Below are 144,179 nucleotides of genomic sequence, written 5' to 3'. Positions count from 1 at the left end.
CCAATCCAAGAGCATGGGATATCTTTCCATCTTCTTGTATCCTCTCTAATTTCTCTCAGCAGTGGTTTGTAGTTCTCATTATAGAGATTTTTCACCTCCTTGGTTAACTCAATTCCTAAGTATTTTATTTTTTTGGTGGCTATTGTAAATGGGCAGGCTTTCTTGATTTCTCTTTCTGCATGTTCACTATTGGAGAAAAGAAATGCTACTGATTTTTGTGTGTTGATTTTGTATCCTGCTACTGTGCTGAAATCATTTATCAATTCCAGCAGTTTTTTTGTAGAGGTTTTAGGCTGTTCGATATATAGGATCATGTCATCTGCAAACAGGGACAGTCTGACTTCATCTTTTCCAATCTGAATGCCCTTTATTTCCTTCTCTTCTCTGATTGCTCTGGCTAGTACTTCCAACACTATGTTGAATAGGAGTGGTGAGAGTGGGCATCCTTGTCTAGTTCCTGTTCTTAAAGGAAAAGCTTTGAGCTTTTCCCCATTCAGGATGATATTGGCTGTGGGTTTGGCATATATGGCTTTAATTATGTTGAGATACTTTCCCTCTATACCTAACTTATAGAGGGTCTTTGTCATGAATGAGTGCTGAACTTTATCAAATGCTTTTTCAGCATCTATAGAGATGATCATATGGTCCTTGTGTTTGAGTTTATCAATATGGTGTATCACATTTATTGATTTGCGTATGTTGAACCAACCTTGCATCCCTGGGATGAATCCCACTTGATCATGATGAATAATTTTACGTATCTGTTGCTGTATTCTGTTTGCTAGTAATTTAGTGAGGATTTTTGCATCTATATTCATCAAGGATATTGGCCTGTAGTTTTCTTTTTTGGTTATATCTTTACCTGGTTTTGGTATCAGGATGATATTTGCTTCATAGAATGAGTTTGGGAGATTTGCGTCCATTTCAATCTTTTGGAATAGTTTGTAAAGAATTGGTGTCAATTCCTCTTTGAATGTTTGGTAAAATTCTGCTGTGAATCCATCTGGTCCTGGGCTTTTCTTTGTTGGGAGCCTTCTGATAACAGCTTCAATCTCCTTTATTGTTACTGGTCTGTTCAAATTTTCTACGTCTTCACGGTTCAGTTTTGGGAGCTTGTGTGTGTCCAGAAATTTATCCATTTCCTCCAGATTTTCAAATTTGTTGGCGTATAGTTGTTTATAGTAGTCTCGAATGATTCCTTGTATTTCAGATGAATCAGTTGTAATATCGCCTTTTTCATTTCTAATTTTTGTTATTTGATTCTTCTCTCTTCTTTTTTTTGTTAGCCATGCTAATGGTTTGTCAATTTTATTTATCTTTTCAAAAAACCAACTTTTGGATTCATTGATCTTTTGAATTGTTTTTTGGTTTTCAATTTCATTCAGTTCTGCTCTGATCTTAATGATTTCTTTCCGTCTGCTAACTTTAGGTTTGGATTGTTCTTGTTTTTCTAGTTCTTTAAGGTGAAGTGTTAGGTTGTTCACTTGCCATCTTTCTATTCTTCTGAAGTGAGCGTTTAATGCAATAAATTTTCCCCTCAAAACTGCTTTTGCAGTATCCCACAGGTTTTGGTATGATGTATCATTGTTTTCATTAGTTTCAATAAATTTTTTGATTTCCTGCTTGATTTCTTCTTGGACCCATATGTCATTAAGTAGAATGCTGATTAATTTCCATGTGTTTGTATAGTTTCCAGAGTTTTGTTTGTTATTAATTTCTAGTTTTAATCCATTGTGGTCTGAGAAGATACATGGGATAATTCCAATTTTTTTGAATTTATTGAGACTTGATTTGTGACCTAATATGTGATCTATCCTGGAGAATGATCCATGTGCTGATGAGAAGAATGAATATTCTGAGGTTGTTGGGTGGAATGTTCTGTAGATATCTGCCAATTCCAATTGGTCTAGAGTCTTGTTTAGATCTTGTGTTTCTCTACTGATTCTTTGCCTAGATGATCTGTCTAATATTGACAGTGGGGTGTTCAGGTCCCCTGCTATTATGGTATTAGTGTCTATTTCCTTCTTTAGGTCTAATAGAGTTTGTTTTATAAATCTGGCTGCTCCAACATTGGGTGCATACATATTTATGATTGTTATGTCTTCTTGATGGATCAGTCCTTTTATCATTAAGTAGTGTCCCTCATTGTCTCTTTTTATGGTTTTTAGTTTAAAGTCTATTTTGTCAGATATAAGAATAGCTACTCCAGCTCGTTTTTCTTTTCTGTTTCCTTGGTAAATCTTTTTCCATCCTTTCACTCTTAGTCTATGTGAATCTTTATGGGTGAGGTGGGTCTCTTGTAGGCAGCATATAGTTGGGTCCTGCTTTTTGATCCAGTCGGCCAGTCTGTGTCTTTTAATTGGGGAATTTAAGCCTTTTACATTAAGAGTTGTTATTGAAAGGTGTTGATTTATTCCTAGCATTTTATTGGTTGTTTGGTTGTCTTAGGTGTCTTTTGTTCCTTGCTTTCTGATTTACTGTGTGTTTTCTGTGTTTGTTGGTTCCTTAGGTTGTAGATAGTGTTTTTGTTAGCTTGTTTTCTCTTCATGAATGCCATTTTTATTATACTAGCGGGTTTAGATTTTTCTTGGGTTTTTATGGCAGTGGTAGTTATTTTTCAGGAACCAAACCCAGTACTCCCTTGAGGATTTCTTGTAAGCGTGGTCTTGTGGTAGTGAACTCCCGCAGTTTTTGTTTGTCTGAGAAATATACTATTTGCCCCTCATTTCGGAAGGATAGCCTTGCAGGGTAGAGTATTCTTGGCTGGCAATCTTTGTCTTTTAGTATTTTGAAAATATCATCCCATTCCTTTCTAGCTTTTAGGGTTTGTGATGAAAAGTCTGATGTTAACCTGATTGGGGCTCCCTTATAGGTGATTTGACGCTTCTCTCTTGCAGCTTTTAAGATTCTCTCTTTATCTCTGAGTTTTGCCAATTTGACTATGACATGTCTTGGAGAAGGTCTTTTTGGGTTGAATACATTTGGAGATCGTTGAGCTTCCTGGATCTGAAGATCTGTGATTTTTCCTATACCTGGGAAGTTTTCTGCCACTATTTTGTTGAATATGTTTTCAATGGAATCTCCATTTTCCTCCCCTTCTGGAATACCCATGACTCGGATATTTGATCGCTTATGGTTGTCTGATATCTCTCTCAGATTTTCTTCAATGTCCTTGATTCTTTTTTCTTTCTTTTTGTCTGCTTGTGTTATTTCAAAAAGCCCATCTTCAAGTTCAGAGGTTCTCTCTTCAACTTCGACAAGCCTGCTGGTTAAACTCTCCGTTGTGTTTTTTATTTCGTTGAATAACTTCTTCAGTTCAGCAAGTTCTGCTACATCTTTTTTCAGGACATTGATTTCCTTGTACATTTCCTCTTTCAGATCCTGTATACTTTTCCTCATTTCATCATGATATCTAGCTGAGTTTTCTTGTATCTCATTCAGTTTCCTTAGAATTATCACTCGAAATTCCTTGTCAGTCATTTCAAGGGCTTCTTTGTTCTATAGGATCTAGAGTTTGAGATTTATTAACTTTTGGTGGTGTACTTTCTTGATTTTTTGTATTTCTAGTATCTTTTTTTTGGTGTTTATTCATTGTGGCCGGGGGTTTCACAGTTCACCAGTTTGAGACTAATGACTAACTAGGATGTTGCTGTGGTTGCCAATTTCGTATGGCTCCCTCTGTGACTGCTCAGTTGGCCTCTAGTGCCTTGTGTGTGTGGTTGTCTCGGGTCTTGGGCTTCTCCGGGGAGCCACCTTTCTGGTCAGCTTGGACTCTGCTGGGCTGGTGGATCACGTACCACAGGGTGTGTGATCTCTGTTGAGCTTTCACTTCCTGTGCAGGACTTCTCCCTGTTCTGTGTGCTCTGGCCCAGGCTGTTAGATCGTGCAGTGGTGACCCCACCGGGTGTGTGGTTTCTGTCAAGTCTCCGCCTCCCTGGCCGCACGTCTCCCCACTCTGTGCGCACTGTGCTGGGCTGTGGCGTGTCTTCTGCACCCCTCGTCTATCAGCTGGGCCTTCAAGACCCTGCTCGGCACCGCCTCGCCCAGGAAGTCTACCAGGTTTCTGCTGGGCACAGACGACTGGTCTCTCTGGTTGCCTTTGTAGCACTATGTAGATCTTTCTCGAGTCTTGTTCACCTTTGTATCCCCCCAGTATAAACCGAGTCTAGCACCCACCTGCAGCCTGGTCTCTGGCAGGTTCAAGCGGACCTGGGAACTCTCCTACCACACTATTCCCAACCAGAGATTCGTTAGGCTTTTTTCCAAACTGGTGGCCGCAGAGATGGTATCTGCCTCCCAGTAACAGGGAGTTTACCTGGGGCCGGAGTCCAGGGTATGGTGGAGTGACAGTCGGTCCGCCCGTACTTCCTTGCCGTCCCGACACTGGCCCGGGACACCCCCTCCACCAGCCCCGCCAGAGAACCGCGGAGGGAGTGGGAGCGGAGGCCCCCGCGCCAGGCCAAGCAAGTGGGAGGGCTCAGTGATGGCCGAGCAGGGCGGATCTGCCCGCACCTGGGAAAATGGAGGCAGCACCTGGCGGTGAGTGGCCTGGTGGTGCAGGCGGGAGCCGCGTGGGCATCCACCCCCTGAACAGAGCTGTGCCAGGGATCACTCACAGTGCTGTGCCAGGTTGGGTGCTCGCTCTCTGTCTCTGGTTTGCCGCCTTTCCCAGTTCTCGGCCGCTGCCGCCTCGGGCTGTTCAGTCGCGGCGCGGCTCGGGCGCTCCCAGGAATCTTCTTTAATGCCGGTCTGAAACCTCGAATCCTGAATAGGGCAGCTGGCCGCCTTCAGTGGCGGCCCCGGCCTCCGGGATCCTGGCTGCATCCACAGCAGCCCTGGCGCCGTGTTCCCTGTTTCGAGACTCGCTTTTGCAGCTAAGAAACAGTTCTTTTCCTGCTCCACACTTCAAAGCTGTTGTCTGTAAATAAGGCAGCCTTTCCTGCCGGGGGCAAAGTGGCGGTCACCCCCCACGACCGGTCAGCAGCAGCAGTCCTCCCTTAAGAGATGGCGAGAGGAAGGTCCACAAGATTCCCGGCTGCCTGAGGCCCAGTGGCCACCTTTTCCACCTCAGCTACTCCGCGCCAGCGGCCGCAGCTGCCGCCATCTTGAAAAATTTATCTGCATTTCTGATTGATCTGCAATTGGAAGCTTTTATAACACCTTCACCATTTCTCTGCCCTTCAAGATTCTCTGTCAATTAGTTGATGAACTATCAGCACTTAAATTCATCAGGAACTTACTATTTAAAGGATTTCTGTAATGAATGTTTCAGTTATATAAGAAAATCATATTTGGATATGCTGAGTTTTCTAAAAAGCAAGGGTCATGTATCATTAAATCTCAGAAGAGTTTTAGTATCATCGATTTATAAGTAAAGCATAGAATTTGTGATAATAATTTAGAACACAACAAATATTTATACAAATTAGTTTGGTAAAGTGCAAAAGTAAGATATATAATATTTTTAACCAATATGAGAATTTAACCATTAGTCTCTCTGAATTCAAATTTTCCATGAATGAGGACTTGATATAAAAACTTGGAAAAATCACTGATTTTTCTTTTATTTAACTCTGTCTGGTTTTCAGCCAAGCTAAATGTTTTTATGATAGGGATATGTTCACTGTGTGTGTCTGTGTGCATAGGTGTGGCTCCAGTATATAATATATCAATTTATATTACTTTTTGCTCCTTAGAAAATCTATAGTGCATAGTTTGATTTCACCTGAGTCAATTAACATATTAAATAAAATATTTTTATACCATCTACATGAAAATGTTGGAAAAACAAATTTTGAATCTGACCCAATGAGTTCTCAAATTAGGGACCAAAATTCAAACTGAGAAAGAAGAACCTAGAAAGTGGGATGCCTTGTCTAGTCCTCTCTTTTAGATCCCCACAGCACTAAAGCAGTGCAGTTGCTACTCAGTAATGTGTCCTCTGCTCTGAAAATAATCAGATTTATTGAATGACATATGGATATAGTTATTCTTCCTTTTCCCTATCTTCTGAAAAAGATAAAAGTATTAGCAACATGACTCAGAGAAGTAAGCAGATACATATGTGCCATGCTAAAAAATTTCAACTTTACCCAGAAGATAATGGTGAAACACAGGAGGTTTTCTGCTTTAGAAAGAACACTCTGTTGGTGGGTAAAGGATGGATGTTCATTGCTTTGTACGGTACCTGGAATATAATAGGAATAAGAGAAACACAGATTGGAGTTTATTCTATGCCAGGGGTTATAAATGGTTTCTGGAATAGGAATCATTTGGGATGGCCTTTTGACAAGTGGATTTATTTTAGAAATTCAGCAATAGTCAAGGTAGAAGTAAATAGATAGGCAGCAATACCTATTCCAAACAATTTGTTCAATTTTTTTTGTTTTTTATTGTTATTGTTTACTTGAGTTTGTCAAAATTATTCATCAGACTAATTTCTTTTCTTCTTTTTTTTTTTTAAGATGACCGGTAAGGGGATCTTAACCCTTGACTTGGTGTTGTCAGCACCACACTCTCCCATGAGAGCTAACCGGCCATCCCTATATGGGATCCAAACCCGTGGCCTTGGTTTTATCAGCACCACACTCTCCTGAGTGAGCCATGGGCCGGCCCAAGTCAGACTAATTTCTAAGTGAGCAACTGATTCAAGCAAAACAGTCAATCTGATAAACCTGGATTTATTGCGCATATAAATGAACTCTCACTGCACTAGCTATTCGTATTGAGTTACCTTTTCTGACTTGTGAAACAAATATTGACAATCTCTTTTTCCATCAATATTTTCAGAAAATTAAAATTTAGCAGCATTCCAGTTTTCAAATTTTATATTTTAGAAAATAAGTGGTAATGGAGAATGATTAAGTGCATATGCAGATTTTGCAGAAAATATGTTACATTTTACAACCCAATAGTTTATAAAATACCTTCATTTACATTATATTATTCCACTAATTTATCAGTCATTTGAGTATTTATTATGTTGCAGGAAATGTACCAAATGATTAATGAATAATGCCAAGTTCATTAAGCCTTCTCATTTTACAGGAACTGAACTGCTTGCTTTGTACACCTTACCTCACTTAATCTTCAGAATAACAATATGAGATAACGATTATAATTCCCATTTCACAAATGAGAAGACTTAAGTGTAGAGAGCTTATGTAACTTGCCCAATGTCACATAAATAATATGTGGGGATCTAAGATTCAAACCTAGATCAGTCTTTTCCAAAATCAGTGTCCTCAATTGCTACACATACTAATGAGGAAATGGTAAAAAAAAATCTGACTCATCCGTAATGTCAACCCAGGATAGCCAACATTTATAGAAATCACAATGATGGAATACAAGTGCAGAAATTGGGATTGGAAATTCTGAGAGACAAGGGCTGTCTTCTCCCTTTGAAACCCCAATGTCTCACCTTGTTCTTTGGTGTATAGTGATGCCTTAGGATGCATTTGTTGAATGAACAAATAAATAAATACAAAGAGATACAAAGAGGGATTGGAGCATCAGGATTCATTTTTGCAAAAAAAGAAATTGAAAAGTTAAATGTCTGCCCCAAAGCCAAACATTTATCTAATCAAAATGTATAGGCTTGAACCCAAACCATCTAATACTGACTTTATTCTATTCTAAGGTTTCTACAGGCAGTCTGCCTCCCAGTGTTGTTCAGGAAATGGCAATAAACAGAGTGATCTAACCTGTTATTTACTAAGATGACAATTTCCTTTCTTGCTGTTGCTTTTTGGTTTTTATTTTATTTTATTTTATTTTTTGGTATTTTTTCAGCTTTTGGGGGGTATAGTTGACATAAAGAAATTGTGTAATTTAAGGTGTACATTTTGATATATGTATACTTTGTGAAATAATTACAACAGTCAAGCCAGTTAATATAATCATTATTTAACATAGTTACTATTTTGTGTGTGTGTGGTTCTCAGCTAGTTTCAGGTTTATAATATAGTGTTAACTATAGCCAACATGCTGTATCTTAGACTTCCTGGACTTATTCATCTTAAAATTGCACAACTGAAATTTTGTACCCTTTGACCAGCATCTCCACATTTCCCTCACCTCCCCCAACCCCTGGCAACCACTGTTCTATTTTGTGTGTCTATGATGTCTACTATTTTTTTTTTTAGATTTTTTCAATTTTTTTAATTTAGGTTTCACATATAAGTAAAAGCAAGCAGTATTTGTCTTTCTGTGTCTAGCTTATTTCACTTAGCATAATGTCCTCAAGTTTCATCTATGTTGTTGCAAATGGCAGGATTTCCTTCTTTTTTAAGGCTGAATATTATTCCATTGTATATACACACCACATTTTCTTTATCGATTCAGCCATCTACAGACATTTAGGTTGTTTCCATGTCTTGGGTACTGTGAATAATGCTATAATGAACATGGAAGTACAGATATTTCTTTGAGATACTGATTTCTCTTCCTTTGGATATATAACCAGAAGTGGGATTGCTGGATCATATGGTAGATGTATTTCAATTTTTTGAGGAATCTTCATACTGTTGCCATAATAGCTGTATTAATTTACATTTCCACTAATAGTGTACAAGTGTTCCCTTTTCTCTATATCCTTGCCAACCCTTGCTATCTTTTGTCTTTTTGATAATATCCATTCTAACTGGTGTGAGGTAATATCTCCTGTAGTTTTGATTTGCATTTCCATGATGATTAGTGATGTTGGGAACTTTCCATATATCTGTTGGCTATTTGTGCATCTTCTTTTGAGAAATGTCTGTTCAGGTCCTTCACACATTTTAAAATCAAGTTATTTGTTTTTTTGCTATGCATTTGTTTGAGTTCCTTATATATTTTGATTATTAATCCTTAATAAGATATATTATTTGCAAATATTTTCTCCATTCTTTAGATGGCCTTTTCATTCTGTTTATTGCTTCCTTTGCAGTACAGAGCTTTTTACTTTAATACAATTCCACTTGTCTATTTTTGCTTTTGTTGCCTGTGCTTTTGGTATCATATCCAAAAAATCAATGCCATAGCTTTTCCCCTATGTTTTCTCCTAGAATTTTTAGTGTCAGGTCTTACTAGGTCTTCAATGCATTTTGAGTTGATTTTCATATATGGTGAGAGATAAGTGTCCAATTTTATTCTTCTCCATGCGTATATACAGTTTCCTCAACACCTTTTACTGATGAAACTATCATTTTCCCCATTGCATGTTCTTGGCACCCTTGTCAAAGATCAATGTACTTTAAATGCTTGTTCTTATTTCTGGACTCTCTTCTGTTTCATTGGTCTATATATCTTTTTTTTTATGCCAGTACCATATTGTTTTGGTTACTGTAGCTTTGTAATATATTTTGTAATTAGGAAGTGTGATGCTTCCAGCTTTGTTCTTGTTTTTATGGAGCGGGGCAAGCTGGGTACCTCCTATTCCACCATCTTACTGACATCACTCTCAAGATGATGATAACCTTAAACCCAGGTTTAGTTCCACATTTACTCTAAAACTCCAGTGTTGTATTTTATGTCCTGGGAAGCAGTGTGTAGGAATTAAGAGAATGAACTCTCAGTCAGGTAGAGTGGGCTCAAATTTAGGCTTTGTTCTTTACTAGCTGTGTGATCCCAGGCAAGTTGCTTTAACCTCAGTGTTTTCTTTTATAATATGGACACAATAGTACATAACCCACTGCAAGATTGTAGACTTACCACCACATGGATGCTGCCAAGTCTTCCAGCTTGTATCTTCCAAAGGTGTGCATCCAGCCACCCTGGGGCTAATTTAGCCACAGCTAGAGCAGCCATAGGATTCAGGGTGAGGGTGCTGGAAGCAGCTTCTGGGGGTGTCTCTGGGCAGAGAGCCCTTGGAGGGTGCCTTGTGCCAGGCTGAAAATTTTCAAATTTTTTGCCCTCTGCTTTTTTTTGAATTATAAATTCTGGCTTTACATTAGACTTTTTCTGCCATAACTCAGCATAGGCTGTTGCAAGTAGCCATGCAGCCTCCTGAATGCTTTGCTGGTTAGAAATTTCTTCTGCCAAATACCCTGGTTCAGCATCTTTAAGTTCCACATTCCATAAAACTTTTATGCATGAATAGAATGCAACCAATTTATTTGCCTGTTCACAGCAAGGGGGATCTTTGCCCCATTTTCCAGTAAGTTTCTTCTCATTTACAGAAGAGATTTTCTCAGTATGGCCTTTATTGTCCATATTTCCATCTGCATTCTGCTCTCCACTGCTTAACCAGTCTCTAAGAAGTTCCAAACTTTTCCCTGTCTTTTTGTTTTCTTCTGAGTCCTCCAAACTCCTCCAACCTTTGACCAACACCCAGTTCCAAAGCCCCTTTCACATTTTAATTTCCAAGTATTTGTTATAATCAATACCCCACTTCTTTGGTACCAATTTTTTTTTTTTTTTGTATTAGTCCATATCTGTTGCTTACAACAAAATACCTGGAACTGGGTAGCTTGTAAGAAAACAAAATTTATTGCTGGCAGTTCTGGAGGCTGGGAAGTCCAAAGTTCAGGGAACACATTTGGTGATGGCCTTATTGGTGGTGGTGACAGTAACGCAGGGGTCTCACATCACAGAATGGCAGAGGGGAAAGAGAGAGAGAGAGAGAGAGAGAGAGAGAGAGAGAGAGAGGCTTTCACATGCTCTCCTTTTAGAACTCTCAGAACTATGCCCATAACCATCATTAAACCATCAATGTATTAACCCCTTCGTTAGGGCATGGACCTCATAATCTAATCACCTCTTCAAGGTCCCACCTTTCAATTACCATAATAGGATTTCCCATCCTCTTAATACTGTGTCATTGAGGGTTAAGTTTCTAATATATGTACTTTGTAATACATGTACACAATTCAACCCAAGGCAAACCCATAGAACTGTGAGGACTGAATATGAAAAATGCTTAGCCAGAGGGTAAAATGATGATTACCAGGGGCTGAGGCATGAGGCATGGATTAGGGAGATATTGGTCAAAGGATATAAAATATATAAAATTTCAGTTAGACGGGAGAAATAAGTTCAGGAGATCTATTATAAAATATAGTGATTATTGTTAATAACAATGTAATGTATACTTGAAAAATGCTAAGAGAGTGGATTTTAAATGTTCTCACAACAAGAAAATGATAAGTATGTAAAGTAATGGATACGTTAGTTAGCTGGCTTTAGTCATTCCAAAATGTACACAAATATCAAAACATCATGTTGCATACCATAAATATATATATTTTTTATCAGTTAAAAATTAAAATTAAAAAAAGAAAAGGTAAAGAAAAGTGCTTAGCACAGCACCTAATGTATATTACATAGTCTCAAACAATGAGCTGTTATTTTATATCACCAGGCATATTAGTTTCCCAGAGCTGCTGTAACAAAGTACCAACAACTGGGCTGAGTGGCTTAAAATGACAGAAATTGGGCTGGTTGGTTAGCTCAGTTGGTTAGAGCACAGCCTTGTAACACCAAGGTCGGGTTCAGTTCCCCATAAAAACCAATGCCAAAAAGCAAACAAACAAGCAAACTAAAATAACCCAGAAATTCATTGTCTTATGGTTCTGGAGGCAACAAGTCTGAAATCAAGGTGTTGGCAGAGCCATTCTCTCTCTGACAGTTCTGGGGAGAAAATCCTTCTTTGCCTCTTCTAGTTTCTGGTGTTTGATGGCATCCTGTGGCATTCCTTGGCTTGTAGATGTATAACTCCAGTTGCATGACTTTCTCCCTGTTCATCTTCATATCATATCCCTCTGTGCATATCTGTCTCTGTGTCCAAGTTTTCCCTTTTCATAAGGACAGCAGTCATATTTAATTAGAGCCCACTCTGATGTCCTCATCTTAAATCGATTACCTCTTTAAAGACCCTGTTTCCAAGGTCACATTCTGAGGTACTAGGATTCCAATATATCTGTTTGGGAGAGACACAATTCAACCTATAACACCAAGGATCTACTTTCTAATAGTGCCTTTTAAAGGAGCCATGTATCTTCAAATGCCCCAACTCAGAAGGACTGTGTAAAAAGCACTTCTCTGAGAACTGTCCGTTGTGTGTCCTACTTTTCTTTACCTAGCTTCTCAGCCAGCTCCTGACAGCCTCAATTGAGAGTTGCCTCTTGGGACTCGTTTAGCTGTCACGCCTGGGCTAATTAGGGAGCCACTTGCTGACCTGCAGCTTCTGTCCCCAGTAGGCCCCCAGTTCTGCTTTTCTTGCATCTGGACCTGCCCTTTTGACATGGGTGCCTCCTCTGGAGGCTGACCTTGTCCTCATTTTACCTTCATTAATTCTTTATTGGCATAAATGATAATAATAACAGCTCATATTTATTGAAAGCTCTTAGGAGCTAAGAGTTATACCAAACACTCTACCAGTATTCTCACTGAATCCTCACAACAGTCTCATATAGTAAGTTGGGCATTTTGCAGATGAGAAAACTGAGTTTCAGAGAGGTTAAGCTGCCCCAGATCACACAGCTAGGAAATGAAAAAGCCAGAATAAGCCTAAGTATATTTAACACCAAAGGTTAGTTCTCAACAATGTAATCTCTCCTCTGAAAAAACACATAATGTAGTGGAGGAATAAAACCATAAATGCAATAAATATAGAAAATAAAATGATTGGAAGAAGAGAGATAATTGTAACCATAAAAGCTATGTGAACAGCCAGGAAGAGTTCTAATCCCCATGGAGTTATTGGGAAGGCTTCCAAAAGATTATAATTCATCAAGCATATATGTATGTGGTCGGCAGAGACATGTGAAAAGAGAAATCCTAAAGGGCCTGTATAGCATACAGGAGTTTGAAATCTGAAAGGTGATAGGGGAATGGAAATTATACCAGAGAAAATAGCGTTAATGGTTCTTATTTAAGCAGGGAAATGACATAATCTGTTCACATGTTGGGAAATTCACTCTGAAAGCAATATGGAGAGGAGAATAGAATGATACAGATCAAGAGGTAGGACATGTATCAGAGTGGTTGCATGAAATAGGCAAGAAATGATGAGGTTTGAATTAAGATGGTGGCAGAGGGAAGAGAGAGGAGGGAGAAGATTTCAGAGAGAGCAGGTATAATCACTGCACTTGGGACTGATTTAATGTAAGAATGAAAAAGAAGGAAAACAATGAAATAACTTCCAAATTTCCAGTCTGGTGCCCGATGCACAGTGATGCACTTTACTGAAATAGGAAACAAGAAGGAAAACCAGGTGTGGGGAAGATGGGAAGCAACTACGGATTTACTTTTGAATATGTTGAGGTTGAGGTACTGTGGAGATGTCTATCAGGCAGTGGGTGTAAGTGGGCCCAGAGGTCAGGGGATCATTATAATTACCTCCAAACTAATCTCCTTGCTCCCGCCTCTGCCCCATTCCTCTACAGCCTACTCTCTAAGTTAGACCGTGTTATTCCCCTATTTCCTAACGATGACTTTATTCTCATTCAAAGAAAAAATCCCAAGTCTTATGGTGACCAAGGCCAGATATAATCTGCTGGCCTGTGATCCTCACTGACCTTATTTCCCCTACTCCCCCTCTCAAGTACTCCACTCTGGACACCCTGGCTCCTTTATTCTTTTTCAAGCCAGGCAAGTTCCTATTTCAGGGCTACACTTGCTGTTTTGCCTGCCTGGAACACTCTTCCCTTCATATGTACCTATGGAAGATACCCTCACTTCCTATAGATATTTACTCCAATACCATCTTTTTTTAGTGAGGCCTATTGTATCTAAAATTTCAAGCTCACTTGTGTTGCGTTGCGTTGCTTCGCCCCCCACGGATTTGTCACCCTACGTCACCTGGGTGATGGAGATGCAAAGGATTACTCAAAGCCCATCTCTACTGAGCAGTGAGAAGCCCTGAAGTGGTTAACTTCCCTTCCTCGGGAAATTAACACCGAATTGGGGTTCTCTTCCTGCATTTATTTTCCAGACCAGGAAGTTACAGGAAGAGACAAAGGTGGGGTTATAGTTTAACAGTATAGGCTGGTAACTTTCAGTGAAACAAGCCAGATGACATTGGGGTAAGGCAATTAAGTGGTCCTATCAGCAACAGTTTGATCTTAGCAAACATTCCTTCTTAACAGCAATTTCTCAGTATCGTTACAAACAATCAGTCTGTCTTTGAGCCAGCAACCTGCTGTGCCACAATCCTTATCTTGCAAAAAGACTTATAGCTGAGAGAAATTTCCAGTCCTCCCCAAGGTCAATATTTGAAACTGAAAGGCTTTGGAAAACCAGGCCCTGTGAAGTACATATGCTTTTTAGTATATTCCACACACATGGCATTTCATATCTTTGTTCTCGGTTTATTTTTTCTCTTTTGTACCTATCTAAACTTTTTGTACTTACACTAAAATTTACTTCTGCATCTTGTTTTCTTTGTTCAAATACAAGCTCCATGAGGAGCAGAAATTTTGTCTGCTTTTCTCGTTGCTCTATCCCCAGTGTCTAGATGAGTGCCTGGCACATAGAAAGCATGCAAAGTGAATGGGAAAAATCTCATTATAGATATAGATTTCATTGGTTTATTCAGCAATTGTTTCTTGAATATTACATGGCAAGAATTGTTCTAGATTCTGGGAAATAACGAAATAGATAATATGTCTGCCACCACAAAGCTTACTTCCTAACTGGGGAGAGCAAAAATAAACAGATAGATCATTAAATATACCAAGTATCAGTTGGGGATGAGCCCTATGGAGAAAAATAGTGAGTTATGTTAGATGAATTTCAGAATGATGAACACAGATGTTGGAGTCCCACGTGAAGGCGAAAGTGAGGGATCATATAAAGTTTCTGATATGAGGAGACGTCAACATTTAAGAGACCAATGGAAGAAGAAAAATCCATGAAGAAATCTAAGAAATGGGAGAAAATCCAGACATCATGGAAGTGAAGGAAGACTCTCAAGAAGGAAAAAATAATCAGCAGTATCAAACTTCTAACTCATAGAGGGCAAGTACTACAAAGACAAAAATGTGCTTTTTAGAATTTAGCTCAGTGAATTTCCAAAGATTAGTTTCAGTGGATCAGTGAGATCAAAAGTCAGATTACAACGAGCTAAAAAGAGAACAGGATATGAGGATGTCAATACAGTGGATATGATACATTCTTCTCAAGAAGCTCTGCTTTAAAAATAAAAAATTTTTTTAAAAAGAGGTAATAAAAAAAAAAGAACTAAAAAGATAGCTAGAGGAATGCTTGAAAACTCCATTACAGCTATTTTGGATACAATGAGGGACATCAAGACAGTGCTCTCTCACTCTCTCTTAATCCGTTTTGTGTGCGTGTGTGTGTGTGTGTATCTCTTCCTCTCATACAATAGACCCATTAATTTATAATTTTAATTTTTAAGTAAAAACAAAGTTCCCAGAAGCTCATATATTTATTAAAGTTTGGGCCAGGACTAGTGGTCACATGCTTCAGTTTAGTGTTACCCATAGGTTTAACGAAAACATAAGTGAGTTATGACATATATATTAACAATAAGAATAACAGCGGCAGCTAACATAAATTGAGTACCTATTTGGGATCAAACACTAAGCCATGTACTTTAAACTTATTTTTCTTCATTTTCGAGATGTGGAAACTGAGGCTCAGAGATGTTAAATAGTTTTCCCAAGGTTATAGGTCTTCTAAAAGCAGAGCTGAGATTCAAACCCAGATCTGTTTAATTTCCAACATGATAATTCCACTACACCTAGCTGACTAAGCTGTACAGTGCTTTAGTGTCTTATGTTAGCCCAACTGTGGATAAATTCCAAATGGGTGAGAGACCAAAGAGTAAAAAATAAAATCATATAAGAACTAGAATGACTCCATGTGTAAGCTCTCACGTAACCTGGTAGTGCGAAAACTTTACTATGATCACAATGGAGAAAAATAGGGAAAAGATTGAAAAATTTGAGTGCATAAAAATAAAATAATTTCAAACTGGGAATATACTTATATTACATATAAAAAGTTAATATCCCTAGTATATAAACAGCTTCAAAAAATAGAAAAGTACCAACTATCTTACAGAAAATTGAGCTAGACCTATAAACAAGAAAAGAAATGCAGTGTATTATTAGTAACATACTGCCAAGTAACAAAAGTACCCCAGAATTTACCAGCTTAAATCAGTGAATATGTATTATCTCACAGTTTCTGCAGGTCAGGTATTCGGACACAGATTAGCTGAGTGCTTGGCTCAGAATCTCTCACAAGGCTGCAATCAAAGTGTCAGCCGGGGCTGCTGTTATCTCAAAGTTTGGCCGAGGAAGGAGCCATTTCCAAATTATTCTGTAAATATTTTATATAACTATAAAATAAAATTTGAAGGAAAATAATCCCTAAAACTCCAAAGCAAAAAGGAACACATGAATTTAACTATTTATCAAGTTGGTGGCATATTTGCATACAGAGAAATTAGTTGAAATAACTTTAAAACACAGGAATTTGTTTCTATATTTTTAGTGGGAAATATCCTGAAAATGAACAAATAAACAATAAAACCATCCAAACCCTGAAAAATAAAACCACAACAAAACATTTCACTCTTTTCAGTAGTTATATTATTTCTGGTAGTGCTGATGTTGTTGTACTGCTGTTTGTACATTGCGTGATAAAGCAGACGTGTAGTTATGTTGGTATCCTTGTGAAGCAGGACTTTTAGCACCAGAGAAGGGAGGTTCAGATGTAAGATCAGAGAGGTTAAGTACAAATCCTGTATTCCTGACTTTAAATTGGAATGACAGTATAAACTCATGGCATTTTTTCTCCAAAAGAAAATTCTAGTTCTCTCTACTGAAAAGGCCTAGAAACAATGACTAAATTGTTAGCAACTGGCAACCCCTATTGAACAGATTTTGTTCTCTAAATATCATTTCTCCCTAAAAAAAAAAATCAAAGTCCTTGCAAAAATAGCTATTTTTAGGTCTGGGACAAAGTGTGTATAAGATGATTGTAAGACATCTTGTATCAGAAGTAAGAAAGGTAACCATGATAAATAGTTACATGAAAAGGATCCAGGAAACCATTGCCAAGAGGCTCCTACTGGCCAAAAATAGGATAATTGGAGTATCAATAAGAATAACAACCTAATAGATGAAATACTTTTAAATCTATAAGTTTATAATTATATATAATATATCATATATTAATAATACATAATTAATTATATAATTGATAGTTATGTAATAATTTATACATAATGTATAATGTTAATGATACATTATTATAATATTATATTGGTAATCTAATAATATATTAATATTATATGTTACATATGTAAAATATATGTAATATATATTAAAATCTCATTGTTAACCTTTGGAGGATGCTAGGAAACCAATTCAGTTTTTAAACTGGCAAGAAAAAGATACTAATCAAGAATTTATTCTGCTTTTCCTACATAAACTGTGCTGTTGAATAACCAAATAGTTGATTAGGTAAAGTTTCCCTTTTTAGAGGTATTAGAGTTAATAAATAAGAAATGAATGATAAAACTAAAATATCAACATTTTTAATCGCTAAAAGAATGAACAGATCTAGTAGTAATCGTTAATGGTTGATAATACCATTAATAGAGAAGGAAAACAAAACAAAATAAAACAAAACCAATGTTATGTACTTCCTAATGAAAGTACATACCAATGCAAACAAAACCAGATCAACTTTCTAATACACAGAAATACAGGAGATGGAGGAACATGTGAATTGACCTTCTAGGGAAGTAGTTATCAAAATCTAGACCATGGAGATATTATGCTTTAAAAAGACTGATTTCTTTAATAAACTGCAGAGGAAAAACTTATGGAAGAGGAACCTATAAATGAATATAGAAATGAAACATAATTATCAATTGCAAAATTTGAACCTCATTTAGATCTTTATTTGAACAAACTGTTTAAAAAAGAGACAATGGGACAATTTGAATACTGAGTAGATACTGCACGATATTAAATCGTTAATATTAATTATTAAATATGATCATTCTATTTGGGGTTTGTTTTAAAATCAAACTTGGGCTGGCTGGGTTAACTCAGTTGGTTAGAATGTGATGCTAACACCAAGGTCAGGGGTTCAGATCCCCATACCAGTGGCCACCAAAGAAAACAAAACAAGACAAAACAAAACAAAAATCAAATTTATTATTTAGAGAGATATATACTGAATTATTTATAGATGAAATGACAGGTTGGGAATTTGCTTCCATATAATCTGGGGGGAATGGAGAATGAAAGTAAAGATTGATCATAAAGAGATAATTATCAAAGGTGGGCAATAAGAATGGAAGGGTTTATTTTACTAGTTTCTATAATTTTACACACTTCTGAAATTTTCCATAACATCAAAAAATGTTTTTATTGAAACATAATTGATTATACATATTTGTGGGGTACAGAGTTGAATATAAATACATGTGTACAATACGTGATAATCAAATCAGGATAATTAGTATACTCACCTTTACAAAATGTAATTTAAGCTGAATGGTCCACAGATTTTTAAAAATATTAGTTCTGTACTTTTCTGAATGTTTGGAATAATTCATAATAATAATGCAAACAAATAGGGGGATCAGTATAATACATGTAAGACATAGAAAATAAGTTAGAACCCTTATTTTTCTCACATCCTGAAAACAACTAGCAACCACTCTACAACTCAATTAACTCGTGCTCTTATATTAAGAACTTCATTTTCAATTGATGCTAACTAACTGATCCAGGGGAAATTGTTGAATTATCTTATTTCTCTCGTACCTCCATGTTGCTATTTTTTAAAAGGGAGTAAATGAAAATAGATTAATAAAGTTTTGTGCGTTTGCTTCAAGTTACTTGAAGAATATCACTATTAAAATGTATTGATTTTATACACAACCAATCTTGCCAACGGTGACATTGTGTTTGCCTTTCGTTTGTAACACAAAACTCCTTTACTATTCATTTGAAATGTTTTCATCTTTCTCATCAAAAAAGGGGGGCAGGGGCATAACATATTACTTATTTTCACTGACAAGTGCTAGGCCACGTAAAAAACTGTGTGCGATTCATTCTCCGGTTTGCTTTTTTCCCATGCTATGCCGATCTGATGTGTCCCGTGACTTAGTTCAGCCTCAAAACATGGCACCGGATCAATCAGTGGATTTGGCACAACTTTAGTTGCTCTGATATAGAATTCTTTAAAAAGGAGCCGTATTCATAAGATATTTTTGTTGCTAAAAGAGAAAAGTGTTTGTGTGCTTGCTATTTTTTCCCAAAGAGAAACAGAAGGAAAGGGGTGGTATGAGGATAGACGGAATCAAGGGGGTGGAGGACGTGTCTCAGGGAGGCAGGAATCTTAAGGTCTGCCTTTCAACTTCACGATTAAGCTTAGTTCTCATGGGATTTAAGGTTTCCAAATTGGCATGCCTGGGTCCCTTCACGTATATATAGCCTTCTAAAACTCTGCTTTTCCATTGGGTTAGTGGGTTCTATTTTAGTACACTTCTCACTCTGCAATCTAAAAGAGCGATTTTGATACCAGAGCTAAATTAAAGAGGAAACCGTCCTTGTTTTCACATAAGGTGAGAGTCATCAGCCTTCTTGAGATCATCATGTTTTTAATGGTCTACTTTCTCGCTGTCTCTTTTCTCTCAACTTTCGCCTGAAAGAGGAGCTCTCCAGCTTCTCCCCTCTGTTTTCATGGGTTTGTGCATCTACCTCCACCCTCCAGTCTCAGTGGAGGGGCTTTTTCTCCACAAAGACTTGTCCTATTGCCCTTCTCATCTTCTCATCCTCTTCTGTGTCTTTCAAAATCTCTCCCCAGGAACTGGTTCCCCCCCACCACCCCCTGCACTCTTCATTCACTCATACTTCTATGGGTTTTTATTGATCAAATGTGTGCGCTGATTTTCCCTTTCTAGGTAAAACAGAACGGAACACCTTTACCTTGCTAACTCCTCTGCCCACTCTTCTCTTCCCTTACATCATTGATTCTCAAACTTCTAGAACAAATAATCTGGACCGACTGCCTTCATTTCCTCACTGCCTTCTAAAATCTAGCTTCCTCTTTGAGCATTCCCCATAGAATGCAATTTTACAGGTGACCAGGTACGTAATCACCATGAGCAGTGGCTCCGAGTCTATCATCTTCCCCTTGTTTGACTGGAAGATTTGGTCTGTGGTCCTTGGACATCTCATTGTGAACTCTCCTTCCTTGTTCTCCCTGACACTGGAAATCCCTGATATCTTCCAAGATTTTCAACAGTTTCTCTGTTTCACTGGCTGTTCTATCACCCTTCACCTTACACTTTTCTTTCTAAATCTTTCTAGAATATTGGGCTCTAGGGGGCTAATATACAACATCACTTTATGCTATTGTATAATTTTGAACCAATTGAAAAATTAGACATAGGATATCAGAAAATGGATATCGACTGTCTATAGACCCATGACCAAAAAGGTATGCTGGTCTTCTCTGCCTCCTTTCTTATCCCATACTCTGAGATTGAAAGAACCTATTGAAAGACACATATTAGATCTGTAGGGCAGACCTAATTATCCAGATTTGCTGCCTTACCCCCAAAAGGGGAAGTAAATCTCCAGATCTTTCAGCTTTTTAAGTGGATAAGATTTGCCCAGTGGAAAAACGTGAACCAGTGAATGTCCCTGTCGCTCCTAGTCAGGGAAATCACTGTTCCCACTTGGGCAGAAATGAGTAAGACATTTCACAAGTGCTATTCCAGTGGAAGTCCCTCTACAAGGAAATATGAAGCTATAAATACACACATACACAATGTGGGATATTCTTCATTCTTGTTTCATTCATCATCTTTATGCAGATAATTCCCAAATCTGTATCTCCAAGTCATATATATGTCTAAACTTTACAATATTGAAACTACCCAATCCCCTTCTTCTCCCCCTGCCCCACGTCCCCTTTGTTATGGTCAATGTCACTCTTTGGTAATCACCTTTCATATCATCTTTTATTCATCACTGTTCTTTGTTCTTATTGGTTCTTCTTTTAAAAGGTCTCTCATGCTCATCCTTTCTCTCCAATTTGTACTTTTACCACCTTATTCCAGTTCCTATTTATCACGCACTCATTTAACAACTATTCACTAAGTACATACCAGGTACCAGGAACTTTTTTAGGCAATGGAGATACAAAAGAAAGGTAAAACATGGATTCAGCCCTCATGGGGCTTAGAAGAGTGGACAAAAAGTTATCAAATAGTAACCCAAACAAATGTATACTCTCAACAGACAACTGCAATGCCTCAAAGGAACTTAGTGCCATGTGAACCTATAACAGGAGGATTAGGGAGGTGGGAGATGACTTCCCTGAGAAGTAACGCTTAAGTTTGAAATGAAAAGTATGAGTAGGAGTTAATTAGACAAAGAGGGCAGAGAGGAGCATTCCACATTGGCAAATGTCTTATGACAGGAGGTAGCCTGGTAAGTAGAGGTTGCAAGAAGCTAAGTACAGAGATAGGGGGTACATGATACAAAGTCAGGGAGCTGGAGAGGTAGACAGGGCCATGTAGGGTCTTGTACACCATTTTCTTTATTTTGAGATCAAAGAAAGCTATTGAAGTGTTTAAACAATGAGGTGACATGATTAGATTGAATTTTGAAAAGATCACTTTTGCATTTTTGGATCACTGCCTTTGCTTCCTAGTTGACAGCATGTGTACCTCCTATCCCCCCTCCTTGTGAATGGATATAGAAACCCATGTCCAAACAATCCTAACAATGTGTGTTTGAAGCTTATCTGTTTTATGATCAAATAGGTTAAATGACATCTCATTATTTTTAGAATAATGTTCAAACTATTGGATCTGTTTGCTAAGGCTTGCTACCATCTGGGCTTAGTCTCCTTGTCCAAAATAATTTCACACTTCTCCCCAACACTGACTCTCTCCTTTGGCTAAGCCAGTCTCTCACTTGCCTCCCAAACACACCTGTCTCACTTCCGCCCTTCATTTCAAAACTTCTTTGTTCAAAACTTCAAGGTTTTGAAACTCCTGCCAAAATATTTCATCTTACTAAAATCCAAATATATTCATGGTTCTACTCAAATCCTATCTCCTCTGTAAAATGTTTGCTAATCACCCCAGACCACCATATGAGGTAACTTGCTCTAAAGCCTGAAGCATTTGTCACACGTACTTGTGACAGAGCTAAACAAGAATAGGCCTTTCATAGGCAGATTTTCTTTGTAGAACCCAATCTATTTCCCATTTTAGGCAAACAGAGAAAAAGAGAGGGAGAATAAAAGTGTCTATGTCTAATTCTAATTATATTAAAAGATTTTCAGTGTTCTTAAAATTTGGGGGGTAATATTTTTATTTGCTGCATGATATACTATTGAGTTACTGTTTCAAAATTTATTCGACCATGTCCTGTTGTTGGACATTTAAATATTTCCATTTCATCATGGTGTAAATAGAAGAACATGAATAATAAAACCTTAATGAACTTCATAAAAGTCTCATATAATAGGGAATCCTGGGGAACTACAGCTTTTATTAATAGAAACCTTCCACTTTTTTGGTCAGAACTCTTAAATTAGTAATCAAAGTGAGCTGAATATACCGCATTTTCTTTTATGATCGGACAGAGGGGTCATTATTTTGAAGCTCAGTTTTTACTGTTCTTCCCTGTGGTAGTACAAGAGGTGGAAGATTGATTTTTGTAAGTGCTGATGATAGCATAAACTCTGGACATTTGTGAAACAAATGCCTGAAATATGAGTTCGTTTTCCTCAAACAACAACACTATTTATTGACTACTACATGCCAGAAACAGGGAAGTATTTCTCTCACACGTCTCTGCTCTTTACAACTACCCTCAGTTTACTGAAGAGATGTAACAGCATCAGTCTTGGTTTGCTTCTTACAAAAAGTGGCGTACAGAATACCACTACAAAAACTATTCCGCTTAATTGAGGCTTCTGTGTGTGAATCCAGTTATAGACAAATCAGGATTTCACTAATCAAGATTATGAGACTTGATTTGTTCATTTGCTCTTGATCCCAATTTTTAAAGATGTTAAATTTATATTTGATTATTGTCCAAATATGAACGTAAGGAAACATTTTGAGAGTCCAGTTTCTGCTATATTTTTATTTCACCCACTTACCTAATACTGAAGGACAAATAAGTGCTGGTTAGTATTTATAATCTGAATCTCTGACAAAGGGCCTGCAGCTGTCATCAGCTTAGTTTGCTCCCTTTGTTCCATATCACTGCTAAAGAACCATTGTTTCTCAGACTGTTAGCAGGATCTGTGATTTCGTTTAGGACGGAGCTCATTTATCATAGCACAAATAAAGATTTTTAGGTGCCTTGAAATAACAAAGACAGTTCAGCATGATTTTATGCAGGCACATTTCCGAATGAATCAATGGAAGTTTTGCTGATCCTGCAGTGGCAGAATTACATCAGTGTGGTGAAGAATAACTACAGTAATGATCATCGATTGTTCTGAATGGTCTGGATTCTGTACCACAGCTTGGTGAAGTTGGCAGCAGAATTATCTCATTTTAGGATACTGTAGAAACAGAGAAACTAAAATGACTTGGCCAAGGCCCTACAATCATGATTCTGCAAAGCAAAGATACAAATTTAAGTCTGTTGAGACCCAGTCTTTCAGCTTAACCACCATACGTCACTGACACACTCCCCTGTCCTTTTCCTTAATAATTGTCTAAAGTTATTCTCAGGGAACTTGAATATTTTGAAACTTCCCCTGATGTTATGGATCCATGGACTTAAATTTAATAAAACATGGTGTATTTTTATGATGAAAACATATGGTAAACAATCCAAAAGTCACAGGTGTGGAGACAGACCAGGCATCGATTTATCTGAGTTTTTGTGAGTTGGAACTTATGGATGAGGAGAAAACCCAGGACCCACTTAGATTATGCATTCTCGCCTCCTGATTATACGTTTTCTGATGCAGATTTGTCCAGTGCTTTAATATTTATGAAGGATTTTGTAAATATAAGCCTTTCAACGTCTTCGTATAGTTAAGATTCATTAACCCAATTCTACAGATGAGTAAACTGAGACTTAGAGAGACTAAGTGATTGCCAGTTTTACACAGTATATATTACCAACATGTTTCAATGAACTTTTTCTAACTTAATAATTTAAAAATTTTACTTTAACATAGGAGTGTTCGATTTATAACATGTTAGTTAAATAAGTATTTCTATTGTCTCCAAGCCTTAATATTTTATAAGTTCTTCTGGCTTTTTTCACTCAGTCCATTAATTTCATGTCTGTACTTTGCACGAAATATAGCTAGGTTCTTTAACAAAATGTTCTTTGCTTGTGGAAACCATGCTGAGAGTAAAAACTTAAAATATTGGATGTAGACGGAATAAGCTATAAAAAAAGTCACAGAGTAAGGCACTTTAAAGACATTTCAGTGGTCCCAGCTCAAGATAAGTACCACTTGTCCAGGTCAGAAGCAGTTGGCCTTTGAGATAAACATGCCATTACAGCTGGAAACTCAAAGACAGACACTCAAATTACTATCCTAGCTGCTTTTCTTCTTGTTTTCCTGAGAAAGCAGCTACCTCCTAAATCATTCTGTGAGGATGCAGTGCTCTGTGAGGTCAATAACAAGGGGCCAAGGTGTAAACCCAAATGTTGCTCGCCCTTTATAATTTGCCTTTGAGGATGCTGTATCTTTGAATTTATACAAGCATCTTTAAGCACAACAATTCTTGAGTTAACCAGTTCTACATCTTATTTCTCATTCAAACGTCAGGGCATTCCCTGTATCAACCAGTCTTGGAGTTAGCAGACTAGTGTATTTGTTCATTCTCCAGATCCAGTCCAATAATGAGCTGCTAGATACTGCCTTTCATAGTACAAGTTCAATAATTTTAGAATGAATTACTAGATGCATTTTCTTATTCTGAAAGCAGTTACCTGGCTTATTAAAAAAAGCATCTCATTTCAAATCTATTCTCATGAGATCTTTCACCAATCTATATGTTAATATTTAAAGTTCCTCATTATTGCAAAGTCATCTAACTTTTCATACTCTTGAATATCCTTAAACATCTCTAGCTCAGGCTTAGCATTATGAATATTAAAGTAGTTTAGTTGTTGTTGTTTAAAGGAGGAATCCACAAGGGTGCTTCAAAAAGTCCGTGGAAAGATTCATATTATCTTTCAATTCTATTTTTCCACAAACTTTTTGAAGTGCCCTTGTATTCTTTTGGAGAGGCTTTCCTAGTTTGTCTTATGAAAAACCTTCTGAATCCTTATATTCCACTATCTCAGCTATGCATTGAAGGTAATGTTATTTTTCTCTGTTTTTGTACCTGGAATGAGAAAATGTCAGGAAAATGGCTGAGCTTACATATTAGTTACCTGACACACATGGAAACCAACATTTAACATTCTGTTTCTTTTTTGGAAATGCTCAGGTATCTCTTTGCCAAAAAGCATTCTGTCTATAAACAAAATGAAGGCCTAGTCTTTGGCCCTCAGCAAAGAAGCTCAGTCTGGCTCTCTCAATAATAACAGATTTTTAAAATATAGAACCCAATTGGTAATAATCTTGAGGAGCCAGGTACAGATCTTCCATACCTTTCTAGCAGGCACCTTAGGTTTTTAAAGTTAAATAGGAAGAATATATTCACTTATCTAGCCATCCACAAATATTCAATATTTGCCTACCCAAAGACTATTTAGTTGGTTCTTGCACTTGCTACCAACATAAAGGTCTCCTCCACTTCAACTTTTTGAGCATCTGACTTCTGTCTGTGGAAGAGTAGTTATAAACCTTATGGACAAGGACTGTATCTTCCCGTGCTGGTCCAGCACCTAACTAGTTCTTACTACAGAATATAGTAGATACTAGAATTGGTAAATGATTCCCCAAAATCTCTCTCAGTATTTATGATGCTTTGTGTTTTATGGTAGAGAAACATGGTGGGAGTGGGAGACGATGTTAAGTCATGCACATCTAAGTATATTATGAATTACTGGAACTTGAAAAATAAAAGAGTTATCCACCTTGGTAGGAGCTGAGATGGGGAGACTTTGAAAGACAGGGAAGTGTTTCGTTAAGAAAGATTGACTGCTATGATACATTTGAAAGCACAATGATGTGTTAAGAATTAAATTAACTTAATAATTTAGGCAGTATTTCAAAGGATTAAATATTAGTAGTGCTGTTTTTCACTAGAAAGAGTCAGAAACTAAAATAAAAATTGAGGAAGGATTCCAAAGGATTCTTTGTTGTTGTAAAGATGTATTTTGGAAAAGAATTAGTTTAAATAATTCAATAGAAAATAAAGCGAAGAAACACTAAATAAGTACCTTCTTTGAGCCAGGTACTTTACATATTCTCATTTCATAGCCAAAATAAGCTCAGAGGTAAAAAAATATTTGTGCATTTTGCCTCCAAAGACGCGTAGGAAGGTAAAGTAACCAGCACAAGGGCACATAACTCATGCTCTTTCATCCACTTAGAACCATTTCTGTGACTATCCATTCTGCTTAAATATTCATGGAAGGTGAATTTAATGTCGGTATCCTTATAACATGAGTTAAGATTCAATGTTAACTTTGAATTTTAGCATTGGATGGTTAGTCAACCATGAATCAATCAGCAATGCTTTTTGACTATCTAAAATGGACAAATAATGGGAATATTAGAATTCTGAAGGAAACTAGTATCTTATTCCTGAGGTGGATAGCATCTGAAGAAAATAAAATGTGCACAGATCTATAACAAAATGTGCATACCTACAGAAATATGGGTACAACCAGAATCATTTTGTCAGCAATAAAATGGGAAGGAAGGGACAGGTGATGGGTTTTTGGAATGACCTGAGTTACTTAAGGTGGCTTAGTTACATTTACATCTAGAAATTAAACTTTACAGAATTTCAGCTATGTATATGACATAATGAATGGAGCATCATTTAATCTTTACATTAACCTAATAAAGTAGGTACTAGTATTATCTTAGTTTGGCTGGTGATTAAAATAGGCAGAAAGAAGTCAAGTGTTTTGCCCAAGTTTCTGGAGCTGGCATTTGTACTAATGCAGTACCAGAGTCCCTGCTCTAACACTGACCTTACACCCTCTATGTCAGTGTGACCATCTAAGAATGTGGGCAATGTTTATCCGGAGACATAAAGATTGTGATTCCCTAACTCTTGACAAATTTTATGTGAAAACACTTCCCCGTTATTCTTAGAGGAGTAAGTTCATTAACTTATTCAACAAACATTTACTGAATGCCTACTATGTACCACATAGTGCTTCATGCTGGGGCAAGAGCAGTGAACAGCACAGACAAGGACCCTGCTGTGTTACATACAGTACCAGGCACTCAACACACATTAACAATGCATTACAATGCACTTTAATTTTGAAAATAATGCATGTTTTCATTACCTTGAACAAATGAGATACCCTTAAACACTATTCTTTCAGAAATTCCATTAAGTGGGAAGGTTTGGGGGATTCCTATTTAGAATTAGTGGAGCAGTTTAAACACCCTTACAGTCTTGGAATGATTTTGTGAATGAAACCCTAAACAATGAATCTTTATAGTAGTTACACGTTCATAAAATGGTAAGTCACTGTTGTCCCTTTAGGAACAGTTTACTCTCACTCCCCACGATTGCTTGTTATTCACATCGCTTAGTGTCACCTATCCAGTATCCTCCAAGTAATTAGTTGTTGAGTGATGTTTGTAATAATGTGGAGGGTGAGGTATATATAATACTTATTCTATATTAAAGAAATTTATACTGCCATTGCTATCCCATCCCCAAGCTACCAATCATTTGCCAAACCTAATCGGCTTTTTTAGATTAACAATGTTGTTTCTTCCTAATAGTAAAGGCCCACCTCTAAAAATCATGAAGCTACATCCCATTAAAATGAATTAACATTCTAGAAACCTGTTAAGGTAATTCTCCGTTTTAATGAGAACATTTTCCTTCCCTTGCCTTGTATATGTGCTTCTTTAAGTGCTCACTGGAGTGGAGGGTGTGGACAGTATTGGGCTCCGAGAAGGGCCCTGTTAAAGTCTGCTGCCGAAGGATGCACACAGGGACCCACACGGCAGAGCGGGCGATTCACATGCATGCAGTTCCACAGCTACTTACTCACGCACACGCGTGGACGCCCATGCATGGGTGCATTTTGTATGCATGTGCTGTGAGCCCGCGTTGGTCTCTCTCTCTTTCCCCCTGACTCCTGAATTCAGGGAACAGCGAGATGAGACAAACAGTCCTTTTCCCTTCCCTGGTGACTGGTACAGCTGAGTCCCAAGAATTTGCAATGCCTTGTCTCACAAGCAGCTAATAAAGGGAGACAGAAGACGAGCAGGAGAACGCACGGAACGAGGAGGGGGCCGTTGTTCGAGAGATCTCAGATTTCTTCTTGGGAAGCTACCGAGCTACGCTTTCTGTGTTTTTACATACAAAGCTCCGGGAAGCTGAAGAAAAGGCAAAGAAACCCCGAATCTAAAATCCCGAGATTATTTTTCTAACTGTGTCCAGAAGCCGCCGCTAGGCTTGTGTCCTGCGCGGGGCTGAGGACTCCACGCGACCGCGGGCTGAGGACAGTGGCTGCAACTCGGCGCCGCAGCCGACACTTTGCGCTTTGCTGGGGGTTGCACTCAGAGGAGGCGTCCACGCACCATCTCCCCAGGCGTTGTGCGGCTTCCTTAAACCGCCCAGCTGGTGCCTCGCCTCGGAAGGGACTTTCTAGAACCTCAGCCTCTTCTGCCATCCCTCCCCTTTTTTGTTTTTTTACCCCCAAGAGGAGCTTCTCCAGCTCCACAGCGTCCGCCCTCCGAGGGGTACAGGTGCCGCGTCCCGCCTGCTGCCGCCCCGTCCGCCGACACCGCCTCCTCCGGGCTGGCCTGGGGGCTTGACCCTAAGCTGCTGTCTCGCGAACGGTCTCGTGCCGGGACGCAACGGCCGCTGCCTGTCGCCCGGGACTCCCCGCCTTTGCGCGCGACCCCGCGCCCGGGCGGGCGGTGCTTGCGGCGGGCAGGGGGCGGGCAGGGGAGCGGGGGCTCGTCCGGGGGTAGTCGCCTCCTCTGCAGCCTGCCGGCGCCTCGACACCCGGACCTGCCTCCTCCTCTTCCTCCAGCGGCTCCGTCGCTCCTCCCGCCGCCCCCGCCGCCGCGCCCCCGGTGGCTGCCTCGGCGGACCGGGGAGGGGGCCCGCCGCGTCGAACGCCCGCTCGGCTCGGCCCGGCCCGGCCGGAAGGCTTGCATGCCCCTGCCGCCCGCGGCTCTCACCAGCAGCATGCTCTATTTCCAGATGGTGATCATGGCAGGGACGGTGATGCTGGCATACTACTTCGAGTACACGGACACGTTCACCGTGAACGTGCAGGGCTTCTTCTGCCACGACAGCGCCTACCGCAAGCCCTACCCGGGCCCGGAGGACAGCAGCGCCGTGCCCCCCGTGCTCCTCTACTCGCTGGCCGCCGGGGTCCCCGTGCTCGTGGTAAGCCCGGGCTGCTCGCCCTCGCCGCCCACTCCCTTCTTTCACCCCTCGCCTTGGGGGTGGCGGCCACAGGGAGGGTCGGGGCGCGGCAGCCTTTGCCTTCTAAGTTCCTCCAAGTTGTTGGCAGCCCCTTCCCCAGAGGACATTCTTCTAGGGCGCGTGAGGGGTGGGCGCGAAGGAAGCCCCCAGCTCTCTCCACATGCCACCCCCGCACCTCCTGCGGTGGCTGTGGTGTTGGGTGGCAGGGAGGGAGATGCACGGGAAGGGGGGCTGTAGGAGGTGATGGTGGGGGTCCGGGCTGGGGAGGAGGTGAGCTTGGGGTAAATCTCGACTTCATGCCCTCTGTGGCCTTGCTTCACTGACCACCTCCTCTCCGATTGCGACTGGAAGATGAGCAGCAGCAGGGCGGTGAGAAGGAGAGAGGGGGACAGCGGCTGGGCTGTGAAGGGACTCCTGCTCCCCGAGTCTGGGCGCATATTTCTGTTTTACCACCTCCGACCCTTTCATATGAAAGTGCCAACGGGACTAAGCTGACCAGGGAACACACATCTAAAAAAAATTGAGAATTTCTAAGTGAAGAGGCCTCAGCAGCACTGCTTGGCTGAAAAGCAGGAGCTGTGCCTACATTACAAGAGCATTTCAGATTTATTTAAAGGCCGCTCCACTCCCTGGGCAGCTTAAGTCCTTTTATCTTAAAACCTCACTGAGAATGCCTTCTGGATTTATTGACTGATTGTGAGCGTATGTCTAAACAAATACATGCACACATACGCTTACGTACACACATATACATATGTATTTATTGGGATAATCACATAATAATTTACCTATGTGAATACGATGCAAAGTTATTTGTAGAAGAATTGGTATTTTTCTTTAGAAAACGTGCTATTAATTATGTTCCTTTAATATTGACAAAGAATTGGAGGTTTTCTTTCTTTGATGCTGCTCCCCCCAACAGATAAATAGGAAATTAGAAAATGAAGAGAAAAGAGAAAATGAAGTTTTATTTTCAATAGCTGCATGTGTAAATTGCAATAATGAATGTTAATATCTGTGTATCCATTAGGTTGAGATATTCATCTTTTTTTTTTTTTTAATTTTAGGGGAAATGACTTAATAACTTACAAAAGAATGAAAAGTTCCTAACGCACGAAATAGATTTCTATGAGCAAACCAAGGAACTTCTTGATAACTTCAAAGTCACTTTGATTATCATATGTACTGTGATAGTTGACTTCAAATTCAGGTCTAGCATAATGGTTCGAAATGTGTTAGCCTTGCCCCAGAAAATGCTTTGCTTTGTTTTTTCCTTTATGTACTTTGCTAAAATTTTCTGAAATCCCAAATCCAGCTTCATGTTTGTGTGTCTCTTCTCCATTTGAAAAGCTGACAGAGAAGAAAATTGGTCTGTTGCCCTTTTTACTTTCTGCAGATGCTAGATTTCCAGGCACATGTTTTCTGGGAGACTAAATAGCCAGGAATTTTTCAAGGGTTTTTTTAAAAAAAGAAAAAGACAAAAAGCCTGTCTTTTTCAGGTCATTGATTTGGTCACAACCATAATCAGTAGAGTCTTTAACTCATCCTTTGGTAATTACTATTCTTTCTTATTTAAATGAGATAGCACTTTTCAGATTGTAACCATTTATCCACGGTGGCAGATGACAGAGACAAAAACACACTGGCCCAAAGATTTTGATGATTCTCCACTTAGGGTGAACCTAGGAGGGGGAACAGGAATTAATTATTCACTATTGAGTACCTACACTGTGCTGGGCAATGAATAGTCATAGTTACATGTATTTCTGAGAGCAGCTGTTCCAGGAGATATTATCTCAAACTAACATTTGAGATTCAGATAATAATTACAAATATCTGAAAACAAAAAAATGTGGATATGGTATTTGGATGCCCATAGGGACTGATGCCAAATGCCATGCTACTTCCACTTCCAAAGAGCATGTTCTCAGAAAGAAAATGGGAGATTGTTGATGGGGCAATATGGAGAATATTAATGGATAGATTTTTATTTTTTTACTTTTAAAAATTATTTTTTATTATTTTTATTTATACATATTTATGGGTACAGAGTTGACTATCATTATTCGTGTACAGTACGCGATGATCAAATCAATATTATTAGCATGTTCATCATTACAAAACGTAATTACTTTTTGTGTCCCTTACCCAGTTACTCCCTAACCAGCCCCCCACCCCTTTCCCACCTCTAGTAACTACTGATCTGTTCTCTCCTTTTGAAAGTTCAACATTTTACTGTGGTCCTTCTTTCTTTCTTTGTTTCTTAGCTCCCACTTACGAGTGGAAGATGTGTTGTATTTCTTTTTCTGTGCCTGGCTTATTTCACCTAACATAATTTTCTCCAGGCTCATCTATGTTGCTGAGAATGGCAGAATTTCATTCTTTTTTATGGATGAGTAGTATTCCATGGTGTAAATATACCACATTTTCCTTATCCAGTCATCTGTTGATGGATATTTGGGTTGGTTCCACATCTTGGCTATTGTAAATAGAGCTGCAGTGAACATGCGAGTGCAGGTATCCCTTTGACGTGATGATTTAATGGGTAGATTTTTAAAAGGGAAGATCCAACTTGATCTCGATGTTTTGACTTTCAGTTCTTTATGTTTTGACTTTCAGTTCTTTAGGCACAAAAGAACAAATTTGGGAGTCAGTTTGACTTGGAGCCCAAGTTTGGAGTCTAACAAGTTCGGATTCAGATCCAGAGTAGATATGGCTACTACGTTAAGAGTTGGGAACTCTACTTGCTGTGCAACCCGGAACAATTTATATAAGCTCATTAAGTCTCAATTCCCTAAGTCACAGGATTTTGAATGTTAAATTAGATATAATATACAAATGCCATCTTTGGCCCAAAATTGATACTCTGTAAGAGGTCACTGTATCATTAGCATTATTATTATTAATAAAAGAATAATTCAGTAAATGCTTGTGAAATTCCTGTATTCCACACACTAAATCTGGCAGAGTAGAGATTATAAAGACAACTTCAGAAGTAAACCGTGGTCACTGATCCTAAGGAGTTTACAGCCTAATCTGAGAAATTAGGTAAATGCGCCAAAGATTGTAATATAAATAATGATAAAAGTTATTCATACATATGTATATGTGTATATACATATATATGTATGTATATATCAGAAAGACCTCTGGTGGTTCAGAGGAGGACAAGATCATTTTGGTTTGTAGGATGAGGAAAGACTTCACAGAGAAGATGGTGGCATTAGAGGTGTGTCTAGAGGGAAAGGCTGAAGTAGACTTTGAGTCAGGACCTCACAGAAGCAGCACAGCCCATGGGGGCAGCAAATGTGGACTGTACTCTTGAGAAAGCAATTAGTTTGTCTTGTTTCTAAGACTGGTGTGTGGGGAACATGAGGTGTGCAGCTGAGGATGAAGGCTGGGGTCACATCAGTGAGACCTGGAATGCCAGGCAGGGAGTTTTTCTCAATTTGTTAGGAACTAGGAGGGCAAAGTCTGATGGGTGGTGTTTTAGGACATTTTTTGGGCTGTGGTGTGTATGACTCTTCTATTATCAAAATATCTATATAACTTTAAACTCTTTACCCCCAAGTCTATTTTGTGTTATCTAATATTGTTATTTTAATTATGTTTTTGAAAAAGAAAAAAATGGTAATTTGGGTTTATTTACATAGATAATATAGTCTGTAAATGCTTTTAAAACAGGTACTGTTCAGTGTGATCTGTATAGCATTTGCCAAAGCCCCACAATACAACATTTCCAGATATAAATTTAGTTATTAATCTCTGACTTTCATTGATTAAAAGAACTGGTGATGACCAGAAACCAGAAATGGTTTCTACTACCTAAATTTGGATACAGTGGCCACCAGCAGTTTTTGTTCTTTAGATCTCTGGGCAACACCGATGATTTGAAGGAGATGAAGGTAGACCATCTCTCCTCACAGAATAAAGATAAAGAAAACCAGCACCAACCGTGGTGGTTCCTGAGGCCAAGCAGGGCAGGTTTGAGGGTTAAGGTACATCTTCGTGTTTGTATCAGGAAGGTCCTCTGGGCCCTGAGACTCAGATTTCCGTGATGTAGCTACTGCTGCTGCCCCAAGAATCCCAGCATCATTAAATGTGGTGAAGATAGAAGACAGAAAAGCATCTTACACCCGGATCCCCATCACGTTGGATCAAAGTACCTGAAGCTTTCCTACAGACCTCTTCTCCCTCAAACCTCATCTTGAGTATCCCCTCCTATCCCCTCTCCTGCCGTGTGGTGTAGGAGAAAAGGCACAAACCAGATGTCAGGAAAGTCTGGATTCTTATCACTTCTTATTACCTGTGTAATCTTGGGCAAAATTTTCTTATTCATAAACTGGAGATAAAAAACGCTTACCTTTTGGAGAGTCAGTACTATAGAGGTAAAATCATAGACTCTGGAGTCTGACTGCTTAGGTGTGAAGCCAACATCTGATACTTTCCATCTGTGGGAACTTGAGTCATTCTCTCTATGCCTCAGTTTCTTCGACTGTAAAATGGAGGTATCTGAATAATGGCTTCATAGTGTTATTATGAACATGAAATGGGCTAACATATGTAAATGTCAGAGCTGTGCCCAGCTATATGTGTGTTAACTCCCATTAGGCCTGCCAAAGTTGTGATTATTAATCGGGAAAACCTATTTAGAGCACCTAGCAAAATACCTTTGTTTGCTAGTGGATTCCAAGGCTGATGAAGTATTAGAGGTGGACAGAAGTCACCTAGATCAATCTACTCACCTTCACAAATTGAGGAGTCTGAATAGTAAGAAAAGTAAAACTCAATCACAATTCTGTCCCTAGAATCAAGTGTATGATTCTTACGTTTGACAACTCCTCCATTTCTTCAAGTGAACTAATACTTCTAATATTTGTCGTGCATTTCCTATGCACCAGGCATGGTGTTAGGTACATTTAATGCATTGCTTCATTTAATGCTCACCATGATAGTACCTTCTTCAAAGTTTAAATTTAAAGAAAGCGCTTTCTTTATCAATGAGAAATACGAAGTTTCATTAGATTATATCAGACTTAAGTTATTTAAATTCATTAATGTCACTAATTTTCACAATAAAATTATGAAGGATAGTTGGATGTAAAGAGCATTAATGACCAATCCGGAGTCCCACAATGACAGTGCCAGAGTCATCAAAGCCTGTGTATTTAGTTCTTTTATTATATACCTTTATCTTGACATGTTAACTAGTCTTTAAAGATGTTTAGTCCTAGTGATTTAATACCAAGAGAGACAAAATTTTCTCAAACCTTTTATCTTCAATTTCAATTTTCCTGGTTTGATAGGAAGCTTTGTGTTCCACTGTAGATAATGGTCTCATTGTGTGGTGTAGGAAATTGTTTTATTTCCTGTTAAGCTTAGAAATGTTGTGGAGAAGTGGGTGGCAGCAGAAGGGATTCAGAGATACTTCTGTTGTTCTGATTTGAAGGCATGCGTCTCATCTCTGTAACACACACTGACACAGTGCTGCAGGCACCCACCTTCATGTGGGACCACACTCTGGTTCTAGATTTGCAAACCATGGTGCATGGAGAGGTGAAACTATCTCTGTTTCTAAGCCATGTTTCTTAAAATGGGTCCTAGCATAAGATTTCGAAGTACAACGAATGCATGGAAATCGTGTGTAAAATATTATATGTATGTATGTACATATGAAATTTTTTTAGTAAGGGCCTCTGTGGTTTTATTAGATTATCAAAGATTTTCAAGATCACCTAAAAGTTGAGAACTACTCTTTGGGGGTAGTTTATGGGTCTGTTTAAACTCCTTCTTATTTCTCTTAGGACCTTGCTTTATTTAGATATTCTCATATTCATTCATTTATATCCTCTTTTCCTTTGCCCTTTCCTCCTTTCATTCCTCTTTGTCTTTCTTTTTCCATTTATCCCCTCTCCTTTGCATAGTGATAAGGAGATGGTAATGCTTAGGGGAAAGCATAGACCCAGGAATTAGCTAGCTGTTTCTTCTCCTTCTTTCTCTCTCTCTCCACCTCCTTCCCTTCCCTCTCTCCTTTTCCCTTTCCCTCTTTCCCCCTCTCTCTCCATCTCTCATCATTCGTTATCCATGTGGCTTCTCTGGGCCAGTTACTTCATCTGAAAAATGTTGACTTATTCCTTCCCACCTTTCAGAGCTGTTGTGAGAATCAAATGGATGAGAACGCACTTCGGAGACAATACATCACTTCATACACATAATGAAAACATAATGTGAGCAGGATACACGGGTGATGTAGCCACCTGGTCACTGGAGGTGGTTAGCACTGCATTCAACACTGCTTTGCCAGCCTCATACTCTTTGTGGTGTGGAAAAATGAATACAACTGTTATACTCTTTTTCTAATTTCCCTATAGAAAGAATATCAAAAATAAAAAGCCAATAGTGTAAAATGGTCTCTTAACTAATTATTACAGACTATTAGTCCAATACCCAATGCTGTTTTTCAAAATATTTCAATAGGCTCTGAGTATTGTCAAGATTATTACAAAGAATCATCCCATTTATTTCTGTAATTTGAAATAAATAGTGTTTCCAGGGAGCACTGCTGATACCATCTGTTAAGTACATATTGTATCATATTAATTTTTAAATTTGCACTGTGTCAAAAAGACATATTTGTGAAAGTTTTGAATGATGATAATGCATCTACTATACAGTGCTATTGCTTGGGCTTCTAAAATGAATAAGAGACATTCTCTACCCTTAAAACTTCAGACATCTCTAAGCCAGTCTGTAAAGTTGATATAATAATACTTAACATAATACCTTATAAGAATTTAATATTTGCATGCGCTGATTAAATATATACATTAATAAAGTGATTAATGTGATAGCTGCTCTTTTAGCATAAATGCTAGTAATTTTTATTGATAATTCAGACCAAAATGACATCATGTGTACTTAGTCATTTTTGTTGAATGAATGAGATAAACCATTTGTTCCTCACGTTAATCCTTTCAGATAATATATACAGTCACTCATTTAGAGAGCTTTAGCAATTCGCTTCAGTTGTTAAATGACACATCTAGGTTCTGAAGCTATTATTTCAAGTCCAGCGCTCTGTTGGCTACATGGAGTTGCTCACTAATTTGATTCACAGCATAAATGATGGCATTCCTAGTAGGTAGGGGAGAATTAAAGCATATTGATTATATATCGATGTATTCTTTACAGTATCTATATGCTTGTTAATGTATAGACTCGCTTACACTCAAACATGAAAAGGAGTATTTAAAATCTATGTTCAGAGATAAAAATTGATTCCTAAGACCAGTGGAATAGCCAATAGAATTTAATTTTCCTAACTCAACATTTCCATACTACAGGTTGATAAGGCAATTCTGATGTCAGAGTGTGGTCTGAATCTGTAATTAGGACAGCCCTTTTAACAGACTTTGGAAAATCACTTTAGAATATTATTTTGATGGCAGATATTTTAGAATATGTGAAATTAAGTTCTATATTCAGTACTCTTTAAATTATTTCTGAGAATGCCAGTTTTCACTCAGCAGGCTGGTTACTTTTTTAGTCTTATTATGACAGATGTAGTCTGAGAATCAGTGTCAGTAAAATCACCATCTTTTTTTTTTTTTCTGGTAAGAACAGAATTCTAGAGACTTTTTTTCCAAACCAGGTACACTTGAAAGTCTAAAGATAGTTTTTTGGTGGCCATTTCTCACTGATAGAACAGTTGTGAGTGTAAGCATGCAAGCCTGTGTGTGTGTGGGGGGGGGGGTTGTATACATATTTTTGGTATATAATAAATGTGTAATTTCTTGTATGAAATCATTTTTATCTCTCTTGATTCTAACTTCTATAATGCTTCCCCACACAAACACCCCCAAACCTCTCCCCCAAATTTCTGGAACATTGTCATATATCCTTCCAGACCTGTTCATTATAACCTCTTCACTACAAACTTCAACTGGTGCCTGGGATATCTTATCTACCAAAAAAACCCTAAAAGTTGGGCATGAAAAATTGGCTTGAGCCAGATTACAACATCCTGACTTTGAGATGCTTATGTCTAGTTAATGGGAACAAATAAAACTACAGTATAAAGCACAGTATAAAGTTATAAAACTATTTGAATGCTGTCCAAATAACTACAGTCCAAGAGATCTGCAGGAGATCTACAGGAATTCTCTCGGACTCCCCCAGTTGAAATAGCTGCATTCTCTTCTACGACCCCTTCACTTCTTATACAAATCACAGCATTCAAATAACTTTATATTGTGCTTTATATTGCATTTTTATTTATTTTCATCAACTAGACTTGAGCATCTCAAAATCAAGGTGTTGTAATCTGACTTAAGACAACTTTGTCATGCCCAACCTTTAGGTTATCTTTGGTAGATATCTAGGCACCGATTGAAGTTTGTGGTGATAAGGTTATAACGAATTTGAATTCAAGTTTCAGACCAAATTCTGCCGAGTATACAGTTATTTAATAACCATCTATTAAAACAGGCAAAACAGTCCATATACCCTATTTTGTAAGTTCAGTTAACTCCCAGCTCTCTGTTCTTTGAGGTGTTTTAGGTTTAGGAAATCCTGTATAAAAACAAGGGTCTGCTCAGCCAGTGTAGGATTCTGTGTCCTCAGGTTGACATGCTCCAAGAAGAAATCCTAAACCAATGGCTGGACTGTGGATCCATTGAGAATATGCCTTTGGAGTATAGGTTACACGCCTCACTGGAGTCTTATACCCTCTTCATTCAAGCATGAGACGTGTCTCCAGACTATTTTAGTCAACCCAAGTAGCTTGAAAATCTTTGATATCACCAGTGAGTCTGTTTTTCGCATTTATTATGCTAATTAAAAGTCACTACTTTCATCAATAAAAAAATCATATTTATATCCACAATGCTAATTAATTACATTGGTGGTTAATTAACATGCATGTGAAGCACCCTCTTTGGATTGGGACCTTTCTGATGAAATGCTCATGACTACCTAAGACTGCATTTTGATAGCGTTTTAGTTGACCATTCCTGGTATTAGAGCATAAATAAACTGTTACATACGTATCATACAAGTTATACTGAAGTGTTCTGAAGTAAATTACAGACTTCATAATTTAGGAACTAGGTCTTTTTTATCTTCATTATTACTAGACTAGACATAAAGTAAGTTAGCTAAATAGATAACTTAACAATACTAATAATAATAATAATCGTGGAGTTGATTAAATTTTAATTTACTTATTGTCACAGTCGTATTTTGCTAGTCTATTGAATTTTTCATTTATTTATTGATGACCTACTTTGTATTAACATGGTATGGAAATATCTGAAACACTTGGAATTGAAACAGTATAGACAGAATGGAGATATAAAAGTTCCCTCTCTTCCCTTTCTTTCCCCTCCCTCTCTCCTTCCCTCCTTCCCTTCTCCCCTTTCATTCCTCCCTTCTTTCCTCTCTCCTTTCCTCTCTCACATTTTCTTTCTTTGACAAATATTTGGTGAGCACTTTCCATGTGTAGCATACCTTGAAATTAAGTCTTAAAGAGAGATTAAGTGACTTGCTCCAAATCCCAAAACCAGGATTAAGGCTCACCCACCCCCTTTTCCAGATCTTCAAAAAACTATCAGGAAATAAAAGACGTATGAAATTACGGGGAAGTTAAGTACACAGGTACTCCTGACACAGCTACACATTACACATTACCAAAATAACTTGTGGCATTTCCTCTCTCAGGGAAGTAGGATTTGTGCTGATATAACCAGAACCTCTATGCTGAGTAAATTGTGTTTCTAGTGCAATGATCTTTTTTTTTTTTTAAGTGCTTTTGATAGTGCCAGCAGAAACTGTACTTTTTTTAATCTCCATTTTAGATTTAGCTTTTGTTCACACTGGGGTGCATAGAAGCACTTTTCACACTAAGAAGTATCTTGTATTTCCAGAGATCTCATCAAAACAGTATGCTGTGTTCTCACAGACTCTAAAATTGAGCAGTCTTGGATAGAGATAGTGCACCTGGATATTCATCTTGTAATTTGAAATGAACTCCTGACATTTCCAGTTTAAAAAAAAAACAGTATCTTTTGGTTGGCGACAATGACGTCTTCCTTCACATGTGTCTTTGCAGTGTTGGATTTACTCAGTTACAAAAATGAATGAAGAGACTTAATCAAAGCTGCATGACAATGCTTTTGGTCTTTAACAAAGAGACTTTTGTGTTCTCTTCTCTCTGGCTCCTCATCACATGATTACTTGGGGTCCCCTTTTTATTTTTCCTGGGCTGAGTCTAGAATACAGATATGGGAATCCAGTAGACACTTTCTTCAAGGCACACTCTCAGGCTCTTTCTGCCATTCCATTTTTGGAAAGGATTCATGAATCCAATGTGAAAGAGAACATGTTTCTTCATAGCTGCAACTGTTTAGTGATGAAAGAGGACTTAGAGATAATATAGTTTCATCTCTTAATTTTCAAGTCAATGCCCAGAGAGATTAAGTGACTTGTCCAAGGCCATGCAACTAAGGAGAAATTACACAAATAGCTAACATAGATGGGGCACTTGGTATATATCAAACATTGTTGTAAGTACTTTACGCGTATTAATTTAGCCCTCCCAACAACATTGTGAGACAGACCCTACTGTTATCTCAATTTACATATGAGGACATTGAGGCACTGAAAGACTGAGCAGCTAACCCATGACCCTGCAGCAAGAAAGTGACATGTCTCAGTTATGGTTCCCTTTTAACACAGGGATGGCCCTCATCCCTTGTACTTTGTGTGTTTTTGCCATCTCCTGGAGGGGGTAAGATTGTAATGACTTTATGTATGGCAGTATTAATTGGGAGAAAGAGATAAACAGTATGTGATTATTATGATAATTTTTTCTTGCGACTTTGTACTGTTGACCCAAAAGATTTTACTGAATACTGGATTTATAGTTAATGCTTAATCTGTGATAGCAAAGAGGTAGCAAGAGATAAGGAAAAAGCATTTAATTCCCAAATCACTTGGCTCTGTGATTCTTCTTTTATGTTTCTAACATCAAGTCTTTTCAGACAAAAGGTAAAACTACATTTGAAACTCGCCACAAGTGGATATAACAAAAATCTACCCATTTTGATGCACAGATTTCAAATTCTTGTAATGTAATTTTAACATAACATAATTTTAACAGGATAACTAACATAGAGAATATCTGATGCACCTAAGACAGTCATTACTTTAAAGTTTGGCAACTAGTTAGAGGCATGGAACAGCTATCGGTGGTATAAATATATTTAAGAAAAAAAACATAGACATTTATATATTTATATTTTGAATTCATATGTTTTTTGAAGAGACAGTCCGTTCTTAGGGATAGTCTCATAATAAGAGGCAAAGTTCTCGGTCCATTCCTAGTGCCTTTTCCTGGGAAGCAGCATTGACTTGAGAAAGCATTTCTCTGCAATGTAGCTTTCTGTTGTTCTCCCTGCTTTACGTTTCCATCTATTTAAATATTTACCTTCCTTTTTTTAGGCAGCTCCAATCCTACTTTTTTCTTTGATGCTTCTAGTCAACCTTTCATTCCTATAAATTCTTTTTTGAATGTCTTTCCCCTTATTTTATAGGGTAGTTGTGAGTATGACATAGGTTGCTCGAGAGAAAGCAAGGCAAAATAAAATGAAGTGATTCACTGACCTTCCAGGCAGGAATCTGAGCAGTTCTCTTTGCTCTGCAGCTTCCTAGCTGTGGACCTTGAGGAAGTTAAATCATCCTGGCCTCTGTATTATTCGATATATGGTTTGGAAAGATTTGAACTCCAACTGGGGCAGGAGACTGAGTCATCGTTTCCCCAGGCAGCCCTTTCTGTGTATAAACAACCTGACTGTTAGGACACTCTACCTTACAATGAAATAAAGTCTGTCTCCCTAAATCCTCTGCTCACTGGCCTCACTCAACCTTTTGAAGCCATATGGAACGACCTAGGTGGTTTCCCAATGTCTAAAGTTATTTTTCAGTTCTCTGCCTCTTCCTTCTTGAGACTAAGAATCTTCATCTTCACATGGCATGGATTTGAGTCTGCTCTTCCATTCTGGCTGCTCACATCTGACTGTACTTCGGATGTCTTAAGTTTTTAAGGGGTGGCACCAGCATAGAATAATGTATTTCAGGTATATTTTCACCCCTGGCAAATAGGGTAGGAATTTTACCTATTTGGCATACTTTCTTCTTTTTCTTTTTTTTTTTCCTTAATGCAATAGCCTTGGGTTAGGTGTAAAGGCACATTGTGGTCAATGATCTCGTCTGTGGAGGGAGAAGTTTCAACTCTTTTCCAAATAGGCAAAAACATAGCATGATGACATATTGTCCCCCTCCCATGAACACAGCAGACATTATTAAGAGATCATGACATTTTTTTGTCCAGCTGAGAAAGATTTGGGCTTCTCAATCCTTAAGACAGAACTCCAGGCAACCTCTTTTAATTATATTTGCCATCTTGGAATCAAATGATTATTAAAATGCTTCCAATCATATGTAGCATATGCAATGTAGTGTATACTACATGGTTATGCATTATAGTTAATTACACATATTTGGGCTGTCAAAACATTACAAATTTCTATAGACTAGCAAATATGTCTTTTATATCTTTATATCTAGTTCACCACATACTGCCTAACATAATGGCTTTCAAATAGTAGATATAATTATTTGTGCGTTTGAAAATAATAGAATTAATAGAAATTAAAATTATTTTAGGTACTCTTGTTTCTTTAAGACTATTATTAATTTCCTGGGTATTTAAATAAACATTAGTTTTTATGATAGTATATGTTTAGGTGCACTACCCAATCATAGATACTGCGGTTACAAAGTCCAAACTATTTTTCCAAAACCCATCTTTTATGTTTTATCTTATTTCTCAGTCATCTGTGATTTCAGATATTTTCCTGTGTATATTCATTTAATATTTCATTCAACCAAAATTATATAGAATGTAGTCCAAAATAAATCTTATTTATTTCAAATGGAGAATATTTCAAACACCTATCATTTTGTTTTTAAAATCTTTATTATCATCATCTTTTGGCTCTGTAACTACTATTTTATTTTCTCGTGTCTTTAATTTGCATAGCACATACTTTTATAACTTTAAATTTTCACAACTTAAGCATTTAGGTAGTATATGCTCTTTCTTCATCAAGTATGACATTTTATATATTTCAATATACTGTTTTTCATTTTTTAAAAATAGATAACTTAAGAGCAGATCACCTTTTCAATTTTTTAAATCAAACCACTGTCAAAAACCAAAATTACAACAAATTTAGGTTAAAGATCTTAGCTGGCTTTTATTTGTGATTCTAGAATCAGGCAACACCTCATTCTACAGAACAGAATGAGTGTTCCAATGAGTTGAGCAGAGGAAGTTGATTTTATAGATAGAAAAGGGCTGAGAAAAGCAGAAACAGAAAACAAAAAGCGAATTGGCCTTTCAAACTTACTTTTCTTGTAAAGGTTAAAGCAGATGGGACTTCCTTATCGTGCCAGCTAAAACTGTCTTGTTTACAGATTTGGCTAGCTCTTTCTCTCCTGATTTCTTGGAAGGTCAGATAAACAACTTAGTTTTGGCTTGGTGAGATGACTCCATTTTGGTTTGTTCTGTTGGGCCTAGTGCAGGAGCTCGGTCCAAACCAATGGCCTCCTATAAATTTTATTTAATACCACCAATACATTTTATATATGAAATTTGGATATATGGTAAAATTAGAAAACTTTTTTTTGGTGCTGTTCTGATGTTACATTTAGGTAACTGGCAGAGTTTCTAAATGAGATGAGTCACAATTTTATTGTCACTCAGGATCTCTGAATCATACTCTGTACATTTTCATTAGTAATCATAGATTAAGAGTTGAAACATTTGACTCAATACATGGAACTATTTTTGAGAATAGTTTCTTTCCTCAGAGAGTGATTAAAATTAGTGGTATTTTAGAGAATGACATTAACGAGTAAAGAAAGATTCAGTGCTGCTTAGGCAGGCACGTCACTTACAACTTCAATTAACTTCAGGTAGAAAAGGGAAAATGAAATTATGATTTTATTGTTTATGGATACTTTTCATTGAAATTTAGCATTTCCCAATTAGAGTGAAATATCATACAAGTGCAGATTAGCTCCTCACCTTATCAAATGGGTACAAATATAATAGCTTACTAGCACATGTTAAAGCACAATGATCTGGTATTCAGTAATTCAGTCCTGCACATATTCTTTAAAAAACATACACCAAGTCCTTCCTGGACAAGGTTTTGTGTGTATAATGGGTTCGAGATATTCAAATATGGGAGAAAATATCCCTGTACTAGTATATTTTAACTAATTCTGATAGAGGCATGTATAACTGAGAGTGGGGGTGGAGTGAGAGAGATGGAAGAGAGAATCATGAAAGAGGTTTCTGAGAGGGGCTGATGTTAGCCAGTCAGGGAACTGAAGGAAGGGTGTTCCAAGAAAACAGTATGCAAAGTCATTTAGGCTGAGGAAAGATTGGTAAGTTTCAGGAACAAGAATGTCTGAAATGGGACGGGGTATAGCACAGAATTAATTAGGTTCAGAAAATGAAGCGGTTTAGTGGAAAATACAGTCATCCTCAGAGATTGATGTTAGGATTCCCTTTCCAGCTTGAAGAGGTGAACCTGTGACGCACATTTTAACCTCCTAGCCTCACTTTTTCTATCTGCAAAATGGAACTTCCAAATCTACCTGGCAAAAGTAATTTTATTTCTGTGACTGATTATCATTTAGTAAACTAAAGGGGAAAATGAGAATATTGCTTTGGAGTTTTAAGGAATCTAGGGCAATATTTAACACAAGGTTTCAGCTGCCAAATGTGTTCCAGAATTCTTACGTTTTTCTCACATTCAAATAAAAATATCACTGTGAAATAATTTTTTAATTAGATGGTTACTAAGAAGTTAACTTCTGTGACATGCATACTATGTGATTTTAAACCATTATTTGCATGATGGACAATGCTATAAGACTAATATTTGTACAATTATGAAAGTTTATGTTGGGAATGCACAATTAAAATTTAAATTGGCAAGGTTATTTTTGTTACTGTTGCTATGTTTTGTTTCTATAATTAAGTCATCTTGACCTGCATTTTCTAAATTGCATTGCAGGTATGCTCAGCTGTGTAATAAATGTCTTCAGTCTTCTCATTAAAAATTAAAGTGAAATGTACACATCTATATGTTGTTCTAGAAATTTCCTGGCATGATATTGCAGTTCTTTTAGAAATATGCTGATTGAAATTTATGTGAAGTTAATAGTACTATAATTGGTAGGTAAAACTCAGATTTTCTAGTTTATAGTATTAAGGATTAAATGTGCTTGCTTTACTTGTAAGATGCACTATACTTCTAAATTTAGTCCTCTAATTAAGATTTCCATTCATGGGAAATAACTTCAAAGAGCACATAAGATGGGCTTTTACACAAACAAGCTTTGATTGGATTAATTGGATTTGCATAAATTTTATGATGTGAATGTGCTAGTGTCTTGGCTTCATTCACTTAGAAGAGAGAACTTGAGGGATTTCGAAAGAGGAACACATTAAAGGTTGCAAAGGAAGCATGTAAAAGCAGTCAGGTTAAGGGCATGGCAAAACAAACCCAAAGGACCTAAAGCAGTACGAGCTTTGGCAATTTATAGGCAGGTCAAGCCAGAAAAGCTGGGCACAGGAAAAAAGAGATGGGAGATTCAAACAGACTACAAGATTTTGGTGTTTCAACAGAAGAAAGGGACTAGAACAACTGTGATGCCTGAGGTGGTTTGGATTGCAGAGACTGGGGGAAAGCATGGTGCATTTAGGACCAGGAAGGCCAAGACAAGGATGTTTGCTTAAATTGTGGGCAGGCAGTCTTCTGACAAGCACCTCTAATAGGGGTCACTTGGACATCAGAGACCATTGCTGAGCCATGGTTACAGAAGAGATGGCAGCCTGGGACTGGGATGCTGAGAGGCGGGTCAGAGCAGGCAGGGTAATATGGAGGAAGCAAAGAGGTGGTCAAGTGGAAGAAAGCACACCTGGGTAAGATGAGGCAGGCTGGTGAGAATCAGGAAGTCAAGAGGGATCAAAGGTTAGAACAGGGCAGTGAGATGAGATCCCAGGCACACAGTCCGGGGTGCAGAGCTTGGCAGCCATATCAGGATTGTCAGCAGTCAGAGAACCTGTCCAGGAGGCAGTAAGTCACAATCTGGGGGTCAGAAATTGATTCTGGGCAGAGTCTGAACAACAGATGTGAGGTAATAGAATTAAGAAAGCCTTGATATGGAACCAAACTTCCGACCTTACAGTTGCTAGACAGAAGCTATCTGCAGAACATTCATTCTGGCATTCATGTATTAAATAATTGATAGCAACAGTGACCACAGTATGGCCCCTTACATTTGTATAGTGCTCTGTCACTCAGAGAATGGTTCACATAATCACATGACATGGGTATTATAATCATTTAGAGATGATAAAATGAGGCTCTGAAAAATTAGATTTGCTCACAGCCATGTAGCCAAAACAGAACTTAGATTACAACTTGTCCCAGGCATTTAAAATATTTAAATACTTTCCAGTGAATAAAGAAAAGGACAATTGGTGTGAAGATAAATGAGAAAGACTCTTCTGATCTCAGTAGTTTATAGTCTATTTAAAGATCCAGATGCATGCAGAAATAACCTTAATAAGAAGCTAAAATTTCAAAAACTTATCCCAGTTCCTAGAAGGGTGCCTGAGACCTGGGAAGCACTCAGTTACTGTCTGATGTATAAATGAATGTCAAGTGAAATGCTATGGAAGCTCAGTGAAGAAAATAATCAATTTGAACTCAGGCTGTAGAGAACATGGCATTTTAGCTGCTTGATGACAGGATGCTCCCATGTCATCCTGTCAGGTGTGTTTGGATTTGATTGAGAGGGAAACAGAGCTAGTATTTACTGAGGCAGATTTAGAATTAAACAACTGGATTTGGATCTTGGCACTACTACTAACCAGTGTAATAAGGAAGCAGTCACTTGACTTCATCGATTCTCAGTTTCCTTTTAGTAGATGCTCATTGTACAGAAACTAGTGCTTTTGAACAAGTAAATTTTTTGTGGGGGTGAGGAAGGGCTAATTTAATTTTCACAACAGTTCTTTCATTATGTATTACCATTATCCTTTTGCAGAAGAAATTGAGACTCAAAAAACATTAAGTGATTTGCATAAAGTTAAGTAATTTGAAACCAGAAGGTCTACCTGGCTCCCAAACCCATTCTTTTTCCATCACTCTCCAGTGACAGCAAGCGATGCACTCCAGGGGTCTATGGGGAGTTTTGAAAAGAAGGAGCATACTTCTTCCACTCAGTGCACTTGATTGAATGAGGGAGTGTGTAGAAGAAAGTTATGAACAAGTGAAGAGAGCAGTAATTTATGTGTAATTGAGACTAATCCCAGTGCAACATTGAACCACCATTAATGGAGAAGAAGATGATTAGAGGATGGCTTGAAAATTATATATAAAAATCAAATAGCTGAGAATTGAAAATGTAGTACTTATTTGAACCATTAGAATAAGCAATTGAAAATGTAGCATGCCCTTCTCTCTTTTCCTCCTTTCCTTTCTGTTCTTTCCCTTTCTTTTCTTTTTTCCACTTTTTCTCTTTTTTCTTTCTTTCTTTACTTGTTCTCTTCCTTCTTTCCTCTTTCTTTTCTCTCTCTTCCTTACTTTTCTTCTTTCATTCTTTACTTCCTTCGTGTTTTCCTTCTTTTATTGCTTTTCTTTCCTTCTTCCCTTTCTTCTTTCTTTTCTACCCTCCCTCCTTTTCTTCCTTCCTTTTTTCTTCAGCAGTCATTCATTGATTATCTTCTCTGTGCCAGAAAATGGGCAAAGTTCTCGTGAGACAAAGATAAATAAGAGAGTCAGGAATTCATGGTTGAGATGTAGTCATTGTCGATGTTAGAGGAATTAAAACTCATTTCTGCTTTTTCTCCTTTTGCTTTTGACAGATAAAAGTTGGAGCTGTCAAAAGATTTTACAACTTTTGTCTAAAGTCACATTCGTGATCTATTTTATAGCTATACCACCAGAGGTAGTTTTGATTGGGTTATGCATCGACATTTTGAAAGAGGTAGCATTCTTGGTATTCCACCATGCCATTTTTTGTTTGTTTGTTTGTTTATTGGTTTGTAAGACTATTTACAGGTACTTTTCTGAAGCCCCATCTACTATAGTATATTTACATACTACACATGATATGAATGTTCTGAGGAACCTTCTCTAGGTAAGAGGCCAGTTCCCTACCAAAGGATAAACCTTTCTCCCAAGTAAATATCCGAGAGCAGTTTGCAACATACAGGGAAACTAACCTGATTGTAAACATATAAAGGAAAAAGATAAGTTCACATAATGTCAGGATGAAGAACTAGGTAAGGGGAGATGGATCACAGAGAAGAATTTATTAAACTTGTTGCATTCAAATAGCTTGTGTCTATAAAAAGGTCACTTAAGAGTAAGAATCCTAGTTGATAAGAAAATATCACAGTCAAGAAAAACCAGGTTTTAGAAATCTTAGATACATTAGCACATGTCCCTAGAAACAATGACAACATTGCTTTCAGGCAGGAAGATAGAAAAAAAGAAATCAAAGATACAAATTTTGTGAGTTGATTCTTCTGTGATTTATATGTTTTGGTTAGAATATGTAGGAATAATGGATGGTAAATTGATTGTTGCAGGTTAGACCTCAGATGTGATTGACATCAGAGATGGATCTAATTCAGGAACATGTAAATGTCAGGACAGTTGATTAAAATATGCATGAAATACACTAGAGTTTCATGTGAATTTATTTAATCCATCCACAAATGTATGCCCAGTTGCTTGGTGAAGTTTCTATCATAGGGCATTTTATCTTTTAAAAACCAAGACACTGTAATAAAGAAGTACAATGCAAAGTTTAAGGAATACCATTAAATTGATATGCACTATATTGAGAAGTTTTCTCAAATGAACAAACAGTTGGTTTACTGTGTTTCAAATATGAGTTTTAAGTCACTTTTTTTATTAATAAAATACACTTTTTCCTCAAGGTTAGGAAATAGAGAAGGATGTGGAAGTATTAGAACATTTTGAAACTACAACTTGGATTGGGGCATATTACAGATTTCCCCTCAGTGTGTTTCACTGTGGGAGGAAAAGGTTCACCATTGTGTATGGATTTTCCCCCACCCCTCTTCCTCTTGCTAGCTCTTTGTATATGTTAAAGAAGTTGTGGAGAAAGGTTATTCATGGCATCATTTAGGTATTCTTACTTTGTCTTTTTCTGTTAAATAGCAGTGTCTGATCTACAGCACACATCCTGGAAGCCAGTGCCCTGATGTGGAGGGTTAGAAATCTTGATTCTCATTTGATTTTAGAATAGGGTTTTTAGGTAAATGCATGTATAGGGCAAAAGCCCTCCAGTAGGGGGCCAGAGCCCACAGATAGCATTGCAAAAGCCCATGTAATCAACTCTAATCACTGCTTACGTATGGGATTGTGTACTTTAATGATTTTAGAGTTAACAGGCGGTTGTCATACCCATCCTGTTAAGAGATTTTAAGAATGACTGACGGGAAAGTTGTGAAAAAAATGTTTGCTAGGGGCAAGCTGTCTGTTGGGAGAAACTTTAGAGATAATTGTATTTAGATATTATCATAAGAATGTAACTTTTGCTTAAGGAGAGGTTATACTTTAGATAATGAGGCAGTTTGACCAACTTAGCTTTTCACTAATTGTACTTTGGAATGTCACTTTGTTTATTTTACTGATGTTACTGGTTTTCATTGTTAAGCTATACTTAGCCATAGATAACTTTTGTAACTCTGCCTGTGTCCTTGTGTCCTTTTGTAATGATTAAATCAACTGAATTTTCTTGTGAAATTTCCTTGTCTTTACAATAAAAAACAGAAGCTAACTTTGAATCGGGGCTGCTGCACCCAGCTTTCTCCTTCTAACAGAGGAGTTGCTGGGGTACAGTCCCTCTGGGCTTCTCAACACATTCTTGGTGCTTTGAATAATCCTTTTTTGCATCTCCGTTACACAGAGAGAAGTGTAACACCCTAAAGATGGCAGGGCCTGGGTATGTTCTGGAACCACAGCTACCCTGGCTCTACCACAGGTCATTTAACATGTGTATGAATCCATACAACTCTTAGTATATATCTATTACATGCCTGGCAGCTTGCTGGGCATGGGATTAACAATGAAAGGAAGTCCTCAAGGATCTCACAATGTAGTGGGAAAATTGTGAAAGAATATTACAGATATTAACATATGTTGTCCACCACTACCCTCGACAGGACATATTTATTCTTTGTTTTGTAGAGCATGGGTCCAGATATTCTGATTTGCTGGAAATGGGGAAGTATTCCTTTCTTCTTTCACTCTTATTTAAGGTGTTAATTATCTTAATGTCTAAGGGTGCCAGTCTCCCCTTTTTCCAAGCAAATATCCCTATCAAAAGAAGTCTGTGTCCTTATTTGTGCTTAATTATTAGAGGTACCAGATAAGGTTGGATAGATATTGGGAAAAGTCAGTACTATCTCCAAATACATGTGGGCATTATCTTTGTACTTTTAATTCAAGTATTATCACCCAAATATCATTGTTGACAACTTTATTAATACTACAAGTATTGGGAACAAATGTGTTGCTGCAATTTGAAAAGGTTCTAGTTCATCTGCATTCATGGAACAGTAATTTTCACTGCTTCCTGTACATCTCCAAGTATCATATGCCATGATTTTTGTCAGTGGAGGGGGACAATGCAGTTTTCCTCTGGTTCTAATTTACAAGTGCGCCCACTTGTCTGGATGCTTTTTTTGTAAAGGTGGAATTAGATATGAAAACCTAATATTATGCATCAGGACAGTGAGGCAGAAATCCAGTGTATAGCCCAATGGGCTGGATTAAGTCAGGAAGAGCTGGGGTGTGGAAACATTTGAGGAATGCATACAGCGAAAGCACGGAAAGGCAGACTCCCTTTGAAGGTGCTCTGGGAATCTGATACTGCAACAGAACATGGGCTCTGTGAGGAATAGTTACAGAAGACAGGTATTCTAGAAGAGTCTGCATCTGGGAGGCCTGGTGGGGAGTAGTGGCATGTGCTGGTAGATGGGCAGCAGCTAGCTCTTAGGAATCTAGGAGCAGGTGGTTGTTAAGAAAATCTGTTGCTAAGTAAGAGAATAATGCCTGAGCTACCATACAAGGCTCAGCAGCAAAACTCCAGTGCCTGGAAGAAAAATAAGAATCCACAGTCGCAGCCTTCGAGGGATCCTGAAACTCAGGAACAGAGATCAGCTAATGGGATTCAGGTACAATGTAGAAATTGCATTTCAGGAACAATTCATGAATCTTGTTATCAAATATAGGCCAGAATGTTCAACCTGAATTAGCAGAAAAGGAGACTTAATACTGAATCACAAAGCTTGGGCTATAGCTATATAAATCTCTCTTGCCTAAGGTCAGGGTTTTCAGAGATCAGGGAGGGCTGAGCTTAGTCTGTGGACAAAAGAGAAAGTAATATATTCAAATGCCTCTGACTTTGTGAAGAGGATGGGTGTAGGGGGTGCAGAGCTAAGAGTGAAGTAGGATGAAACACCTGTAATTCAGCATTTCTTTCACCTTCTACTCCTCGCCTAATTGATTACATCATTTAAGTCAAACCCATCATCAGGTCATTTAAGGCCAGACTGTTTGGTTTGGGGAATTCTCCACTAATTCAACTGACAAGGTTTTCTGAAAGGCAAAGGCAATCGGAAAAATTTTTCTGCTTTCATCGCTGTCAAGCTCTTTCTCAGAGGTTATCAACAACAGCCTCCTTGCTTAGATATTTACTTCCTACTCTTCTTTGCAACACAGAATGTGGCTGATCAAGGACCCCTTCTTGAAAGCCTGTCCTCTCCTAGTTTCCATGACATGATAATTTTTTTCTATCCCGCTGACACTCCCGTTCGGTGTTCTTCGTTTGCTTCTCTGTTTATTTCCCATTCCCCAAATGTAGGTGATCTTAACATTTTCCCGTGAGCCTTCCCTCTGCCTTCCCTCCTCATTATTTGCATGTTCTCCTTTGCTTTACCACTGCTGAAAACTTGGAAACTTGGAAACCTGGAAGGGAATACTGCAGCAGATACTAACCAGGCTTTTTACCTCCTCTCTCTAGTCTCCCCTGCTTCCTTCCAGATTGATTTTCCTGAAGCGTAGGTCTGATCTCACCCCTCCCCTGCCCAGAAATTTCATGCCCTCCCTCTGTGAACAAAATTATGAACTTCTCACCTGGATTCCAAAACATTTACATCATGATCCCAAGATAATCTTCCATTAGGCCCCCATTTCTAGTCTACATGCCAGCCAAATTGAGCCACTTACTGTTCCAAAGGACATGCTCTACTCTCCCCAACCCCTGAGATTTTATTTATGTTCTTTGTGCTGTAATTGTGGTAACCATGTATCTTGGTTTGCCTGGATCAGTCCCGATTTATTCTTGTTGTCTTGATATCAATATTACTAAGCTTCCTATTTCACTCTCAAAAGAATAGTAGTTTGAATGATACATTGTATGGTTGCCCTGCATATAAAGCTCTTTCTCTTGTTCCTTTTCTCAATCTTATTCCCCAGTCTCCACTGTTTAATTTTGCTGTGGTAAACATAGCCCTCTCCTTTAAGCCATGTGCCATATGAAAACATCAACTTGCATGAGACTTTCTTCTCTCCCATCCCCAATATCACCGATTTAATGTATTCTCTTCCCACTTTCAACCCCTACATTTACCAACATGGTATTGCAGTTAATTAAATATTTTCTACTTTTTCTTTTTCAGGGTCTTAGTCTTTGTTTCAATTAAATTGGTTTCACCTGCAAATAACAGAAAACTCTGCCTTGACCATTTAGACAATAAGGAAAATTTATTACATCACATAACAGAGAGTGCCAAGTTAGGATGGCTCAAAATGACTAATTCAGTATCTGAACAACAGATCAAAGATCCAAAGAAGGTGTCACTTCTCTATCCACTCTGCTATAATATGCGTCTGTTCTGGTCTTGGCTGGCTCCCCTCATGATTGCACAATGGCCATCCTTTTTCTAGAAATCACATTCAAACATGATGATGTCCAGCAGAAAAAGGCTATTTCTGTGTGCATCTCTTTAAAAGCAAGAAACCCCTCTTTCCGAAGAAGCACCCATCCCTAGCAGAAGTCTCCTCATGCTTCATTGAGCAGAACTTCATCACATGCCCAGGCCCAAACCTGCTTCAGATCAGTGGTCAAGGCCATGAGGACTTGTCAACTCATTCATCCCCTGAGGCCAAGGATGGCCCCAACCGCCTGAGGATCTTAACCATGCAAGAGAGTTGATGACTGAACAAGAAAACTAAGGATGAGAGGTAGTTAACATTGATTAGGCAAACAACAGTGTCTGCTGTATTTAAGTTTGAGTCCAATCAGCAATTATTAAATAGGGCTTTAGTTTTATTTCAGAATATGAAGAATTTTAACTTACCTCAATATTCTGATGGTGTCATGAATTATAAAAACTGATGTTAAGTAGACTTTTAAAATTATCAGTTCTGCATATAACAGGTTCATTTTAATACCATTTTGCTTAGGTTTATATGGAGAGATTATAATTAAGATTTTGAAAGAAAACTTGATTGAGATTTTAATAGCCATCTAAAACTGCTGGCCAGAAAAATGTGTTCAGAATTGCTCATTAAGTAGAATTGTTTCCTGCTGCATTTTGAGGGAATGTTTTTCTGGCTGTTTGAGTCCCATAAGACTCAAATGTTTGTAGTATTTCAAATATCTGCTGCAAATTTACTGTTTGGGTTTTTTTGTGTGTTTTTTGGCTGGCTGGTACATATCTTTAGCTACTGAATTACAGAATTCTCAAAATGTCTGTCAACTGTGAAATGTGACACACGATAGGTCAAAAAACAGTGATTTCAAAATGTCCTGTAGTACCAAGGTGAGCTTGGAAAGAGAGGCTGTTCAATGAAGATCCTGGTCTCTCTCACCCGTTAGGGATTCTCTTGTCATCCCATGTCTATTCAGGCCCAACACTGCTCTGGACTGTCCATGGTTAAGTCAGAGGTAAAAGCCAGAGAATTTGGAGCTGGGCTTGCTTTCCTTGCACACAAGTTAGTGCTGTTGTCCCTCCGTATCCATGGGGGATTGGTTCCAGGACCCCCTACAGATACCATCCACGGATGCTCAAGTCCCTGATATGAAATGGTGCAGTATTTGAATATAAACTATGCACATCCTCCTGTATACTTTAAATCATCTCTAGATTACTTATAATCCCTAATACAATGTAAACGCTATGGAATTAGTTGTACAATATTGTTTAGGGTATAATGACAAAAAAAAAACCTGTACACGTACAGTACACACACAATTTTTCTTCCAAATATTTTGAATCCACACTTGGTTGAATCCGCGGATGCAGAACCCACAGATACAGAGGCCGTCTGTACTATATTCTGCAAATAGAGGCTTATTCAACCTTCTGAAGTGTTGTCACCAATTACCAACAGAAATGGATCCAGTGGGGAGACCACAGGGGGCCAAGTACCCTCTGAGTCTATATGAGGAGCCAGAACTATTAACATAAAAATATTCCACACAGTGAAAGGATCGGAAAGACTCATTTTGTTTCTGAATGCAATGGAAAGGACAGAGCCGAGGAAAACTGTTCCTAAAACCTTCATTGGGCATTGTTGCTCAGCGTTATGGGCTTTGGTGCCAGAAGGCTTAAAGCTGGCATTCTATGATCTCAGCAACACTCTTGCTAAGTGCTGAGATGTGATGACTCTAAATATTTTGACAGTCCACAATAGGACTCAGTAGAGAAGCAGAATCTAAGATTGTGCGTAATTTGGACATTAGAACAAGTATTCTGAAGGATCAAGGGGCTGGATAAGATTGATTTCCTTCCAACTATTGGTCAAGTATCTTCTCTCAGGGCAGTGTTTTACATGCATGTTCAAATAATGGAAATGCTAATCTGAATCTTGTAGGAAGGGGTGGTGGGAATATAGCTTAGAAAGTGAGTAAATCTATGGAAAAGATAATGGGCTTCAAAGTCATCTTTTTTTCCCTCAACAATCAAAATAACAGAAAGGCTTTCACATCAGTTCTTTAGACTTCTACTAGGCTATTCACATCTGCAAAGAAATATATATTCATCGTTTTGAGAAATACATGAATCTGTAACTTTTCTTCAAATTTTGTCTTGTTATTAAATGAACTTCCTGCTAATGTTATCTGAAATTGTGTTACCTTCTTCACCTCCCACCAAACTGCCCCATCACCAGTATTTCAAAAGACATTTTGGAGTAGCAGGCTGATTTTAAAAATAAGTTGCAGTCGTTTGGGGAGACACTGCAGAAATTAATATTCCCAGCCTCAGCACACCCTGCCTGCCTTTACAGATTCTGTCCTCTACTCTTCATTGGAATAAATGTTAACTGGTAGAGCATCTTATCAGCCTTATTTTTCAAGCTTTTTTTAAAAAGAAGAACAGATTCCCATGCTTATGCTTTATTCAGGAGAGCTATTTGGGGGAAAATTATAAGTGCAGAAGTTCAGATAAAAAGTTTTAACTTTCTAAGATAAAGCAAAATAATAAAATATTCTAATGTCAGTTTTGACGTTGAGTGATAAAATAGGTTAATATGTATCTCATGTCTCTCAAAGTGCTTTGACTCCATTCTTACAAAAATCTGTTATGATGAACATAATATTAAAATCAGAGTCAGACTGCCAGATCTGCCATTTCCTAGCCATGAGTCCTTGGGAAAATTACTTAACCTCTTTGTGTCTCAGTTTCCTTATCTGTAAAATGGGGTAATAATACCTACTTCATAGGGTAATGTGAGGACCAAATCAAATTAATACATAGTTATGAGCTGCATAACAACATTTTAGTCAACAGACCATATATAAAATGGCAGCCCAATAAGTTTATAATGCCTATACCATATAGCCTAGGTGTGCACCAGGCTATACCAACTCGATTTGTGTAAGTACACTCTGTGATGTCACACAATGACAAAATCTCCTAACGATGGATCCTTGTCCTTAAACAATGCATGACTGTATGTAAGATGTTTAGAACAGTACCTGGTCCATGGTAAATGCTACATGTCACTTTTTAAATTGACAATGAAAGGGAACATATTTATAAATTTATATAATAAATACATATATATCATAAACTGAAATCAAAGGCATTTGGGAGAATAATCTGTTTTCTAAGCGTATTTATTCCCCATTATATATTGGAAATCCTTAAATTGGCTTGCTTAATAAATTCCACTGATTCAGAGCTGCCAGGGTTTCACATTTAAATTATAATTATACCTTTTCTTAATACTCTGTGAGCAGTAAACTGTAAAGTTGCACTTATACCAAACATAAATGGGACCAGACTGCAAAATGAGTTTATGTTCCAAGATTCATCTCATTCATTTATTTTTGGGTTTCAATCATGCTTTCCTTTTTACATTCTCATCAAGCATTTTTAGTGGCTTGCTAAAGGATAAGGATTTCCTATGTAATCAACATTTACTCTTCCTGTGAAAGCATTTTAAAAATAAAGTCCTTCAAAAGTCTAGTCCCTGTTTCAGTAAAAACAAATGGCCTTAAAAGACATTTGTTCTGGCAGTCTGTTTAAAGATGGCGGAGATGAAAGCCCAGAAACCGGAAGAAGATGGCCTCAAGGGAACGATCTGTATGATGAATTCGAAATTGCAAGGAATACTGTTTCTGCTTTCCCAGGCAGAGCTGTCACCTCAAAAGCCTATTTTCATGAAAAGGAGAGTGTTATTCGGAGTATCACGGTTTAGTCTATTGAATACATATTCCCTTAATGCGGCAGGAGGGCACTTGAAGGTGACCACTAATAATTCAGTCTTGATGTGCAACAGATACCTCTATTTTGGTACAGAAGAAATCTCAACCGTACAGTAACACAGATTTTCTGATCTAGCCAAAAAAAAAAAAAAAAAGGAAAAAAGAAAAAGAGGTAGAATTACTGTCTGCTCTCTGACAGTAACAAAGAGCCACCACACTGGCTCAGGTTCCTGATAATTCTCCCCAGATACAGTTGTCAGCAGACACCCCAAGGAGGACCAGTGGGGAAAAGTATAGCCCTTCTGTACTATAAAAACAGAATGTTATTCTCTCTAAGCCATAGATCTGAAAGGTCAGGTAAATCCCAGTATCCTTCCCTAGCCACTTTCTTCTGCATATAAATCTCAAAACACTGCGCAAATGCCTTTTTTATTTCCCATCTGTGTCACCTTTTAGAGTAATGTTTTTCTCTCCTATTGTGTGAATTAACATTTGTTCTATTTTGTTTTAAACTTTCCTCTGTCCTCTCCTAATAACCAGGGAAGTGGTGAATGAGTTCATTGTCACTTTATAAAATTAACCTTTCTCAGCTTTACTTTTTCTTTCTGAAGAACCCTTATTCTTTTCTCCAGTTATCATATAATAGCTATACTAGCTAATCCTTTCTTAATTCAAATTTCTCTCCTTTAAGAAGGAAGATATTTGCTTTTATCTACTCTCCCTACTATTTCTGGGACAAAAGCTCTGACAGGTATTTAGAATTGTCCCTAGGATATAGATTTCTAAGATTAAATGAGTTTGGAAAATAGTGGATGGTAGAGTTAACTGTTTCTTTAACAGACTGTCATGCTTTGGGTTTATGCAGGACAGCTAATTGGGAGGAAATTATACTCATAAATTCAGAAGGTCAGACAAGAAAGTTTTAACTGCCAGACTTTTTCTCCTAAAATAAATCAAAATAATAAAATATTATAATGTCAAGGTGAACTCCAGAACTAGACTGCATGGGGCTGAGTCCTGGAATTATATCTTCTTAGCTGACTGACCTCAGGTAAGTCATATAATCTCTGTGTCTTTGCATCCTTATCTATGAGATGAAGACAATAAAGCAGTGCCATCATAGGGCTGCTGGAAATTATGAATCTTGGTGTGCTAATATGCAATTGAATCTTCAGGAGGGGTTAGAGTTTGTAGGTTTTAGCTGATTTTTTGTTTCTTTGTTTGTTTTGATCAGGAATCTTTTTTGTCCCTACAAGATCTCACTTAACATCTTGCTAAATATGAGGGTACTTCAGAAAGTTCATGGAAAAATAGAATTGAGAGATAATACGAATCTTTGCATGAACTTTTTGACGTACGCCTGTAGAGTTTGAGAAGCACTGACATAGACACAGCTACTTTTTGCTTGTGCTTCAAAGGCTCATTTCTAAAAAATTTATCATCAAAATCCCAAAGACTTTAAATTTTAATTATCATGTTGGTTTTTCATTTTTGATAAAGAGGGGGAATTAATTCTAACATGTATCTTAAAAGAGCTGGAAAGCTTGCTAATAACCTGTGTACTAATTTTTATTAATTATGAGTTAGCTCTTTTCAGGAATGACATGTACATCATAATAATACTGGCCTATAGCAGATCTGTGAACATAGAGAAGTTGACCTTATACATTAAAAAAAGAAAGAAAAACCTACAGGTATGCAAAACGAGTTTGTATTACAGTTCATCATTTTTCTGATAGCTTTTGTTCACTACATCTATATGAGTGGTGGGGCAAAGCATAAAGATCGTGTAAAGTTTAATCAGCAGAACTTATTTAGCTAGGAAAGCATTTTTAATGGTTTTCATAAGCTGTTTTCCATTTTAAGAAAAAGAATACACATGACTTTTAAATCCGTGCCTTCTTGTTAAGCAGACAGTACCTCCTTTTTGTGTATTCTCCTGCTGCCCCTCTACCCACATGTGCACTGAAAGATCAGTGTCAGGACTTTTACATTATCCCAAATTATCAAACTACTCTACTATCCTATTCTAGGCATCCCAGACTCCTTTACTCCCTTACTAAAGACTAACTCATCATAGATCTGAGGTCGGACAGAAACTTTGAGATATCTAATGATGTTTAAAAGTCATATAGTGCTTATTCTGTGCCAGCCCCAGAGAAGTTATGTGACTTACTTAAGGTTATTTTGCTAATAAGAGGTAAAGCCTACACTCCTTCCTGTGCAAGCTGGTTCTTCGGTTCATACTCACGGTACGAGTGCTGCCTTGGATAGACAAGTGTCCCTTTCAGATGTGTGGGACAAACATTCCAGTCAGTACTTCTCTGTCCTGTGCTTTCAGGTCCTCAGGCCTGGAGGGTTAATATTGATTACACTACTTAGATGGGGTTGAAGAAAGCTGCATATCTTTCTGTAGGAGTGTTCTAGAAAGGACCAATAAGTTCCTTTTTGTGCAAGTTTTGGTCACTTGCATATTCAGTTCTCAATCATCACTTACTTGTGATCTTATCCCTTCTTTATTCATTCACTGGTATTACTCATGCATGTGTCTGCATTGGCAGGTAACTTGTAAGTTTATTTAATGGCCTTTTCTGCTTTAGACATAGTGAGAAGTGCAGTCAACTCTGAGGCAGAGGGTGTGAATAACCTGCCTGGGTGTGAGTTTCAGTTAGTTGAGCCATCCTTGTCGGGACAGTTCATCTCTTCAAGTCTCACTTAAAATATCTGGGAAGTAAGAATGATGGATTTTTTTTTTTTATTTTAGGATTCACTTAACCTCTCATTCTATAATCCCACTCTTTACTGCAATACCTAGAATAGCTCTTTGCACAGTATAAGTACATAAAAATTATTTGTTCAAATAAATATCTAAAAATCCCTTTTAATTTATCTCTGAAAAATTTAAAATGTGTGATAACCAGGAGTTCTAGATCCCTTGAAATATCTTGTAGAGCTTGCAGGGCTTGTTAAAACACAGATGGTTGGAGTTTCTGAGTAGATCTGGAATGGGGCCTGACAATGTGCATTTGTATCAAGTTCACAGGTGCTGCTGAGGGGGCTGGTTCAGGGACCACATTTGTGAACCACTGACCATACAGTTGTCAAAATAGAAAAATATATTTCCATTGGTATCCCAATTGAAAAGTGAGTTAATAAGGTTGTCCCACCTAGTGGCTAGGATGACAGCTTCATATGATTTTTTTTTTAATTTTTGATTTTTTAAATAGTTTTTCATATCTTTTTCTATGCAAATAAAATAGTTTTGTTTCACATATACATATCATATATATCATATGTATGTGTGTGTATGTATATAAACATACATGTACCTTTTTCTTAACCCAAATGGGATCATATGATATTATTCAGCAGCTTGTTTATTCACATAACAGTATAGTCTATCAAATACATGTTTCCAAGTGACTTAATATAAATCTTCCCCATTCTTTCTTTCTTTTATTGTGGTAAAACAGTAAACATAAAATTTACCCTCTTAACAGATTTTTAAATGTATAGTATTGTTAACTATAGGCACCACGTTGTACACAAGATCTCTAGAATTTAATCTTCTTGTATGACGAAAACTTTATACCCATTGAATAGCAACTTTCTATTTATGGCCAGTATCACACTGTTTTTATGACTGTAGCTTTGTAATATATATTGAAATTAGGAAGTGTGATGCCTCCAGCTCTGTTCTTCTTTCTCAAGGTTGTTTTGGTTATTCTTGGGGTTTTGTGCTTCCATATTAATATTTTAGGATTGATTTTTCTTTTTCTGTAAAAATGCCATTGGGATTTTGATAAAGTTTCATCAATTGCATAAATCACATGGGTAGTATGTGGATATATTAAGAATATTAAGTCCTCCAGTCTATGAACATGGGATGCCATTCCATTTATTGTGTCTTTAATTTCTTTCAGCCATGTTTTGTAGTTTTGAGTGTAGAAGTCTTTTACCTTCTTAGTTAAAATTTATTATTAATTGTCTTATTCTTTTTGATGCTATTGAAAATGAGGTTGTTTCTTAATATCTTTTCTGGATAATTCATTTTTAGTGTATGGAAACAGCTGATTTTTTATGTTGATTTTGTATCTTTACTGAATTCATTTATTAGTTCTAACAGTTTTTTCATGGAATCTTTAGGATTTCCTAAATATACAATCATGTCATTGGCAAACAGAGATAATTTCACTTCTTCCTTTCCAATTTGGATGCCATTTATTTATTTTTTTTCCTTGCCTAATTGCTTTGGCTAGGACTTCTAGTGTTGTGCTGAATAGAAGTGGTGAGAGTGGCGTCCTTGTCTTGTTCCTGATCTTAGAGAAAAAAGCTTTCAGTTTTTCACCATTGAATATGATGTTAGCTGTGGCCTTTTCACATGCAGACTTTATTGTGCTGAGGCAATTTCCTTCTATCCTGAGTTTGTTAGAGTTTGTTTTTTTTTTTTATCAAAAAAGGATGTTGAATTTTGTCAAATGCTTTTTCTCCATCAGTTGAGATGATCATGTGGTTTTTCGTCTTTCTGTCTTAGCGAGAGGTATCACATCAATTGATTTTGGTATATTGAAGCATCCTAGCATCCCAGGGATAAATCCCACCTGGTCATGGTGTATGATCCTTTTAATATGCTGAATTTGGTTTGCCAGTGTTTTCTTTTTTTTTAGGATTTTATTTTTTAAAATTTTATTTTATTCTAAATATTTTATTCATGTGTTTCTTATCCCCTGGTATCTGCATTTGAACAGGGGTCTTTTAAAGACTTGAAAACCTTCACTCCAAGGAACAAATCCAATTCTTGACCTTCTCGCTTTCTGTCTAAGCTGCCTTTTGATCCACCACTGTATGTTTAATGGGAACCTAAATATAAACATTTTAAATTTAAGTGTGCCCCATGACTGCACTTTCATGGATTAATGTTGCTCTCCAGGTGTTATTTCACACATGTATGAAGTATGTGAGACACATGCCAAAGATTGTCACACTGATTGCATGACCCCAACTACAGCATTACATCTGAAATGGTTTTCTTATACCAATTTCATACCAACAGTTGGAGGGGAGAGGAATTTCTAATTGGATTCTCACAGATGAAAGCATAAAGTTATTTGGAGTTTGACATTTGATGAACATTTAAAATGATTTTGTCTCTTCAGAAAAACTGACCAGTATTTTGTCATTAAGGAATATAGATAAAAACGGGTCAGCCTCTGGGGGTTGAGGTATAAGAACAAAGTTATGTTCTCAGACCAGAGACATTTATACCTTTATACCTAGGGATTTGCAGGGATGATTCACCTGCATTTTGTGGATTACTATTCATCAGCAAGATGGAGCTTTGTACTCACTGCTAAACAAGGTAATGGAGAGGAAACAGGGCTGGATACCAGATCTGTCCTCAGAGACAGGATGGAGACAGAATGGAGTCTTTAGGAAGGGGCAACATGTAGGTCCAGCCTGGTAGGCAAGGCAGAGTTTGAGAGGCTTCGTAATATTCAACACTGAGTTTAATTAAGCATTATGTAGTGACCCAGCAAGGAAATGGGGTGAAATAGGGAACATGTTTGGGGAGGTCTGCCAGTGGGATGTGGAACTTGTATTAGGATGGGGTTCAGGAGCAGAACTCTTGCCCCCAAGGAGGTATACTGCCAGGTTGCAGTGCTGGGGAGACTGTGACTCAAGGAGGAACCCAGTTGCTCAGGCACAGCTCTCACTGGATAGGCAAAGCAGTGAGGGCCCTTCAGTGTCAGCTCCTGAGTCCTTCTTGGTAGGCGTCTTGTCACAGTCCACATCAAATTGACAGGGACTATGAACAGTGTCTAATCTTCCATGGGGTTGCTTGAAGGCTTCAAGAACTGGGTAACAGACAGGGGCTTTGCCTCTCTTGGCAGAAGAATATGGATGGAAAAAGGTCAATGAGCCCAGATGAGGGGAACTGGAAGGCAGATGCGAGAGAAACGAGCTGAAGGTTGACGGCTGTGTACTTGCTGTGCCAGTCTACACTCTGTCTACGAGTAGCATCTTTTTTCTCTCTTTTTTCATCATGTTCCAGTGAATGGAGAGCTTTTGCTGAGGTGGGGGATGAGCACCCCCATAAAAGGCTGATCCATGGGAAGCCAGTTCATGCTTCCCACTGGGCCACCAGGGCCACAGGTGCCCTCTCAGAAATTCTGCTCCTTTTTCACTTTCCATGGACATCTGGTGCCTGTGGCAGCAGGAGGAGGGCCACACTTCTTCTCAATAGATCTCAATTAACACTGTTCGTCACCTCAACTCTCTCTGGGAAACAGCTTTTATTTGTTAGTTCACGGGAGAAAGGAAATTTCTTTAAAGAAAACCATGATGTGACAAAGCTTTTAGCATCGCCATCCCTGGCTTCTGTGCCTTTGTACTGCTGTATCTCATCTTTCACTCCCAGTAGGGAAAGCAAACCAGTTATGCTCTTTATCCAAGGGCTGCTTTGTGAATCTAATTAAAATGGCAGCCAGTGACTTCAGAATCAACGTGAAAAAATGACCAAAACACCAGGTCCTCAGTTCCACATAAGAGCCAAGGGTATGCAGAGAAGACATGAAGAAATTTCCTTAAAAAGAGAATTTCAAAAAATAGCAATGGATTTAGAGAGGTTGGTGTGAAGCTCTTTTGGTCTTTGTTGGAAGACATGCATTGTGTTAACCAGCTCAGGAAAGTCTGTTTCTATACTCAATTCTCTTATACCCAGACACCAGAGGAGTTGTAAATGTCCTTATGAAGTGCTGCTGTGTGCCCCAACATCTTCCTTTTAAAACTGTAAAAATGCAAGTAATGTGGTGGAACCGTAGGGTGTAACCTGTAAGTGGGGAGCAGGGGGCTGACCTATGTTAATTTGGAAAAATTGGAGGAAAAGCTTACAAGTTCTTAGGCAGCTACTGTGGTCAAAATAGCTCTGAATTTGACTTCAGATTCTGGCTGTGCCAGTAACTGTGCGACTCTGGAATGTTTAACCTCTGTCTCTCTCTGGATAAGTTTCCTTATCTACAAAATGGGTAGATTAAACTGGATTTCATTCATTCATACAGCATTCACATTTATTGTCAGTCACTGTGCTTTAATATTGGCAGTAAAAAGATAAACATCATACAAGCCCTGACTCAAAAAACCTCTCAACTGAGTGGCAGAGACAGATGTTCCTGATACTTATAAAATCATATGAAAATTACCATAATAAATATACAAAGTGCCACTGAAACACAATGGGGAATGAAATAATAAATGTATAATAATAAATGTAAATATATTATTATAATTAAACTAAATTGTAATTTAATTATAATTATAATTGTATTGTAATTAAATTAAATTGTAACTATGTTAATAATAAATGTAAACATACAATAATAAATGTAAATAATAAATTTACAATAATAAATGTACAAAGTGCCACTGGAACACAGAGAAGGGAAGGATGAATTGCACCAAGAATAAACATAAAGTTTCAATAGTGTAGGCAATTTTTAAATCATGTCTCAAGTGCAGAACAATATCTTACCTACCTTACTACCAAGCTGACTTAGAACAATGTCCTACCTTAGTACCAAGCTGTAACTAAGCCATGGACCAATGTCGGGCCGGATCACAGATCCCTCTGCCCCATCCTGTGTAGGTCCTGAGTCAGATAAGTGAAAAAAAAACTGAGCAGCCACTGGCAAAGTGGACGTGCTTTATTCTTCAGATGCAAGCTCTGCCCACCAGTGGTTCAGAGCCACTGACTGTCTTCCTTACCAAAAAGTACACAATAGTGGCAACAAGCCAAGGGGTACATGGGCGCACATGTGCACTAACTACTCTTACATAACTGTTTACAATGGATGTGCTGAATCATACCCATCTGGATATGAGCTGAGAGGGCCTGACCAAACCAACTCCACTTTCCTCACACTCCACCCCTTCAGGGTCTCTCGCCATACAATCTACGCATTTGTGGTCTTCTGCAATGTTCCCTTAGCAAGAATAACTGACCCTTGCATCCATATAAGCTCTGTACTTATTGCACGTTTGATACACCTTGAGGCTTGTCCCTGTAGCTCTATCCTTTTAACTATTAGCCGTGAAAACCCCACCCATACACATGTCCAGTTAGTAGTCATCATTGGGGTGATTTTCCACAGGTATCCTGCAGACACACTTGGAGGGAACTTGGTGCATATTCAGCAAGCTGACACACTGGCCACACAAACATATGTATGTGTCCAGTCAACTGTGGTGCCTGCAGCCACAGTACCATGGGTGAAAAGACAAAAAGGTTATTGGCACCAATAGAGGGAGTTCTCATCCCTCTGGCAGAACACATACCATCCTGGAAAGAATGGTTGTAGGAACAGGTGCTGCGGCTATATGCAACAGAGCCTCCACTGGAGAGGTCCCACCCTTGTGGGGTCTCTCATTCAAGATCCTGACTGTCGGCCATAACTGCCATGTCCACCCCTTCAGGGATGGGGGTTGGGCAGAAGACCATTTTCAGAAGACCTTTCAGAAGACCCTTTTTCAGAAGACCATTGTACCCTTCAATCATCCCACTGCCTGGGGATGATATGGCACATATAACTTCCACTGAATGGACAACTGAGAAGCCCACTTCTGTTCTTCATGTCCAGTAAAGTGGGTTCCATTATCACTCTCTATGACCAGGGGCTGACCATACATGGCTGTAATTCAACACCTTAATAGTGCTTACCCGATCTGGGGCCTTACTAGACCATACAAACAGAAGACCAGTAGCCATATCAACAGCTGTGAAGATATACCTGTAGTTCTCTGACTTTGGCAGTGATCCCATAAGATCCACCTGCCACCATGTTAGGAGCATCCTCCCCTCAGGTTTTCTGCCTATCTGTATGCTGCACCCAGTGTGCCATCAAGGGTGCATCTGTCCATCAGGGGCATTCTTTCTGGGATTTATGTGGCACCCAGTGAGCCACCAACCACATGGTCCTACAGCCAGCATGCTGCATTCTCCAATGTAGCTGCCCAGCTACATCAGCTGCTGGAGCTCTCTCCAGCCATCTTACCTTAGCCAATGCATTGGCTTCATCATTGTGTGGACTGGCTAAAGGGAAGTGTCCTGTGACATGGGAAAGAGTTACTTCCTTTTCATGTCCTAATTCTCATGACTCTTGCCACATGGCTTGTCCCCACAGGGGTTGGTGGCCATTGATATTTCCAAGTAGGTATCCAAAGAGTAAGACCCTTATATACAGCCCTTTCACATTGATCCAAATGACCTAGCAGTGTTGGAGCAGCCTTGGTTAAATCTGCAAGAGAATGAGAGGTTAGTAAGAGATTATCTGTGTAACAAAACATTGTAACCATGCTGGGCCTAGTCCACCTGGCTAGGTCCCCAGTCACTAACCCATGACAGATGGTTGGGCTATACAAGTAGCCTTGGGGCAACACTTAAAAAGTCCATTGCCTTCCTTCCCAAGTGAAGGCAAATTGATCTTGGCTATCAGCTGAGACTGGAATAGAGAAAAAAGGATTTGCAAGTTTCAGTACATAATAAGTTCTTAGCTAAGTCATCAGCTGATCCATCAAGTCATGAACCAAAGGCATAGCCAGGTGCTATCAGTTTTTTTTGCTGGCCATACAGGGGTATTAAAAGGACTATGTGCAGGACGAATGATGCCAACCTTCTCCAACTCCAAGATAGGGGCACCTATCTCTGCATGTCCTCCCGACAGGCAGTACTGTTTCACATTAACCACATGCCTTGGCATGGGTAACACGTGTGGATCATGCTTGACATGTCCCTGCAGCACAGGCTTTACTGTTTGTATCTGCAGCTGAAATTCTCCAATCATTGTTCTCAGGTGTAACCCATAAAGCACATCTACACCCAAGATGTATTCGGATACAGGATATATATACATGAGGGGGCAATCGTTCAATGCTCAGCGACACAGCTTTGACTGTAATAGTCTGTCCTCCATAACCATCAACATTCACTGTGACCCCCAGAAACTTATCTGGGTTGCTATGTATCAGGCTACAGTCTGCACTGGTGTCCATCAACACTAACACATGCTCTACATTTGTCTCAGACCAATGTGTTACTAGTTCAACATGAGGCTTCTGATCTTGTCTGCCCTCAAAAGACGAGCACCTCAACCTGGTCCCTAGCCAAAAGAGAACAGTCCATCCACCTCTAGAGAAGTAGCCATAAAATCCTTCAAATACACTGGGCGTAACTTGCCACCCATTTCCAGACATTTAGTGAAATGCTGTTCGGGGCGCAATTGTGGCCAAAAGGCAAACAAGACTGCATTTGTTTGTCCGTCGATTTTCTCCCTATCAACTTCTGCCATAGGCAAGTCAAACGATATCTGCATATAGCTGGTCTTGCTTGGTCCCTTTAGGGTAAAATCCCGAACATTTCTTGGGGATTTAGTCTTAGCCACCTTTCGGACCCCTTTTGTCTGTCTCCTTCCCTCTGCCTCTCTCAGACTGGCCATCATGGTGGTCACTTCATGTATGTGGCAACCAACATATGGGGCTAGTATAGCCGCCAGTGACCCAAAGGGTGTCGACAGAGCATTCTGCAGCACTACATCTCTCATGCTGCCAGTAAAACGTTCATCATCCAGGCCATGGGTGTTCACATTAAACATAGCCTGCTGGATTCCCAGCTCCTGAATTATTTGAACCAGCTCAGCATACATTTGCCACCTACTCACAGTTTTGGGCAGTTTTCCGGCACTCATCTACGTGGTCCGGACAGCTGCATTCACCCATTCCATCAAGGAATCATTATTTTGTCCTGGAGTGTGTATGCAGCTGTTCTGTAGCCGCTGCCACAGGGACGGGTGCACGGTGATGGAAGCCAACTTTTCCATCTCCTCACCAGAGCACCTTACACCACCCACCCCTAGGTCCCACAGTCGCAAAAGCCAAGCAGCTAGGGGTTCACCCTGTTTCTGCCCGAACTGTTTCCCTAAGTCCAACAACTCACTTGAGCGTAGTGAATTGGGTCTCTTGTGGGTTGCCTACCAGTTGTCTGCCTGGTCCCATGGGCTGTTCATGCTTCAGTTTGATGGACAACACGTCCTAACAGGGGATGCACAGCCTCCCCCACCCAACTCACCATTGGGTTGATCATCGTCCCCAGTGTTGGAAGCAGAAGTGACCCATTGCTGAACTTTAGCCTCCAGAACAAGTACCCGCACTTCCAACAAGTCTGCTCTCTGCTGCAAATATTGACACCACGCTGCTTCATGGAGTGCTCGGTCCATGTTGACTCGTAGTACAGTGAGCAACAGCCACACCCTGGTCAACAGGAAAGCGGCCACTGGGTGCCACATACTCGAGGGGAGCCACATTTCCTCCCTCTCCCGAGGGGCTAGTGGCTGTCTTACCTGCTCAGAATCCTGACGACAGCACCAATTGTCGGGCTGGATCACAGACCCATCTGCCCCATCCTGTACAGGTCCTGAGTCAAGTAAGTGAAAGAAAAACTGAGCAGCCACCTGCAAAGTAGACATGCTTTATTCTTCAGAGGCAAGCTCCGCTGACAAGTGGTTCAGAGCCACTGCCTTCCATACTGAAAGTACACAATAGCAGCAACGAGCCAAGGAGTACACGGACACATATGTGCACTAACTCTACTCTTACATTCTTGCTTACCACGGATGTGCAGAATCTTACCCAGCTGGATATGAGGCAAGAGGGCCTGACCAAACCAACTCCACTTTTCTCACAACCAAGTGTGAAAACCTGGATGTATGGCCATGCCTGGGATGTCGGGGAATGAAAATGTGTAGCTGTGATTAGAACATGGCATGTCTGGAAGTTATGTCAGAGTTGCAGCAGCTGAAAAAAGTTGGGTTTGCACTGAATTCTAAATTATCTGTTATGGCAATTCCTGTTAAGCCATAGGCTGTGAGGACACACTGAAAATCATAAATAGGAAATTTGAATTGCACAAATTTCTTTTCAATAGATCAATCTGATAGTAGATAGTTTGAAGAGCAGAGGAAATGGAAGTACAGAGAGGAGTTCCAAGGATGCTGTCAGGTAGGGAAAAGGGGATGACGGACTCGATTTTTAAATGGGAATAGTGATAAAAATGGACATTTTTGAAATAGATTTGAGATATAAAATCAAAGGATTTAGCAACACATGGAGATTCAGTTAAGCAGGAGGAATAAATTAGAGCTCTCTTGTACAACGTGGTGACTATAGTTAATAACGCTGTCCTGTATATATAAAAATGCTAAGAGACTGGATTTCAAATGTGGTAAGTATATGAGGTAATGCATATGGTAATTAGCTTGATTTAGCCATTCCACAATATATACATATTTCAAAACATCATGTTGTATACCATAAACATATACAATTTTTATACAATTTTTACTTGTCAATTAAAAAATAATGTAAATAAAAGCAATTGATGGAGAGAGGCAAATGAGGGAAAAGGAGGTGTCAGCGTAATATGTAAAGTATGAGGATTTTAGCTTGAATATCCAAGAGGAGGGTGAATGGATTAATGGAGATGGTGATGCAAAAGAGCAGGAAGTTTGGGGTGGGATACATGGATTTCATTTTAGATGTTAAGGCTGTGAGATCTGAGCATGTTGGAGACCTTCATCTGGAATCCAGGGAAGAGATAAGTGTTTAGGACTCCTTAGAGTATCAGGGGTTGGTAAAGCCTTAGGAGGAATGAGTTCCACCAAGAAGGGATTCTGGTTGAAGAAGAAAAGAAAAGCCAAAATAAAATACTGGGAAACATAGAATTTAGGTATGTAATTCACTTACCAGACCATCTAATTCAAATTCAAGAGAAAAAGAGAAATGCATGCAATAGAATTAGAGAGATAGGAGGAAAATAGAGAATGAAAGGTGTGACTTTGTGCTTAGTATTGTGCTAAACTTAGTAAGAAAGAGTAGATGAGACCATCAATTATTATTATGAATTGCATATTATTACATATACTGTGTACGTTAAATTAAATACAGTTGGCAATGATAACATTATTACTGTTGTGATTGATGATATTCTTGTTACTAATATCTTTTTCAATGATTGTGATGATTCACATTTATCAAGTGCTACCTGTGTGCCTTTGCCCCCAAGGCAAACTCGATCTACTTTAGCCTCTGTTGAGGTCAGACTGAGAGCTACTAGGAGAAAGGCTACCTCCTCACTTCTCCTAACACTGTCTTCCTGGTTGGTGTTGTTTTTGTTTCTGAATCTTCTAGGCTTATCTAATGACAACCCTTTCTTTAAGTGTAGTCTTTCTTTGATGCTGTGTTAGTTTATGTTCTCATGGAAGGAGATAGCAAATGAGATGAGACATACAAAAGATTTATCAGGAGAAACACCTACAAAAGATAAAGGTTGGAGGGTAAGCCAGAGAAAGGAAGAAGAGCCTTCAAACTGTGATGGAAGTATGACCCCAGTGCAGGAAAATGGGAAGAAAGGAGGATTGGGTAGGAAGCACCTCAGACTGCAGCACAGTTCCAAGAGAGATTTGTTTGGGTTCACGGAGAGTCTTTCAACCAAAATTGCCAGTTGGAGTTATCCTGTGTCTCAGAGTAACAGGCTTGCCTTAGTACCCACACAGTGCTTAGTCATCAGCTAGGAGGAGCCTGTAGGAAGTATGGCCTCAGCACGGACATGATAGTGGGTGATCTAGAGGGGCAGCAATTGGAGCCATCAATCTGCAACTCTGTGCAGCAGAAGATCTAAGTGGCACATTTTATGGCCACCACAGATGCCTTCAGTGACTCAGTGACAATTCTTCCTAAGTGTTCTACTGGCACATGTTATCAAAACCAGCCAAATAATACTCATCATGTACAACCTTGTATCATTATTATTTTGCTTGTGTCAACCCAATTATATTATAAACCCTTCTTTGAACATCAGTGTCTAGCACTGTGCCCTTAACTCGGAAGGCATTTACTTAAGTGCATTTGTCATAATTATAATTATTTTATTTTCATTATTTGAATTTATCAGAGAGCAGTAAAGAGTGGGAGTTTTCACTCAGGAAGATGGGCAGGGAGAAGTGAAGAAAGAATATGGTTTGGATGAGGACTTCCATAGATCTCACAATGAATCCCAGAGCGAAGAAGAACTAGAGCATGTGAATTAGACAAGCCCACTGGAGGAAGCAGCCACTAGAGCCTAGACACTTATATCTGATGAGATGAACTCCAAGTAGGTGGACCGCGTACAGTATCCAGAGAATGTGGTGGACAGTGCTAGCCTAAGCTGAGAACCGGCACAGGGGAGTCCTCAAGATGGAATGGATGAGAGTTTGAAGTAGACATATGGTCACAGAAACTCTCTTTTTTGGAGAACTGCCCTCCCTACCCACAGAGGTTGTTTTATATACCATGACACACCTTCCTAGCCTTGGTTCGTTGGAGTTAGAGAGACACCTATCTCAAGCTGAACCTCCTAGAATTTGGAATTGGGATTTGGTAAATCTAATCAGTTGAATATTTTCTTGAACTGAGCTAACAGGTTCAAGATAATATTGTTGGAGACGTTTAGGGCAACCATGTATGCTAGGAAGCAGGAAAATTGGATTCTAGAAAGGCAAGAATGAGTTAGGCATGTACAGAGGACCCAAAATGACTGTGACTCCAGGGAAAGAGGGAGAAGGAAATGGACAGTTGTTGCCCGGACTCCTGAGGACTTTCCCTTCTGGACCTAATCCCAAATCCCCTTCCCTTAGATTCTGAGATAACCCACTAATCCTATAATTAAATTCCCTATTTTGCTTAATCTAGTTTGAGTGGGTTTCTTATAGTAGCAGACAAGCAATATTGACTGAGACACTGGCAGACTAGGGCATTCTGATCTATCGAAGTTGAGATCTATTGAGGATGGATTCATTTATGCATTCAATAAGAATTATTGGGTATCTACTACATTCTAGGGAATTTGGTATATTAAAAACTGAGTTGGAGTTCATTGTACTTTGGGGTGGGGCCAGCCCTAGGGGTGGAGACTGAATGGCAGCTACTTTGGCAAAGAGAAGGCTGAGAAGGCAGCACTCATGGGGAACCAGTCAGCTTATGAAGTGGAGCGAATGATAGATTGTTAGAATTTGGAGCATTCCATGGCAAAACAGACTTGGACGAAGTTGAAACTGACAACCCAGAGATGATCATGGTGGTAATTTCTTTTGAGGGGCAGCAAAGAGGAGGTAGGACATAAAAGAGTTATTTAGAAAGGGAGATAAGAAGGTGTCAAACACAGGGCTTGCCTGTTTGTCAATTTCTCTTCTGGCCCTGATGACAGCTGATATACCCATGAAAATTTGTGCCTCCCTTGGCTGGATAAACTGTTTCATCACACACCTGCTCTACTTCACCAGAGACAAACTTAAAATTCAGGAGGAATTTGCAATTTCTAGTCTTTCCTCATTCAATCCAGTCTCACCAGAGAGGCAAGGCTAGACTTCTTAAAAAAGTTCAGCTTAACCTCTTCTGGTTTAACCTTGAACCTTGGCCTACCTGGAAAAAAGAGGTATAGTAAGAGAAGAGGGAAAGGAGGTAGGAGGAAAGACGAAAATGAAGATCTGCCTTATAGGCTATTGTTCACACTGGGGTAAAAGTAGGTCAGACACCTAATCTCCTATGACCCCTTTCTCAACCTTCCACTTGCTATTTGGAACATCTTTCAATCATAGATATTACTTTTCATGGACATCCCAAAAACATTTCCCTGGGGATGTCAGGGACTCACTATACAGCATGTTAATTAACCTTGACAAGACGTACTAAAAACAAACCTAACAAGGATAAATTAGCCAACCTATTGTTGGCTCCAGTTTCTTATTTCTTGTGCTGTTGTTCACAGTATTAAATAGAGTCCAAAGATCTGAGGCTGAGTCAGAAATTTCTACTTGTCATTCTCTGTAAACCTAAATCTTCTAGAAAATAAAGTCTATTACTTAGAGCAAAATAAAGAAATATCTGCTTGACTTCTGATTGGCCTGAAGAGGATCAAATTATATAACCTCCCTAAGTCTCCATTTTCTCATCTGTAAATCGCATCAGTAGTACTTACTCTAATACCTTGCCGGGTGAGTTTGAGGATCTTGTATGAAACCATCACAAATGGGACAAACACCAATGGCCAGGTCTTTTACAGAAAGGGAAATAAGTCAGGATAATAGAGCAAAGAACCTGCACCAGAACCTGGTACTCCTTACCAGCTCATGGGCAGTTCACTTGAGTTCCAAATCTCGGTTTCTTCACTTGTAAAAGGGGTATGATAATATTCGTGTTTCATATGATTTTTATGAAGATTAATATCACATTTATACTAAAGTATAAAGAATATATTAATGAATACCATTCTTAAGAATATAATTAGGATAATCTCAAAGACAAACGTGTGAGTTGATTGTTTCTTATTATGAAAGTATTAATATTATTTTTAATTAGTATGTCTATACCAGATCTTTTCAAAAATATTTGCATAGAGAATCTTTTCTGAAGTCTACAGCAGAGTCACATTTAAACAAGACACGACCACCTAAAAAATAAAATATGGAATTCAATTACACACCTAAAGTAAATGAGTACTTCCTTAAAGATCCTTGTATATTTCATCTTAAAATGAAGCCTTTAGGAAACAAAAATGGTATAGTCTATTTTTGTTCATAATTTGTCAATTTAATACTCTCTTGAATTGAGAGCAATATGGTTTTCATCCACAGACACAAGGTTATGATAAAAGGGTCTAGTAAGCAAATATGGCTCAGTTCTATGTGGGTATCGTTACCGTTCTAAGGAGCTCCCTGTTGTATTGGGATATAATAAAAATATCCTATGTTTATACTAGTTAAATTCTAATATTCCTTATCTTTTATTTCCTTGCAAGATAATAGTTGGAGAAACTGCTGTGTTTTGCCTACAACTAGCCACGAGGGATTTTGAAAACCAGGAAAAAACTATTTTAACTGGAGACTGTTGCTATATAAACCCACTGGTACGCCGAACTGTCCGATTTCTTGGTATGTATTTATTGAATTGTTTTTATTGTTGCCGAAACAATGTTTATGTAAAAGCTAACCTTTAAAATGACTGGTATTTTAACTGAATGCAAATATTAGGTTATCTTTTCTTTGAAATGTTTCGATTTGGTTTTAAAAATAAATGTTACATACTGATATTGCAAGACACCCCTTCAGGATGTCATTTCCACATTACTTCAAGGAAAAAAAGAACACCACACATGAATATTTAATATTCTTTAAGAAACTAAAAATTATATAATTAAAAGAAATGATTTACCGTGTTTATGAAATCACAGAAACAATGTTTGGGGGAAATGATAATGCAGGTAGGTTTTTGAACATCATACTGAATAAGAAAAACAGCTTGGCAAATAAAAGAAATCTTGTATTTATTAATTATCATATGTAGCACTCCACATAATACTTTTGAGCTGTTTTTTATATAAACAAAAATGTATTGGTCATTCTAATAAGGGGAAAGATTCATTGATACTATAATTTTCAATCTCAGATGCTAGCACTAATAAATATGAACATTGATGAATTACTGAAAATCATTTTAATTCAGTAGTAATTTGGCCTAGACACTTTTTTAAACTGACACAATAAAATTTAATATAAATTAAAATTATATAAAAAATTAAAATTATGTAAAATTTAATATAAATTTCTTGATTTATCAGATAAAAATAAGTATATCTGTATATAATAAGTAACATTTAAGATTCATTCTGATCAGTATTGAGACACGGTGAGGATAAAGTAACCCTTCAACATATTTCTCCTATTGAAGGGATCAAGATGAAGCCTTCGGAGATATTATGCTTAGATGACCTGATCTCTACACAAACCCATTAAAGACTAACCAAATGTCATCTGGCCTTTACATCTCTCTGAAGGCAAAAGGTCTCCAGATCCAAGACTGTTCTTTTTATTGCTATCAAGTTATACATCTCCAAAGCCCTCATTTATCCTGTTGAAGGAATGATTTGTGTATGAAACCTTAAAAGGTTACTCTTCACATGCATTAATAACAGTTTTCTTGACTCATTTCTCTTTGTTTGAGAGTCATTTAATAACAAAATAAGCAATAGCAATAATATACTCAGGACTAAAAGTATTTGATAAAATTGATGCTTTCCTAAATACTGTTAAGCAAATTATATTGTGCCTATTTAAGTAAAATATTTTTCTGCATTTGTACACATATTTCTAAATAATGTGTTTCAAAGTAAAGTGTGCTTTTACATCTCTGCATGTTTCTTACTATTATATCATATGATTTTATAAAACATTTAAGAAAGCTTAATTTGTTTTTCATTCCCTTATTCTGATTTGGATGTTTCTAGTTTGTTGTAGTAAAATGGAAGCTTGTAAGCAAAGCATTACTGTAGAATAAGATATCCCTCTTCATATTGATTTTATCCTTGAGGTCAGCAGAGTAGAGACACTCATTGGATCTCACTTTAATAATTACATTTTATTGGCCTTGGGTCGATGCACTAACATTTCAATTCTAAAGCACATTAGGGAACTTCACAAGTATCAAAAGACATTTCCATATTCTCTTCAAATATTTCTATTTTAAATAGGAGAACCTATTACAACAGATAAAAAGAATGGTTTAGTTAAATAAAATGAGGACATCTTAGCCTAGATTTCAAAGGAATACAGATGAGGAAGATTTGTTATTTACATTTTCATGTTTGGCTATGAAATTTTGGAAGCAGAGGTTGTGTACATTAACATTTTATAGAGCTCAATTCTCTTTCATTTCTCTGCCTCTTCCAAATTTCTGCTTTTGATAGCCTTTACTTTGTACAACTCATGGAATGCTGGTGAGATGTAAAGAAAGGGCTTCTTCTTGATTTCTTTCAGAATTTTTAGATAAAGAACAAACTAATAACTTTGTTTTATTACCATTTGGATACACATAGAGTTTTGCAATATTCAGGTTTTTTTTGCTTAAACCTTTTATAATCTTTTTTTCTTCTTTGTTAACACATTTTTTATTTTTATTTATTTACTTATTCATTTTTATTGGTTATGAGTATTCATAATCTTACATAATATTTTGAAAATTAAAAGGATAGCCGTGAATCTAATACTGGACATTATTAGATTCTACACAATTTCCTGGTGATTTTTATACAACAGCTAATAATGATGAAAAGGCTTAAGAAACAAATAATCCAGAAATATATGACTAAGAAGAAAAACATGTAATTATTACAATAAAATTATGACTTTTCGGTGAACCACCTGTTTGGCGAAATATTATTTTGGTATAGTTTTAAAAGGTCCTGATGGATGTCATTTCCCCAAATTATAAAAGAATGGATTTCTTTACATCAGTACCACATCCTCGAAGGTTATATCTGAAAGTCTGATTGAAAATAATGTCAAAGAATTTATTTTATCTTCTTAACTAGAAAAATAAATTTTAACAATAATGAGCAATGACATTGAATTATTTAGAAAATATTTTTGGTATTCAAGTAAATTGGCAGTTTCCTTACAAAAGGAGAAAAAAAATATGTACTTCATTTTATACCTTCATGTACACAAAGCAAATGAATTTTAATATTGTAAAGATAATTGAAAAATTATAATTTTGATTGCTGTACGGTTTACCCAATTGTCCCAAATCTGATAAATTGAAAGCCAATCCAGAAAAGGTGGGACTAAATTACAAGCAGCTCTGTGACTTTTAAAAATGTATTTCTGAAGACAGTATAGAGATTAATCTGAAAGCATTCTGCTTTCCTTAAGATTTTCCATGATATTTACATGAAAACTGATGGCATTGGATTTTACTGCTAATTGGCACCTCCAGCAGAGTTAATAGCAGTCTGAATGCGCGTAAGAGGAATAATCAAAGGGAGTCAACTGCTTTGCTTTATGTTAGTGCAATAAAAAATGTTTTCAAAAATAGGAAAAAATAAAGATTGCTAACATTAGTAAAACATGGTAGACTGTACCCTCTCAAGATACACGTGTTTCCACTTAAAAAAATGACATTACCCAAACACAGTCTTAAAATATATTTTCTTCTTTTATTTTATGTCTTATAAACCTGCGATGCATACAAATGTAGCCAGTGGTAGACAACTCAATATGTTAAATAATATAACACTCCCACAACTCCAGAAAGCCAAGGGAAAAACTGGAGAGGAGTGAAATGAAAGGAACCATATGTATATATGTATAGAGTACTTTATAGTTTTCTAAAATATTTCCATTTTGGTTTATTGTAAACTAAAATACAAAAATTAAAAAAATAAAAAAGCAAGAGTTAAAATTGTTTATTTTCTTCCTCAGGAATTTATACATTTGGACTATTTGCTACAGATATCTTTGTAAATGCTGGACAAGTAGTTACAGGGAATCTGGCACCACATTTTCTTGCCCTGTGTAAGCCCAACTACACGGCACTTGGATGTCAGCAGTATACACAGTTCATCAGTGGGGAAGAGGCCTGCACGGGCAACCCTGATCTCATCATGAGAGCAAGGAAAACATTTCCATCCAAAGAAGCAGCTCTCAGTGTCTATGCAGCCATGTATCTGACAGTAAGTACGGATTATAAACCCGGCTTAGTCTGTATTTCTATTAGTTCTTCCAATGTAGAAATGCTTTTTCCCTGCCATAATGAAAGTCACTTATAGTACATTAACAGCTTTCTTCAGGCCATTTAATTTATTTTTAATAGTAGCTGTTTGTACTGTGAGTAAAATTAAGTCAGTTGACTCTCATGGGGTTGTGTGTGGGTTGTTGGTTGTATTAAAAAATACAGCCATTAGCATTTCTATTTGAAAATATGTTTGTCTTTATATTAAAGAGGACATGATGGAAACAAATTTCTTTTGCAGCATTCCCCATGAACTTGCAATAGCACAATTAACAGAAATACCCAGGCCTCTTAGCTGCTTTCTCAAGCTCGCATATTCCCTGGTGAGGTTATTGGTAACAATATCATCATCATATTCTCCATCAATGTCTTAATATTCTCTCATAGGCCAACCAAAATGTCCTTAGAAATTATGTTTTTTTCCTTTATTCTTGAGTTTTTGCCATCATTTTAGTGGTAAGAGCCAGGCCCCTTTAGTGGTAAATGCGGCTATCTTAGGACTTTTCAGTGGAAGTAAGTGATCATAGTTGCGTGCATTACTGACATGCAGAAGTATCAAGAAGGGCAGCCTCGGCAGGCAGCTCTTGACCCCGGCATTCCTGTCGCAGTCTTTCCCTCCATCTTCAGGCTATGTCGGGAAGCTATGGAGTCGGGCTCCAAAAGTGTTCTTTGTAGGCTTTTCCAAAAACTCCAGTGAGAAGTTCGGAAAATTTAATTGTGTTTGGTATTACTCCTTACCAATGGTTCCAATATATATTCCTTCCAATTTCAGCTCATTGACGAGATTTGTAAAGACTCAAAACCAGCTTGAAGCCGAACTTGATCATTTCTAATGACCTGGAAAAACTCAGGATTATTTTTACCTTCAAAGAGCTATTTGATAATGGAGATGCTTCTAATGCAATCACATCAGGCTGTAACTAAAAGCAGAGAGAATCTATAGCAATACCCCATGATATCTGTACTTGAGATTGGAAATAAAGATTATTAAATAGAAGGACAATTTAGGAGGGGAAATATACCATTATAAACAACATTCACAATGACAGGATAATTTTGTAGGCCATTAGAGTATGCATTTTAACATTCTTAAAGTTTTTAAGCCAAGTTACTTCTATTCCTCACTGCCTGGACTTTTCAAAAAGTCCTATTAAAATTTTTATAGAGTTAAGGAGCCAATTCTGCCCTATTCATTTTTTCTTCCACTGCGCATCTAAGTCTCCACTGCCTTCTGATTTCTGTAAAATTTCTGTTATAACTCCCTCCTTGCCCCTTCACTGGGCTCCCCAACTCTGTTGCCCTAATTTCCGCTGATTTCTCTAGCCCATCAGCTGTGCTTTCTCCCTCATATTCTAAGATACCCCTGGGCCTGATATGAAACATGCTAACTCATGCATATTCTTTCCTGTTTCACTAAGTAGCTTGACTACACGTTCCACCTCTACTAGAATATGAAGCACTCAGCCTTAAAATGAAAATTTAAAACTTCAGTGAATCAGAAGTCACAAAATGCTGTTCATTCATTGCCATCACCTCTAAAGCTGACATTTATATTTGTATCTGAGTATGAATTGCAAGTACGTCTGCATATAAATATGTAATCAAGCCAATGATGGGAGACACCGTTTCAAAATGCCCCGATCCCCAATACTGTTACATGAATATTTTAGCACTAAGCATCTAATAGATGTTAGATTTTGCTGTGTAACCAGCATTTGCCAATGGTGGTAAATATGCTCCTATGGTATAATAAAACACTTGGCCTTATCATTCTGCCCTAATAGTGTTTCAGAGACATGGCTATGGGAGAAGGCATTATTCTTTCATGTACTGGGAGAATCTTAACATCTTGTTTTGCTTCTGCTCTGCTGGCCACCTGCATGCATTTGTTTCAGCAACTTCTGAATTATAAATCATACTGTTCTAGTCTGTGATAAAGACCTGTAGATAACAATAATAATAATAGCTATTATTATTATAACAGTTATAGCAAACATTTATTGAGCACTTACTATGTGTCAGGCATTAATCGCTAAACTTTTACTAGCTTATTTAATACTTTACTAATTCTTATATATTATTAAATGTATTATTTATTATTATTTATTTAATAATTGATTATTTGTACTAATTTATTGAAAACTCATAACTTTTTTTGAAGTATATACTGTTATTATACCCATTGTACAGATGAGGACACTCAAAAAGGGAAGTAACTTGCTCAGATCCATAGAACCACAAATTTTCCTGGGAACAATGATTCTGAAAGTTCCAGAGAGGGAAATATTCAATCATATTAGCTCTAATGTGTGCATGGTCAGCTGAATTCCCTCCTTCTCCTCTTACATAATTTCAGCACCCAGTAAAGTTTAAAGCCAAGGGTGCAGATGGTAGATTCATTTAGAGAAAAATCATTAAATAGACACTGTAACACTAGGAAATCTTCTGTCATTAAACAGTGGTTCAGACTCAAAGTTAGGATTCCTGCTTGTAATTACATTGATAAGTGCCTCTGTCTTTTTAACAATAGATTCTGTTCTCTGCTAACTGCTTTTTTCTCTTTTCCCACCACCCCTTTGTGTGTGTATGAGTGTGGGTGGCTGCTATGGCAACTCTGAATATAATTCCTACTGCAAATGTAGGCTTTACAGTCAGGTTTTGTTGTTATATTTGAACCTGTATACAAATATATTTCCAGCTTCACTAGAGACACCTTGGGAAAACTTTATAATAGAAATGTTAAGGTGTTTCAAACTAATGCAGTCTCATGAAATGCTTGCCAAAATTTTGATGGGTAGGCAAATAGGAGAAGACAGCCATATATGTTTAATATTCTCTGTGGAAACTTAGAGATAATATATGTCTAATTTGATGTTGGTGTTAAAAACATATGTAGACTCATAAATAAAAATAAATGGTACCTATTATGAAGCATGCAAATAAAAGTTGAACAATATTTTTCTGATGCTTCTCTATGTGGATTAGTAAATAAAATTAAGGAATTTAAATTCTCCCTTAGCATCTGACTTTAATTAAGGCTTTGGGGATAATTTGATCACAGAGCTTTCTTTTGCTATACTGAGAACTTTCAGGAAAAAAGAAAAAAATCCCTATTCCTATTTTTATAAATACTGTTGGTTTCCCAGAAAGAAATTCTGAAGGATATTTAACCCTCAACCATCAAATTTATAATTCATTTTTAAGTCACATTAGCATAATATTTAAATTTGGCTTTATCGTATTTCTTTTCATATAAAATTGGTAACATTTTTTTCTAATTAAAGGCAAATGAACTTCAAAGTTCAGAATGAGAAATCATATTTGGTGACTTTGCAGTTAACCTTATAAACTGTTGAAACAGAAAGGCATAAAATGATATCTTGGGGTCATTTCCAACTCTGACCTTAGATTTTTTGAAAATTAAAAACAAAAAGAAAGAAAAGGGAAGAATTGGCTGTATTTGTTTCCATTATCTATTGCAGCATTACAAACCATCCTAAACTTTAAAACAATAATAGTCTACTATCCTCAGGATTCAGCGAGTGAATCCTTGCTTCTCTCATGGGTCACATTCAGCTGACTAGTTGTTTAGGACCTGGGCTCTGCTGGAACAGCTCAAATAGATGTGCTTTCTCACAGGTCATCTACCCTGACGGAGTCTCGGAGGAGCCTTCCATGAGAGCAAAGGCCAAGCTGCAGTTCCTAAACTTGAGGCTTCAGTTCCTAAACTCGTTCAACATCCTCATCACTGCATTCTGTTTGTCCAAACAAATAGCAAGGCCAGCCCAGATTGTTGGGGGTGGAGAAATAGACTCCACATATAGATGAGAGATGCAGCAAATTCACATTGTAAAGAGGCGCATGTACCGGGATAGGAGGAATTTGTGGACATTAAACAATTAACCGCAGTCTTTTCCCAGAATATCAGTGGAAAGCTGTAAAATTTCATGCCCGTCTCTCTCTCCTCCTCGCTGGTGGCCAGTCATTGGCGTCATCCTACTGTCACTTCCCACGCAGCTGTCTTTTATAACATGCTCACAGTGCTTGCATAAACACAGCCCACTGGTGTTGTTCATCCCCTCCCCTTCAGGAGACAAACTAAATTCTAATTCTATAGAGAGGCACAAGCCTCATTCTGGGGTACAGGAACTTGCTAGTCGTAGCAGTTGGTTTCATGAGGCTGGTCAGGGATTGTGTTTAGAGGAGAGGGAGTGGGGTGGGGAAAAAGAAGAGCTCTGTGCTGCCTTCATGTTTTCGTCTTCACTGGCTGATGAGATCTCGCTGCCATCAGAAAGCTACGCCTCTAAAGCTTCCCTGATTAGGAGAATTTAACACTGAAATGTATAAGGCTCCTGTGCTCTAGATTTCAAATGAGTAAATGTTATGATGTGTTTACTAGGTAGTATATCAAAAATATTTATTGAGCACGCACTCAAAACGTGACTGCTGTACGATTACTGAGACTGCTGGTGCTGCAACCACTATTATTAGTTGATTGACGTTTCTCTGTCAGCCTTCAGCTAAGTGTTATGGGCAGGGGAGGGGAACGTACAAAAGACATCTGCGAAGTACCCCCTAGGTCCCCATATTTTCACTACCATGCACCACTTTCACTATTTACCTTGTCTCACTTCCACTACTCTCCTCCATGCACTCTGTCGCAAAAATCTTCTCTTATATACTAGTTTCCTATTCCAGTGTAGGCCCAGATATTAAATAATGGCCCATAATAATGCTATTTTGAAATCGAACACAAACATTTATTAAAATGGCCGTGATGGTAATAAGCAGTTAAGTAAATGTTTAAAGACACATGGATGCTCTGGCTTCTTTAAATGACACTTATATTTGGATATTCTGTGACTGACATGTGGCTTTATAATGGCACATAGTTCTTTATTCACATCACAGAGATTGCCATGTCTTCAACAACGTATCAGAACCAATAAGCAGCATGAGATCACCAGTGTTTCTAACTGTCTTAGAATAGTCAGCCAAAAAGTAAAGAGCATTGACATTTTAGTTAGTGCATGTGGACTTATTAAGTGTAAATATACTATTCTATTAGGCTGTTTGAAATTATGAAAAATATGTCACAGAATTCCATTAATATGTCTGGGGTTTCTTAGGTGTCAGCAAACTCCAGCTTGGGGACTGCTGGCAGCATCTTGCACATTCTAATTAGGAAGAGGACCTACTATTATAGGACAATATAAGATAGGTCTGCATTATGACTTTTGTAGGCCCTAAGTACTTGTGCCTTCATCGGACCCTTCCACCACCACGACAAAAGAAAAATTATATTTTATATCTACGTTGCTGTAAAAACAAATTTATAAATGTTACATATTAAACATTTTATTCAGCCTAAAATTTCAGTTTTCCTTCTGATTTTCAAAGAAAATATTTTCATGGGTCTTTAGAAGTGTCATAGTTCCTGACTACTATGGCTACTGTACCTACTGGGTAAGGCTGCCCTGAGGATAGTACATAATGAAGTTCTAGGTAGAATGTGATTGTTAATGTACCTGGTAATGACCATCAGTGCCACCCAGTGTCCAGGAGGCTGGGGGCACTGTTGGCAAGCATTACAGGGGAGTGCTCAGAAGTAAATGGCTCTAGGGATGTGTCCTGAAGATGGATGTAATTTGGATAGGTAAAGAAGAGGCATTCCAGGTACAGGGGAAAGCAGGAGCAAAGCCAGAGAGCAAGAAACACTAAAACAATCAGGAAAAAGTGAGGGGGATCCTCCAAGGGGGGCATATGTGGGGAATTGTGGGATGTAAGGATCAGCAAGAGTAGGTAAATCAGAGGCCCCTTGTAAACCAACGTGAGGCTTCATGACTTGAGTTAATAAGCAACACAGAGTGAAAGAGTGACATTACAGAAGCAGCGCTTCGGAAAGATTGCATTTAATTCCATAAGTACATATAGACACCTAGAATGTATCAGGCCTCTCTGCATACTGGTATAACCTCTTTCTGAAGTTTGAAAATGGTTTGGTGGAGAGTAAAGAGGAGATTAAAATAAAAAGAAACTAAAAGTAAAGGGAGCCTTTTAAGGAGATTGTCACAAATTCTGAGATGTAAAATGATAAGGATTTGGACTCAGCTGATTTCCTTAAGATTGAGAGCCCTTGTTCTGATGAGATGAGGGTCAGATAAAATCAAGTGAAATTCATAGTTTCTGAGGTATGGAATGAGCTGGGACTGTTAGCTGCCAAAAGCCCAAGCCATGGCAGGGAGAGTACAGAGAATGGAAGGTCAGACCCAGACTGAGAGCTACTCTGGTGTACACCTCAGGGTTTATGTACCATCACCAGCTGACTTAGACACTGTGGCTAAATGGAGCCAAGTCCATGGGCCACACTGCAGTATTCAGTCTGCTACTTTATTTCAAACCCTTGTCCCCAGCTACCACTTATTGAAAAGTGACTATTTGCCTAGCATCATACTAGGTCCTTTATGGTCCTTACCTCTTTTCATGCCTTAGTCTTCAGATCAGCTGAAATGAAAGTAGGGCTGTCTTCATTTTACAGGTAACAAAACTGAGGCTATGAGAGGCTAATTAACTTGTCCAAGGTTGTTCAGCTAGTATGTGTTAGAGCTGGGGATATAACCCAGGTCATTGACTTTAAAGCCAATATTTAGTCTCTTACATCACACTACCTCCTAGATGTACCACACTGAAAAGAAGGCCGCCACATTTTGAGTAATCCAGAAGCAAACTTGTTAGCTGATTTTAACTGAATATTGCATAATGTGAGTTAGGAAGATAGTTGACAAAGTATGCACTCCAGAAATTCCTGTCTCATGTCCTATTTTCCAGATGACCAAGTAGCTCAAGCACTAAAAGTTACATAAATAGTCTTGATTATTGGATTTTAATTGTACTGCACTTTGATTTTAAGTGAATACATATTTTTTCTTATGACCCTTAATTTTTAATATTTTATGCTCTGTATATCATTTAAGGTGTTAACTGTAATTGCTTTTTAAGATGACAACTTCTAAGTTACCTTTAACTTCTTTTACAGTGTACAGTAATTGGCTACATAATTACATAACTAGCATGAGCAGTGCTTACAGCTGGTAAGAACTTCATGGTAGCTAATACCACTTGAACAGGGTCCCACAGAAGCCAGCTTATGATGGGCAGCTCTGAAGGCATGGTTATTTGATATCCTGAATCCAAGCATTCTATCTCTGCCAGGCCCAGTAACATGGCCAGGCCTCTGTTTCAAAAGACATGTAACTCTCTGCTACAGATGTTATGGCCTTGCTCCTGAACTCCTGGACTGTGCACTGTGATTGCCCACTAGGGCTTGCAGTGGACTGCAGACTCTGTTTTCCTACTGCTGACACCTCAAACATTGTCATGTCTACTGGATCATACAGCCCAGTACCAGGACTGCTTGCCCCACAGCCTGTACCTGATGCAGAGCCCTTTCCTGCTCCAGGTGCCACTCAAAGCTGGCAGCTTTTCATGTCACCCAATGTCAGTATGGGCTGCTTCTAACAAAGTACCATAAACTGGGAAGTTTATAAACCACATAAATTTATTTCTCATGCTTCTCTGGAGGCTGGGAAGTAGAAGATCAAGGCTCTGGCAGATTCAGTGTCTGGTGAGGATTTGTTTTTTGGTTCATAGATGGTGTCTTGCTGTGTCACATGACAGAAGGTATAAGCTAGCTTCTTTGGAAACTCTTTTATTAGGGCACTAATCCCAATTATGAGGGCTCTGCCCTCATGACCTAATCACCTCTCGAGAGCCCCATTTCCTAATGCCATCACCTTGGGGGGTTGGGATTTCAGCATATGAATTTGGGGGAGTACAAAAACATTCAGACCAGATCACCTGGTATATGGGCCAGAGCAGTATTCATCACTATGAAGTATATCTCCCCAAGAACCCAGAGTGACTTTCCAGGTGCTGTGCTTTCTTCTTTGTGGCAGGAGTAAAGATGTAGTAGTTGTCTTTTACTTTAGAGTGTATGTCTAGCATGTCCCTGACCAATGGATCCTTAAAAATTTTATTTATGTCCTATGCCCCTAAATATTGTAGGTTTACCTCCCAATATTTGGAATGCATGTGACTTACCAAGGCCTCCAGTGTGCTGCCCACCTCTTGTTTATCTTGCCTCATCAGCATGATGTCTTTAATATAAAAAATCAAAGACATCCAAACTGTCCATATCTCTTAGGACTACTTTATGACAGGGAGTGGGAGAGTTCCTATAGCACTGACATAAACTATGATGTAAGGAGTTGCCTATTCCAGGTAAACTGTTTCTCATCCTGTTTCTTGAATGAGATAGGAAAGAATGCATTCAACAAATCAGTGGCCACTATTACTTGGTTGAAGATTCAGTAGTCTACACTTATTCTCCAAGATCTGTTCAGACTTGTGAATTACATGGAAATATGATAAGTTCCACCACCCCTGCATTCTTGAGATGTTAAGCAGTGGCATTAAATCTTCACCACTCTCCCTCCCATAGTACAATATTGCTTCTGATTTACTGTGCTGGAGGGAAGGCACAGTTTCAAAATCTTCCATTTGAATTCTTCCAATAAGGGGTTATTCCACTTGTCAAGTATTGGGTGTCCATTTGTACCTTCATGGACTGAGAAAATGACCCTTGGATGTGTTTACAGACTTGGTAGGTCCACTGAGGATCTCATTTATTACCTTGTCCCCATATGTCCCTACTCTAACAAGGGGCCATGATGACATTAATTGAAATCGCCAGGTATCAGTGTCCACCCAGTACTAGACTACTATATGTCTAGTAGTCCTCAAAATATCTGGGTATTCTCTTCTTCCCCATGTATTCATGGCTGAGTAAACGTTCATAGATCCTTTTGGGGAAGGACTGGGGAAATCATTGCAATATATACCTTCTGTAGTATTGTAGAGTCCTTCCCTCTGAGGACCTGCTGTCTCTTCAGTCAGTGAAGTCATTCAGGTTTGGTAACTGTGTAAAGGATTGAAACTTTTTATTGGGCATCCACCCTCAGCTCATATATTCTTATTTTCTTGTGATGATATATATTAAGTAGTTTCATTGGTTCCCCATCTATCTTGCTCCTAGAGGATGCTGTGCTCTATAAACCATCTCTAAAACTTTTTGTGTGTCAAGTCTCTTTGGCTGTCACTCTGGCCTTGTGCATTGTTAGGACAATTGAGATCCCCTGGCTTCTGGTGGCTAAGCACTGGCACCTGATTTCTATTTCTTCAGGGACTCTGTAATCTCTATTGATAATAAGGGGCCCAGCTGTGTGACAGCCTCCCTAACCATCAGTCCTGACCTGCAGGGAAGAGGCACCACTGAACTTCTGAGTAATGCTGGTGTCCCTCTCACCAGCACACCCCTGACCTGGCTCACAGGTGCCTCAGTGAACCAGGCATCCACTAGGTCCTCCCATGGCACATAATCTGTTGGTGGGTCTCCAAGCCTCATGTGGCATTCCAGCAATGCCCACTTCCCTGAGCCTCTTAATTCCTTCCTCCATCTGCCAAGGCAAGTCAGGCATTTCAGCTTCATTCAGATAGAGCTCTCACTTTGTCCAGGCTTCTGAGAGCCAGCCCAGCAGGGAGTTTTACCATCCAAATGCACTACAGATGGAAACTCAGCACACTGCTCTCCTTACAGCAGAATGGCACAATACTTCTTAAAGGGAAGTTAGAGCAACTTACCTCTCTGGGCTACCACACTCCTTTAATCTAGTTCTAACTCAGAGAGGATCTAATAAGCTAATGTACAGCAAGGGGTTAATAGTGCAATGTATTATCTTCTGTGATATCCAAACATATTTGCATTTTAAGTGTCTTATGTCAAACTCCTCCTACCTTGAAGATATAGTTGAAATTGAGATTTCTTGACACCCCTTTGGTTGTATTACTGAAAAGGTTACCTTCTTATGAACACAGTCCGGTTTGAGCTGTTGGCTTATGCCATTTAAAGAAAATCTTGAAAGGGGATCAAAAAACTTCAAATAAGTAGAAATCCCTCTATAATAATACATAAATTTAGGGTATAAAAAGTATTATTATTATTGAACACTTACTGTGCTAAGCACTTTACATACAGTACATTTATTGCTTGCTTTCTTTTGTCAAATACATTAATCAAGCATTTTTCTATATATATATACACACACACATATATACATATATATATACATATGTATATATATATACATATGTATATATATATATATATATATGTAGGGACTTATGCTATTAGTGTATGTACATTTTAGGGATATAGACATGTTAAAATTTCCACCATCAAAAAACAAAACTAACAGCCACAAAAACTTTCTGTTAATTCAAGCTATCATCTCTTCTCTGAAAGAAACTTCTAGAAAGACTACACTTCCTCACCAAAGACTCCACCAAAAAATTACTAGAACTAGTAAGTGAATTCAGTATAGTGGCAAGATACAAAATCAACAAACAAAAATCAATAGCGTGCCTATATGCCAATAATGAAATAGCAGAAGAAGAAATTAAGAAAGTAATCCCATTCACAACAGCTACCATAAAAAATGAAATACCTGTGAATAAATTTAACAGAGGTAAAAGACCTCTACAATGAAAACTATAAAACATTGGTAAAAAAAAATTGAAGAGGACGCAAATAAATGGAAAGATGTCGTATGTTCATGTGTTGGAAGAATTAATGTCATCAAATGTCCATATTACCCAAAGCAATCTATACATTCAATGTAATCCCTATCAAAACACTAATGACATTCTTCACAGAAATAGAAAAAATGATCTTAAAATTTGTATGGAACCTCAAAAGACCTTATATAGCTAAAGAAATCTTGAACAAAAAGAACAAAGTTGGAGGCATCACACTTCCTGACTTCAAAATATATTATAAAGCTATAGTAACCAAAATAGTATGGTATTGGCATAAAAATAGACAAATAGACCAATGGGACAGAATAGAGAGCCCAAAAACAAACCCACATACTTACAGCCAACTGACTTTTGACAAAGGTGCTAAGAATATATAGTGGGAAAAGGACAGCCTCTTCTATAAATGGCACTGGGAACATTGGATATCTACATGCAGAAGGTTGAAACTAGACCCATATCACACCAAGCACAAAAATCAACTCAAAATGGATTAAAGACCAAAATTTAAGACCCAAAACTATGAAACCACTAGAAAAAAATATAGGGGAAATCCTACATGAAATGGGAATAGGTAGTGCTTTTTTGAACCAAACCACAAAGTCATAGGCAACTAAAGCAAAAATACACAAATGGGACTAAATCAAACTGAAAAGCTTCTGCACAGCAAGTGATACTATCAACAAAGTGAAGAGACAACTTACAGAATGGGAGAAAGTGTTTTCAATCTACACATCAGACAAGGGGCTAATATCTAGGACATGTCCTTACATATCAATTCAATAGCAAAAAACAAATAACCCAATTTAAAAATGGGTAAAGGACTTGAATAGAGATTTCTCAAAAGAAGACATACAAATGGCCAACAAGCACATACAAAAATGCTCAATATAACTAATCATCTGCAAAATGCAAATTAAAACCACGAGATATCATCTCACTCCAATTTGAATGGCTATTATCAACAAGACAGAAAATACCAAATCCTGCCAAGGATCTGGAAAGAAGGGAATCCTCCTATATCATTGGTGGGACTGTAAACTGGTACAGCCATTATGGAAAACAGTATGGAGGTTCCTCAGAGAACTAAAAGTTTTTATGATCCAGACATCCGACTACTGGGTATATACCCAAAGAAAAATAAATCAAAATATCAAAAAAGACACCTGCACTCCCATCTTCATCACAATGCTATTCACAGTAGCCAAGAGATAGAATCAACCTAAATGCCCATGCATGGACAAATGGGTTTAAAAACTGTGGTATATATATACTATGGAATACTATTCAGATATACAAAGAAATGATACTTGCAGCAACATGGATGGAACTGGAAACCATCGTGTTAAGTGAAGTAAATCAGGTACAGAAAGACAAATACCATATGATTTTACTCATATGTGGAATCTAAAATGAATAATAAATAAACATTTCTGTGGTTTTCATAGAAATAAATAATACAATAATGGTTACCAGTGGCTGTGAGGGAAAGGGAGTTGGCGGGGGTGAGGGGAGGTAAGAGATAGACTTATGGATGGAAAACTGTGCTATCTACCCTACGTGAACCATTGTGCAGTATTTGCATGTATTGAAACAACACAATATACCCTACAAAAGTAAATATAAATAAAATTGAAAAGAAAAGTTATTATGCCCATCTTCAGGGGTGCATCTAATATATTTGATACCAAAGCAAATCATTTTTAGCATCCCTTTCACTATATAGAAAAATTATTTTCAGTAATAGTTATGTGATAATAATGTTACTTTTTAAATACATTTTTGAGTTTTAAAATAAAAAGAATTTATAAAAATAATATATTTTTTAAATTAAATACATTTTAAATGAGTATATTTATATCTATATAAATATATTTTCATTTTAAAGATATATTCAGTATGCTATTTCATGTATGAACTACAATTTGTACTTATCCAGCAAAATGCTATACTTTTCCTTCACATTTTTTCATTGTTGTAAGTTTTAGATATAAATAAAAACTCCAGGTAGTCACATACATTGGAAGAGAATTGAAATAACTCAGATTCTCTCTCTTCATCTTTGCAGTTACAGTATTATGCTATTGTGTTGTTTGTATATTTTTTCATCAAATCTACTGTTTAAATGTAGCACCATAGGGGTTGGAGACACTGTGGCCAAAGTATACTTGAATGGTTCCTAGCCTTTACAAAGTGACTCTCCAGATGCATATGTGTAGCGGAGTCCACATGTGAGGAGACAGTTGAATAGCTGGGAGTTCTTTGAATTAACTTCTATGTATAATACAATATTTATTAGATGTTATGAAATAAAAATGTGCCAATTTGAAGCTTACATATATGCTATTACATAAATGCAAAGAATAGTACTTTTACTCGCACATTTTTATTACATAATTCCAATCTATGTGACTGCAGCAAGTATTCCCACTTAAACCATTGTTCCATTTCCAAATACTATAACAAACCACCCTAAACTTGGCATAAAATGACCATTTTACTATGCTCACAGAGAGTCTGTAGGTCAGATATTTGAAAAAGGCACAGGGTGGCTACCTTGTCTCCACTCCATGATGTTTTCAGCATCAACTGGGAAGACTAAAAGCTGACTCAAAGGGTGACTTGATAACGAGGGCATGGAGTCATCTGGATTGCCCATTTACCTTTCCTCACCTGCATAGGGAGAAGGTGAAGACCAGGGCTGCCTTCGCGTGATCTTTCCATATGTCTTGGCTTCCTTATAGCATGGCAGTTACAGGGAGTCCAGCTTCTTACAAGGCTCCAACCACCAGTGTTCTAGTGAACTAGGTACAAGTTCATCTGCTTTTATGAGTTCATAGCGTCACATCTGCTGCATTTTGTTGTTACGAGCAAGTCACAGGACTGCCCAGATTCAGAGGGAGGGAAATTGGACTCCACCTCTCAATGGAGGATTGTAAGGAAGCAAGGGGTGGGAGACATCTTTGGAGAATACCACCTGCCACAACCAACAAAAGATTGTGGAGGACAGGAATATGTTATCACTAATATTGTTTGGAATTGCCAAAGCATGGCAGTAGGAAGGAGCAGACAGACATTTAGTAGGTTTTATTATTGCACTGTTATTGCTTGCACTTGGGGCAGATTCTGCTCCTGCCCATCATTACTATGCTACTGTCCGTGTTCTGATCACTGAAGGCCTTAGTATTGTAGCACTTAAAACACTGAAAAATAAGCCTGGTTTCATTGTTACTAGTGTATTCCTGCCTTATGTAGATTATAAATTTGCTGAGCTCAGAGACTATTTCTTTATAGCCAGCACAATGTCAGCCATGGTGTGAATATAATCCAGACTTAGGAAAGTATGTTGATTGGTTCAAGCAACTACAACCATGTATTAAGTTCTCATTATTTGGAACTAAGAGTTTTTTAAATAAATGTCTTGCCCTTGACCCCTAGTAAGTCTATAGTCTCAAAGTATTATTCAGAGCAAAATACTCAAGCCTTAGAGGCTATGCCTACATGAGCACTGGATTTATTGTTCTGAATAAATAGGTCTAGTTCCTTAAAAAATTAATCATTTGCATTTTTCTCTGACAATTCTATTAGATCCAAGACAGGTAGTGGGGATACACATGACATCTATACAAGACCCCACATGCCCTCCTACTGAACCTCTTCACCACTCTAACCTCAATTGGGAAAACTTTGAATCATTCCACAGTTGTAGATTCTGCCTGAAAAGGATCCATGCACATCCTGAGGATCAGGAGGTCCTGCTCCATACCCATAAACAATCCCAGGTACCCTAACGTGCCTCTGGACATGGAGATAACTGAGTTGGATTTGGAGATGCTGGCTGGTGAGGTTCCTGTCCCTAGCTGAGTCACATGGCCATCTTCTCCACATTCTCCACTGCAGAGCCTTGGACCCTGCAGCAGCCAACTTTAGAATACTCTTTATACACTCTAAAAAGCCCTAAAACTTAAAATCCTCTGAGTCTCATTTTTCCTAGAAAAGGTACACTGTATCTGTGTAAACAGTTGAATGATAAATAGCTTTCCTCTACTATGGATGCCAGTTCTGTGCTAAATGCTTTACATAAATTATCTCACTTAATTCTGACAGTCGTATACCATAGGTACTATTATAATTCCCAAATTTAAGATGATAAAACTGAGGCTCAGAGAAATTTAGTAATTTTCCCAACCAGTAACACCTGGTGTATGCTGGAGCCAGGATCTGAATCCAGAATGCCTCGCAAGTGTGCTCTCTGAACTGCCCCATTTCACTGCCTCCCTGAGGCCACCAGTAAACTCAAGTGCACACTCTGGGGTGGCTGATGGTCAGAATTCCAGGTCCCTTAACCTGGGCCCTTTATTCAGGGACTAATGTGTCATAGATTCCCAGCATGGTCCTTTGCCACTCACAGGGCTGTGGCATAATGCAGTGTTCTAGCACCGCTGGCTTCCTCATAAAAAGTGAGCAAGAGATTATAGCACACTCACCAGAGGAGAAACACTAAAGGAAGCCACTGCACATAAATCAGGCATATTTCTTATATTTAAGTGTTCTTAATGACCCCTGTGTTCTCATATTCATTGCTATTAAGTTTAACTTACAATAACACCCACTAATTCAGCTGAGCTATTTTCAACATAGAATCATGGGGACATTTAACTCATTCTTAATATTGGTTTTCCTTATCTGATAGAGTTTTCTTATTGGGAAATTTTATTTCATGAAGCTCTATGGTGTTGAGATCATAACTTTGGAGTTATAACAAATGTAGTTAAAATAGAGAAAATTTAGTAGTAAAGGTGAATCCTCATAGGAAGGATTACTTTAGGATGATAAAACTTCTCTCTACTCCCACTCGTACAGGCTTGATTTATGTGCTCATCATCACTAGACTAGATTACTAATAAAAATTTCCTAATAGCTTCTCCTTTTGCTGGTTGTAATCCATTCATTATTTAGGTAATTTCCCAAATAACTTTCTGAAGTGGAGATCATAACATTCAAGGCCAGCTCCTATGTAACCTGTGCAGTCACTCAGGGCCTGTGCTCAGGAGGGCCCCGTGCTTGGTTTAATGCTCTGTGTTATCATTTTGTAATTGTTAATGATTTTTGAACACGAGATCTCTCATTTTTATTTTGCACTAGGCCCTGCAAGTTATGTAACCAGTGCTATAACATACAATCATGTAATCCACTCCCCATCTCGTACTGGCTCTAAAAGCCCCTCTGTGAGTTTCCCAGGAACTCACGGAAGTTTAGAAGCATCTGGATTTTCTGTAAACTTTCTTCCACGTTTAAAATTCTGTAATTGTATGAACCATGAATTGCTTTACAAATGTAGTTATTAAGGTATTTCGAAGACCTAATATTTATACAAACACTTCAAAAATTAATCCAGTGGCAATGAACCAAACATAGCATTAGGTTTTGTTTGCTTGTGGTTTGCTTACTTAGTTGTTTTATCAGACACATCATTCTATTATTTTTATTGACTGGTGGTTACACACTGTTCCCAGGATGGTTACACACAATTGCCAGGATTTTTCTTCTTTTTTCTTTATCTTTTCCTTTACATTCACGGATCTAGGTTAGGTTTTTCCGTTTTTTACTGTCATCAATTATCTTAGTGTCCAATAAGAAATTTCTAAGAGAGCTCAAAATATACAAATTTTGATTTCATTTTATTTTTATATCAATTTATAGTTCTTAGAGCACATTTTAGAGAAGAAATGTAGGTTATAAAGTTAAACAAAGATAAGTTGGTTAAATTCCAAAACAGCAGTTGATTCACTTATTTATTGGTCAGTTTAACAATTCCTGAGCACATAGGAAGTCTGAGAATTCAAAGACAAAGACACTCACCCCTTGCTCTGAGGGTGCTCAACACCCAGATGCAGTTGGGGGTGAGGAGCTGAACTACCCAACACTGCCAATGAGATGTTTCATAAGTGCTTTCATAGGTGGGCACAGGGAGATGGGGCAGCCAGAAGGTTTCCAGGAGACAGAAGTGATATCTCAGGGACAGGCCAGGATGGTGGGTGGCTGAGGAGTACATTCATTTCCTCAGGCTGCCACAGCAAATTACCACAAACTTGTTGGCTTAAAACAACAGAAATTTATCCTCTCACCATTCTGGAGGCCAGAAATCCAAAAGCAAGATTCCAGCAGGGCCACGTTCCCTCTGAAGGCTCTAGGGGAGAATCCTTCCTTGGATATTCCAGCCGCTGGTGGCTCTAGGTGTTCCTTGGCTTGCGGTAGCATAACTCCCATCTCTGCCGCCGCAGGGCCACATTCAAATGGCATTTTCCTTTACATCCCCCATTCTCTTCTGCCTGTGTTTCCTCCTCTTCTTTTAAGGACACTTCTATTGGATTTAAGACCCACCCAGAATCCAGAATTGTTTCATCCTGAGATTCTTAACTTGACTACATCTGCAAAGACCCTTTTTTCGATAAGGTGACATTCACAGGGTGCAGGGAGTAGGACTTGGACATATCTTTTTAGGAGCCACTATTCAAACCACTACAGGGAATCAGAAAGATAAGATGGTAGAGACCATGGCTCTCTTGGAGCAAATGATAAGCAGTTTAGCATGGCTAGAGCATCGATTCTGCAGACGGAGTGTCAGGATGAGGCTGGAAAAACAATGAGAGGCCGTGTCAGTAAGGGCTTTATACATCCTGCTTAAAAGCTGGAACCTTTTCCTGAATGTGGTGGGAATTTACCTAAGCACTTGCCCTCTTGTGAGCTTTTCACGCTCTCGCTCTCCCCTTTAGGGAGGTGAATTAGCGGTGCGTGCCTAATCCAAATAGCATATATGTTAGTATTTGTCTAGTGCATTTTTAAAATTTAAGTTCTTGCCAAGCTTTTAAAATTGGTAAATTTTTTATTAGAATTATATGTCTACTTATTCTTAAAATATTAATGATGTGGTGGCCTTGGACTTAGGTTCAATAATGGCAGTAACTGGTTGGAGCCGAGCTCTGCTTCCTTGTCACCTACCTGTTCTCTCTTGTGGGTTTCAGTCCTCCCTCACTGTCTCCTCAGCACAAGGCCAGGGCCATCTACCTTATATCACTGGGCTTTTGCTTTTGGTCTTTACTCTGGACACCGTGGCTCATTTATATTACCTGAGTTTCCCTTAAGGTAAGTGAATTTGTAACCCTCTCCTTGAGGTTCTAAAAAGGTATTTCCTCTTTTCTCACTGCCGTAAATTCCCTTTCTCTCCCTCCTTCTTCTCCTGTGTCCTCATCTTTCAATCTCTCCTAAAAAGAGCCCCCACAGGAAGCTTTGCTGACCCTCCTCCCACGTCTGGGTTGGTTGTTGCTTCAGTTTTTCTTGAGGCAAGATAAGGGTCTTTTTATACTCAGACTGATCAATCTGACTTCTGTTTCCTGTGAATTCTTTGTGTTTTGTGCTCCTGAACACACACCTCAATTATTAATTAATCTTTTTACATGTCTCTCTTTTCTCTGAGACTGAGCTCCTTGAGGTCAGCAATGACAGACTTTCCTATCTCTACGTCCCTAGCCCAAGCCCAATATCCAGGACACAGCGAAGGCATGATAAATGTTAATTAAAAATGAATAAATGAGGGAATGAATGAATGAATTCTATCTACATCTCTTTCCTGCTCATGAAGCCTCAGGCCATTTTTTAAGCTTTTAGTCAATAACTTTATCTGCATATACTCTGTTTTCAGTGGTATTCTAGGAAATCTTTTCTTGTCTGCAGAGGAACATGCAGTCTGCTTCCCCTTCTTGCTGTATTTGGCCCTGGGGGGTGACAAGCTTGCCATCCACTGGCTTCTGTCTATCTGCAAGCACACTCCTGCCTCTGCTTTCTCATCTGTGGCCTCCTGCCACCCAAGTTCCAGGTCCCAGCAAAGCAGAAGAGGCATCCCCTTGGTGCCTTTGCTCCCTTGCTACATGCCTCAAATGCACCCTCAACACTGGCTACCCCTTTGCAGGGAAAGGTCTGCCCAAATCAACCAAATTTCTGCTGTTTGAATGGTCAACATGTCTTAGTACTTAACCAATTTTCAAAGCTGGATTGGAACCCCTACCTGTTCAGTTAGGGTCACGTCCCTCCTTCTGCTGTAATTGGAACTGCCAAGAAGTTACAGCACCAGCTTTGGTTATGTGAAGCTCAGCTCCTCATCTCTGCATTCAGTCAGTGTCATAATCTCATCTGTTCCTCAAAACAGCTTAGTTTCACAATCCTTTATTCTCAATTCTTAAATTGAAAAAAAAAAAACAAAACAAAACAGGGCCTATCAAGGCAAAGTTGTTCATTATTGTGTTTGTTTCTGGATGGAAAAACCTGATCTGACCTGAATTTATTGGGTAAATTAATGTGAGGCTGCTTATCATGCTTTACTTCTACTTACTGTGAATCTCCATATGCTTTGATATGGAAGTGTGAATCTGCTTTATTGCAGGGTGCAGCATCTGATCTCACTGGGGGTAGCATGTAATGAGCAGTACATGAATCATATCACCTTTCTAAAATCCTAAAGAGTTCTGAATTCTGAAATACTTTTCTACTTAAGGGTTTGGATAAGGGATTGTGAAGCTGTAGCAAATCAGACATCGCTACCCTCCACATTCGACCAATGAAGAAACTAAGGCTCAGGAAGGATAAGTCACTCACCTATTATCCTAGCCCTATTGTACTGGAGGGTTAGGACTGGAACTCAGATCCTCTGATTCCACCTGAGGCGTGATCCACTTACCACAGCTGCCTAATATGGGTGCTTACTGCTTACCTCAGGGTAGAGAGGAGAAAAATATAGATTCCTTTACCTCAACCTGTCAAATGCATTGATTTTTCAGAAAATCAGTTGATTCCTGGAAAATTTACAGCTTTTTAGAGGTCATTTCCAAAATATAATAACTACTACACTCTTTAAAACAAAAAGCTAAATTAACACATAAGGCTGAGAAGTCACACAGTTAGATTATTCATGTGGAATTTGCTATACGTTTTGTGTGTATTTTTGTTCTAATTAGATATTACCAGTATAATATAGACATAAGCCCAGTTCTCCCGAGCAGTATATTCACTCATTCATTCATTGAGCGCTTTGTATATTCCTAACCCTACGCTAGAGGCTGAATAGAGAGTAGGGAACAAAACACTATCACTCCTGTCCTCACGGAGGTCCAGGCTAGTGTTCTAACTCAGTTGTTTGAAACTGTTATCATGTCATGCGTGTAGTTTTGGTACCTAGCTCAGCTTTCAAAAACCTGTTTAACCCATTGCGTACTTAAAATAGAATACTAATAGTGCTGCAGGACTACCATGACGTACAGTGTTTCCATGAGAAAGCAGGTAAAATAGTTTGATTCTTGGTGTATGTCTGAACATAATTGCTGCTCCAGGTGGGAATATAGATTTTCTGATTAGAAGCTTATGTTGGTTGCCGAGGCCCTGGGCCAGTCATGCTTTCCTCCTCCCTCATGTGGCTGTCCACTTCCACCAGTGACCTCCACTCACTTCGGACTCATCAGTGTATACAAACACTCATCCAATTAACCAACAAACCTCAGCAGTACAACTTCCTGAATATTCCATTCTTTTCATAACTGCAGCCATTGCTCCAGCTCAGGAAATGATGCTCCAACACTTGGAGGCACTTCAGCCAAAGTGACATTTTAAAATTCAGAGGTACTCCTATTATTTTCTCATGTCTCTTTAATGGCTTCCCATTTTCCTTTTAATAAAAATCTAAACTCCTTCACTTGACACACAAAGCCTTTTGTAACCTGGCCCCTGTACCTCTTTGGTCTAATTTCCTGTCACTCCCCTCTCTGCGTGCACCCCCACCCCTTCCCCCACACTGAGTTATTTTCAGCCCTTCCAGTTCCTCCTTGGAGCATGCTCGTACCTCTGCTGGAAGACTCCTCAAGCCCCGTCCCCTCTCCTAGACTGAAGTAGTGAGGAGGATCCTCTGACTTCTGCACATGCAATCTTGTCGGAGCATGGGCTTTGTAGCTGGACTGCTTGAGTCTGAATCCTTGCTTCATTGCATTAGCCTGAAGTTCATGGGCAAGTTACTTACCCTTTCTATGTCTCAGTTACCTCTACTGGTAAGTACCAATGTCATGGGACTATCTGGATTACTTGATTGAATACATGTAAAGCACTTAGAACAGCTTCTGACAGGTACAAGTAGTAAGCATTCAGGACATCTTAACATTTATTAATGATTAGCTAGTTGTTGAGAGTAAGCCAAGCACCATTCTAGGCACTGAGATTACAAAGAGGAAAGAATATTTCTATCCCTCATAAACTAGCAAAGAAGTTTTTATTTCAATACAAAAATGAAGGCCCTTTTTATAATAGTTATGAACAAAATACTGGGTAGCAAAGTGAGAAAGAGATTCCTCCTCCCCCAAAGCCGGGGCTGAGGCTGAGGCTGTGATGTGAGGTGCAGGGCAGGTACTAAGCAGAAAGGTAGCTTTTGACATATTGGACAACTTGTGTGCCCTAAACCCAGAGCTTCTCAATGTGAGGAACAGAAGTGAGTGGGTGTGGGAGAGGAGAGGCGGGGGTTTATACTCTCCACCTTCCTCCTCCTTTTTTTTTTTTTTTTTAAGAAAAACATTTTATTTATTTATTATTGGTTGTGAATATTCATGAGATACAAAGCTGATTGTCACCCCTCGTGCCCAAGACGTGAAGGCCAGATCCATACTGGCAGCATACCCATTACCACAAATTGCATTTGTACCCCATGTCCCCCACCCAATTGTCCCCAACCTCCCTCCCCCGCCCCCTTTCCCCCAACTCCACAGTGTATATCCCTATGTATGTTCTCTCCCTGTGCAAGTCCAACACACCACTCTGGTGTTTCTTTCCTTCTTTCTTTCTCTCTTAGTTCCCACTTACGAGTGAGGACATGTGGTATTTATCCCTCTGTGCTTTGCTTATGTCAATCAACATAAGTTTCTCCAAGCTCATCCATGTTGTTGCAAATGGGAGAATTTCATTCTTTTTTATGGCAGAGTAGTATTCCATGGTGTAAATATACCACATTTTCCTTATCCAGTCATCCATCAATGGACATTTAGGTTGGTTCCATGTCTTGTCTATTGTAAACAGAGCTGTGATGAACATGGGACTGCAGGTATCCCTTTGACATGAAGATTTCCATCCTTCTGGGTATTTACCCAGAAGTGGGATTGCTGAATCATATGGAAGATTTATCTGTAGTTGTTTGAGAAACCTCTATACTGTTTTCCATAGCTTCTGCACAGCAAAGGGAACAATAAACAGAGTGAAATGACAACCTACAGAGTGGGAGAAAATTTTTGCTAACTATGCATCTGACAAGAGATTAATATCAAGCAATTACACAGTGAGAAAACAAATAACCCAATAAAAAAATGGACAAAGGAGCTTAATAGACATTTTTCAAAGGAAGACATACAAATGGCCAACAGGTACATGAAAAAATGCTCAACATCACTAGTCATCAGGGAAATGCAAATTAAAACCACATTGAGATACCACCTCACCCCAGTTAGACTGGCTATAATCAAAAAGACAGTGAATAACAAATGCTGGAGAGGATGTGGAGAGAAAGGAACACTCCTGCACTGTTGGTGGGACTATAAATTAGTACAACCACTTTGGAAAACAGCATGGAGTTTTCTCCATCTCCTTCCTGAGAGTAAACAAAGTGAGAGTTGGAAACTGAAGCTGGGTCGGTCCATAATGGGGACAGATGTAGGCAGCTGTTAGTTGAATGAAAATTTTGAGAACGGGGAGAGGAAATCTCAAACCATGAGAGGAGGAAAAAAAAGGCACCTCCTGAGACCCCAATCAGTAAAACTTCTTCACACCCTGCATATTCACTGATGATGGTTGGGAATGAGGTTAGAAATACCCTATAAGCACACTCTCCAACTATAAGACATCCTTTGAAATGTCACAATGTGGTTAGTATTTATGATGCATATTGAAATTGTGAAATCGATAAAGTACTTTGTTGCTGGTTGCAAACTTGTATATATGCTGTTCATTCATATATACCCACAGAGACCAAGAGATCGTGTGTGCGTGCGCGCGCGCGCACTCAGCCAGTGAGCGCACCGGCCATCCCTATATAGGATCCGAACCCGCGGCCTCGGCACTCCCAGCGCCGCACTCTCCCGAGTGAGCCATGGGGTCGGCCCATATTTATCTTTTTAAGGTATAATAGGAGTCTTTTCCTGTTGTTATACAATTTCAGATGATATCTCAAGATCCAGAATACAGTGCTTAATATTTAAATTGTTTCTGATTCTATAATGATATATAGAATAGTATACTTAGTGTAGATCATACAAAGATCCATGTATATGGATAATCATTATTTGTAGTTTATCATTAATTGGAGTTTCTTCCCTTAACTGAAGAAAGTCTGAGAAGTATTTTGAGTTCTAAATATTTAACTATAAATTCAAACAGTTTTGAGTACTAGTCAGATACTTGAAATATGCTTTCACTGTTTACCACTAATTTCTTGTTTCTGACATTAAACTTAAATTTTTTATTTGCATATTTTTTGAAGATTCTACTTTCTTCATTTGCCTTTAAAGTAAACCAAAGCTAATCTTTCAATTTACTAACAGTCTAGTGCATATTTTTATAGTATTTAAAGATTTTCAGATTGGTCTTTTACATATTAATTTTAGCTCCTTACTTGCTAGTCAGAGAATTTCAAATCTTGGAATTTTTAAAATCATAGCGATCAAATATCTTTTGCTTGCAGGTAACTCCTCACATGTCACACAGCTTTCCTTTCCTTGCATCAGAACCAGAAATAAGATAGTAGCTTATATTTATGTAAATATCATTTTACTTTTTATCAGGTACATGGAAAACAAATGTTAAGTGGCGAATATGTGTGGTTCTTCATTTCATGGATGACAATGGCAAAAGTGTGTTTGTCCTAGCTGATGGATGAGTGCCACATGCACAATATATTTATCAGGAGTATGAATGGAGTGAAATGGTCTCCATGTAAAATCAGTCGTGGCTGCACTTTAGGGATTAGGTAAATGTGTCAGTGATGAAAGGGCTGTTATTCACGACGAAACTATCAAACGGCCCTTGTGCTGAGGGCAGCTGAGTTACTGTGCATATTCTGATCTTAACTGCATGTACCAGCTGGTCTTGAACACTGAGGTTGTTGTTACTTACATCACATTTGTGACTCCTTACTGTTACCCATTCAAGGACGTCAACTGCGTGATAAATTCTGTGTTCTTGATGATGTAATCTTTGGTTAGGTACCCATTAAGGATATTATAAAGAAACTGGATATTTGCTTTTGACTTTTCAAATACAATAAGGACCTTTATCCTCATGCCCTTAAGTTAGGCACTGAATTTATTATTTCCCCCAGCAAAGGTACAGTTTTAATTTAAATATATTTTTATCCTTTAAATTTATTCTACTCATAAAGCAAACAAAAATCTTCATGGTGCCATGTGATAATAATAAAACTTACACTCGTGATTACTGCGATAAATCCTACAAACTGAGTATTATTGTCATTTTCACTTTAAATATGATATAAATCTCAGGGACCTAGAGAAGTTTGTCTAAGGTCACAGAGCTAATTGGTGACAGACTGACATTTTTAATGCAGACTATTAAACTACTAAAGCTGAGATTTTCCTTCTATTTTGAACTATCTATGGAATCTCCCAAGTATTTAAAGGGTATTAATAAAATACAAAACAATTGGTTAACTTTGATGAAATAAAATTTTTAAAAGCAGCTGTTATGATAATTAGAACTTAAAAAAAACAGATCAAATGTGATAGTTTAAATCATAAGATACAAAATAATTTTGTAAAATATCATTTTATTACAGTATGTGCTATTTTAAATGGAATATGTTAATAGATATAAAAGATAGACATAGATAAAAGGATACAGATAAATGTCTGATGAAGAACATGTCGCCTAAAAAATGGTTTTAGGTTCAGTACCCAACTCTAGCCAATATAATAAAAGAAAAGTAAAGTAGCAATAAATGCTGAAATGGGTATAAACTTTTTGAAATAGTCACTGATCATTTTTCATACCCCTTAAATTATGATACACTTATCTAAGTCAGCATGGTCCAATAGAAATATAAAGTGAACAGTATGTATGATTTTTAATTTTATTATAGTCACACTTTTAAAAAGTGAAAAAAAGAGGTAATAATCTTTATATTTTATTTAACCCAGTATGTCCAAAATATTACCATTTCAACATGTGTCAATATAGCAATTAGTAGTGTTTTGCGTTTTTTAAAAGTTTTTAAAATCCAGTGTATATTTAACACTTGTAACATCAATTCAGACACTAAGTTCTCATCTGAAATACTTGATCCATATTTAGATTTTATAATATTTACAGTATAAAAAGTAGATGCATATGCCCAACTTGTTCCAAACATATTTAAAAGTTTTCTAATAATGTAATCTAGTAACAGTTTTGAAATTTAAGTTTAGAGGCTAGCCAGTTAGCTCACTTGGGAGAGTGTGGTGCTGGTAACACCAAGGTCATAGGTTTGGATCCCCATGCCAGCTGCTATACAAAACAAAACAAATTTAAGTTTAATTAAAATCAAATAAAATTAAAAATTTAGTACCACAGCCATGCTAGCCACATTTCAAGTGCTCAATAGCAACAATAGCTAGTGGCTACCATATTGGATTCAGTGCCTCAGAGAAGGGCAGGCCTCAAGAGAAGGGCTGATACCAATTAGGAAAGGAATGTTGTTTAGCTTTCATAGTCAAATGAGGCTAGGTTTGTCAAGAAAGAAAAGGAATTTCTAAATCCCAACGTTACCTTTGCATATTGAAAGCAAAATGTGGAGATCTGAGTATTTTACCAATAGAGAGAACACGCAGTATAATAAAATGGACAGAACCACCAACCTAGGGGAGGGGAACAGAGCACTTCCGGGCCTAGGAAGTGGGGGATGGAGGACAGGGAAGGACAGATGGCAGATATGCTCATTTGGGTGAGCACACATGGGCTAGAAACCTTGAGAAAGAAGTTGGTCACTGGATGACAGAGACTCTAGAGAGAGTGCAGAGATAACAGAAAGTAGAGGGGCTTGTACCTCATTTCTGGCTTGAGATTGGAAGAACTCCCCCTCTCATTTTTTTTTTCCTACCTAATTCTGTAATATTTTTCTGAATTAAAGAGGATGTTTCCAATAATATACGCTCCAGATCTCACAGACCCTTGACCTGCTTTCTCCTCACTTGTAACACTTGAGCACAGAAGATTTGATCAACCAGGCAGGCCGAGCTACCTCCCTGTGCAAAGAGCCTGAACTCATCTTACATCACTAGAACCCCTACTTCCTATTTTAGGAACTAGTTTGGAAACTGAAACTGCTCAAAAGTTTCCAATTTTCAGGACAGAAGTTAAAGTTTCTCTAAAGCAAATTTGGAAGTATTCTTATTGGTTCAGAGGGGTCCATCACTACTATTTCCTACAGTACATTTTATCTATTTATTTTTTTAATTTAATTTTGTCAATATACAATGTGGTTGATTATTGTGGCCCCTTACCGAAACCTCCCTCCCCCCTCCCTTTCCTCCCTCCCTCCCAGCAATCTCCTTCCTATTTGCTTGTCATGTCAACTTCAAAGAATTGTAATTGTTGTGTCTTCTTCCCTCCCCCCACCCCAATTGTTTGCGTATTTGTTTATTTTTAGCTCCCACAGATAAGTGAGAACATGTGATATTTCTCTTTCTGAGCCTGACTCGTTTCACTAAATATAATTCTCTCTAGGTCCATCCATGTCATTGCAAATGGCAGTATTTCATTCTTTTTTATAGCAGAGTAGTATTCCATTGTGTAGATATACCACATTTTCCGTATCCACTCATCTGATGATGGACATTTGGGCTGGTTCCAGCTCTTGGCTACTGTAAATAGTGCTGCAATGAACATTGGAGTGTAGGTATCCACTCAACATGATGATTTCCATTCCACTGGGTATATTCCCAGCAGTGGAATAGCTGGGTCATAAGGTAGATCTATCTGCATTTGTTTGAGGAACCTCCGTACCATTTTCCATAGGGGCTGCACCATATTGCAGTCCCACCAACAATGTATGAGAGTTCCTTTTTCTCTGCAATCTCGCCAGCATTTATCATTCACAGTCTTTTGGATATTAGCCATCCTAACTGGGGTGAGATGGTATCTCAGTGTGGTTTTGATTTGCATTTCCCGAATGCTGAGTGATGTTGAGCATTTTTTCATATGTCTGTTGGCCATTCGTATATCTTCCTTTGAGAAATGCCTGGATTTTCTAATTGGGTTACTTGTTTTTTTGTTATAAAGTTGTTTCAGTTCCTTGTATATTCTGGATATTAATCCTTTGTCAGATGTATATTTTCAAATATTTTCTCCCACTCTGTTGGTGGTCTTTTAACTCTGTTAATTGTTTCTTTTGCTGGGCAGAAGCTTTTTAGTTTGATATAATCCCATTTGTTTATTTTTCCTTTGGTTGCCCGTGCTTTTGGGGTCATATTCATGAAGTCTGTGTCTAGTCCTACTTCCTGAAGTTTTTCTCCTATGTTTTCTTTAAGAAGCTTTATTGTTTCAGGGTGTATATTTAATTCTGTAATCTATTTTGAATTGATTTTAGTATATGGTGAGAGGTATGGGTCTAGTTTCCTTCTCCTGCATATTGATATCCAGTTATCCCAGCGCCATTTGCTGAAGAGGCAGTCTCTTCCCCAGTGTATAGGCTTGGTGCCCTTGTCAAAGATCAGATGGCAATAAGTGTGTGGGTTGATTTCTGGATTCTCTATTCTATTCCATTGATCAGTGTGTCTGTTTTTATGCCAGTACCATGCTGTTTTGGTTATTATATCTTTGTAGTGTAGTTTAAAGTCAGGTAGTGTTATGCCTCCAGCTTTAATTTTTGTTGCTTAGAATCCCTTTGGCTATGTGTGGTCTTTTGTTATTCCATACAAATGTCTGGATAGTTTTTTCCATTTCTGAGAAAAACGTCATTGGAATTTTGATGGGGATTGCATTGAATTTGTATATCACTTTGGGTAGTATGGACATTTTCAAAATGTTGATTCTTCCAATCCAAGAGCATGGGATATCTTTCCATCTTCTTGTGTCCTCTTTAATTTCTCTCAGCAGTGGTTTGTAGTTCTCATTATAGAGATTTTTCACATCCTTGGTTAACTCAATTCCTAAGTATTTTATTTTTTTTGGTGGCTATTGTAAATGGGCAAGCTTTTTTGATTTCTCGTTCTTCATGTTCACTATTAGAGAAAAGAAATGCTACTGATTTTTGTGTGTTCATTTTGTATCCTGCAATTTTGCTGAAATCATTTATCAACTCCAAGAGTTTTTTTGTAGAGGCTTTAGGCTGTTTGATATATGGGATCATGTCATCTACAAACAGGGACAGTTTGACTTCATGTTTTCCAATCTGGTTGCCCTTTATTTCCTTCTCTTCCGTGATTGCTTTGGCTAGTACTTCCAACACTATGTTGAATAGGAGTGGTGAGAGTGGGCATCCTTGTCTAGTTCCTGTTCTTAAAGAAAAAGCTTTCAGCTTTTCCCCATTCAAGATGATATTGGCAGTGGGTGTGTCATATATGGCTTTAATTATGCTGAGATACTTTCCATCTGTACCTAACTTATATCGAGTCTTTATCATGAATGAGTGTTGAATTTTATCAAATGCTTTTTCACCATCTATAGAGGTGATCATATGGTCCTTGTATTTGATTTTATTGATATGGTGCATTGCATTTATTGATTTGCATATGTTGAACCAATCTTGCATCCCTGGGATGAATCCCACTTGATCATGGTGTATAATTTTGCACATGTGTTGCTGTATTCTGTTAGCTAGTATTTTATTGAGGATTTTTCCATGTATATTCATCAAGAATACTGACCTGTAGTTTTCTTTTTTAGTTGTATCTTTACCTGGTTTTGGTATCAGGCTGTTGTTTGCTTCATAGAATGAGTTTGGGAGAATTGCCTCTGTTTCAATCTTTTGGAATAGTTTGTAGAGAATTGGTGTCAATTCCTCTTTGAATGTTTGGTAAAATTCTGCTGTGAATCCATCTGGTCCTGGGCTTTTCTTTGTTGGGAGCCTTCTTATAACAGCTTCAATTTCTTTCATTGTTATTGGTCTGTTCAGACTTTCTACATCTTCTTGGCTCAGTTTTGGTAGCTTGTGTGTGTCCAGAAATTTATCCATTTCCTCCAGATTTTCAAATTTGTTGGCATATAGTTGTTTATAGTAGTCTCAAATGATTCCTTGTATTTCAGATGTATGAGTTTTAATATCACCTTTTTCATTTCTAATTTTTGTTATTTGGATCTTCTCTCTTCTTTTTTTAGTTAGCCATGCTAATGGTTTGTTAATTTTATTTATCTTTTCAAAAAACCAACTATTTGATTCATTGATCTTTTGTATTGTTTTTTGGGTTTCGATTTCTTTAAATTCTGTTCTGATCTTAATGATTTCTTTCCATCTGCTAACTTTGGGTTTGGATTGTTCTTGTTTTTCTAGTTCTTTAAGGTGAAGTACTAGGTTGGTCACTTGACATCTTTCCATTCTTCTGAAGTAAGAATTTAATGTGATAAATTTCCCCCTTAGTACTGTTTTTGCAGAATTCCACAGGTTTTGGTATTATGTATCATTATTTTCATTAATTTCCATAAATTTTTTTATTTCCTCTTTGATTTCTTCTTGGACCCATATGTCATTAAGTAGAATGCTGTTTAATTTCCATGTGTTTGTATAGTTTCCAGAATTTCGTTTGTTATTGATTTCTAACTTTAATCCATTGTGGTCTGAAAAAATACATGGGATAATTCCAATTTTTTTAATTTGTTGTGACTTTATTTGTGACCTAACATGTGATCTATCCTGGAGAATGATCCATGTGCTGATGAGAAGAATGAATATTCTGAGGTTGTTGGATGGAATGTTCTGTAGATATCTGCCAAGTCCAATTGGTCTAGAATTTAGTTGAGATCTTGTGTTTCTCTCCTGGTTCTTTGCCTAGATGATCTGTCCAATATTGACAGTGGGGTGTTCAGGTCCCCTGCTATTATGGTATTAGTATCTATTTGCTTCTTTATGTCTAATAGAGTTTGCTTTATAAAGCTGGCTGCTCCAACATTGGGTGCCTATATATTTATGATTGTTATGTCTTCTTGATGGATCGATCCTTTTATCATTATGTAGTGACCCTCATTATCTCTTTTTATGGCTTTTGGTTTAAAGTCTATTTTATCAGATATAAGTATAGCTACTCCAGCTCGTTTTTCATTTCTGTTTGCATGGTAAATCTTTTTCCATCTTTTCACACTTAGTCTATGTGAGTCTTTATGGGTGAGGTGGGTCTCTTGAAGGCAGCATATAGTTGGGTCCTCCTTTTTAATCCAGTCATCCAGTCTGTGTCTTTTGATTGGGGAATTTAATCCTTTTACATGACGAGTTGTTATTGAAAAGTGTTTATTTACTCCTAGATTTTATTGATTTTTGTTTGTATATCTTAAGAGTCTTTTGTTGCTGTCTTTCTGATTTACTGTTTGTCTTCTGTATTTGTTGGTTTCTCTGGGTGGTAGTTAAACTTTTTTTTCTCTTTATTGTTAGCATTTTTATTTTACTAATGGGTTTTGTATTTTCTTGAGTATTTATGGCAGTGGTGGTTGTTTTTCAGGTACCATATCCAGTGCTCCCTTGAGAATTTCTTGTAAGGCTGGTCATGTGGTAGTGAACTCCTGCCAGTTTTTGTTTGTCTGAGAAATATACTATTTGCCCTTCATTTTGGAAGGATAGCCTTGCGGGGTAGAGTATTCTTGGCTGGCAATCTCTGTCTTTTATTGTTTTGAATATATTTTCCTATTACTTTCTGGATTTTAGGGTTTGTGATTAAAAGTCTGATGTTAGTCTTATTGGGGTTCCCTTATAGGTGATTTGATGCTTCTCTCTTGCAGCTTTTAAGATTCTCTCTTTGTCTCTGAGTTTTGCCAATTTGACTATAACATGTCCTGGAGAAGACCTTTTTGGGTTGAATATGTTTGGGAATCTATTAACTTCCTGTATGTGAAGATCTGTGTCTTTTCCTGAACCTGGGAAGTTTTCTGCCACTATTTTATTGAATATGTTTTCAATGCAATCTTCTTTTTCCTCCCCTTCTGGAATACCCATGACTCAGATATTTGAGCGCTTAATGTCATCTGATATCTCTCTTAGATTTTCTTCAGTGTTTTTAATTCTTTTTTCTTTTCTTTTTTTTGTCTGCCTGTGTTATTTCAAACAGCCCATCTTCAAGGTCAGAAGTTCTTTCTTCTGCTTCTGCAAGCCTGCTGGTTAAACTCTCTATTGTGTTTTTTAAATTTTTTTGTGTGTGTGTGTGACTGGTAAGGGGATAACCCTTGGCTTGGTGTCGCCTGTACCACGCTCATCCAGTGAGCGCAATCGCCATCCCTATATAGAATCCGAACCCACGGCCTTGGCGCTCCCAGCGCTGCACTCTCCCGAGTGAGCCACGGGGTCAGTCCTCTATTGTGTTTTTTGTTGAATGAATTCTTCAGCTCGGCAAGCTCTGCTACATTCTTTTTCAGGGCATTGATTTCCTTGTACATTTCTTCTTTCAGGTCATGTATACTTTTTCTTGTTTCATTGTGTTGTCTAGCTGAGTTTTCTTGTATCTCATTTAGGTTCCTTAGAATTATCACTCAAAATTCCTTGTCAGACATTTCAAGGGCTTCTTGTTCTATAGGATCTAGAGCTTGAGAGTTATTACCCTTTGGTGGTATACTTCCTTGGTTTTTCATATTTCTGGTATCTTTCCTTTGATGTTTAGTCATTGTGGCAGGGGATTTCACCATCTACTGGTTTGACACTATTGTCTGGCTAGGATGCTGCTAGGGCTGCCAATTTGGTATGGCTACCTCAGTGTCTGCTCAGTTGCCCACTAGTACCTTGGGTGCATGGTCACCTCGGGTCTTGGGTCTCTCTGGGGAGGCGTCTCTCTGGTCAGCATGCACTTGGCTGGGCTGGGGATGGAGTCTGACAGCAGCGGCGATGCCTACTTGCTGGGTCATGTGCTGGCACCACAGGGCGTGTGATCTCTGCTAGACTTTCGCTTCTCCGGCTGAGCGCCTCTCTGATCGGCACACACTCAGCTGGGCTGGGGATGGAGTTGGGTGGCGGCAGTGAGGCCTACGTGCTGGGTTGCACACTGGCACCACAGCACGTGTGGTCTCTTGAACTCCCCCTTTCAATCCACCCCTGTGTCAGGTAAGTCAGGTGGCAGTGAAGATGGCTGTCACGGGAGCCAGAGGACTCTGAGAGCTTAAGAGAACAGATAGCCCGGCTGGGGCTAGAGGGAAAATGTGCTGGAGATTAAAGGATCTTCACAGCCTGTGAGCCTCAATGGACCAAGTCAGTGTGGGCTGCAAGGACATCAGCAGCAGTGTCAGGAGGGCACCAGTGCCACAGTGGTGGCACTGTTAGACGGGTGCTCATGATATTTAGACCAGTTAATGAGAGACAGAGTTGCTGCATGCTTTACACAATCCAGATTGTAGTAGACGAAACTTTCCACTTCAATATACCGCCATTTACTGCACCATGACCACCCCAACGTCCATCACAGCTCTGAAAGAACTGGATTATGTGAACACAAATCTGGTAAAGTTTGTGTCCCTCCACCATCACGTTACCTCCCAGTTCTGTTGCATACCCCATCAGACACCTTTACGTTGCTGTTTGGCAAATTTATGAATGTGGATAAGAATATCAAGTATGGGTATAATAATAAGACTTTCAGGACACTGCACAGTGGCTTAATAAGTGAACCCCCAATTTTTGGTTTAATGTCACTGTACCAATTTGCAAACAGATCTCTAGTGGAATGCCAGGAGGTTCAATCCTTGATGCTGTCTTGGTGGTGGTGATCTGTCAGGAGCTAAATAGAAGCTGGGAGAAGGAGAACCAATATGATAGATGTCAACATCAAGGTTCAAAGTGGTCTTGACAGGGTGGGATGTTATTTAAAAAAACAGTAAGAAATTTGATTTTTTCAACAGTTCCAGTTCAGGATAGGGAGAACTTGAGAGGCCATCAGTCCATGTGAGGAAGTCATGGAGGACTTAGTAGACCAAAAACACAATATGACCAATAAAAATATGAGGTTACTAAAACAAACAGAAAAACAAACAAACCTAGTGCTTTATTAGATTAATCAAATTTGTTCAAGCCTGGAAATCAGTTTAAAGATAATCTAATCCTAACCTAACTATGAGATGTGGATCAGGTAGTAAGACCACAGAGTGCAATCTGGAAAAGTTCCAACAGCACTGGTTAGAGGATAAAACGCTGTGGGGCTCAGTTTGGGGCTCTACATTTTGAGAGAAGGACTAACATGTGGCAAGAGCACTAGAGTGACCAAGCTGCTGAAGGGTCTGGCCACTGTATTATTCCCATACTGGAGGACAGAATGGAGACTATTTAGTCTGTAGGAGAGAAGAGGCAAATGCTAAAAGAGTATGTGATAATCACCTGCAAATGAACAATTAGAGGATGTCTTTAAGCAGAGGACTTAAAAGAAAGAAAGAATGGCAAAATAGGATAAGGAAAAAGTGAAAGAGGCATGAAAACAAGAGGAGCAATAAAGTTCTCCACACGCAAAGCCACCCTGCCGCCATAAGCCTAACGACATCCATTCACCAGGCACTGCTCATAGAACTGAGGTCCTGACCCTGTTGTGTTTTCCATTCTGGCCTTTACTTAACCCTTGCAGTTACTGAGGATTCACTGTGGGCCACTCTGTGCTAAGTACCTTACCTGTATTATGGCTTTTAATCCTTACAACAGCATGGCAGGGTTTGAATGATCATGTGCATTTTATACATTAGGAGACCAAGGCTTAGCCGGTTGAAAAGCTTGTCTTAAGTAAGTGGCAGAGCTAGGACACAAACCCAGATCTTTCTGGTTTCGGAATGGATGTTCTAATCACTATGTCACAGTTATCTCCTCCTACAGAACATTTTTACAATTTCCAGTGCGTCCATTCATTAACACATTAAGCAGATATTGATAGAGTATAGTAGTTTTCTATTGACACCATGACAAATTACCACAAATTTAGTGACTTAAAACAACACTAATTTATTATCTTAGAGTTCCATAGGTCAGAAGTCCAATATGGATCTCACTGAGCTAAAATCATGTTGTCATGGAAGGTTCTAGGGGAGAATTTATTCCTTGCCTTTTCCACCTTGTAGAGGCTGTATGCATTTGCTGGCTTGTGGTCTCTTCCTCCATCTTCAGAGGCAGCAGGGTAGCACCTCCAGATATCTCTCTGACTACAGCCAGGGATCTTTCTCTACTTTTAAGGAGTCACGTGATTAGGTAGCATATTCACAGGTTTTGGGGCATCATTGTGGGATGATATTCTTTCTATCACAAGTGCCTACTCTGCACAAGAGGTTGCTACAGACAATATGAGACAGACAAGGAAGGAAAAGACAATAAACAAGTAAACAAATACATGTGCAAGATAATTTCAAATAGCATTTTTAGACAATAAGAGTTTAAAAATTCACTTTTCCCCAAGCATGCCATTCATGCTTCATTCATTCAATGATTTTTAAATTCATTGTAAAAGGCAAGCTATACATTTCATATAGAGCAGTGAATGGACAGAGGCTCCATCCTAATGGAGTATTTTAGTGGAGAAAACAGATAAACATATACATACAAATGGAGAACATGATTTTAGGTAGTGACAAATGCTGGGAAGAAAATATTCTATGCACTGTCATCTATACCTTTGCATTTTCCCTTTATTATTTTATTCAGTAAGTCTAGCCTTTACTGAGTGCTTACTGTGTGTCAGGCAAAGGGCTAAGCACAGAGCTGTCAGTGAAGAGCTCAGACTTGTCTTCTATGTCCTCACTCTAGTGAAGGAAACAACCAAAATAAACAACCACGCATTGTGGCAAGTGTCCTCAGAGAGGACAAACAAGGTGCTTTGGGAGCACAGAGCACAATGACCTATGTCGTCCCCTGTGTCCAGGATACCTTTCCCCCAGCATTTCCCCTTTGCCTGGAATTCCTGTGCTCGTCCTTCCGGCTCTAACCTTAGATATCTCTCCTTTCAAGAAAACTAGCACAGCCTCTGGTGCATAGCAGGTGCTTAGCAAGCATTTGTGTGTTTTTATTTTTATTTTTATAATAGTATTGTTTTATAAATAGTACAGTGTTTTCTTAATTTATCCAAAAGGTGGATGTTCATTATAACAAGTGAGTCAATTCACATTACAGAATAATATGCGCATTGTGATTATATTTTAGTAAAAGCAAACAAGTAAAACCCCTTTATATGTGTGTTAATTATTGTATATATTAGTATAAGCAAAGAGAAAAGTGTAGAAGAATATGTTCCAAGCTATTAACAGGTAGCAAATGATCAGCTTTGGCTTTTTGCATCTTAGTGCTAATAGATATTTGTGGAATGTGTGAATAAGGATTGCCAATAATGGTGAAATGGATTGGCCTGAAAAGTAGTGAACATCTACTGACCCTTTAGGACTGAGTGAATACCGTCCTGCTCAAATCACACACCCTTCTGTTTGGGTTTTATTTTAGCTGCATTTTGACATCTGGTAAACCTAGATGATTTCATAAGTGAATTAAAAACCAAGAGAGCATGAATAATCAATTCCTGTCCTATATCCAACTTGCTTAATAGATTATTATGTCATAATTTCCTCTTCTGCAAATTAGGAATTATAGACTTTCTGTGAGATAATTAGACTGGTTAAAAGACACTTATATTCATAAAGTACTAAAGAGTTGCCGAGTACAAGTGAAAATTCTATTTTTCTTTTGTGACATTCATGCTGATCATGCTTCAGAAAATCTTGTGCATTATAAAGCACTGCTATGATCCACCTTAAAGTTAAATATACAACCCTTGAAATTCCTATAACCCTTGAAATTCAGTCACTTTCCACTCTGTACTCTGGGTCTAGACATTAAGTGGGGATCTGATGGCGTAAAAGCCAAACTACAGGCCATTGCTAATGTAGAAGCTTTTTCATGAGTTTGCATAGTGGCAAGACTGTGTCTTTGGGCTCTTTATAAACCTTGCTTGAGTCATTCGGGCAATTTAGGAATCAACTCAACATCAAGAGAAGCTTCAGAAGGTTACAGCCCAAGGCCACAGGTTATTATGGGCCTACACATCTTGGACAAGTAAGGGCTGTGCTGTATCTGAGATGGTCCTCGGGGATGAGAGGAAGACGAGTGTGTTCCAAAGCCATATAGATTCCGTAGGAAGCTTTGCACATGGACCACACTTAACACTACTTCTCACTTCTCCCTCACAGCAGAGTATAGATGTAGCCTCGCTCCTGTGATACTATGGTGGCCTTCTTTCTCCTATCTTTAATTTCAATTTTCCTGCATTCACTGATACTCAGTGTATGTCCATTGGCCATTTCTGCCAGGCACAAAATCAATGAAGAAAGGAAGATTAAGAGGTGACTTTCCCCTACTTCCCATCTACATCTCTCCTTTCTCAGTAGTGCCACTCCAATAATTAAGCTGTACGGTCTGCATAACAAGCTTTCTCTTCATTCAACTTTTTTTATCTACCAAATGAAGGTAATAATGACACCTGACTTATAGGGTTGTTTTGAGGATTTAATGAAATAAGTAATGTAAAATGCTTAGAGCATTGTCTTGAATGGTGATCACTCATTAAATGGTAGCTATAATTAATATTAGCAGTATTGATATTATTCAGTTATCATCCCACATTTATTTTGTCCTAATAAAGATTGGCTATCTTTAGAGTTTTTTTTTGTTTGTTTTTTTTTTTAAAAGATGACCGGTAAGGGGATCTTAACCCTTGATTTGGTGTTGTCAGCACCACGCTCAGCCAGTGAGCGAACCGGCCATCCATATATGGGATCCGAACCCGGGGCCTTGGTGTTATCAGCACCGCACTCTCCCGAGTGAGCCACGGGCCAGCCCTATCTTTAGAGTTTTGACAAGTGAAGAAATGCAAAGGTAAGGAATCATATACCGACCTTATAGCTGTGTTAAAGAAAATCATACAAGTAGCCCAAATTTCACTTTCTATTCAGATGTGCTAGTCATACAAGGAATCACTCTATTAGCTGCATCACTGGAAACCTGAAGTGGCGTGATATCTTTGCCCTGTTATCTGTGTGGGCAGAAATCTTTAACACATTCTCTTAGAATGGCAAAAGCATCATTTTCCCTTTCTCACCTGTTCCTGTTTCCCAATCATGCGTACTTATCCTCCATAACTGAAATTAAGCTCCTTGGAGCACAGGTTTAGAATACACAGACCTAGTTCCAAAGGTCACAAGCCAAGATGTAGACAATTCAGCTTCCCCCCACCACCTTCCCAGAGTATTGGGACCTGGGATAGATTGCAAAGAGCTAGAACTTGGCTAAAGAATAGCTGTATCACTTGAACTTTTAAAAAATTCATAAAACCTCTTCTGACAGTTAAAAGGGGCTGCAAATTTTGCTCAGGAAAAAAAATAGAGAAGCTAGTTCCTGGATTTCATAGTGTTCTTAAACGGCTACTATGAACTTAAATTCTGATTTTTGGTTCACTCTCTTAAACAAGTATATTTTTATTCAACTGAGGACATTAGTCAAGAGGTTATATGCATTTCTAAGTATTTTTCTGAGTATATTGGCAGTAGCAGGTACTTCCTGACATTAATACCATAAAATCTGATTGTACTGTCAAAGCCATCTCTTTTACAGTTACTCTGCTAATGACTTGAAATAATAATTGACACATTCCACTTGCAGTCAACAGATGTGCTTATAGAGTAATGCATGGTTTAAATTTTGAGCAGTTAAGGTATAGAATAAATCAAATTGGGGGAAGGACCAAATTTTTCCTGAGTACAGTGGCCCACAACTTGGAAACATTTCATTCATTGCAATCCATGGACACAATATGCTCTTCATTAGCATATTTGAGGTTGCCAAAAGTGTAGCTATCTATTCATTATTTTGTTCTATTTTTAGTTAACACATCTCCTCCATTGTGCTTAAGTTTTTTCGTTGTCCTAATTCTGGCTGATAAAATTTAATTAAGCAAACTAATTTTACAACTATATATATAAAAGCAAACCTTGGCACTGTATTGAGCCTTAAATTCTTTCTTCAAAGCAACACCTATTTGGTGGAAATTTACTTTATTATATATTTTTTCTAGCTATATCCATAATTCTGGGTTTATCAAGTATGTATCCATTCAACCTGGCATGCACAAATGCAGGCATTAAAAACACTCCTCCTAACAATACTATTGAGATTGATCTAAAATGAAAATTCAGATAAAATAAGAATAGAGTAAAAGTGAAAAGAAAAAAAGGTCACTTGGAATTATTTGTGCTCAGTGTTCCTAGATGATTAATAATGTTACATAAGAATTGGCCATTGGTAAGAAATTGCCATATCAAGTAAGGAAAATTAACTATTTGCTACTTTTTTCTTCAATTTTATTTATATTTATTTTGGGGGTACAGTGTGTTGTTTCAATACATGCATATACCACGCAATGATTCACTTAGAGTAGATAGCATAGTTTTGTACCTGTTAGTCTCTTGAATTCTGCTTTTAAGAAACTTCTTTCAAGAAATTCATAAACTATAGTTAATGATTTGAACTATATAGGCATATATAGGCCTATAAATATATGTGTGTGAATATATACACAATATACTCTATGTATAAAGGAAATACCTTCATGAAAATTCATGTTTTTTATTTAATATTTCAGATGTACATTACCAACACAATCAAAGCCAAAGGAACCAGACTTGCTAAGCCAGTTCTATGCTTGGGATTAATGTGTTTGGCCTTTCTTACTGGACTCAACAGAGTAGCAGAATATCGAAATCATTGGTCAGATGTGATAGCAGGCTTTCTGGTTGGAATATCTATAGCAGTATTTCTGGTAAGTACAAACTTATTTAGATATTATTAGGTTTTTAATTAACTTGCATATCCATCTATAAGAAAATACAAGTGTGAATCACTGGGTTTATCTAAATGTGGCATATCAAACAATAATATATTTTTTTTAAGTCATTCTTTTCTTCCTTCTTGTTCTGCCTAAAGTCAGGTTTGGGATGAAAAAAATATAAGTTTTACACTTAAACGTGAACATGTTTCCATATAAAATGAAGCAGAGCTAAAACACTGTCTTCCCCAGATATTTTTTAAGACTTGATTGTTTGGAAATTTTTACAATTTCCCCAGTGCAGTTTGCATCTTGGAGTATCTAGAGCATCCCAGTGTACCCTCGTGCCCCCATGTCACAGTGCTTTCTAACGGGCAGACCTCACTTGTGAGATGAGCTTTTTCACTTCAGTGACTAATAATTCATGGATAGTTTCCAAGACCATACCATCTCAAATCACATTTTGCCAAGTAATCAATGATGTAAGAATGCCATCTATACTCTTATTATAAAATCTCCTAGGAATATTTCTGTAGGTTTTGGTTGTTCGAAAATATATTTTAGTCTTATCTTAGAATTCATCAGTCCATTATAAGTATAGGTATGTAACATTTTACCCAGATGAAAAACTGTGTAGGCTATAAATCAAAACATATTTTTACACTGACACATTCATTATATTTTAAGAAATATTTTACTTTCGGGGGGGGAAGAAGATATAACAACCACAATTATTTGAAGTTGATACGACAAGCAAACAGAAAGGACATTGTTGGGGGGGGAGGGAGAAGGGAGGGAGGTTTTGGTGATGGGGAGCAATAATCAGCTACAATGTATATCGACAAAATAAAATTTTAAATAAATAAATAAATAAATAAAAATAAATTTAATACAGTAAAAAAAAAAAAAAAAGAAATATTTTACTTTCATTTCCATTACATTTAAATTGCTTCTCACATGTAGCTTTCCTTCCTTAGCCTTTTTTTTTTTTTTTTTTTTTCACTACTTAATGACCAGGAAGCAAAAACTTATGTGAACCTTTCTAGCTACCAAATGTTTGAGCACCATTTATGTACTGGGCATTTTAAATTGGTTATTTACTCTAGAATCTCCTATAGTAAAGTAGTCACCATGTCCTCAAGTCTGCTCTACATCCTGTGCATATTTTTGTCTTTATGTTACTCTTTCTGCTTCCCAAGGTCCCTGGAAGACTTAGGCCCAACCTTCTCTTTCTCCCTTAGAGATATTCTGTAGCCTTATGGAAATTGGGGCCCAGGCTTGGACCAAAACCTTTTCCTTTCTTTTACTCACCATGGTTGAAACTTGTTAATATTTTAAAAAGGAAAATAAAAAGCATACACAAATCCTAAGAAAACAATCATAGGTAGAGCAAAGAGCATACCAGGAGTCAAAATTTCAAGGCACTGGTGTCAGCTATAACTGTGTTCCCACCCTGCAGTTCCAGAACATCTTCAATGGCATCTCATCAGCCTTCTTGTTTATCCTCCTGTGGCTGTGGCCATCTTCTCTTTACTTCCAGTGAACATCTTAACATTTTATAAGGCCAAAGCCAGTTTCCCAGTCGGAGACCCATGTGGTAAATGATGAGCAGGACTCTGGATCCCTTTTGGCTTAAGACTCTCCCATTGCACATGTTATAAACATTCCATGATAGCCCTACAAATATTCCCACACACTCAGGAAAATGACCTCATGAAAGGGTTGTGAGAACACCATGCCCACATAATAAGTAAGCATACATTTATGCATTCATTCACAAGCATTTGTGTGAGTGTCCATGGGCGTCAGACCCTGTGCCGAGAACTGGCAGTACGAGGAGGCTCAGATAAACATGGCCTGTCTCTGGTGGGACTTACCGTCTGCTGTGGGGGTCAAATACTAATAGATTCCTTCGTTAAACACTCCCTACCTTTCTTCTGTCATAAAATAAATATTTACTGAGCCTCTACTGCAATCCAGGCATTGTGCTCGATGCTGGGAATAAATACATGAAAAAGATACAGTCCAATGTGCATACTTAAGTAAATCAAAGTCTGTTGGGAAAAAAAAATTAGACACAAAGAGTTTTACAAGAGTTAATGTAATGATAGTAGTACATGCTCTGGCGAAATTAGGGGCAAATCAGAAAGGGAGGTGATACATCAACCTGAACATTTGTAAAGCAGGTGGGTCTAGGCTGGGCATAAAGAATAAGGGGCAAAGAGCACAGAGGCGACAGGAAATGCTTCATAAATAAGTGTGCGTGGAGCACCTTCTCTGTTCCAGGCCTGGGGCATAGCATGTGCATGAGTAGCACGGCAGCCTGGGATGGGACCAGCCATCCAGCATGAGTGAAAAGGCGGGGATGGAAAAGGACGCGGGGGGGTGGGGGTGGGGTGCGGGGTGGGGGTGGGGTGCTGGAGGGGATATCTGGAATGGCTGTATATCGTGAAAATAATCAGGCTTTTGTTTACGAATGTGGGTGATTTGGGAGCCTCTGTCAGGCTTCAAGTGAGTTAAAACAGTAAAACGTCCTGGTTGAATACCAGCTTCTCCATATACTCAATTTATACCATTAAAGCAATTGGCTTAGCCTTTCTTAGCCTCAGTTTCTCCCTCTTTAAATGAGGCTAATAGCCTCCCTAAAGGATCATTATTAGGATCTATAGAGGTTAAACAAAATAGTGCGTTTTTGTTGAATGTCCACACGAATAACTAAAATAAGTTCCATAAATGATAGCTTGTTTCTTCTCAGTTACTTTTACTGTGTGATAAGATCTGCACTTTGAAAACATGTTTGCTGGAGAATAAAACTCCAGGTGAGGATAGAGGAGACAGGTAATGGAGAACCAGGGAAATAAGATGGCACAAACTGGACCTCGGGGAACAGAGAAGGGAAGATACCTCGTGTATTCTCTGGGATATTCAGGAGGTGGAATGGTTTGGAGCCTGCTGGAACACTGGAGGTGACGTGGATGAGGCGGAAGGAGTGTTCTGTCATGATGCCTGGGTTTCTCATTTTGGCAACCCAGTAGAACATTTATTTTCAGCAGTGACTCCAGCTCTGGCCTGCAATATCCTGAGGTGTTTCCAATTATCTTGCTCTGTGTGCAGAATCATAAAGTGATTCCAAAATAACATTAATGCTGATCCACTCCAAGCCTGTGTGTCAAGGTTAAGGCAGCTCACATGCCCATCACTCAGACTGTGCCTAGCAGTTGTCTTTGACTCATTCCCCCGCTCCTCCCCACACCAGTGATTCATCTAGCCCAAGTTCATTTCCACTACAAAAATATTTCCTCCATGTTTTACGTCGTTGCCCTTCTGACCATAACCCCTCGATCTAGAGATTGTTGCGCCTCACCTCTGATACATCTACAGGTTCCCAGCTGCCTCCTCACTCCAGACTTGCCTTAAAATACCTCCCCCATTCTGCTTCTGTGTTCTTTATAACAGCTCACTGCTAATAGCAAAACAAAACAAAATCAAAACCTCTTCTCTGCTGCTTCAAATCCAGACACTTGCATTGGACTTCTGTGGCCCTCACTAATCCGGCTGTACTCTTCCTAGTGAAGTTTATTTTTTCCCTCTTCACAGAGTAAATAAATCCTGCACTTAGAATAGCATCAGTTTTCTTCCTCTCTCACTAACAGGCTCTGTCCATCCTACACATGTGCCTCAGTGGGAATACCTATTCTTGGGTATATTTTAGAAGCAAAACGGGTTGCGAGTCAGAACAGCCTAGGTGTGAATCCTGCCTTTGCCAGTTGCTGAAAGTAGGACCTTAGACAAGTCGCTTAGCTCTTCAGTATTCAATATTCCTGAAATAGTGAGGCCTTTCCTAAACCATGTTTAAAAGGGCTACCCCTCCCTGAGGGTTGCTCTCCTCATTTCCTACTTTACTTTTCTCCATAGCATGTTCCAGCTTCTAAGATGTAATACTAACTTAATTCATTCGTGTGCAATAAATTAGTGTGTAATATGCCACGTATAGCATTTTTGTTTTTGTTTTGCTGCCAATCCCGCTAGAATGTAAACATCTTGTGGAGAAGTCTTTTCATTTGTTTTGTTCACTGTGCATCCCTAGTACCTAGAACAGAGTCTGGCACATAGGAGGTATTCAGTAGTGATGAATGAATGAAGGAGGAACTGTTTTATTCACTTCCCAGAGCTCTTTTTAAGGTTGAAGTGAAATCCCACATGTAATAAATATAGCTGAACACCTGGTACAGAGAAGGAGCTGGATATCATAAAGGATTTGACTGCGGTGGTCAAAGGTGAGGACTATGCTTTGACCACTGTAGTCAAATCCTCACTTTGACCACTCTAGTCAAATCCTTTATGCACTTGAGATTTGCCTCAGGCAAGTCCCAGTTTCCTCAGGAAGTGTCCCTGATCAGCTGGTTCTCCTATTTTTCCTGAATTTCTATAACTCTCTCAGTTTGTCCTGTTAAAAACTAACAAGGAATTATACTCTGTCCTAAATTTATCATTCTTATTTATGTGCATCTTGTTTAAAGTTAGGGAGCAGATCTTTATGCTTAGCAAAATACAAAATAAATACTGGTTGAACAATAATTTATAGATTATTATTTTATAGAAATATGTGCCTCATGATACTTCCAAAAATGATATATATTACAGTGTCAGAATCAGTCATGTTTATGGAGCCACACCATATATTATCATATATAATATAATATAATATAATATAATATAATATAATATAATATAATATAATATAATATAATATAATATAATACAATAATAACAATAATAGTTATTTATATGCTTTTTATTACATTAGCTCAATCCCCACAACAGCTCATTGAGATATAGTTATTATTGTCCTCATTTTGAACATTAAAAAAAAAAAAACACGACAATAGGCATGGTTATATTAAGTGGCTGGCCCAAGTTCACAAAGTTAATTACATGAGAGAGTCAAGGATTAAGACCCAGATCTGTTTGACCCCCCAACCCATGCATGTAACCCCATGCAATAATGATGCTTCATTGCCACAAAGGAAGAGGGAAAATGAATACTAATGGATTAGATTAATTTGCTATCACTACTGAAAAAAGAAAAAAAAATGTATATGTAGTGATTTATTAGTATCACCTTTGTAGGAGAGGGTAGAATTATGGAAGTCACTAATATAAAAATAGAATGTCAAAGGAAAGTAGCTTTAAATTATATAGGCACATGAGAAAACTTGAGAATTTGTGGCCTGGATTGCTCAATCATTCATCTGTTCACTCACTGTGGCAGTGGGCATACAATGGTGAGAGAAAGAACAAAAAACAGCATCTCTGATTTTGTGGAGCTTACAGCCTCAGAAAGGACTCACATCGATCAAAATATTACTCTAACTGATGTATAATTTCATATTGAGATGGGTGCTTTGATTAAAAGAATCACATTTCCAGGTGAGCCAAAAGCAAACTAACAAAAACAAAACAAACCATCTTAACGTGGGGTGAGGGGAAAGCATCCATGAGGAAGTGATGTTGAGATGAGAGACCACGGCTGAGTTAGACACAGCACCCAAGGACAGTGCAGATGAGGAGCATTCCAAACAGAGGAAATGAAGGGAAGAGAAGGTGTTTGGAAAACTGAAAGAAGAAAGGCTGAAGAGGTGAGCCAGCATTTACACCTCATTATAAGGGAAAGGGGAAGCCAAACCACAAATGCTTTTAAGAGGATGACATGATCCATCTTGGACTTGCAAAGATTATTCTCACATCTTTATAGAAAACAGATTGGAGGGGCCAACACTGGATTTAGGGAGACAGATTAAAAAGTTATGTAGGAATCCAGGCAAGAGATGGTAGTTTCTTAGTCTTTGGAGCTGGTGGTGGATAGAATGAAGCAGATATAAGAAATCAAGATATTTAGATACCAAGATATTTAAGAAGTAAAATTGAGCAGATTCAGGGACTGGCTGAATTAAGGAGATGTAAAGGATAATCCAAGTTTTCAGCCTTGTGCAACTGCATTGGGATGGGAGTGGGGGCGGGGGTGGTGGTGTTGCCTTTCCCTGAGAGGGTTCAGAAAAAGATCAAGTTTGGAGTGGGGTCAGGAGATGAGCAAATCTTGAGTTTAGCTTTGAACACTTGTTGAATTTGTTATATACACTTGCCAACCGAAGAAATGAACTTAACTTAGTGATTAATTGCAGTCTCTTCCCATTCTATTTGAGAAAACCGAGACCCAGAAAACTGTCCAAGAACAAATAGACTCAGACAGTCTCAGGATCAAAAACCAGATCTTTCGCTTTTCCTTATTTTTACCAACAGGGAAATCAATTCCGTACTTATGAATGTTTGCAGACAGGAAGTAAATATTTGAATGTGACTCTAAAGAAGATTTGGTAATCTCTTTCCATATAAAAAATAAGAGTAATGAAGAATAATCATTGTGCTAATAGATACCTTTTAATATATATCTACTATGTGTTAGGCTCTCAAGCATTTCACATGAATTCTCAGCTGCTTCAGTAATTGTCCTGACCTTTAATTAAGGCAAAGAGATACCCAATACATCCTTTCAAAGAGTTTTTCAAACATAAATAATATAAAATACAATTATACTAATTCCAGAAGCCCATATTAACTCTAGATGAACTTTCCTTCATCTCATGAGTTCCATCATGTCTGTGTACATAGTTATTTCGACAAATTTTACATCAGGGAATTATCAGCAAATGTTTTCATCTGCTCAATTTTTTAAAAAAAATCTATAATACTAATGAAAGGGAAATGCGTATCTATATATGTATTTCTTGTAATGAGTGTGAAACTGCTTGTTTTGTTGTTACTCTTGGCTAAAATTCTTGATTATTATCATTTGTATTCCAAAGAGGTGGCCAGTCAGCAAACTACAGTCCACAGACCATTTGGCCTGCTGCCTATTTTCATAAAGAAAATTATATCAGACCAATGACATGCCCACTCATTTATGAACTGTCAATGGCTGCTTCCTCACCAAAAGGGCAGTTGAGTAGTTGCCACGAGACTGTAAGCCTGCAAAGCCAAAAATACATACTATCTTCCCTTTACAGACAAAATCCGCCAACCCTATCTCTACAGCAGTCAGTATCTGTTAGTTCTTTGTTGGGTCATGAAGCTGGCAACATCATTTGATAGAAGATTTACCAAATGCCCATCTCCAAGCCTTACCATCCCCTATTTTAAAGATCTTGGTGGCAATGGTGAAGTTGAGGTATCAAATTATCAGGCTTTGATCTATGTTTCTAATCTGTAATACTTCTAGGAAGTGGAGGACAAGAACTATATAAAATCTGCAAGGAAATATTTTTCTAACATAAAGTCATAGTATGTGTTATTATTTTGTAGATTTGTACATTTTATTTAAAAACTGTACAGTAGCCAAGATTTTATTGGCCTTTGAATATACTCAGTAATGAGCCCTATTAAAGAAAAGGCTTTCCAATGGAGCATTTGTGAAAATATACAATGTAAATGTATAATTATATATTAAGTATTTATTTTAAAAAGTGAATGTTAGGTTATTACTGCAAGTGAGTTCTGTATTTTGACTTATAATAGAATATAAAACCCAGGAAAAGAAAACTCAAGAATAATAGAAAACCTGCTAATAGAAACAAACAATAGCAAATAATTTTTCCATGTTGTTTAATTCACTATTTCTTAAAATATGGTCTACTTGCATTAGAAATTTCTGAAATGCATTTTAAAAGTACCAACTCTTATGCCCCATCCCTCATTTACTAAATCAAAATCTTTAGGGGAAGGCTTAGGAATACGCATTTTTAACAGTGCCAGAACTTTATTTTTATGCACACTAAAGTATGAGAACTTCTGGTGTAGTTCAAATTCTGTCACCTGTGGGATATAATTAATTGAAACGAGGGTCAATTTCCTTTATGGTAAAGGTTATTCTATTTCAAGAGTAGCCCCGGTAAGCTATCGTTGAAATGCCAAGTATATATGGAACACAAAAATAGACAATAAACTAGGTTAATTAAAGGGATGCTACTAAATTGGAGAGTGCCAGTTGTAGAAGTTTTATTATGAATGTAATGATCTTGAAGCAATGGAAAATAATTAGCATTTAAATTAAGTTGTAGGTTAGACACATTAGGGAAAGGTTAGCTTGCTATGAATTTTGATAAGGTTATGGTGTTATTTTTGGATTGATTTGAGCATTGACTATACTTTAATGAAAATTTTGGAATAATAAAATTGTCATTATTAATTGAGCTACATATTAATTGGTAAGTTCCTTGAACATATCTGCATTGAAGTAGCTATTAAAATTTATGCAAGATAAATCTGGATGTAACATTAAATATGTAATATTTAAGTAATTTTAATACTTATATTTATATTTAAGTTTATGTTTATATTTTATATTTATATTTATTTATATTTATTTATGTTTATATTTATTAAGCTATTCACAAGGATAATATTCACAGGGAGCATAGTTTTGATTCAACTGAAACTGTTTTCTGAAATTTTAGGTCGTGTGCGTGGTAAATAATTTCAAAGGAAGACAACCAGAAAACGAGCATATACACATGGATAATCTGGCACAGATGCCAATGATCAGCATTCCTCGAGTAGAAAGTCCTTTGGAAAAGGTAACATCTGTACAGGTGATTTATAATTTAAATTCTAAAATGTGATTGTTATCTAGAGCAAATGAATAAATTATTCCTGTGTGTATGTCTGGAGAGTGCCTTCACAGTCAGTGTTGATTACCTGAAACAACCTCAGAGTCTAGTGGTATTTAGCAAGATTTAGCCACTTAGAAATCATCTTAGAAAAATGCATGAATACCTGTTACATGGAATCTATTCAGTACCTTGCCATAGCTTCTGAAGAAGGAACACTGTACACTGGTCTCACAAGTAGGCAAAATAATAAGATGGTTTTACTTGAGAATACGCATATATGCATTTTTCACAAAATACATTCCATTTCTGCCATGTTCCATTTCCATGAGAAAGAGCTTAGTATAATGCCTGGCACATGCTTAGTCTCAATGAACAAAGATCTGGCAGCAGGAAAACACCAGTCGTGCTCTCCTAACCAGGGAGCCACTGAGGGTCAGGTTGGTCTGAATGCAGTTGGACCACGCAGCACTTTGAATGGCAATGAGTATGGAAGCCAGGCGCTTCACCAAAACTATTCTTGAGACTTTTGTGAACCAGATAGGGTAATATTTCCTAATTTTGATGCAGTTATGTGTGTTTGTAACTAGTTAAATGATTGCTCAGAGGGTTACCAGTGGCTTCTCCACAGCCCTGTCCACTTCCACATTCTGATCCGTATCTTAGAGGAAGAGTTCAGTTACATGTTAATCAGCTGTTTAGATGATGTGAACCCGTGAGGGATAATTAATACATTGCGTGAAAGAATAAAATTCTTGAGAGACCACAATAAGGTATAGTTGACTAGAAATAAAGGAAGTATTTTGTATTTGGATTTTTTTTTAAAAGTCCATGTGTAGGATGAGGTACATCTAGGTTAACTGCACAAATGCAGAAGGCTCAGAGGGTGCACTAGGCTACCATTCAGCATGTGTCAATGGCACTGTCCCGCGGAGGTTAAAATGAGATCGCGAATGAGACTGATGGTTGGCTCTGCTCAGCTCTGGTCAGACCAACTTATAACACTGTGTACTGACCTTGACAACACAATGCAAAATGGAATAGTTAGTACTCAATATATGTTGGTTAAATGAGTAAATGAATATGTCCAGGATGGGGAGTGGACTCCAAGTCGTGGATTATAAGGGACTGTAGGAGAAACGGTAAATGATTAGTCTAGAGGAAAAGAAAATTCATGAAAGAAATAATATGTTCACATAAGTATCCAATGGACAACACAGGGATGAGATTAGTTCTGTAGGGCCTTCGAGATCACAATTGGGACAAGAGAAAAGAAAGTGAGTGTAAAAAAGTAAATAATGGCTAGAAAGAAGAAAAAAAACTTTCTGAAAATGGTATAGCTACCTCAAGAGAGATGAAATTTCTTTTTACTATAGGGATTCCAGAATAGCTAAATAATCATTTGTCCATGATACTGTGGAGAGAATTCGAGCATTTAGGTAAGGATAGAGGTAACTACTACTACTACTACTACTACTACTACTACTACTAATAATAATAATAATAATAATAACAACAATAACAACTACTATTTAATGATCCAGTATGTGTCAAGTTCTATGCTAATGGTTTATATGAACTCCACAAAAACACTTCTGTGCTCTACAAGTGTAATAACAGTTCTCACAGCAACTTTTAAAGCTGGGTCTCAATATAGTGACACATGCTGATAATAGTCCACCAGTCTTCCTTCTTTTTTTCCCTTTAGTAATTAAATTCCCCCATTTTAACTACTGTCATGACTGCCTAGCTACAGTCTATATTCCCAGCTTCCCTTGCAGTTAGGTGTGACCATACGTTCAAGTTCAGACCAATGGAATGTGAGCAGAAGGGATAGTGCAATATCTGGTCTGTCTTTTTTGTGGAATCTTGACCTGGACATTCTCTATTCCTTCTTGCCAAATGGAGAAGGTAATGACAGGCGCAACCTTGGAAGTCACTTTGTAAGATGATCGATCTAGCCTGCCAGCCTGGGTCCAAGGATATACATACTCGAGGTGGATCTGAGAAACAAATGAACTGCTTTTCCCTCTGAGCCACTGGATTGTTTTATTTTTTATGGTGGTTTAGCTAATGTCCTATTACAATAAATTTTTCCATTTTACAATTAAGAAAACAGAACTTCCAAATGGCTAATTCACAAATGTTCACATTATTTTTGAGCAGTAGAGAAAAATTATACAATGTAATGTTTCAGGATACATACCTACGTGAGAAAATATAAGTTTTAAAAACCAAATAATATGTACAAAATTAGATCTTTTTCAACTTAGTAAATAAGGACAGAAAGCAATGGAATTTAGGAAGATATCTTGCACACATTTTGAAGAAAATAGTCAGGGTAACAGAGTCTTTTCATTTTGTATACCTCTGATATTAAAAATAATCCCAGTCTTCAGCTTTTTAACATATTTATTTGCATGAGTGTTCTTTAGTAGCTTCCGAGGACTGCCAAATATTCTTATATACCATTACATCATTCTATATATTAAATGATCAAAACAATTCCTGTTGTTGACTTTATATTAATTCATTTTCATTTACAGTTTTAAAATATTAGATTGTAAAAGCAAAAATATTCTATTAGAATTTATAAATTTCTAGAGATGAGTGTTTATTAACTTCTCATTTATTCATTTATTTCTTTGTTTATAAGTCCGTGTACTTCGTTGTCGCTCTGGTAGTTAGGGAATAAAGGTGGCTTGAGCCTGGTTCTGTTCTCCCTTCCTTGCCACAGTGCAACAGCACCACACCCTGCTGGGCTCCTACATTATTTTCCCTCTTTTCGTTCCTATTCCCAGGCGAGATGTTGTCTGTACGGTGCATGGTCTGACCCCGCACTCATACAGACCATGGGAGGATCACGAGACAAAGTTCTGGCACATATCTCAAACTTTAAAACTCTGCTGCTGAGAAGACATGTATTTGTGCTCATCAGCCAGAAAGGGACAAAGGGTGTCACTTAAAGGAAGCCTACAATCACTTTCTCTTCTTTTTGTGATAAGGAGTATTTGGGATGAATACGAGTGTATTGCTTTTCATCATAGTTCACATTGGTAAAGAAGTGAATGGAAAATTCTTCCCAGTACTTTGATCTTAATAAATGATAGTTAGAGAGTGACATGAGATCCTTAAAGCTGGCCCTCTGAAGAGAGAAAGGGAGCCCTGTGTTAAAGTTTGATCTGCAGGCACGGCCAATAGTTTTAGCATTATTATGCCAAGCTGTCATTTTCTAGCTGTCGCTTTCATGTGGAGAAAGTAAAAGATTTCTTTTAGAAGTTATGTACTTAAACAACCTCTTATGTTCAAAGTACATGTTTGGTAAACTGTAAGCTGCAGAGTAATTATAGCATACAAGCATTCTTTTTTTTATGTCAGCTATTTATCCCTTAATTATAGGGAGTTTGTCATATAGTTAATTACCATAGTTTATGAGGAAAAGTCATGATTTTTCTCAAAGCTAAGTAAATCTGAAAATTCATTACATTTGTTTTATGAAAATAATTAGTCCTCTGTGGAAAGTGGCCAGTCATATCCCAACATCCACTAAATATTCAAGTTACCAGTAACTTCATTATGGTTGTTTGTCATATCAAATTGTGAAAAGCTTTAATGAATATCAGGAAGGAATTATTAAATCAGTTGTGGCACATTCCTATAATGGGATCAGGTCATTATAGTGCAGTGCCTCTGCTCACAGGCTGGAGAGGCAGACTGAGAATTTTGGACAGTTTTGACCTTAGGCAACTCACTTAAATACTCGGTGACTCATTTTTCTGTTTCATAAATTGATCATTATGAGAGTTCAATAAGCTAATAGTAAAGCACTTAGAACAGTGTCTGGCATCTATGAAACCCTTAATAATTGCCAACTATAATTATTATTACCATTTAACAGTTAAAATGGATGAGATAAATCAAGACATGCAAAGTTTCTCAATATATATTGTGAACTTAAAAAAAAAAATACTTTATATATATCAAATGTGTGTGTGCATAATGAAGCCAGTTATGCAAAATACCACACAAGATATTTATCTCTAGTAGGACAGAAAGAAGCATGTAGATGAGAGAGACAGAGAGACAGAGAGAAATGAACACTGATCAGAGAAATCCTTAAACCCAAGAAGGCAACTGAGATAGTGGACCATGACTTTACCTACATTCCTGATTCTTTCTCTCTCTTCCTTTCTTTCTCTCTGTCTTTTCTTCTTTCTTGGCTTATTTTCTTTCTCTTTTTTCTTTCTATAATGAAAGACTATACTATTTATGAATAATTATATAACTAAAAATAATTAAAATTTTTTAAAGTTATTCAGTTTTCTTGAGCTACTGTCTAAGGAGGTCCTGGTTATGTTTCTTATTGGATTGACCACTAATATTTCCAGATTGAACAAAGTTCCTTGGAAAAATTCCCCCAGGGTTGTTTAAATCCTTGTGCTCCTTCCTTATAACTCACCTGATCTTTTTGAAAGTGTTCAGTTTATTTTTCTCTGACTAATTGGGCATGGAAATCTTGGTTGTGGCTCCCACGCACTTATGCCCAGTATCGAGCTTTCCTTGGTACACCTGCAGCCATCCCCATTTTAGGCCCTAATAGCTCCAGGGCCCTGCACATTAGCTGTATGTAGTGCCTCTCACTTACAGGATCCACAAAGTTCCCACCCGACTAAAAACCCGGTAAGCAAAATCTCTTCGTAGGTCACACCACTCCTTCCTCTCAAACTCATCCTTTTCTGGCTCCTGCCTTTGAGCCCAGGCATCCCCAACAAAAGCTTCAGTGTTGCATGTCTCCAGAAATGCAAGACACTATTAATTACCCTTGTGAGTCCACGAAACAAAGTTCTGACTCTCCTTCTAGGAAGTGGAGATGGAAATATTTACATTTTCTTTATCTTAATCTCCTATATTAGCAAGAACAAAGTAGGAATTAATATCTTAATAGCTGTGTCAGCAAGAGTGAGAACTAGATAGTAGCGTAAAATTTTAGGCATTTCTACTAGATATAGTATAAATAAATCCAGTTTGAGGGAATTTCCCAAAGGACAATTAAATTTTTCCTTTGTCATTAAAGAAGTACAATGTTGCAGGAGTGGCTAAAATCTTATAGAGTCCCACTAATATCCCAGAATTTGAAAGAGTGAGAATGAGAGATAGCAGCAACCTCTAAGAAAGGGAAGAGTCCATCCCATTTAGAGCACATTTGTACACCTTGGACCAATACCATTTTGAGACAGAGTTAGGCAAATACATACCCTAAAATGCCTTCAGACAAGAAGCTTTTCTCTGATCAGGCTTCTAATTAGTATGGGTTCATGCCAGATGAAGGAATCCTTTTCTAAACTAAATGGCTACCCCAAAACTGGATGAAGAGTTATCTTCATTAGACAAAACAAAACAAAGAAACAAACAAATAAACAACAACACAATTTTCTCCATGGACAGCACCAGCCTCCTGGAAGAGAAGTTAGACTGAACAGAACAGCAGTCTTTTTGGAATTTCAACAAGCGTAGTAATGAGTGAAAACATATAGAAACAAAGTAATATTCCTAAAAATGCCCATGGTCTCAGCTTCTTCTCACACTGCACTTAGGCTGTTAAATCATCAAAATGCTGATATAAAACTACATCCACCAGCTCTTCCACTCAAGACCTAAGTGGAGGATTCCCTAGCTATTCATGGATATAGTAGAGAGATCACTGATAAATCTTCTCCCACTCATTTTAGGAAAATAAACTGAGCTAAATCTATTCTGATTCAAGCATGAATAATCAGCACAAGAACGTAAATCTTTACAATGATTTTTGTGACACAGGAGAGAGAGAGAGAGCCATATTTCAAGATAGAGAACATGTTTTTGTTTTTTTCTTAAAAGACAAACAATAAGAAATTTAATGAAGTGCATTGTAGATAGAATCTCTTTTCCACAATCAAGGAAATTAAAGAAAACATGTGAAATGAGAGATGAAAGACAGACTAGGAAACTAATGTAAGAAAACAAATAATGCTATGACAGGATTACAACCAATGCCAGAAACCATAAAGAACAGAGCCCACACTGGAGAAAGTCAAGTGTTATATTAAAGACAAGTTTTACAGTAAAAACAGGAGAATGAAACTGATCTGTGAAAGATAATAGATATGAAAGACATGCCACAGAAACCTAACATGAATCACTGTTACCCTGAAGAAGAGGACAGATGGAGCAGCAGCAGTATTCAGAGACAGACTTTAAGGAAACTTTTCTTCCAAATAAATACGTGAATCTTTAAGCTAGAAGGGCTAAGCGGATACAAGGTAAATTGAAATATATAATAGAAATTAGATACTTCTCAATGAAATGTTTGAATTTCAGTACTGAAGAAAGAATCCTATAGCAGATAAATTGCACACTAGATGGTAGTATTTTTCCCATTTATTATCTACCTCCTTTTTTAGGTGGAGTATCCTTCCCGGTCCAATTACTTGGGACTTGGTCAATAATATGTGGATAGAACTGATACTATACCTCATGCACTGGAAACCTGTAGAGCCATCCTGAGTTTCTGCCAGCCTTATTGCTCCTGTGCCTTCTTCAGGGGAAGGCTATTTTCCAGATAAGCATTTCTCCCTCAGCCTGGGCCCCAGGATGAAAGACAGGGGAAGCAGACCAGCACCCAAACCGTAGCCTGGATCAGATCCACAGAACATGGCCAGCATGTAGTAGGAGGGAGAAATAAATGTCTGTTGTTGGAAGCCACTGAGCTTTTGAGGTTGTTAAGCAGTATACCCAGTGAAAACAAATACAAACACGAAGGCAGAAAGAGTGGGTTGTCTACCCAAGATTGTTGGCACATTGGCCCCAGACTTCTCCGTTCATAACAGTAGATGCAAATCTATCCTACTCCCTCTATTACACATGGAGTAAGGTCTTCAGAGTTTTCAAGGAATAAATCTGTGTCATAAGAAATCTATTCCCACACAACAGATCATTTAAGTATTAAGATAACTATAAAATATCAGCTGTGCAAGAATTCGGGAGTTATGCTATTCATGAAAAGTTACCAGAAAATGTTTACTAACTGAACTCATACCCCAATATCTAGAGCTCTCAAATTAGGAGAGCCATGATATGAATGAATTAGCAGAAAGAATGGAAACCGTTTAAATGTAGAGCTAATTAAAATTAACTGTGGTATAATACAGAAACAGAAACAGTGCAAAATTATACAATTGACTTAAAGAGAACGTACATAACAAAATAAAATAATATAAAATGACAAAATAAGGCATAAATCCTAGATAATACCAGGAAAAGTATAAAAGTATGAGATTTTCCAGATTTTATAAAGGAGGGAGTCCAGTATTATTGCTTTATTCTTGGCATTGCTAACTAGAAAAATGTCAAGCATTTTTAAAAAATAAAAGTTACTAAGAGAAGTTTAAAACAATTTATAAAAGGCCAATCACAAAGTTTAAAATTTAAACAGCACATATGTCAAAAGGCTGTAATATATAAAACATCCTAATTGGAAAATTGGTAAAGTTCATGAATAGGTAAGTCATTAGAGATCAAATACAAATGGGAAATAAATATATGGAAAAGTATGTTCTGTCACTTTGGATGAAAATTCATGAAGGGTCTTTTATGCAACATTATAAGTTGATTCTTACCCTATAAGTAATTGGTAGCCATTAAGGAGTTCAAGGAAGGAAAAAATGAAGTTCTGCCATTAGCAGCAACATGGATGAGCTTGGAGAAAATTATGTTAAATGAAATAAGCAACGCACAGAGAGAGAAATACTGCATGTCCTCACTCATAAGTGGGAGCCAAGAAAGGAAGGAAGGCCACAATAAAACATTGGACTTTCAGAAGGACAGAACAGTCCTGTAGTTACTAGAGGTGGGAAGTGGGGGGTAGTTAGGGGGTAATGGGGTAAGGGACACAAAGAGTAATTACAATTTGTAATGACAAACATGCTAATAATATTGATTTGATTATCACATACTGTACACACATACTGATAAGTCAACTGTACTCAATGAATATGTATAATCAAAAATAAATCAATAAATAAATTTCTTGGAAAAAAATTTTTAAAAACAAAACAAAGTTTAAGGAAGGAAATGGATGGTCAGAAAGGAGAGTCAATTGAAGGAGAGCAACAACAACAACAAAAAAATCTGGGTGGCTATTGTAGAAATCCTGTTGAATGTTATCAATGGCATGTACTAGATCTCAATAAAGCCATGTCATGCCATGTTGACTAACCAGCTATCATTTGGCAAAGTCTGTCTTTAGTCAGGTGTAGATTCAGTAGAAAAGATCTACTAGCCAGGGTGTCACTAAGAAAACCACCCTCCTCCCCCACCCCACAGAACCTGCCAATCCTTCATCTGTGGCATTTTCCTGTCCTTTCTTCAGAGATTCCTCTTGGTCATAACTAACAGGCAGGGTGTACATTGGCATTCTTTCCCTGTGTTCTTCTTGGGTCAAGCTGCATTCATCCCAGCAGCAAAGCACTGGGCATTTTTGTCCATTCTCTCTCTCCTGCCCCCTACTTGTTCTCACTGTAAGGCCCAATGCTGACATTCAGGTTGGCATAGGGAAGCACATGGAAATAATATGTGCCTTATCGATTTTAACTAATGCCATATAGAAAATCTAAGGAAAGGGGCACAGGATCTGGCAAGGGCACAAAAAAGTTTTTTTAAATGTAAAAATGGATAAGATTTAATAGAAAATGGGATACTTCCCACTAGACCTAAGAGGAATTAATACCCACAGTTTTATTAAGGCAGATACAATAGGCCACTATAGCCACTTACGACTAATTTGGGATAACGTTGAGAGCTAAAGTGGATAAAGACTGGTATAGAAAATGCTTTTTGAATTTTTTTTCCGGCCATCTAAACCCAGGCATTATTTTCTCTTAGGCTGATATGATCTTGATCAGTTGAACCAGAGAATTCCCTCTTGACAAAAAGAAAGAGAAGGCAGTGATAGGAATAGTTTACAAGATTCCAGTTTTATACTTAGTGTAGGAGGCTTTTCACCAACATGCACTACTTAATGAAGCTCGTCATGTAAGAGCACACTCTGCTTAACAGAAGCATCAGCTGAATGAAAGTGGTGAGCAGTGATGTCAGTTCCAGAAACGTAGAAATGTCATAATGAGTATGTACTATTACAGATGGAAACTACCATGTTTAATTCCCATGGCAACTATAAAGAAAAATTATAGGGATAGGAAAATTCTAAGAGAACTCACAGTGTCCCAGGGAGGCATATGCATTGACCTTTACCTTCACTTTTTGCAGATTATAGGATTACAGGGGTCCAGGCAAAGCATGAGGTGAAATTTAGACAGAGTGAGGGGTGGATCAAGAGCTAAGCTTTTGGAGCTGAAAATTCCAGGTTTGAAGCCTGGTTCAGCTACATAATAACTTGATGGGACCAGGCAAATTACTTTTCCTCTCTTTACCTGAAAAATTGATATAATCATGGTCTCCTGTAAGGTAATTATTGGAATTAACAGATCACAGATAAACTGCTTGGCACACAGTGGATGCTTTACACAAGTTAGTTCCCTTCTGCAACAATAATTCTCTTAATGGGATTTTCATTTTATTTCAGATATCCCTATAAAAATATTTCATGGATTTAAAAGTTTATACACATTGTCTATTTCATACATAGCACATGTGGCAGAAAATATTATAGTATAGAATGTTGCATACATTAGTGTCATAGCGACAGCAAAACAATCCTGTGGTTTCTTGCTAAGACAAATTTGATTATACATTACCATGCTCCCTGAGATAAATTCCTTTGAGGTTCCAGAATGTTTTTCCTGAATAACTCTGGCAGTCTATTTAAGATTCCATTGCTTTTCTATAATGCAAATCTTTGTTTTACAGAGCTGCTGAACTGTAATATAAATGTTATATAGGACCTTGTCAAAACAACTTTGTTAGTGATTAGATATTGGAATAGTTAGTGGAACTAGGTATATTCATATTTTAGGCATTTTGCTTAATCTAAGCTGTGAGCATTTATGATAAATATTTAAAGTAAATCAATGTTTATATGCTGTACTCTGATGTCATTTGCTAAATTTAATTTGCTTTAAAAAAGTAAATTGAAATTGAAAAATTAAAAACTCTGACAGCCAGCAACTTTTTAGGTTAAAAATACTAGCAGATTTTGTTATTACTTTGCCATATGTCATTTTTCCTATTTGCACTACCATATATTTAGTATTTATTTTGCCACACCATTTGTGAATCATAATATACTACATGAAGAATAAAAGCCAGATTTTTTTCCCGGTTATCTAAGAGGCCTTTTATAAAAGCATCTTTCAGTAAATTACTTTTGAATATAGACAAGAAGCTTTCTCATTTCATTTGTGTGAATAAATATGGAATTGATGACTGTATCTTTAAATTATATGATTCATTCAGTCATTAGTGATGGAGAGAATAAACAATGATAAAATAAAAAAATATTTCCAGTGCATACATAATTGATTATACATGGGAAACTGCTCACAGCTATTCCTCTCCCTCTTCTCTCAGATCTGGTTCTCATGGAGGACCATCTTTGGAGACACTATTTAGGCCTTAAGAATCAGAGCACCACAATACTGAAACGCCCTTTTGTAGACAAAATGCAATACTTTATTTGACTAAACTAGAAAAATAAACAATGACCCAATTCATAATCTTATGAAACAACCATTTAAAAAAAATTATTTTGATTAAAGAAGCAATCAATCAATAATTTATGTATATTGTTTAAAAATTGATAATCCAGGTAAGCAAAATAAAAAATGAATAGGAAGTATCTATATCGCATTACAGTAATTATCAGAAACATTTTCTTAAAATAGCCTTCAAGACCCCATAGGTGTGTGTATGAGTTTGTGTATAACACAGGATCTCCCTGTATATTCTCTTCCATAGCTTGCTTTTGCTCATATAACAATGCATCATAGATTGGATTACAGACCAAAGAGTATAATAATCATGTTAAGCATGAAAGTAAAAGCTTATCTTCAATTAGAGCTTAATATGTGTCTGGAATTATGCAGAGAACATCACATGTAAAATATCATTTTGGTTTTTAAAGAAATCATTCGAATGCGTCTTATTTTCATTTTACAGAGAAAGTGACATAGAGGTTAAATAACGTGCCCAAAGTCACATAAGTGGTCTGTGTTCTGAAACAAGAATATGAAACCATCTTTTCCACTTTCATGGAAATATGTTCTATATTTGTCATTCTAGAGCTCTAATTCATAATCACTATGCTATATAATATTATAAAATTATATTGAAAAAGTTATAATTCATATAAATTTTCTAACCATCATCTTTGTTAGGCATAGAGGATTGCTTCCACTTCTAGTTTTCCTCAATTATAAACAAGATGAAGGTAAATATCCCTAAAATATATATTTTTGTAAGCTCAATTAATAATTTAAGATAAATTCATAGCAGTGGAAATGCTGGAACAAAGAGAATGAATACTTTTAAGGATTTCGATTTGATTCATATCTTCATGTCTTTTTCAACAATGGAGAATATTGTTCTTCGTAATTTTCACCAATTTTATAGATCAAAAATAAAGTGTCTCATTTTATTTTGTATTTTTTGAATATTTTTCCAATAAATTTATTTTGTGTTTTTCTTTTGTGACTGAAACAATCAGACATTGATACAATGATTCAATAACTGACAAACCAAATTCTAGACACTACTTGGCCTTTAGACTTAATTCATGTCATGGCTAGTAGTCCTATTTTTTTTTTAACTTGGGTTTATTAAGGCATAATATACATCCTTTAAAATTTTCTTTTTTAAAAGCATACAGTTTTATGAGTTTTGAAAAATGCACACTATCATGTCATCATCACCATAATCAAGTTACAGAAAATTTCTATCACCCCAAAGTTCCCTCCTTCCTCTTTGTAGTTAACCCCTCACACCCACTGATCTGTTTTCTTTTCCTATAGTTTTGCCTTTCCCAAGATGTCATATAAATGGACACATAGAGTATGTAACCTTTTGAGTCTGACTTCTTTGTTTTGTGTATCAGTTCTTTTTTTTTCTTCCTCCTTTTTATTGCTGAGTAGTATTCTGTCATATGAATGTAGTACAGTTGGTTTACACATTCACCAGCCGAAGGAAATTTGGGTTGTTTTCAGTTTGGGGCAATTATGAATAAAACTGATATAAACATTCATGTACAGGTTTTTGTGTGAACATATGTTTTTCTTTCTTTTGGATATATAGCCAGGAGTGGGAATCCCAGGTTTTATGGGTTTTATGGTAAATGCATATTTACCTTTATAAAAGATTTTACAAACTATCTGTCATCATGTCTAATGGCCTTTATGGTTTTGAATGGTTCTGAGGTTAGTCTTGATGTGACTTATCTGTATTTTTACCAACTAGTCTCTCTGTGAAAACAGGCAAGTTTTAAATGAGGAGTTTTAATCAGTTCCTGGTTATACAAAAATTTATCATGGACTTGGTCCATTACCCACATTCTCTGACTCTTCTCTGTCAAGTAGCATTGGGTTGCTTTTTTTTTTTTAGCAGATCTAAAGTATAGTATTTTGAAAAGTTAAAGAGAAATGAAATACTAAGAAGAAGCCAATTATACAGGTTAAAGTACTAGTACACATATAAAACAAGGCAAGGATACAATTTATGGATGAATTATCTTTCTTATCATCATTTGTTATGGACAGTAAAATTTTATTTATAATCAGATTTGTAATATATGAAATGCATAAAAAATATCAGATAAGTAGCACTGTGGTGCATTTCCCAGGACTCATGAGCTTACAGCCTGGTGGAGAGAGAGAGAATTTTGTAAGCAAATACAGAAGAGGATGATGCTGCCTATGCTAGAGAAACACATAAAGGGGGACCAATCTGAACACAGCAATGCTTGCACCAGCATCAAAGGGGAAATCTGAAGGACCATTAGCAAAGTGATCAGGAGAATGTTCCAGACAGAGAAACCAACATGAACAAAGGTTTTGTTTGGCAGCTGAGATAAGAGCACAGGGGCAGGAGACTTGGGGATGCTATTAAAGGTTGTTCAGATGATCAACCATGAGGTTGAGAATGAGTAGAAAAGAAATGGAATTCATAAGGAGCAAGGTAGACTGGAACAGATGGATGAATGAGCAGTCAGAAAATTTCCACATGGCCAAAGAAATTTTTTAGTGTGAGAGAGGTAGGACAGGAGGTAAATTGGAATTTTACATTTCTGACATGGTTGATGACTGAGAATATTGCTGTGAATTTGGTATACAAGTGAGGTAGACAGGAAGGTCATTTGACTTAGGGAGGTTAAGAACTTAGAAGACAGAGTGCATGGATGCCATATCCACCAGGTACCATAAACACACTGGTAGTAATAGACTTACATGGAGTTTCATGTCAATACATTTAACGTTGAGTTAAAGTGAAACAGAAGTCTTTGCCATAGGCCTTCTCAACACCTTAATGAATTGCGAAGCTCTATGTGAGAAGTATAATGTGCAGTTGCTCCCAGAAGTTTTGAATTCAAAGATTTTTTTTTTTAATCATTCAGGGTTACTGCTTTTTTAGGCGGGTTTTTTTTTTTTTTTTTTTTTTTTGTAACCAGTGAAAGGATAACATTTTAAAGAAAGAATTGAATTGATATGCCTGATAACATTTTCTTCATTAGTCACTTTTCTACACCTTTAGGCCGTGGTACTCATACCAGTGTAAAAGAGAATTCATCACTTGCAGTACTTGCAAAAGAAAAGAAAATATCTGGGATGCATGCCCAGAGATTCTTACTCAGTAGGCCTGGGCTTGAGCCTGGGGATCTGCGCTATATCAGGCATCTCAGGTGATTTGGATACGGAGCCAGGACTCAGCCTGGATGCAGCTGGGCCTGCAGAGCTTCTGACACAGTGGTTCTCAATGGCTGCCAATTAGAATCATCTGGAGAGCCTTAAAAAATTTCAATGACCAGGCCATGCCTCAGACCAATTAAATGTAAGTCTCTGGGGTTGCGTCAGTATTTTCTTAAAGCTCCCATGTTATTGCAGCATGAAGCCATTGTTGAGAACCATTGCCCCTAAAGATTTGGAGTGGAAAGCCTTAACCTTCTTTGGCTTCTCAGGAGTTGGGAATGCTTCATAAGATCTGTAATGCTCTGGTAAAAACTGGGCCTGCCTCTGGTTTAATTAGCTTATCGAAAGCCACCTAGAGATTTCTCTTTTCTCTAGAGAGAAACTATTCTTTCAGAAAGTAGCTGTTAGGCCCTTTCTCTGAATAGTACAAAAAGGATATTCTGAATGGAAACAAAACTCTGAACTAATATAAAACTCTGAACTGAAATTGAACCACTGTAGAGAAAGAAATGGTCCAAACAGTGTTCTTTCCCAAGAGAACTCTAGTTGTAACATTTTAGCTTTTATGTCTCCATATCCCCAACTTTTTAAAACAAGAAATTGCTTAATATGAATTTTACAATTTCACAGCCTCAAGTCTTGTATTAGTCCATTTATATTGCTTATAATAAAATACTTGAAACTGGGTGATTTATGAAGAAAACAAAATTTATTGCTTACAGTTTCAGAGGCTGGGAAGTCCACAGTGCAGGGAAGACATCTGGTGAGGGTCTTGGTGTGGCAACAGTGACACAGAGTATCACATTGTGAAATAGCAGAGCAGAGAGAGAGAGAGGGAGAGCTTCACCTCTTTCCTGTGTCTTTTGTTCTCTCCGGACCCCCAGCAGATTGGATGGTTCCCACCCACACTGAGGGTGGGTCTTTCCCACCCAGGCCACTCAGACTCTCATGCTAATCTCTGCTGGAAACACCCTCGTGGACACACCTAAAAAGATAGCTTTACCAGGTTTCTCAGCATTCCTTCATCTAACCAAGTTGACACCTAGAATTAACCTTCACAAGTCTAAATTTTGCTAATAATTTATTCTTAAACAAACCTAACATGTTTCTCTTTACTAAAAAATACTGACTTCACAGGCTACCAGGAGAAAAAACTTAATGTGACAAAGTAGTCTTAGGGCACATACTCCACGTCCTGTGCTTTTCCTCTTCTCTTTGCCCTCCTTAAAGGACACAATGGATGAAGGAAAGAAGCAAATAGCAAAATAAGGAAGGACAACATTTGCAATTAAGATATCCACCTATCTTCCCGTGATAAATGGTAGGCTGTATCTACATAACATACACCTATTGATTAATTTAATCAGAGGACCATGATTCCTTATCCTTAGTGCCAGATATTTATCAAGATTGAAAATATTTTATATTTTAGGAATATGTGTATTCTCTTACACGAGCAAGGTCTGGAGCAGCAATCTGTAATCAAAGATGGATATTTCGACGGCAAAACATAGAGCACAAATTGCCTCAATCAGTTCAGGTCAGATTTTTGCCACCACATGAGTTTGCACCAATCTTATAAGAAGCATTTTGGGGTTTTAAAGTTTGTTTGGATATTAGAATTGTAGATTGGTAGAACTGTCTACATTACAGTGAAAAAAACAAATGGTGAGTTCTATTTGTAAAATTCCAACGATTATAAAAAAAAATTCCTCTTTATTTTTTCTTTCTAAGTTACCTTTTTATAGCTTGTTTGTGTGGCTTTTATAAGCAAATATAAATGAATGCTGAATATGTTTGAGGACCATTTTGTATATAATTTCATTTAATCTTAATACAAATCCATTCAACTAGGTATTATTATCCCATTTCACAGGTGAAAAAGCTGGGTCTTGGAAAGGTTAGATTGCTTGTGAAAATTTAGTTGTGATGGAGCCCGCATTCAAATACTTAACATTCAGTCTCCTTGACTACAAAGTCCACTGTACCACACAGATTCCTCACCACAAGAGCCGAAGACATAAATCGTTGAATTAAAGGCATCGTGTCCATGGATCCCATTTTACGTTTATGTTAAAAACCTACGTCGATTGTTGACAACTTCCTATTAAAACACAAAATCTTTTCATAATCAATCATCTTGAAAGAGAGGAACTGAAACAATGTTTAATTTCACTGTTTGTTCTAACAATATAACAACATATGAATGGTCTTCAAAAAGTTCATGGAAAGATTCATGTTATCTTTTCATTCCATTGTTTCAGAAATTTTTTGAAGTACCCTTGCAGGACGTTAAATAAACTAGGACTTTAAGTAAGTTAAGTCAATATTTAAATAAACATTTAAGCAATGTGTAAAACACATTTTGTAGGTGTCTCAAAACCAACCTATTGAGAATGATCAAGAAGACAATTCACAGGAAGGGTCCTTTAAAGACTGTCTTGCCAGGCTCTTCAGCTGGATAGTGGGAATAAGCCACTGTGAACACCTTCAATTAAGGCAATAAACGTATGTGCGCTGCAGCGCACTGGTGTTGGAGTTGGGTTGCAAAGCTCAGGCAAATACAGAAAAATGTGTCCTTCTGTGCAGTTTTCCCTTACAACCAAAATAGATCTAGAAACTAGAGCTTGTGGTTATGATTACTAATCTTTCAAATACATTCTATTTTTCACTGATTTTTTTACTCATTAATGGGAATTTAGCATTCCTTAACTAGATAGCCCTTAATAATGGCATTTGGGGGGTGGGGGATTGTTTTTCTATAGCTTTAACTCTGAACAATTCCCTAGAGTGCTCTTTTTGCATTTTTCTATTTTCTTCAAAGAGAAATGTTGAGTCTTGTCAGGTGGCAAGACATCTCCAAATTTACATGTCATAAATAAATGACAGTTTTGTTTTAAATAACGTTTTTAAAAAATTACAGAGTATAATTTCTATAAATGGAGTTATAGAGTAAGTAGTAACATAGAGATTTTCATTTAGAACTTAGAGCTTTTGAAATGGACATGCTATAAACTTTAGAATTTACCAAATTTAAGAATCTAAAACAACTTTTCAGAAACAAAGTGCCTGTTTTCCCATGGGACCCCTGCACTCAAGGACTAGACAATATTTTGCTTGCTGGTTTGCCGTGGACTTGAATGAACACTTTCTAATGAATGCTTCATGTAGCAACTATTTGGACTTAAGCTCTGTCATCTCCACTATAAGCCTCTGTGTGTGTAATTGCAGAAGTTATCAGGAGTTGTGCTGATAAATTATATGACCACTTTCTTCTTGTGACTCTGAATTAAACTTTTATGCATGAGTTTTTGGTTTGCCTATTGCTTGTTTGCATTCTCATCTGCTAATAAGATTTAGTATTGCATATTAGGAATTCAGCCAGATTAAAAGGAAAAATCCTTTGTCAGCTAGTTAGCCTCATAGGGAGTTCATTTCTCAAAGGGGATCTGAAGATATTAAATGCAATTCTGGTTTTTTATATTATTGAGAAAAATGCTGATGGGGAATTGAGCAATATCATAACTTCTTGCATTGGAATTATGCCATATGTATATTTCAAATTATTCATTTGCATATCTTGTTCGTGTAAATTGCATTATATAGAATCATAGAGGCTTATAGATGGGAAGGACTTTTAAGTAATTATTTTGTCCCTTCTCTAGATTCCTTAAGAGAAAATCACTCCTATGCTAGAAGAGAACTAATGTTGTTTTGTAAAGCCTACTGAAACAAATAATCTATGTTCCTCATTTATGCTGTAGGTTCATTTGCTGGTAGACAGTGAAGTAAATGAACAGGAGGTCCCTGTCCTCTCTGTGCACTCCTTTCATGTGCTTAGAACCTATTATTAAATTTACCCTTAATTTTCTCTTCTCTATGCAGTCACTTTAATATTTTATTTTCATCTGTCTATCTCTCCATTAAACACAAGCACCTTAAAAAGATAAGCCCTGAGCAGGATCCTTCTAATTCCAGTCAAATAGGAAAAACTATCTCAGAGGTTAAAACTAAAGCATGATGTGAAATGGAAAGGGTGCTAATTGGGGAAGAAAAAAAAAAAATAGCAAGAGTTTCCCCCAGAACCCTGGGATCTAAAGGTATAGTTAATCTGGAAACAAACTGCTATCCTTGTGGTTTAACTTGGTAATGACTTGGCATAAGGAAAAGGGTAATATGGTTTGGAATTTATGGACAGCGAAAGGAAGATCTATAGGCCACTGAAGCATGTGATTTTAAATGCCAAGTATTTTAAATTCCAGTATTTTCTAGATCTCAACAGTACACAAAGTTACACGTTCAATGCTTCATTACTAAGGTGTCTTAATCTGTTTCATTCTGCTATAATAGAATACCACAGACCAGGGGATTTTTAATGAACAGAAATTTATTGGCTCATGGTTCTGGAGGCTGGGAAGTCCAAAATCAAGAGACTGAGAGAGGGTGAGAGAGAGAGAACAAAGAGAGAAAAGGGGACCAAACTCCCAAAAGGAAACCACTCCCAAAATAACAAACTCACTCTCATGATAATGGCATTAATCCATTTATGAGGGCAGAGACTTCACAGCCTAATAACCTCTCATTAGGCCCCACCTCCTAACACTGTTGCATTGGGGATTAAGTTTCTAGCACATGCTTTTGGGGGTACACATTTAAACCATGCACTTGCATCCCTATTTGGGACCATCCTGATTTAAGCCTGTTGTCTCAGTGTGTTATTAGTACCCCCATCCTCTTCCACATGTCCAGGTTTAGATGCTAAACTGTACGGTCACCCTGCAGTAATTGCACCTTCTTTGTCACTCTCTCCAGCTTGCACTAGGCACTTCCTCAGCTCCAGTCAAGCTTTTCATTGATCACCAGTTGTTTGTTTCAGATCATTTCTCTGCTTTATTAAGGTCTTTTAATATTTAATTCTACCTTCCAGTGTGATAGTTGTCCCCTTCACTTAGTATCACCTTCAGCGAATTTAATGAGCCTTGTGGACCCTTCATGATCTGGGTCAACGACGGGAACACTGAGGTCAAAGCTAATGGCCTTTTGAAACGCCATCTGTTTTCTCTTCATTGTTATCTTCTTTCCTCTTTCTCTGCTGCTCCTTCTTCACCCTTTCCCTACCCACCAGTTGCCACTGACTGGTTAATCTTCCATTTCTATCTTAACTCCTCTCCAGCAATTATTTTGTGCTAGGTCCTGTCCAGAAGTGTGACACCCATGTCAGTTTAATACTGAAACACTCTCTATAAAATTGTATTTTCGCAGTTCACTGATTTCAAATCCCATGGGACCACTGGGCATAAAACTGTGATGTATTATTTCCATAGTTCTTATGTTTTTAATTCAATCATAGTGCATTACATAATTCTGACAAGTCTTTTTTATCTTAAAGTCATGCTTGCATTTTTCTAAGGAAAACTCAAGAAAGCTTTGAGAGGAGCTGCTGAATCTCCCAACATTTTCATCATGAATTTTTTAGTGAGATATTAAAATTTCTAAGGTATTGTCAGGAGTTAGTGAAAAAGTCAGCATGCTCTGCTCACTGCTGATTCTCACTAATATTGTTTTTCTCTAACATTAAGTGGTTAAGCCTGGAAAATAATGCCCCAAACTGTGGGCAATGATATTCTTGTAGTTGTGGTTTACTATACCTAAATTCAATAAAAATGGATTTTAATTTCTTCACACACATTTTAAACGTCTTAACTATTTAAAACACTTTAACTTGAGAAGAGCTACATGTACATTGAAGAAATTTCATGACATGAATTCATTATATGAAATTCTGTTCATAATATTATTGTATTATAAAGAACCAATGCAAAAACTACTATGAAAAACATTCAAAACAGGTAATGTGATTATAGAAGCCTTTTATCATGTTGCTGTTATTGGT

At 37.7% G+C, this 144,179-nt stretch overlaps 1 protein-coding gene across 1 annotated transcript; it reads left to right on the top strand.

The window, feature by feature from the left end:
• Positions 1-29,230: 29,230 nt before the first annotated feature.
• Positions 29,231-125,116, top strand: PLPPR5 (phospholipid phosphatase related 5). The gene is made up of 6 exons (XM_063105800.1): positions 29,231-29,467; positions 73,287-73,419; positions 76,744-76,994; positions 115,552-115,728; positions 124,245-124,379; positions 124,988-125,116. The coding sequence occupies exons 1-6, from the start codon at positions 29,231-29,233 to the stop codon at positions 125,114-125,116; spliced, it is 1,062 nt and encodes a 353-aa protein (XP_062961870.1).
• The last annotated feature ends 19,063 nt before the right edge of the window (positions 125,117-144,179 follow it).

Source organism: Cynocephalus volans, chromosome 8 (assembly GCF_027409185.1).
Source record: "Cynocephalus volans isolate mCynVol1 chromosome 8, mCynVol1.pri, whole genome shotgun sequence".
Lineage (NCBI taxonomy): Eukaryota > Metazoa > Chordata > Mammalia > Dermoptera > Cynocephalidae > Cynocephalus > Cynocephalus volans.
Note: the sequence above shows the minus strand (reverse complement) of the source record. Positions and strands in the feature narration are given on the sequence as shown.

What these genes read in the sequence shown, in the direction of transcription:
- PLPPR5 (XM_063105800.1), top strand. Translation starts at nt 29,231, where the DNA reads ATGCCCCTGCCGCCCGCGGCTCTCACCAGCAGCATGCTCTATTTCCAG. An exon ending in CCGAACTGTCCGATTTCTTG is followed by an intron (nt 73,420 to 76,743) that starts GTATGTATTTAT and finishes TTTCTTCCTCAG; the next exon opens with GAATTTATACATTTGGACTA. An exon ending in ATGCAGCCATGTATCTGACA is followed by an intron (nt 76,995 to 115,551) that starts GTAAGTACGGAT and finishes TTAATATTTCAG; the next exon opens with ATGTACATTACCAACACAAT.